The 144,179-nt window shown below is 39.2% G+C and overlaps 3 protein-coding genes and 1 pseudogene across 3 annotated transcripts in view; 2 read left to right on the plus strand and 2 right to left on the minus strand.

The window, feature by feature from the left end:
• Window positions 1-1,033, plus strand: part of LOC114273811 (Bifunctional inhibitor/lipid-transfer protein/seed storage 2S albumin superfamily protein) — a 1,252-nt gene extending 219 nt beyond the window's left edge. Inside the window, exon 1 of the mRNA XM_028215633.2 lies at window positions 1-1,033. This exon is cut by the window's left edge and continues 219 nt beyond it. Within this exon, the coding sequence (XP_028071434.2) occupies window positions 98-811 (714 nt within the window). The 5' untranslated portion in view covers window positions 1-97 and the 3' untranslated portion in view covers window positions 812-1,033.
• A 41,146-nt stretch (window positions 1,034-42,179) lies between these two features.
• Window positions 42,180-43,162, minus strand: LOC114273812 (14 kDa proline-rich protein DC2.15). Its single transcript, XM_028215634.2, has one exon. The coding sequence runs from the start codon at window positions 43,033-43,035 to the stop codon at window positions 42,454-42,456; it is 582 nt and encodes a 193-aa protein (XP_028071435.2). The 5' UTR covers window positions 43,036-43,162; the 3' UTR covers window positions 42,180-42,453.
• Window positions 43,163-47,998: 4,836 nt separating this feature from the next.
• On the plus strand, window positions 47,999-105,045 carry LOC114299528 (protein NRT1/ PTR FAMILY 6.3-like; annotated as a pseudogene).
• A 15,424-nt stretch (window positions 105,046-120,469) lies between these two features.
• Window positions 120,470-122,349, minus strand: LOC114299529 (uncharacterized). The gene is made up of 6 exons (XM_082895615.1): window positions 122,061-122,349; window positions 121,617-121,949; window positions 121,522-121,558; window positions 121,227-121,414; window positions 120,771-121,130; window positions 120,470-120,570 (listed from the first exon to the last, which is right to left on the minus strand). Exons 1-6 carry the CDS (start codon window positions 122,347-122,349, stop codon window positions 120,470-120,472), a joined length of 1,308 nt encoding a protein of 435 aa, XP_082751741.1.
• Window positions 122,350-144,179: the final 21,830 nt, after the last annotated feature.

Below are 144,179 nucleotides of genomic sequence, written 5' to 3' on the forward strand. Positions count from 1 at the left end.
GGGTTGCTCATAGAATTCAGCTATAAAATCTCTAGGATCAAAACCCTAAAAAACCCAAGAAGAAAGTGTAGCAGTGAACCTTTAGAAGCCTTAATTCATGGGTGGTTCAAAGGTCTCAGCAATGTTCTTCATATATTTGATTTTCATGTTAATGGCTTTGCCACCTATATATGCTTGTGGGTATTGTCCAACACCGCATCCGCCTTATCATCGCCCTAGTCCACGGCCCCACCCACCAACCACCAAGCCTCCACCGCATCACCGTGGTCCCCCCAAGGTGTCACCTCCTTCAATCAACCCACCTGGCATCGTGCCGCCAATTATTCCTCCACCGGTTATAACTCCTCCGATTATAAACCCACCCGGTATAATCCCCCCTATTATAAACCCTCCGGTAACCAATCCTCCGGTGACAATCCCACCACCTTCTTCACCATATCCACCCTACACCGGACCTCCTTCTGGCGGTGGCGGTGGCGGTGGCGGTGGCGGTGGCGGTGGTGGAGGTGGTGGGGCTCCGGGTCTTAACCCACCGCCTAAAGCTCCACCGACTTGTCCGATTAATGCTCTAAAATTAGGGTTATGTGTTGATGCACTTGGAGGTTTGGTGCATATTGGACTAGGCAATCCAATTGAGAATGTGTGTTGTCCAGTGCTTCAAGGGTTGCTAGAGCTTGAAGCAGCTATTTGTCTATGCACTACAATAAGGCTTAGGCTTCTAAACCTAAATATATTCATTCCTCTTGCACTTCAAGCTCTCATAACTTGTGGGATGACTCCTCCACCTGGTTTTGTATGTCCTCCTCTCTAAATCTACTTGTAATTTCGGTGAACTGAGTTTGAATGGTTTGGTTTCTGTGTGCTTGTAGTTCTTGTGTTTGATCAGTTTGGTTTGGTTTTTGAGTCGTTTGTTGCGTTTAAAATTTGGGTTTTAGGTGTGTAGATTAATGAGGGGATGTTGTTGAAATTAATGTGCTATTAATTTGTTGACTCTCCTAAATTCTCTCTTACTCAATCATGATTTTAAATAAGAGTATTGGTGTGTAGTAATATTTTATGACTAATGTTAGAGATCTCAAATATTCTATTAAAAGTTTTACCAAATGTCTCACATGGTGTCGGACTCACACAATGTGGGTCCTACGTGGGTCCTACACCCATGTAAGACATTTGGTAAAACTTTTGGTAGAATTTTTGGGGTCTCTAGCATTTTTGATATTTTATTGAAGATTACTATTCAGGTTTAAAAGTTAAATTCACTTTTTAAATTAATGATCTGTTAAAAAAATAATTAGTTGATAATTAATATTCTTTACTTATCAAAGAATAATATTATTGACACATCATTGAGTCTAAAAAATAATTCTAAAAAGTAGACTTTTATATCATTTTTATATTTATTTTATTTTTGCAAATTGGGTGTTCGGCATTTATGCGCACTTCAACTAACCTCGAGAAGCTAACTATCGAGTAAATCTCCAGTGATCCCAAAATTTGAAATATTTGATTTTCATAAGATTTGAACATGCAATGTCCTGGTAAACCATTTGGTTACCTTTTCTTTTTTCTTTTTTCTAAGCCAAACCGCTTTGGAGTATTTTCAGCGATCACATTAGAATCGTGTGATATGATCATGAATATTTTAAAAATTATTATCTTCAAACAAATGTCGAGATCTATTGATCGAATCATTAATGGGCTATGAATTGATATTTATTATAATTTTTATTTCATTACAAAAAATAAGGTTTTAGAAACAAAAATTTAGGAATAAAATTATTTTTTAAAGACTAAATATTTTTGTTGTCGAAATTATCGTTATTATATTTTTAACAGCGCAAATTGGACATTAGTGATAAATTATTATTCTTTTAAAGCCAAATTATTGTCCCTATAAATGTATTTATTAGTAATATTTTTTAAATTTTGTCGCTAAAAGTCTTATTTTTGACTTTTTGAGATTACCTTTTGGCGACTATCCTCACAACTATAGAAATTGGTCTTTAAATATTTTTTGCAACAAAATTTTCAATTTTAGGGCTCAAAAAATCTGATCTTTAAAATTCTTATATGTTGTATTTTCACCGACATACCAATTTAGATAATCCTTCTTTTTTTAATTTTTTATTTTGGAGATAGCGGGAATTAGTTATGGAAAAAAATATGAATTTTCTAGTTTCCCAAACTCTAGCAATTGCATAGATTCTTAGAGAAATGTCAAATCAATGGTATTTTCACAAAATATTTATAAATTCAAGGAAATATTTATAACTTCAATTATTTTATTGTTTTTGATCAATCAAAAGAAAGTGGATAAATTTTACCATTGATTTGAAGTTATTTTTTAAAAATATACACTGAATTGTAATTTTTTCTAGATTCTTTCACTGAATTGTTTTACGGGTCTAAAAGTGTTTCACTGCATAGAAACAAATTGTTTGGCCTTCTATTATTTCATGGACTATGGCTACAGATGAAACATATAGCCAAATAGTTTTTTTTTTTTTTTTTGAAACAGTAAAAAAGCAACTTTATTGATGATAAATCAAGTAACAAATACAATGATGTCAAACAATAAAGGCCGATGGAGCAGAAAGCAACAAAGCGAAGATACAACAATTCCAACTAGTTGACACACAAACTTATAACCAAATAGTTGACACATAAACTTTCATGAAAAGGGTTAGACAGAAGAAAAGGTGAAAATTAATATTTAGCTGTCTACTTAGAAGAAAAGTAAGATTATTGTCATTTCACACAGCTAATCAATAGTTCGTTTTACATCAAAGTATAAAATTTTATACATATTCTTTGGTCTGTTTTGGATAGCATATCACAAACAGTTTCATATATTTTAAACTTAGCTCTCATCATATGTTAGGAAGATTTTTGTCTCCAAAATTTTCTATCGTGTTATCTCAATCCATGGATTTTGAGTGTATTAAAATAGAATAATAGAGAAATTTAAGAGTAGACACTACAAGAAATTATAGAGAAATCATGTTTTTTGGATCTCTCTCTCTCTCTCCTTTTTTTTTTCTTTTTCATATCTAGTTTTCACGACAAATATTTCAAATTAGTTGCAGAATACAGCATTTCTGTGACTATATCACATTAGTCGTGGAAAATAAAAACTTTTGACTACTATTTTTTATTTGGTTGGCAAATATTTACTTTTTGTGACTAAATAATATTTAGGCCAAGTTTAGCATCTCTCCAAAAAACTAAAAAGTCAAAAAGTTACTCAAAAAGCTAAAAAGTTATCACTATTCACAAAAAAAAGTTAAAAAATTAATTTTTGCAAGCCAAGTACAACTCAGCAATCACAATAATCACTGCTCTGTGCTGCGTGTGGCTAAACAAATCTGAACAGATTGGGTGCAATTGAACACACTGCTGTTCGGCCCATGGGGACCCATCACGGGTCCCGTTTTGATAATCTTAACCGTTCAATGTGTAAAACTCATCGAGTACTATATGTTTGTACAAAATCACATTGATCGGAAATCGATAACTATATGATCAAATCAGTTTTGTATTAAAAAAAAAAGGATGGTGTTATAATTAACGATTGAAAAAAAAAATCTAATCAGATAGCTACCGATATCCGATGAACGTGATTTTATATAGGCATATAGTACTCGACGAGTTCTACACATTCAACGGTTCAGATTATCAAAATGGGACCCGTGATGGCCCCCACAGGCCGAACAAAACCGTCCAGTGCAATGCCCGAAAAGTAGCCAATAATTTCTTACACCAATTTGGCTCAACAAAGCGAAAAACTAATCTTCTCCTACACACTTCTTTATACAATTTTTTAATGCACATTTTTTCATAAAAAGTCAAAAAGTTAACCCAAACATTTATATTTTTTTCTCAACTTTTTAGTCCAAAAAGACAAAAAAATGCACTTATTTAGGACACCCCAAACAACCCCTTAGTCGGTAAAAGTAGATGACAAAAATATAATTTTTTGTAGTGAGATATTTCATTTTGTAATTTTCTTGTTAAAAAAAAGTTGCAATGAATTAATTTGCGTTTGACATTTGATCAGAATAAGAGCATCTCCAACGCTACACTTCTTTTTTCATCAAATCTGTCGAAAAAAATGACGATTTTTTCAATTTGATACGAGGCGCTCCAACGGTGAGCATCAAAGCAGATTTGGGGAGGTGGTCGACCGGGTGGTCGACCGGCCGGTTGACCAACCGGTCGACCGGTTTGGGCAATTTTTTTTTTTTTTTTTTTTTTTTTACCTGTTTGAACCTTTTTTGACTGGTTTGAACCTAGCTATTTCAAAGGGAACCGGTTGACCGGTTGGTCAACCGGCCGGGCAACCGGCCGGGCAACCGATGTATCTCTTTCAACGGTCAGTAACAGTGATTTGGTAAAATCCAGAACTTGTTCTCAGTTTGATACTTTTTTTGCTGATTTCTCATTTTGATATTCATTTGATGCAACGGTTGGAGCATGGAAAAGTACATTTTTCATCAAAATTTAAATCTGATATCAGTTTTGGTTCACCGTTGGAGATGGTCTAAGCAACTAATTTAAATAGTGATTTGGTATTCAGAGGTATGGTCCCTCCAAATTTCAAGTTCAAAATATTTTAAATGCAAATAATTTTTTTGAAGTCAATCCACGGAACAATATCTAGCTCGAGAGTTATCAAATATATATATATATATATTGAATATGACTTTGACTCGTGGATATATGTTATTATTACAAAAAAAAAATTGGATGTTCCAAAGATTGTTCACGAGAGTGTAATGGTGGTTAGGGTAATGGGGGACCATTTAATGTAACTAATTCAAGAGAACATGTTAAATAAAATCTTTATTAAAAAAAATATATATTAAAAATGTTCACAGAAAACAAAAATAAGTTAATTTTTAAGATTTTTTTTTCAATAAAATTGGACTTATTTTTATTTTTAGTAATTTTTTTAATTTTTTTTAAAAAACATCTAAACTAAGTAAATAAAAATAAAAAAAAAGACTCGAAATTAAAAAAAAAAAAAAATCATTATGTCAAAATAGAATTTTATGACTGCACGAAAGCATGAAAAGACATAACATCCGATTCATCATTATGTCAAAATCAAAGAGTTTTGTCTCTGAATCTTTGCCTTTTATACCGTGATGAACAGCCCTATAATTTTTGTTTTTTTTATCAATAAAAATAAAAATTTTATTGATGAAAAAATACATAATATGTAAAATTACATCAATAAAGTAGGAAACTGTAAAAAGTATCATAGTTAACCTTAATAAGCTCAACTAGGTTGACACCACAAAAAAAGTACAATTATATGCTAGCACTTGACTCAAAATTGGTGATAAATCAATCAAAAACACTCCAAAAGAACAGAACAACTATACAAGCATATAAGCAACAAAGTAATCAGCAACAGTAGTAGCAGGAGACCAGTGAGCAGTGAGACCTGTGCAGACATCAGCAGTGCATCACACAACAACAACAGTACAAAATGAAAACCAATCAGCAAGCCATCAAACCAATCAGCAAAACATCGGCAGTACCGCATAAAAACACACATGAAAAACAAACTAGTAAATCTGCTGCCATGAACTCCATTCAAACCAACAACCATTTCAAAACATCAAACAACCCTCCATTCAGTAACCCTGCTACCAAACAACAAACATCAACCATTCAAAAACAAAAAGCTAATTGGAAATATGTTAGCCTCGCTTTGGTAGATTTTTTTTTCCAAATATTGACACGAGTAAACCTATAAAGGTTATAGCCCATCACTTAGGGTTCAATATATAACTCAAATACTAAAACCTAACGTTGCTGGAGCTCAACGTGGCATTAAGAACCAATGACATCTAAACACGTGGCAAGAGAAGGACAAGCCACATAAGCAGACAAAGATCTTACAAAGTTATTGCACTGCACATCAGTCATTAATGGAGTTCCTTACAGCATTTATTGCGATAACCCCTCTCCGTCAAGACAGAACGGCTTCACCATGAACAAGGTAAGCTAGAGCATAGACTTTGGCCCAAGATGACAGGTCGGAAGGGACAACGAAATGATTAGCAGATGATATAAGCAGGCATTGAAAACAAAGAAAAGGTTAAGCTTTTCTATCACTAATCTATCTCGACATTCCATATCTCTTTCTAACTTGCTCGTCGGAGGGTTCGCTGGGGTACTCCTCGTTCCCCGTTTAACTCTTGTGCAGGTTTCTCTGTGGACTTGGTACCTTGAACACTGGTTTGGGAAGCGCGGATCAGTCCAACCCATTCCATCTGGAACACGTTGTATCATCAGTTGGCGCCGTTTGTGGGAAATCCTTTTGCTCCACGCGCTAGTTGTGCTCATTGTCGCCGGAGGCCCTTTCCCAATAACCCCTTTCTGCCACCCACCAAGGTGGATGGCCACAACTAGATCCATGGCTTCTCACCACAATATTGCCGACCACCAAGCCGACCCTCGCAATCCAAACAACCCGCCCCAGTACTTCACAGAACTTACCAACAGCATCAATCGTTTAGTAGAGCAAAACCAAGCCCTGATCAATGCTTTGCTTCAAAGAGACCTTCTCGTCCCTCCTCCTCCACCTCAAGAGATCCCACCCAACTAAGACTGAACCTCAAGCCATCCTATCCAACAACCCTACCTACCCAACTTGGAAGGCTTGCGACCCCCTCCCTCAGACATGAACCTGCCATCCCGGGCCCTACATCCATCGGTCCAGGCACCCACCCCCGAGGGAGAGGCCAGTAGTGTCCAGCCTCCGCTACCTTCCGGTGGTGACAACATTCCTCTCTGGGACGCAGAACTCCGAGCCATGAAGCTCCAGCTCCAAGGAGTCATACAGAACATATAGAATAAACCATCTACCATAGCCAACTCACCGTTCATTGCCTCCATCAGGGACAAACCCTTACCTCCTAAGTTCAAAATGCCCTCGATCGACTCTTTCGACGGTACAACGGACCCAGTCGATCACTTGGAGACCTACAGGACCCTCATGATCCTCCAGGCATTCCCCGATGAAATCATGTGACAGGCTTTCCCCGTAACACTTAAGGGGTCGGCCCGACTGTGGTTTAGTCAGCTACCGACGGACTCTGTCTCTACCTTTCATCACCTGAGTGACTCCTTCCTCAGCCACTTCATTGGTGCCCAGCGCCAACGGCATCCGTTAACTTAATTCCTCAACATCCGTCAATCGGAGGGAGAGTCGCTGCGCAGTTTCGTCACCCGCTTCAACACCGAGGCTTTGCAGGTGGCAGAAAATGATGAAAAGGTCATTCTTACGGCTTTCATGGCCGATCTACGATCACCTGATTTCCTTTTTTCCCACTCCAAAAACCCCCCGACCTCCATGGCAACCTTACTTTCCAAAGCCCAAAAATATATGAACGCCGAAGATTTCCTAACCGCCCGACAAGATCCAACAGCCAAAAACCCGACCCCCAGAGAGAAGAGAAAGGACTCAGAAACCAGAAACACCCAGTACACTCACCAAACACCTCAGTATACCGACCGACCACCTCGAGCCAACCGGTCGGCGTCAACCCGACCGCCTGGCCGGTTCGAACGATACAGACCCCTCAACTCCCCCATGGGACAAGTCTTAAACTAGATTCAACGAGATTATCCCCTAAAATGGCCCCAACCGTCACGGTCTCCTTCCAACCGGCGAGACCAGTCCAAATACTGCCGCTTTCATCAGGACCACGGCCATAATACGGATGAGTGTTTTAACCTCAAAGATCAGGTCGAGGGCTTGATATGTCAGGGACATTTCATTCGGTTCCCGGAAGTCCGCCCTCAGCAGAGGCAAAGGACTGAACCCATCAGAAACAACCACCGGCACACCCCTCCTCGACAACTCGCACAACCTAACCAAGGTCGTGATCGCCCTACACAGCAACCCCAGGCACAAGGTAACCCCCCCTGTTGGAGAGATCAGAGTTATTGTTGGCAGGCTTACTTGTGGAGGACCATCCCGCTTGGCTCAGCGGGCAGAACTCAGAAAAATAAGGCAGGGCTCAGACAAAGAAGTTGTCACATTGGACCGTCCTTCCAAACTGCCCAAAGTAGTAGATGGAGCCCATCACCTTTACGGAGGCCGACTGCACAGACATCCGTTACCCCCATGACGATCCTCTCGTCATCCCTGCCCTCCTCTCCAATTACAAAGTCGGACAGGTTCTCGTCGACAACGGTAGTTCTTCAGACATCATCTTCCTAAATGCCTTTCTCCAGCTCAAGGTCGGGAAAGAAAGTCCGTCCCCTCTCCAAACCCCATTGGTCGGTTTTACTGGATATCGGGTGACCTTCATCGACTCCATCAATCTTCCCATCACAATCGGAGAATACCCGCGGCAGATCACAAAGTTGTTCACCTTCCTCGTCATCGACTGTCCCTCTTCTTACAACATCATCCTCGGCCGCACCGCCCTAAATGCTTTCCAAGCTATCACATCCACTTTCCATCTTGCCGTCAAATTCCCCACCAACCTTGGGGTCGACACGGCGAGGGGAGAGCAGACCGTGGCCAGAGAATGTTACGTCGCTTCACTTATAGAGGTCAAGCTAAAAGAGGCTATAATCATTGAAAGGCTCAACGTCAGAGACGAGGATGAGCTGGTCAAATGGGAACTAGTGGAAGAGCTTGTCAAGGTCCTTATCGATTCCACCAACTCGACAAAAACTGCCAAGATCGGTAGCCAACTCTCATCCTAGGCCAAGGCTGACCTTACTACCCTCCTGATTGAACACAACGACGTATTTACTTGGACCCACTCCGACATGCCGGGTATTGACCCATCCTTCATCACCCATCATCTCAACATTGAACCCCATTTCTGACCCTTCTGCCAGAAGCAGTGCATCTTTCACCCGGAGCGCAATACTCTTATTGCTTCTGAAGTAGATAAGCTCCTTAAGGCACAGTTTATCAAAAACGTGGACTACCCCAGATGGCTGTCAAATGTGTTCCTGGTCCGTAAAAATAATGGTAAATGGTGACTCTGTGTCGACTACTCTTATCACGACCCAAACCCGCCCCTATGGGTTTAGCACCGTAACCGGCCAGTAATTCGAGATTACCGAAGGCCTGCTTAGCAGTAATACAGTAATACAGAGTACAGGGGCTGGCGGAAGCCAATATAGTAATTAAACAATGTCCAATGAGCTGTGACAGTCTGTATGCAAAAAGACTTTTCATACATATATACGTAAATAGTACAGAACAGTATGTACAATATTTACATTCATTCAGAATAGGGATTCAATCCCTTATAGAGTAGTACAGTACAGTGCTATCAGTCTACATAGTTCACAAAACAGATACAGAGACAGAAGGGGGAAATAAAAGACCCCTAAGCCATAACTTGACAGGCTCGGAACCTCGCAGTGAGGCACATAGGTTGGCTTGACAAAACAAGAGTCTAGTCCGACGTTTCTAGCCGCGTTCTGGTGCCTGTACACCTACATATATATATGAGCAATGAGCTAAAACCCAGTGAATAACATAATGCGTAAAGGGGTTAAGAATGAATGTCCTTACAGTAATGAAAACAGTTCATTAAATCAGTATTTCAGTCAGTACAGTCATATGTGGTACATCCATTAGTATAACAGTACAGTAAACAATAGGTCTTAAAGACTGAACAGTACATGATGGCACAGTACATGATGGCTATCAGTCAGTAAACAGTAGTGGTTCCAACAAGGGAACCGACAGAGATCTCTGTAACAGTAACAATAAACAGTAGGTGCTAAGGATGCCACAATACAGTTCAGAATATAGGACATACATTCATTCAATTAACAGTATCAGTTCAGAAACAGTACAGTTCAATTGTTCAGAAGATAATCATTTTGAACATATCTTTACACAGTTGTTACTCACAGAGTTCTGGGCTACAGTAAGCTAGAGCGCGTCCTCTCGGAAAGCCAACCCTACACAGTTAACAAATTGAACACACACTAAGCTACACAGTTGGGAAAGATAATAACTTAATCCCTAATGCCTCGGTGTGTTTCTACATCTATATCCTCCGTAAGATGTCTTAAACTAAGCCTAAGGATGCCTAGAATGAGATGAGGATGTAAAGATGTACTTTTAAAAGCATTTTTAGAATTTTCAGAAAACAGGGGTCACGCTCGAGCATCGGTTACTCCGCTCGAGCGGATATGAAAACAAAGGTTTCCGCTCGAGCGTAGACTTACCCGCTCGAGCGTTCTGCAAAACAGTCAAAAGTGCTGGAAAGGTGAAAATCACGCTCGATTGGGCGCTCGACACCCGCTCGAGCACGAGACACAATGTCCCGCTCGAGCATCAATTAATCCGCTCGAGTGGACTTCAAAACAGAACAAAAATGCTGGGAGCACGATTTCCACGCTCGAGCGCCAGTCACCCCGCTCGAGCGTGAGTCCAAATTCTGGAAATTCCAGATTTGAACCTTAAGCTCAAAACCAAGTTTTCAAACCATAAATTCGATTCTCTTGGGCCAATTTTCCAGAAAACACATCAAAACTCATACTTTAACATGATTCAAAGCTCAATTTGCAAAATCAAGGCCCAAGGGTGTTTCAAATAAACTCAATTTGAAACCAATTTTCATGAACAATATTTCAAACATGACATGCATGAGTTTAACTCAATTCAAAGCTTCAATTTCATGCTCTAGTGAGCCAAATCTTTCAAAAACATGATGAGTTCATGGTCTTTTGTAAAACTATGAGCATGCATGTACAATTTGATGAAAGACAACTTCAAAACTTCAAAATAAAGGCATGCATGCATGAACTAGGCTCCAATTCAACATACATGGGCCAATTTAAGGCTCAAATCACTAAAGGCTCAAGAACTAAGCATGAACAACTTCAAATACATTAATAGAAGGTTAAATTCTCATACCTAAGTCTAGAATTCTAGGCAAGGAAGCTCAATTATGCAAAAGTCCTTCCAATCTACTCAATTTCCAAGCAAACCAAGCCAAATGAGATGAAGCTAACTCTCTCGCTTATCTCTTTCTCTCAAGTCGGCAAGAACAAGGAGAATGAGTTGAGCAAAATGTTTGTTTCAAGTATACAAAGGCTCTAACATGTTATAATAGAAGGCCCACTAACAATGGCAATAAGGTAAATAAGGCAACTATTACGATTTAACTCATTTTAATCTAATTTAATCGTACCTAATCGATTTTCAGATAAATACGCTATAAAATCACATAAATTATGATGATCATGAAACATTAATCGATTTCTGGTTCGGCCGCCGATAAGGCCTTCAATTAATAGTTTAACCATAAAAACGCAAACAGATAATCAAACAATCAAACAGATAGTCATGCAATTGAACAGGTATACTCAGTCAATTCAGTTTCAATTTTAGTCAGTCAGTTCCGTAGTTTATTCAGTTCACTTATCAGTCACAATCAGTTCAGTTTAACGGTGATCAGTGGTTATTCGGTAAACAGTGACGAGGGTTGTTACAACTCCGACCTCAACCGAGCTTGCCCCAAAGACAGTTATCCCCTTCCTCGCATAGATCTGCTTGTTGACGCCACGGCCGGTTATCAAATGATCAGCTTCATGGATGCCTTCTCTAGGTACAACCAAATTCTGATGCACCCGTCTGACTAGGAACACACCTCCATCATCACCGACTGGGGAACCTACTATTATCGTGTCATGCCATTTGGATTGAAAAATGCCGGAGCCACTTACTAACGATTGGTCAACGCCGTCTTTCATCATCATATAGGCCGGAACATGAAAGTAGATGTCGATGACATCCTAGTCAAGAGCAAACTCTCCACTGATCATCTGGCCGACCTGCCAGAGACCTTCGACACCCTACGAAAGTATCAAATGAGGCTCAATCCGGAGAAATGCGCCTTCGGCATAGGATCTGAGAAGTTCTTGGGTTTCATGGTCAGTCAGCATGGCATCGAAGCTAACCCCGAAAAGATCAAGGCCTTGATAGAAATGCAGTCACCCAGAACGGTTAAAGAGGTTTAGAGGCTTACTGGCAGAGTCGCCGCCCTCAACCGTTTCATTTCCCGCGCAACGGACAAGTACCTTCCATTCTTCAAAGTTCTTCAGCAGACTTTCGAGTGGACGATTGAATCCAAAGAGGCTTTCCAACAATTAAAGCAGTGCATGGCCAACCCCGCTTTACTCTCTCAGGCGTTCACGGGCGAGCCCCTTTTTCTCTATTTAGCTGTGTCGAGCACCGCAGTCAATGCAGCCCTCATTAGGGAAGACGGTTCAGTACAACGCCCGATTTATTACATTAGCCGGGCTCTCAGAGGCGTAGAACAGAACTACCCATTACTAGAAAAAATGTCCTTGGTCTTGGTCACCGTCTTAAGACGACTCTGCCCTTACTTCTAAGCCCATTCCATGGTAGTCCTCACTGACCAACCCTTGAAGAGGATAATGCAACAACCAGAGCTGTTTGGCAGACTTATGCAATGGTCGGTCGAGCTCAGCCAATTTGACATCTCCTACCGATCTCGAACGATGACCAAAGGGCAGGCTGTTGCCGATTTTATCTTGGAATTCACTAATCCCACTCCAACCACGGCCATCCCGTCCCCGCAATCCCACACTGAGGCAGAGGACCCCCACTCTTGGACCCTCAACGTCGACAGATCATCCCGCAAAGAAGGCAGTGGGGCAGGTCTCATCCTCACCACCCCCGAGGGTGGTTATTTCAAGTGTGCTCTCTGTTTCTTATTCGACGCAAGCAATAATGAGGCAGAATATGAGGCATTGATAGCAGGTCTCCGCCTAGCCAAAGACATTGGTGTCAGCCACATCCAAGTGTTCAACGATTCCCAGCTCATTGTCGGACAAATCACAGGGGAATTCGATGCCAAGGAAGGCACAATGCGGGATTACAGGGATATTGCACTCCCCCTTGCTCGTCTCTTCAACAATTTCCATATCAAGCATATCCCTCGGGCAGAAAACTCCAAGGCAGATAAAATGGCTCAATTAGCTTCTGTAAACCAGTCAGATCTCAGCCATGGTGTCCATCTCGAATACCTGGCCAACCCTGCCATTTCCCCAAACCAGCAGCAGGTTCACTTCCTCCAAAACGAGCCTATTCCATAGGCGGCTAACATCTTTTTATTTTTTGACAAAAGGAGAACTACCAGACGACAAACACGAGGCCGCCAAAGTCAGGGCCCGGTCGTCCAAGTACATTCTTATCAGCGGCCTCTTGTACAAACGTGGTTTTTCACGCCCATACCTGAGATGCCTCAATCCTGCTAAGCGACCTACATGATGAGGGAAGTCCACGAGGGTGTATGTGGTAATCATTCGGGTGCCAGATCACTCGCCCACAAAATACTTCGCACCGGTTACTTCTGGCCTAGTCTCAATCAAGATGTCACTAAATTCGTGCTTAAATGTGATAAGTGTCAACGCTTTGCCAACATCCCTCATGTTCTTCCTACAGAACTGATCACACTTTGCAGTCCTTACCCATTCGCCAAAAGGGGAATCGACTTAGTTGGCCCATTGCCCATCAGCCGAGGCCAAACCAAATTCACAATCGTCGCCATTGATTACTTCACTAAATAGGTGGAGGCGGAACCCCTCGCCACAATTACCGAGCGGAACACAACCAGATTTATCTGGCAGTCAATCGTGTGCCGATTTGGCATCCCTCATGCCATCGTCTCTGACAACGACAAACAATTCGACAATGCCAAGTTTAGGAAATTCTGTGCAGAACTTCAAATCCAGCCATGTTTCTCTTTTCCAGGTCATCCCCAAGCCAATGGCCAAGTTGAGGTTACCAACCGTTCTCTCCTGAAGATCATCAAAACTAAATTGGAAGCTGCTAAAGAACTCCAGACTGAGGAATTACCTAACGTACTCTGGGCCTACCGCACTACCGCCCGAACCCCCACTAGGGAGACCCCCTTTCGCTTAACATACGGCGCTGAGGCGGTCATCCCAGTGGAGATCGGTCTGTCCACCCCGAGGGTTCTGCACCCGAATCCAGAGCTAACTGAAGAGCTGCGTCGGACAGACCTAGACTAGATTGAAGAGCTCCGAGAGACCACTGCTGTCAGGTGGGCATCTTATCAACAAAAAATGAGAACACACTACAACCGCAAAGTCTGACCGAGGGAGTTCGCCATGGGGGACCTTGTTTTACGCGAAGCAACCCTTGCCACCAAAAATCCGACTGAGGGCAAACTGACAGCCAAGTGGGAGGGACCTTACGTCGTTAAGGCCAGACCTCGTCCGGGTACTTACCGACTTCAAGACATGGAAGGTCGAGATCTCCCCCATCCATGGAACGTCGAGCACTTAAAGAGTTATTTTCAATAAAGCCCTATTTTTGTATTGATCGATTACTGTATGTTCTTTTGGACAATCTACACACTTTGATGTTTTTGTCCTTTTCTCACATGGTGTAAATTTGCGATCTATGGGCTACGCTTTAAATGACAACAATCTTATATCTCAGTTATCTGTGTGGTATTTCAATAACACCCTACTTACAGCCTCAGCCAGACTGCGTTACTTAAAGCCTTAGCCAAACTCAGCATGAAGGGCTCAGCCAGACTGAGTTACTCAAAGCCTCAGCCAGACTGAGCACGAAGGGCTCAGCCAGACTGAGTTACTTGAAGCCTTAGCCAGACTGAGCACGAAGGGCTTAGCCAGACTGAGTTACTTAATGCCTCAGTCAGACTGAGCACGAAGGGCACAGCCAGACTGAGTTACTTGAAGCCTCAGCCAGATTAAGCACGAAGGGCTCAGCCAGACTGAGTTACTTAAAACCTCAGCCAAACTGAGCAACGGCTGATTTTAATGATTTAATGTTATAGCATGGTGGCCATACTTAGTCAAAATCCAACTCATTTTTGCAGTATCTATATTTTTTAATGTCACATTTTTCACATTGTCTAAATTAGTCTTACATCTTTCATCTTTTTACATTTTCATGTGCGCCCATTTTTTAATGATTTTGGCATCATGGCTCTCTCACAAGTTAGGCTAATCTCCACAAAAGTCTAAATTTCATACCCATTTTTCGATTGAATTATTTCCAAATTTACAGCTCAGAAGAAATAAGGGCAACAATGATACAAAAGACAAGTTGTTTTATTCCCAAAATTCACGGTTACATAGAACTTTCTACAGAAATTACATGATCAAAAATAATAATAATAATAATAATAATAATAATAATAATAATAATAATAATAATAATAATAACGACAACAAAAAATTTATCATTCCTCCTCGCTCGAGGCCAGGTCTTCTTCGTCAACCCCTTCATCTAGGGGAATCTGGGCCACATCGTCTTCATCTATTCTCACATTGCTGAAGTCCAAGTCTGGGAACAGCTCTTCTGCTTTATGTTTAAACATCTTCCAGCCGTTGTCCCAAAACTCAGTCATCTCATGTTTGTAAAAGTTCGACTGCTGGAAGCTCTGGATCACTTCCTCTTCACTCCTACTTCTAGCGGTCGCTCCCGATGGGCCAGCCCCCTTGTCCCCCTCTCTTGCCAAGCTGCTGGCGATAGCGGCATCAATAGCCATCTGAAAGTCGGCGGACCTCTTGAATTGCTCTACTGCTGCAACACATAGGTCGGGGTACGCCACCCTCTCAGATGCTAGCTTGGTCCTCTCCTCTTCCAAGGCTCTCTCCAACCCTACATTTTCTGCCCATTCGTTCGCCAGCGCCCTCTCCAACTTGGCGATCTTCTGATCTGTTTCTTCCTTTTCCTTGATCGACTGAGCGCGTAGATCTTCATTGCAGACCATGGCCTCGTCTCACCTTTCGTTGGCGACGGTGCAGACTTTTTGGGCCTCTTCGAACTTCTTCTGCTTGCCACCCAACTGGAACTCGAGCGACACCACCTTGCAGCGTTCCGCCTCCAACTCTAACTTGGTCGCTAGCAGCTCAGTGTTACCACGGTCTGTTGAATAGCCATGCACCATTGCCAACACCTTCATCTTCTTGGCATTCTAGGTATACTCCAGCCCTCTAAGATACGCACTCCGCAAGGCTCTCCTTCACCCCCCAGTCTCCCTCCTTAAATTTTCAAGCTGGGCCTTCACCTCCTCCAACTTTGCCTCCAGTGGCTTAATTTTGCCCTTTGCGTGCGCCGCTTTGTTCAGTAAGGCTCTTGCTAAGGCCGTCGCCTCCATCTGGACCGAGCATAGCCCCTTTAGCAGTTCGGCCTCTGTGAAACTTGCCATCGAACGCACGGCCGCATCCTCCACTACCCTCAAGAGCCGATCGGCAGCAGTCCTAGCTTCGCCTCCTTCTCCCTCCAGTCGCCCAGACACTGCTGGAGTGTGGTAAATGGCAGTCATCAACCTGGCCATCTCTCCTTCTCCTTGGGGTACAGGACCCCCATGGGTTGTTGCTCTACCCCCTACTCAGGGCCAGTCGCCCCACCTTCCACTTGTGTTTCGGAGCCCACCCCACCCCTTGTCTCCTCCAGCTCCACCTCTGGGGCGACCTCCGCCACCCCCTCCTTCATCTTCTTCAACGCTGGGCCCTCCTCACCATTGTCCACCTTTTTCTTATTTGTCTTCAGCACAGCCTCCACCTCCTTGTTGCCCCCTTTCCTTCAACGGATCAACTGGGGGCGGTCATGGCTCAAAACCGCCCAAGTCCTTTTCCCTCAGCGGCTTGGGGCGCAATCAAATTATTTCCCTCACAATCGGTTTCGGTGGACGGCCTAACTGTGACTCTTTGAATTTATTAGCCTTGGCAAAAATCGTCCTATCCTCCACCTCCTGTGCCCTCCTCCTCGCCTTTAGTTCTGCCGGGGCAAGATCTTCACAGGTTGGCTGAGGGCCCAGCCTTGAGGCAAACAAGGCTGAGGGCTGAACGAGGTCGTCCCACTTGGCGCCCTTCTTCTCCCTCCATGCCTTCACCTTCTTCACCCTCTTCTCAGCCGCTGCCCCCAACCTTGGCTCCACCAACTTGGTCGGCTAGCATGCAAAAAACTCGTCCACCGTCATTGCAGCCCCCTTTTTTGCCCGCGGCCACGCGCTTGCACAGGCCAGTAAGATCTTCCACGCATTGGGCATCAGTTGGCTCGGAGCCACCTCCAGCCGAACCAATACGTCCACTACTATCTGGGGGGGTGGCAACCTCAAACCCCCCCTTTAACGCCTCTTCGAAGAGGGCAAACTCCCCCGGTCGAGCATCGGATGGCCTCTCATTTGATGTCGGCAGTTTTAACTCTATTTCCGCGAGAATCTGATACTTCTCACGCATGACCTCCAACTCCTCCGCGGTAAAGGTCGATTTGTCGGCCTTCGTGTACCAGTGATCTGGCTCTACCTAACTGATCGGCTTTGCAACCGCTATCAGCGTAGACGAGCGAGGTCGCCCCGCCGACTCCCCCTCACTCCCTGCTCGCTTCTCCATCCTGTATTGCTTCGCCAGGTCCACCGCGTCGTCGTCCCCCAACGCATCTACTCTCACGGTGGGCACTTCTTCTCGAGCCATCTCTCTGGTATGCCTGCGTATAGCTTCAGACGTTAGTTCAAGGTAGTTCACAAAATGTTGCAAAAGTGTATTGCTGGAAACAAAAGAGTTTACTTCTGGAATGTTTTGGTTTTTGGAAAAAAGGTAAGTAAAGCAGATAACACCAAAGGCTCGAGGCTTGCCTGTATTCCAAGGGTCACAATTAAATTTCGCCAATTTAAAATTTTTCAAAAATCCGCCAAAACCGCCTTTTCAACACCCTATGTTAACCTACCCCTTCGTTTCTTGCCCAACGCCTAACCTCTCCTATTACGAGCTTCCGCCACGTGTACGACCACGATCCACTGCCCCTTTCCCTTCCCTGTCTATTTCACTTCACTTCACCACGTGTCCCGCCGTTCCTCGAGCCACGCGCACCGCCATTCACCTTTCGAGGTCGGCCCTCCTCATGGTCGGTCCCTTCCCTTAGTCACCCTTCGCGGTCGGCCCTCTTCATGGTCTTCGCCTACCTTCCGGTCGGTCTTCGCCACGTCGATCTCTCACAACTACTGTTTTCTTCTTTATTCCCTTCGTTACAGGTTAGTTGAGTTTAGAAACCAAAACTAGTTGCCCAGATTTTGACTTGTCCGCTCGAGCGGGGGTTTTGGCGCTCGAGCGGGAATTGCACCCATCCAGTATTTCCTGTGCAGGGTTGGACGCTCGAGCGTGGAGTTGGCCGCTCGAGCGGGGTTGTGTGAGTGCCGCTCGAGCAGGGAGTTGAAAGCTCGAGCGTAGACCTGGTTCTGTAAAAGTTCTGAGAGTGTGTATCCGCCGCTCGAGCGGGATTATTGACGCTCGAGCGGGAGTCTGTGACTGACGCTCGAGCGAGGTGTTTGACTCTCGAGCGGGGCGACTGAGTTTAAGTTCCGTGTTTTGACTTTTCAAATCACTTTTTCACTTTCTCTTCTCTCTCCTACTTTTCCAAAAACACCATTGTTGAGCCTCTCACTCTAGAACTCTACCTTCTCTCTAGGTTTTGATCTAGTATGAGTGATTTGCTCATCTTTGGCCTTTACAAAAAAGTTGTTGATCGTCGAGGGCTACTTTTTAATCTGAAAATTTTGGGATTTGGAGCACGTTGGGTTTTGTCATCTTCTCCCTTGGAGCTCCGAATTTGAGGTAGGGATATCCTACTCCTCTCTATGGATTTTGTCTTTAAATTTTGGCATTTTGAGATGTTGGGGTTGGTTTGATAATTTTGTGAAAGTTTGGGCTTTTGTGTAATTTTACAAAAGTTTGGGTTTTATTTATAATAAACCTAGATGCATGTTTGGCATAGAGAAATGGAATAAATGTTGAATCATTGATGAAAATGGGACCTTAAGGGTTGTAATGTTAATTTTGGAAAATGCCCTAATTACATTGTGTGATTAATTGGGTTAATTAATCGTGAGAAATGAGGTTATAAAATAGAAATGTTGAGATTGGGAGTGTATGGGGTTAAAGGGTGTAGTTGATTTATTTATCATTCACCAAAATGAAATGTTGATTGAATATCCATTGTGCATTTATTTTCTGTTTAGAGATAACTGCTTTGGGCTATCAGTGGAGGATAGTCGTAATTGTTGTAGACAATGCATGATGATTAGGCAAACGAAAACTAATCAATAGAATGTGTCATGGAATTTGACGATTGATAGAATACATTAACTGTATGTATTGGGTGACTGTATATAGAACTAATGTGTTTGTATACGTTATGTGTAGAGGAGGAGATGGGGGATGTACTCCGCGGTTTAGGGGAAGATGGGGGATGTACCTCTAAACCGGATAGCGTTGGGAGGAGATAGGGGATGAACTCCGTAGATACAGCTCATATGCTTGTCTAGAGAAGTGAAGATAGAGCTCATATGCTTATCTTTGTGAAGTGTAGATACAGCTTATATGCTTATCTGTGAATGTGGGATATAATTGTTATACATATCTGTTTTGAATGTAGATATAGCTTATATGCTTATCTGTGAATGTGGGATATAGTTTTTATACATATCTGTTGAGGTGAGGATAGAGCTAATATGCTTATCTGTTGAAAAAGGGAAAATGAAAAGTAACTTGGACTCATAAGTCGTATGACATAAAATGTGATTTATGTGGATGTATCAGTGTTGACCATCTATCAATTGCTAATCTTTTAGTCATTGTTCATGGTTGGTTTAGTGTATTTCTACTGGGCTGTGGCTCACCCTATAGGGAAACATCATTTTCAGGTACAGGTAGCATGCCACCTCCAAGGACATAGCTTGGGAGGCTAGAGGCGGACATACTTTTGTCGTTTTATTTTTGATGTATTACATGTAAATTCAAGCCAAGGGCTTAATGTGTAAATGAGTTAGTACTCTTTTGTTGTAACCAAGTGTTAACTTGGAAAGCTGTAAGCCCGTAGGGCATTTTGCTTTTGTTGTTAACATGTAATTCATTTGTAATGAAACTCTGATGAATAGAAGGTTATGGTTATTTCATATGTCAATGGATGTTTTATTTGATGGGTTTAATGTTATTATTTTGAGGGCGTTACAGGGCTAAAGCTGCACTTGGGAATGGGGGACTACTGACATGGGTAAGCCCATAAAGGTTATAGCCCACCACTTAGGGCTCAATACATAACTCAAATACTAAAGCCCAACGTTGCTGGAGCTCAACGTGGCATTAAGAACCAATGACATCTAAACACGTGGCAAGAGAAAGACAAGCCACATAAGCAGACAAAGATCCTGCAAAGTTATTGCACTGCACATCAGCCATTAATGGAGCTCCTTACAGCATTTATTGCGATAACCCCTCTCCGTCGGGACAGAATGGCTTCACCATGAACAAGGTAAGCTAGAGCATAGACTTTGGGCCAAGATGACAGGTCGAAAGAGACAACGAAAAAATTAGCAGAGGATATAAGCAGGCATCGAAGATAAGGAAAAGGTTAAGCTTTTCTATCACCAATCTATCTCGACATTCCATCTCTCTTTCTAACTTGCTCCTCGGAGGGTTCGTTGGGGGACTCCCTGTTAGCTATATATTTTGTAAAAGCCAGTTACAATCCGACACGTGGCAGAATAAGGGTATTATTGGAAAATAATTTAAGTCTCCAATCCTGATCGTACACGTGGTGATGATAATTGGTTCTCACATGGTCTGAGCAACATTGGATCAGTAAAGAAACGCAAGGTGACGTGGCTTCAACGGTTACTCATATTCAAATTCAAATACAGGAGGGAAGCCTAACTGCAAATGGTGGCATAATGGAGCTACTTCTAAGGCAACATGATCAGCGATCATGGAGGAGCAGTTCGACGGTTCGAAGAGCAGTTCGAAGGTCATCTTTGACAAGTATAAATAGCAGAGAGACCCCCAGGAAAAAGGACGGAACTCATATCATACATACCAGTCTTTATTTCATATTTTACTTTCCAGTTTTACATTCCTGTACTTTCAATACCTGCACTTTACATATCTGCACTGCACTTCAATTCATAGGAGTAGTCTCAAGTAGATTCAAGTGGACTGTTGCTGTAAACCTCTTCGAGGCTGAGTTTGGACTATTGTAAGTTTTTCATTTTTATGAAATACTTCCATTGTTCTTCATATTAATTGTTATTTCTCTTAATTTCTCCTAAGTCAAGCCACCAGTAAAAGTCCTCTTCATTGAGGCTGAAAGAACTAAAACACAATCGTCTGGTAATTGGTTGGCAATCACAATTTCTGTAAGGACTGATTGATCCTTGCTGGCACGCTCACATTTACAAAAATACCCTTCGAAAAGCCAAAAAGCCAACATATATTTTTGGCACGCCCGGTGGGACTATTAAAATATGGCTAGACGAAGACGACAAGGAGAAAATAAACGCTTGGAGGAAGGCGTAGAAGGAGAGGTAGAAATACCTAATCCAGAGGATAATGTGGTAACACATCCTGTGGAAACTCCCATGTTATCAGAACCTTTGGTCGAACAGACCAGTACTTCTGGACAAGAACCATATGCTCGTAGTATTGGACGAAACCAAGGAATTGGACCATCCACCATTCCATCTACTCAGCCAACAAATCCATGGGATGGCTTAGTAGATGCTATGGGACAACAACTAATGAACACAATGGAAAAATGGGCAACATCCTTCTTGGATCGAATGAATAATCACCAACCAACAAACAGAAGACACACGGAGGAGGTTTTAAATGTCCCTCAGCAAAGATTGGCTAGAGATAAACAGCCTATGCAAGTTAATGGACATTCTAATGGTCAAACTAGTACCCAAAACTTTGAAAGACCATCACCTCAGTCTTGGTATGAACCTGTTTCGAGGCCTGCAGCGGGCCAAAATGCCTCAGTACTCAACAATGAAGCCACACAAATTGGTGGACCTGGCCAAATACAAGAAACTGGCATAAGAACGGTTACAAATCCCATGTTCGAAGCCATACCTGGTACTAGGGGGTATAATAATCCTTTATTCGAATTCATACCCGGGGGGTTGGAAGGTTTTCCCACAAATGGAAGGGATACAACATCTGTTCTAACACCTTTTGCAGGTCCTTTCACAGGACAGGCTCAATGGGGTTACCCACACCCCCAACAGCAACCTGCACCACAGGGGCACCCAGTCCCAAATATGCAACCTTATGGACCAAGAGGACCACAGGCAAAAGTTTGCCCACCAAACCCTGTGTTTGTCCCTCCAGTAGTGGTTCAGTAAGCACAAAATTTGGTTCCTAGAGACCAGATTGCTGATATTGTTAGGGAGATATGTGGACCAATGGCTCGGGGGGTCCAGACTCCTATATACAGAAAACCATACCCAGAATGGGTAGATAGGGTACATGAATACCCAAGAGGATTCAGAATACCAGATTTTACTCTATTTTATGGAACTGGAAATCAGTCAACTGTAGAGCATATTGCTAGATTTGCTGCTCAATGCGGTGAATTCACTAATCATGATTATATGAAACTGAGATTATTTCCAAATTCTCTGACTGGAGGAGCATTCGTATGGTACATCAACCTTACACCTGGGTCCATTCAAAATTGGCAACAGATGGAAGAGGCATTCCATGCCCAATTCTTCCAATCAGAGCCAGAAGTTTCCATGGCAGACTTGGCTAGATTGAGTCAAAGGCCTGAGGAAAAGGCTACTCAGTTTATTGCCAGATTTAAAAGGGCTCGGAATAAATGTAGAGCCATTCTCCCAGAGCCAGAGTTTGTAAGATTGGCTCAAAACGGTTTAGAGTTCAGGCTTCGAAAGAAGTTTGATTCAACTGAGTTCAGGGATTTGGTCGAATTAACCTATAAGGTGTCTAGATATGAAGCATTATTAGAAGAAGAACAAGATCGAAATAATGCCTCGTATAAGACATATTATAGAGATCCCAATTATGAAATCGATGCAGCAGAGATTGTGGACAAAGAACCTGTAATTTGTGAAGCATTGATTCATAAAGACACCACCATCGACCAGCAGTTTAAAAAGAAAGATTTCCACAGAAAGTATTCTTTCGATCTGGCAAAAGCAGATGACATTTTTGACCATCTGCTTGCAGCCAATTTCCTTAAGTTACCAAAGGGAGTAAAACTGTCATCTCCAGATGAACTTAAAGGAAAAATATATTGTAAATGGCATAACTCTTAGTCTCACTCGACTAAAAATTGCATTGTTTTTCGAGACAGGATCCAGGAGCAGATTCGGAAAGGAAGTCTGAAATTCCCAACCAAAACAGAAAAGATCATGGGGATTGATAGTAACCCGTTTCCAGAAGTTGGAGAAGGCACAGCTAATGTGGTTATACCAAACTTCCAGAATCTATCTCTGCAGGAGTTGGAAGAGGTCAACGTGCAAATGCATACTGCCAACCAGACAACTGCTAAGAAAGAGACTAGAAACCCACCAGCTATTGGACAAGGTTTCTCACATCAGAAGGAGCAATCTGACGAAGAAGCACTAGATGACAATTCCTTGGAAGCAGTTGTAATGCAGATGATGTGTCCCAGGTGCAGACTGAGTCATAAATGGTTGAGGGGGCTTCCAATTGATGGAAAGCAATACTACAGAGATGTTCAAAGACATTCTAAGCCAACCAATGCTTACAACAAAAGGCCGTATCCGGGTAGTGATAGGCAGCGACCATCAATGGTTGAACCTGCAGTGGACAGAATGCATGCTAAAGGCAAGAGGTCCTTGTATGAGTCTAGACCACCTAACTACTACAGAGTAGAAAGCAACCATTCTGAAAGAAGATTGGGGAAGAGTTCAGGTTACGGGATTAAAGCCAGGGATTGGCCTCCTAGACTAACCTCACGCAGAACTGAAAGTGGCCACTTTCATCAAAGGCCAGAAACAGACTCGAGACATGAAGTCAGGAACAAGCATCTACCTTCACAGCCAGTTTCGAAGGCGGTTTCGAAGGTGGAAAGAAACAGTTCCACATCTGGATCAGTAGGTTCGTGGGTGCCTGGAGTCCCGGACTGGTTTGTAATGCAAAACAAACCTAGGGAAGTGCTTGCTTATGGAGATGTTGTAAACCAAGGCAGGATGATCAAGCCTCCTATGGTGGCTCCGAATAACTGGGTGCTGCTTAAACACCCAAAGACGAGGGAACCAGACATGGTCCCAGTCATCTCAAGATCACAAAGGAGAAAAATTCAGCGCAGGTACACCCAGTACCAGAAAGATCTGAAGGAAAGTGGAGAAAATTCTTCACCAGTCAAAACGGAAGGAATGAAGAACCCAAAGTTAGACCATGCTCCAAAGCCGGTTCCACAGAGCAAAGTGGTCTGCAGCCGAGAACAATTGGCTAAGGTTCATGCCGAACTAACAGCCAGAGAGAAGGCTAGTTTAGCTGGATTGGAGAAGGCTCTGATGGAGAGTGATAGTGAGACAGAAGAAGAGATTGGCACAAGCCAAAAGAAAGAAATGATGGAAGAAGAGATGTTCGAAGCCTTCATGGCTAAACAAACGTTTCTGACTGAAAAGCCAGTTGAGAAAGATCCTTCGAAGGGATCAGTTAGCAATGAAATACCAGAATGCATCATGCAGGATGTTTCTGAGGAAGTCGACCAAAGTGACCAAGAGGGGAAACAGGTACAGCCAGCCATCCAGTTTGGCTCGTTTCCCCCAGTATCAGTGAACATGGTACACATACTACCACAGGAATTCCAAGCTGGAGATGAGAATCAAGAGGGGCAGGAAACTGATCCAGTTCAGATCTCTAGTGAAGACTCACAAGCAAGTATGGTGCAAGATAATTTCGAAATGGTTACCCCGATGGAAGATGAATATGAGAGCGAGGAAGTGGTAAGCATCAACCTATCGTATCCATTCGAGTATCCCTCGAATTCCATGACACAACATGTTAAGCCTTCGTACATCAAGGCTTTCTTCGATGGGATACAACTGAATCGAGTCCTAATAGACAATGGGGCAGCAGTAAACTTGTTGCCAAAATCTTCTTTGAAGAAACTAGGGAAAAGGAATCCCAGGTTGATCCCAACCAGCACAACCATCGCTGGTTTTGCTGGAGATAAGCAAATGGCTTAGGGGATTCTACCCATTAATTTAAGTGTGGGAACCAGGGATTGCATGACAGCATTCTTCGTAATCGACAGTAATGCTAAATATAATGCTTTACTTGGAAGGGATTGGATCCACACTAACAAATGTGTGCCTTCTTCTTTGCATCAGAAAATCATGATGGCTTTAGGCAATGGAGAGACAGAGGAAATCGATGCAGATCCTCAACCCTTCATAGCCTGTGCAGACTTTGCGGAGGCTAAATTGTATATTGAGGGAGTGACACCGCTCAGTATACTGATGAAAGATGACGGTTCAGCCGAAGTGACGGCTGATGAGGAAGTGACACACTTGAAGCACTTAGTCCAAGAAAGTGCTGATGAAGAGGTCGTTCTAAAGGATGACAATGATGCCTGGTTATAGGCAAAGAAGTGAAAAGCAAGAAGCCACATCCTTGACTCTGATTAAATTCTCAACATTGGATGTAGAAGCTATAGTCCAGAGAGTACAGGAGCAAGAAAGGGAGGCCATGATACTCGGCTGCAAGCAGAAACAGCAACAGGTCAGAATTTTGACCCTTGGGAAATATTGTGCATTGGACATTGAGACAAAAGTCCAGGAGATACAGGAGGAGGATGCCTTATGGACAGATTTTGTCTATGAGGAGGAGGGCAAGGATGTTGAACTAAAGAACCTAGGAGCAGAACAAAGCAAGAAGGCTACTTCGAAGGTTGAAGAAATCAAGGAAGAAGCTTTGGTAAGTCCTCAGGCACAAGACCCTTTAGAAGAAGTAAATCTAGGGGAAGGTTTTGTACAACAGCCCACTTATATAAGTGCTTGTTTGAATGCTCTGGACAGAAACCAGCTATTGGTTGTTCTGAAGAAATACAAAGATTGCTTTGCATGGTCTTATAATGAACTACCAGGATTGGATAGGTCATTAGTGGAACATAGGCTCCCCATGAAGCCTAATTTCAAGCCTTACAAGCAGAAACCAAGGAGGATGAGTCCAGAAGTAATTCAGAAGGTCAATGAAGAGATCCTTAGACTCCTCAAGGCAGGTTTTATTAGAACAGCCAGGTATGTCGAGTGGCTATCTAATATTGTGCATGTAGTCAAGAAGAATGGCAAAATGAGGGTATGTATCGATTTCAGAAACTTAAATCTGGCAACTCCCAAAGATGAGTACCCTATGCCTATAGTGGACTTGCTGGTAGACAGTTCAGCAGGTCACCAAGTCTTGTCAATGATGGATGGGCATTCCGGCTATAACCAAATCTGCATTGCAGAGGAAGATATCCACAAGACAGCATTCAGATGTCCTGGGAATATTGGCACCTTTGAATGGGTTAAAATGCCATTTGGTCTAAAGAATGCTGGAGCTACATATCAAAGAGCCATGAACACTATCTTTCATGACCTCATTGGAGGGTATTTAGAATGTTATATTGATGACATTGTGGTTAAATCCCAATCCATGGAAGAGCACCTGTTTCACTTAGAAGCAGCCTTTGAAAGAATGAGAAGGTTCAAATTAAAGCTCAACCCTCTTAAATGTGCCTTTGGCGTATCATCTGGAAACTTCTTGGGTTATGTGGTACACAAGAAAGGAATACAGATTGACCAGAACAAAGCCAAAGCCATCATTGCAGCCAGGCCTCCATCAAGTAAGAAAGAATTGCAGAAGTTCCTTGGACAGGTTAACTTTCTTCGAAGGTTTATTTCTAACACTGCAGGAAAAACTAAAGTATTTTCTTCCTTGTTAAGGCTGAAATCTGAAGAAGAATTCGTGTGTTCAGCAGAGCATCAAATTGCTTTCGAAGGTATCAAAGCCTACTTGGCTAACCCTCCAGTGCTGATGCCACCAAAGGGGAACAAGCCCTTGAAGTTGTACATAGCTGCAGCAGAGGATTCATTGGGAGCTTTCTTAGCCCAAGACAACGAAGAAGGCAAGGAGCAAGCTATTTATTACCTTAGTAGGTTTTTAAATTCTTGTGAATGTAAATATTCAGCTGTTGAAAAGCTGTGTCTTGCTTTGTATTTTGCTGCAATAAAATTAAGATATTAACTTTTGCCTACAACTGTCTTGGTAATTGCAACCACAGATTTGGTTAAATATATGTTATCTAGACCAATGTTGAGGGGAAGAATTGGCAAGTGGATACTTGCCTTATCAGAATTTCATCTAGAATATGTCCCTCAAAGGGCAGTAAAAGGGCAGGTTTTAGCCAATTTCTTGGCAGATCATCCATCTCAAACAGAGAGCCAGGAGATAATGGAGCTTGGTATGGCTAATGTTGAGCCATGGCAGATGTGGTTTGATGGGTCGAAAGCCAATGGTTTAATTGGAATTGGTATTGTAATAAGATCTCCACAAGGGGTAGAAACCACACATGGTTTCAGAGTAGATGAAGCCACTTGTTCTAATAATCAGGCTGAGTATGAAGCTTTAATAGTAGGATTAGAAATCCTTATTGGGCTACAAGTACATGCAGTTGACATATTTGGAGACTCTCAATTGGTGGTTAATCAAGTGAAAGGGATTTTCAAGTGTCAAAGCATAAGTATTTTGCCATATTATGTTGCTGCATTACATTTGCTTTCTCAGTTTCAAATAGCAAATGTAACCCATGTTCCAAGATTCTTGAACATTAGAGCTAATGATGTGGCTCAAAAGGCTTCGAACTTCAAGAGAAAGGATAATTCTCAAAGGGACATAAGTCAGACAACATACCAGAAATTAATACAACCTTTGAATAAAAGGAATATGGTCTTGGAAGCCAACCATAATGACTTACAAGAACAAGATTGGAGGCATCCAATAATGCAATATTTAGCTGGTCCATCTTCGAAGGCCAGCAGGAAGGTCAAATTGCAGTCCATGCAATATATGATATATGGTAATGCTCTTTACAAAAGAGGAGGAGATGGCTTATTGCTGGAGTGTTTGGGCCCAAAAGAAGCATTAACAGCCATGGCTGAGGTTCATGAAGGCATCTGTGGCGCTCATCAGCCTGGTGTAAAGATGAGATGGTTGCTTCGAAGGCATTCCTATTATTGGCCAACCATTCTTAAGGACTGCATCGAATATGCAAAAGGTTGCCAGGCATGCCAAAAACATGGCGCAATAAGGCATGTGCCCATAACTGACTTACATACAGTAGTGAAGCCTTGGCCATTCAGAGGATGGGCCATGGATATGATTGGCAAAATACACCCACCTTCTTCGAAACATCATTGTTTCATTCTGGTGGCCACTGATTACTTCACTAAGTGGGTTGAAGCCAAGCCATATAAGGCTGTAGATCAAACAGAGGTCATTGGGTTCATTAAAGACTTGATCCATAGATTTGGCATCCCACAAACCATAACTATAGACAATGGGATTGTGTTTGATGGGAAGATGGTGAGATCTTTTGTGGCAGAATTTGGAATTAGTCTTGTTAATTCCACACCTTATTATGCACAAGCCAATGGTCAAGCTGAATCATCCAATAAATCCTTGAAAAAAGGTATACAAAAGGTTGTGGAAGATAATCCTAGGGATTGGCACAACCTTCTGTTGGATGTTTTGTGGGCTTACAGAACTTCCCCAAGATCAAGCACAGGAATTACTCCTTATGCCTTAGTATATGGGCATGATGCAGTGTTACCTGTGGAAATTAATATTAAATCTTTGAGGGTAAAATGCCAAGATCAGTTAGATCCCGAGCAATACCATCAAAGCATGTGCCTGGAGTTAGAAGGCATAGATGAAGCCAGAATCCTGGCTTTGAATAGCATTCTTTTACAGAAGAAGAAAGCAGCCAAGAATTACAACAAGAAAGTTAAACGCATTGGCTTTGATGAAGGTGATTTGGTATGGAAAATAACACTCCCAATAGGAATTAAAAGCCATAAGTTTGGCAAATGGTCACCTAACTGGGAAGGGCCATATCAAATTCATAGAGTTTTGCCTTTTGGAGCATATCATTTAAGAAATTTAAATGGTTATGTACATCCCAAAAAGATTAATGGCAGGTATCTGAAACCTTATTTTCCAACCATTTGGGAAACACAAGGAATAGGATAATACAAAAACACAAGGCTATTCGAATGATGCACAAGATTTGTTCTTTTATAAAGAATTAAATACGTTATGCCACAGATTGGCCCAGAAATCATTACAATGTCTTAATTGTTTTTGTACAGTAGACTTTCTATTGCTAAGTAATGGAAATAATTGGATAGCTGCAGCCATGTCTCCTTTTCGATCAGTCAACTCTTGATTGGTGATGTGCAATTTGGTATCGGTTCGAACCAAGGCCTGGTTTACTGCAGCTAGCTCCTCTTCAAGTTGGGCTTTCTTCTCCAGCAGCTGAATTCGAAATTGAGAAGCAGAAGAGTGCTGTTCCTTGAGATCTGATACTTCAGTATGCACTTGAGAAACAAAACTCTGATCCTTAGCCAGTTTCTCGTCTGCAGCCTTAGCAGCATGACAAATGTTGAGGTAGAAGTCAACAGTAGCTGCTGCCTGAGATAGATAACTTGAAACTTTCATGCCGGACTGCTCAGCGATTTTGCAACATTGAAGGAACCTATCTCTGATTATTGGCCTTTGCAGAGCCTCGAAGGGAATTCTTGAGAAAGAAATTAGCAGTTCTAGGCATGTGCCCATATCTATCAAAGGTGCAGAAGGCTTGCTGCTAGAGGAAGAACTCTCAAAAATTTCCAGCAAGGAGTCAGCCAAGACTAATGGCTCAGCTTCGGCATTAAATGATGGAGAGGTAGAGGGTGTGTCGGAGAAACTACCCAGTTTGGCTTCGAAAATGTCTACCTCATCCATAGACATGAGGGGTGCAGAAAGTGTTGTGGTGAAAAGCACAGAGGACTGCATGGGAACAGGAGAAATAGGTGGAGCATTTCTGGCAGCCTCTATGGTCTTAACCACCAATGAATCAAGTGAAGAGGGGCTGGAAGTGGGTAAAGATGATGAACCAAGAGTTGGGGAACTATCAGCACCCTCTGAAGGAGAATCAACTACCATGTGAGATGAAGTAGCAGTAGGAGGAAGAGCGAGGATCGAAGAAGCAAACTGAGGCAGATCAAGAGTCAAGAAAGGGAGGTATGGTTCTAAGCCAAGGAAAAGAGATGCAGGGATACTTGGACTCGGAAAAGATATATTGAATATAGGCTTAGGAAGTGGGAGCATGATTTGAATGGTTTTCACGCGTTGCATCTGGTCAACTTCAACTGAAATTGGGGAAGGTCTCGCTGGAAAGATGAATGCAGTGGTCGTTGCTGCAAAAAGAAGAAAATGTGAGGTAATGTCAAGTCTCAGTCTTGAAGATTCGACAAGAAAAGAATAAAGGCATGAAGAAAATTACTTGTTCCAGTGTATAGTTCAATAGTCTGTTGTTCTGTTGCCATTTCCTTTGGTAATGCATCAACAGCAACGACCTTCTCTCTTAGGAATTGTTGCTGCTGCCTCCCCTCAGCCCTTTCAAGGACAACTATGGCTTTGGAATATTCTTGTTCTACAGCCTTATGGATGGGGTCTTCAAACGAGCCAGTAGTTAAAGCAGTAACCTTCCTCCTCTTTTCTATTACTTGGGCAATTGTCTCGGAATCAGAATCTTCAGTAAAATCGGAAGGAGAAACAGTAATTTTTCTTCTCCTTTTCCTTTGAATTGGTATCATTCGCTCCTCCATTGTCTTCTCGACCTCTTTAGGTTGGGGTCCAGACTCTTCAAAAATGAGCTCCTCCTCTACCTTCTTAGCGGTCGTCTCCTCTTGAGCCAATTGAGGTACTCTTTTGCTTCTTTTCAAGGGAGACTCCTGTTCTTGATCTTCTTCTTCTTCTTCTGTCTCTGGAAGCTCGGTTTTTTCCTTTTCTAGCTCAAGAAGTCTCTTCTTCTTTTGTTGTTGACCACCTTCATAGAAGAAGGATTAGAGATAAGATAGCAAGCATTATGTGGGGAGGTTAGAGAAAAGGAAAAAGGGGTACATACTTCGGGTGACTCTGGGAGGAATTGAAGCAGCAGAAGTAAACTGAGTTGTAGCAGGTATTGTAATTGAAACAGTGGAAGAAATGACAGTCTCAGCTCCCTTGGGCTTGGGCACATCCAGCACCTCCAATAGGTTCTGAGGGGGGATAGCCAAATAAACCTCCATGTTGCTCACCCACCAATTTTGATATCTCTTCATTTCAGTACCTTGAGGAGAGAAAGGGGTGAACTCAAAACTGGCCAAATCATCCATAAACTTGAAGGTTGCCTCTTCTAACCTTGATTTTCGAACCTTCAAATCCCTCTTAGTAAGGCTCAGATTGGTGTTGCTACAGAAAGGGATTGGGACCCCTTGTGTGAGACCAAATTGTCTAGCAAATTGGGCAGGACAATAGGGCTCAGCTATACATTTATAAGCTCTAGGATTGGTGGTCCCGATGAATATCTCTCGAGGAATTAGAAGAGAAGCCCATATCTCCTTATGAACAGGTAAGGTGCAGAGCTTGTCACTTAGGAAATTATTCAACCAAGTTGGGCCAATATTGGATTCGAAGGGACGGAAGTAATGAAGAGGAGGGGTGGCTGGTAGCTGATGAAAGAAAGAAAAATAAAAGGAAAAAGTAGAGGGATAGAGTGAAGCATTGGCCAATCTTATGCCATGGGTAAGAGAAAACGGCCCAGAAAATTTGAGGCATTTGGATTGCAAGTCGGTGAAGTAGGCGAAAAGCCAAAGCTGAAGGATCCAGAATGGCCCCCCTTGGTTAGCATCTAAGGGTTTTTCACAAAAGAGAGAGCAAGCTCTATATGTATGGCCTAAGATATATGGGGCCAAGGCTACTCGTTTCCGCAAGACGAAGGCTTTGGCAAGAGGAGCAAATTCTGACATTATTCTTTGGGAAGAAGTACAGAAGAGAAATTTGCAAAGCCAGTATAACAAGAAGGAAAAGAATTCCCTATCAGTTACCGGGCCCTCTTTTTTATTCTCAGCTCTAACAAAATCACTATAAGAGGAAGTAAAAGAAGGGAGAAGGAAAGGGACCGTTAAATCAGGGAAATCTGGGGTAATGGGAGTACCAATAGGGGATACTCCTAAAAGATGGCAAATGTCAAGGACAGTTGGAGCCATCATCCCACACCTAAATTGAAAGAAATTGAAAATAGGGTTCCAAAAACATAAAGCAGCAGGAATTAGAAAAGGGTCTTCTGAGATAGTTACCCTAGATAGTCGAAGAGCATCGAGAAGGCAGAGTTCTTGAAGGTCCAGTGTCCTAGCAGGGACAACTCGGTCGTACCATTCTTGCCACTCTGGTCTCATCGTGGGCCAGCATCGGTGAGGACGATTGACTTTCCAACCTTTCCAGTCGAGACCACCCTCATACAGAAGACATTGATTCTCCAAACGAGGATATAGGGCGGGAAGCTCAGAAGGGATCTCCTTGAAAATGGGCCCAAGCACGTACTCTCGCGGCACATGGCGACGAGGGATAAAGATACGCCCATCGATGACACTTTTCTCATCACCCTTGTATTTCTCACATTCAGCATCAATAAGCCGTTTCAAAGCCACAGATGAGCTTACGCGCTCTATGGTCGGAACTTTTGATGAGGAAGAAGCCATTGATAGTGAGTTTTTTCGGAAAATATAGAAGGGAGTAGAGAGAAATGGAAATCTAAAGGGGGTTTGAATGCGTAAGCAATTCCGGAGCACAGAGTAAAAAGGTTTTAAATAACTTTTGTGTTCGGGAATATATCTCGTAAGTCGTTAAGTACTAAAACGTGCGAATACAAGGAATCTCTTTCAACATCGATAATTTCTGGAGGGAAAAGCACATTGATGCCAGCTTCGAAGCCAAATTTTGGCGCTAAAATTTCAAACAACAACGGCTTCGAAATGCAGAAGCCGACTTCGAAGCATACTACATGCTTAAAAATGCTTGAATGCTCAAAGTATTGGTCTACTTCAAAAAGTCCAAAGACCTGTTTGAAGGTTATCAGTCAAAGTGACAACATTCGAAGCAAACCCTAGGACTCTTTAAAGAAGAGGGGCACTGTTCGAAACATCTAAAACCAATCATTGGTTTCTATATGTGCAAGAAGGAATTGCCATAGGCTGCCCTTCGAAGCCAAAGAGATCAGTTTAAAATTGATTGGCTATATCAACCATGACCATATATTGGTTACAGTTAGTGTTGAAGAGTAAAGTTGTTGAAATCGAAGCACTAAGATAATATCTGCCAGAATTGTCAATTTTACTCCATGAATTGGAAAAAGACATGATTGGTTCCTTCTAGTGTTTCATTATTATCATTAAAAGAAAATGATTGAATATATAATTCGAAGGATGAGGTTGTCCAATTCGAAGCTCTAAATTAGTTTTAAAATATAAAAGGAAGCAGAGTCGAGCAATGGCGAGTGCAAAAGAACTTTGTTTGTATTAAAGATAAAGAGATTACATTGAATAACCCCATTTGGGTACAAACTCAAGTTCATAAAAATAAGGAATAGAATAGATAACAAGATCATGAAATTTAGTCCAACAATGGTCAATGAATTTCTGTTCTTTCTTTATTATATCTCCTATTTCTTCAAGAGTTGGCTGCATGAGCTGATGTGCTCTCACTTCATAATAGATCTCTTCAGCCTTTATTTCAAAAGCCTCCTCCCTCAATCTTTGTTCCAATTCATCTACGATCCAATCATCCCAATATGCAGAATCTTTATTCTTGAAGTCGTCGAATTCTTCGGTGAAGTTTTCTGCTTCATACTGGACCTGAATTCGCAGAGACGAAAGTTGGTCTAAAGATTGCATGGTGACCATGGAATTCCGATGCCAATAAAGGAGCACTGGAAGTTGGTCCAAAAACAAATGAAGCTCTGCTTGGGCAAGAGGGTTGAGGACATAACCCCTGGTCAGGACATCACAAGTCCATCGAAAGTTCTTAAGAGGAATGTCATCCTCAAGAACATTGAAGGGCAGGTGGGAGAAAGCCGCGAGCAAAAGTTGAGCTTGCTTTCGCTCGGCTGGAGAAAGGGGTGACGGAGGTTGGTAAGGTGGGAAAACTTTGTCCATTGGAAGGGCAAGCCTTAGTTTCTCCGTCCAGGACAAAGTAGGAGGAGGAGACGGAGTGGATGGTTCTGCTTCAAACAGTGAAGAAGAAGATGCAGATGCTTCAGCTTCAAAGGATGGAGAAGAATGTGTGGATGCTTCCATTATAGGAGATGCCGCGGGAGCGGAAGGAACAAAGGCATTAATATAAGCAAGCCAGTCAGAAGAGCAGATCTTCGCCTTCTTGGCTAAGAATGATGGGTTGTATCCTTGTGCTTCTTCTGAGCGCCGGATAGCAGGCATTATCTTCGTAGGTATAGAAGATGTATACCAAGCCACAAGCAAGTTCTCCTCCAAGCTACGTCGTTGGTCAATGGGCACATAAGGATAGACCACTGAACTTCGAGCGTAGGAAGGAAATTCCAAAGGGTCAGTGAATTCAATGAAATGGTGATTGATTCGCTCCCTCAAATTACAAGTCTCAGGTGTTAACCAGTTGGTCCAGCCAGAGGCCCTAGGAGATGAAGAAGTTGTAGCCTTATCCCATGCAGAATTTTTTCCTAAATCCATGGCTGCAAATTGCTGAATCGAGGGATCAAAAGCAGTTTGTTCGAAATACAAGGAAGAATCAGAGGAAGAACTTCTTGTATCTATGGCTGTAGTTTGTCGAATCGAAGTCTTAAGGGCAATATATTCGTGGTCCAAAGGATGATAATTTGCAAAGGCATCCATAACCTGAATATAGGAAGGTGGATAAAGGTGGCTAATGAATGCGTGGAGGTTCTTTCGAGGGGGATCAGCATTACCCAATGACTCTTCGTATGCTTGATCAGTAGAAAGGGGAGTTGGTTTAGCCATGGTCTGTTCGAATACTAAGGTGTTGGGATATCCAACAGAATCAAAAGGGAATTAATGCAAATAATCATCAAATAGGTGACGGTTATGTTTCCTGGAGATGAATTCCATACACGATCCAAAAGCGCAGGAAAAGCTTCTTGGTCCACTAATATCACCAAGTATTGGGTATATTAGTGCGGGGGGTAATGTTAGCTATATATTTTGTAAAAGCCAGTTACAATCCGACACGTGGCAGAATAAGGGTATTATTGGAAAATAATTTAAGTCTCCAATCCTGATCGTACACGTGGTGATGATAATTGGTTCTCACATGGTCTGAGCAACATTGGATCAGTAAAGAAACGCAAGGTGACGTGGCTTCAACGGTTACTCATATTCAAATTCAAATACAGGAGGGAAGCCTAACTGCAAATGGTGGCATAATGGAGCTACTTCTAAGGCAACATGATCAGCGATCATGGAGGAGCAGTTCAACGGTTCGAAGAGCAGTTCGAAGGTCATATTTGACAAGTATAAATAGCAGAGAGACCCCCAGGAAAAAGGACGGAACTCAGATCATACATACCAGTCTTTATTTCATATTTTACATTCCTGTACTTTCAATACCTGCACTTTACATATCTGCACTGCACTTCAATTCATAGGAGTAGTCTCAAGTAGATTCAAGTGGACTGTTGCTGTAAACCTCTTCGAGGCTGAGTTTGGACTATTGTAAGTTTTTCATTTTTATGAAATACTTCCATTGTTCTTCATATTAATTGTTATTTCTCTTAATTTCTCCTAAGTCAAGCCACCAGCAAAAGTCCTCTTCATTGAGGCTGAAAGAACTAAAACACAATCGTCTGGTAATTGGTTGGCAATCACAATTTCTGTAAGGACTGATTGATCCTTGCTGGCACGCTCACATTTACAAAAATACCCTTCGAAAAGTCAAAAAGCCAACACTCCTGTTCCCCGTTGAACTCTTGTGCAGGTTTCTCTGTGGGCTTGGTATCTCGGACACTGGTTTGAGAAGTATGGATCAGTCCGACCCATTCGATCTGGTAGATTTTTTTTCCAAATATAAATCGGGTATTCGGTTCAATTTCAAACACATCAACTAATTTGATATCATGAAATCAACGCTGTTGTTATTATATTTATAAAAATTATATTAAAATATTTGAAAAGAATATAAAATTATTAAAACGTATAAAATAAATATTGAAATTATTTTTCTAATTACAAATATAATTTTGAGATTTGTTTAAAATATAAATTTTTTTTTATGATTTAGAAAATTACAAATATCTCATTGTCAGAATTTTTTATTTAATAAAATTAACTATAAAATAAAATTTCTAATTGCTCTCTTATACAATAATAAAATTACATAAATTATTAATTAAAATAAATTTCTAACATCATTTAAAATTATTAATTAACTTCGTAATTTTTTAAAAAAAGATAATTTGTTATGAAATTAGAAATTTCAAGAGGCGGAATGTTATTTCTAAAATTATAGAATCAATTCATATTTTAAACAAATCTCAATAAGTATATATGTAATTTATTTCTTTTTTTAAAGGACGAATTATATTAACATTCCCTATATTTTAGGACTTGTGTCATTTTGATTATTGACTTTTTAATTGTAATACATTTGATCATGAACTTTAAATCTCGTTTCAAATAAGGCCAATTAAAGACATCATTGCTCCATTTTAAGGACAAAATTATCAATTTGATAAAATATAAACTATTTGTTAAAATTAAATGCCAAAAAATTATTTTTGAATTTTAAAAAATTATTTCTACCCACTAAAGATAAAATTATATAAAAATGATAAATCTTTTACATTTTAATTTTTTTACCAAATTAAATTTCAGTATGTGTTTGGATAATAATCATGTAATGGGTAATTATTTTTATTGATATTTTGGGGCGATTATCTTGTAATAAATGGTTGTATTTGTTCTTAACAGATATTTTCGAATGATTATTATGTTATAGATGGTTATTAGACTTTTAATGTGTAATCGATTATGTCTAATATATAAAATATTTCTAGTTTTGAATTTTTTGATTTAATGGATTGGTTTAATAATAATATCAAAGTTATCACCATATTTAACTTTTAAAATAATAAAACTAATTTAACAAAAATAAAAAAATTATTTTAAAAATTATTTATACCCTCTCAAAAGATAAAATTATATAAAAATGATGTGTTTTTAAATTTTTTTCACCAATTTAATTTTTATTTTTTAGAAATTTTTTTTGAAAACCAAACCGAATAAAACTTTATAATCACGAAAGTTCTAACATTATCCATTAAAAAAATTATCATTACATTTCAAACAACATATAATTACTCAGCACAAAATAAGTTGTATGACGATTTTGCTCTTGAAATGAATTGTTTGCAAAAAAAATATCTTTGATTGTCCTTATTAAAAATTGTAAGATTAAATGTGTTACCCCATATAAGCAACCTAAGAAGGGGGATGAATTGTGTTTGTAAATAAATTGTCAAATTAAAAATTAACTCAAATAATAAATAAATAAATATGCTCAACAATATAAAATAAAGTAATGAAATAGAATAAGCAAAGGGAAGAAAAATCAAACATAGAGATTTATAATGGTTTGGCACGCTGGGCTTACGTCCACTCCCCAAGTATCCTTCTCGAGAATTTCTCCAATATTCTTCAAATAGTAATTACACCACTAGCTTCACGGGGTGCTAGTGAATCTTTACAAAAAGTGACCAATCTCAATCACTTCGTCTAGTTTAGAATCTGGTGCCTAGTCACACCTAACCAAGTAATTTTATCTTAAAAATCACTCACAAAAATATCTCAGTTAGTTTAGAATCTGGTGCTTAGTCACACCTAACCCAAGTAATTTTATCTAAAAAATCACTCACAAAAACTCTCTTTACAAGAATAATAAGAGTAAGGGATGTAAAATCCTTTTACAATTTTGCTTAACTCTCAACAAATTTTTTTCACAAAAAATAGAACTCAATGAAACGCATTACAATATTTAAGAATATTTTAATATAACAGATCTTTCTCTTCTTCACTTCGTATTTTTCTCACACCAAAATACTTCCCGATATAATAGAAGATGTATCCATTGGAGAGGAAGCTTCTCTAACTTTGTGATGCTTCATATCCGTTGGAAGACAATTGCTAAATTTCTTCTCTTCAAAAATTACAGGCGAAAGGTGGAAAAATATAGTCAAAAGTCGCTTTCGATAAATACAGGCGAAAGGTGGAAAAATATAGTCAAAAGTCGCTTTTGATAAATAGTAGAAACAAATTTTCAAACTCACTAGACAAAAACAAATAATGTACAGTAACTTACTTACGTACTAATTTTTCTATTAAAATATTTATATGTATACTAAAATTTCTTTAAATAATATTTATATCAAATATAAAAATATATATTCTTTTTAAAATCTTTGTAATTATTGTAAAGATTTTAGATATACTCTAATAAAAATAATCAACCATCCTATGTGAGTATATTAAATTTTGTCAAAAGAAAACAGCTCATTAATATCGCATTTGTCAAAAGAAAAATAGTGACTAACTGTATTTTTCAAAACGTGAATAGTAAATGTTATAAAATATTTTTGTAAATTAATTTCTATTTAAATAATATTTATAACAGATACATCATACAACATATATTTTAACAGATAAATTTTTTTGTCAAAGAATATAAAATATGTGTATTAAAAAATCATAATTTATTCCATAATATTTCAGATATAATCAAAATTAAATCACATGATTAATAAAATATATTACAATTGAAAAATTAATAATCAAAATGATTCAAATATGAAACTACAAAAACTATTAAAGTAACTCGTCCTTTTTAAAATATATATTATTTGTTCTTAGGTAATGTCCATTGAAAAAACATGATTTTTTTATTATATAATTTCCCTTTTTAAGGCGTGTGAAGTGATGAAGATGAATTATTTTCACCAAATTCGAAAGTCACGGACTGAATATGGTACACGGTGTTAAAAAGACTTTTTATTCCAAAAGAAATGATTGCCCCATGAGCATGAATGGCCTAATAATGTAGCAGTTGTGATATGATTGTCACTAGTCTACATATATGTATAAGCTTGCATGATTCAAAATTCCAAAACCAATTTGATGGGCTATCATCTCTAAACCTAATCATGCTAAAAAGATAGTGAATAGAAGAATCTAATGTTGTAATCAAGTCGTTTCGTCCAAGAAGCTAGTAAATATGTCTAGAGAATTTCTTCATTCGTTGTCGAGTTTAAATAGCAATACATTTTTTTAATACGAAAAAATATAAGACAAATTATATTATTAGTCTTTGTATTTTGATCATTATATCATTTTAGCTTTGTAAGTTTAATTAGGTTAGAACTTTTGATTTTTTCTCAAATTGATCCAATTGCTTCTATTGTCAACATTTTTTTTGACGGCAAATACGCACATGAGTGGCACGTGTCGTATTTTTAGACGTAAAATTAAAAATTTGACCAATTTACTGATTTAATCTCAATTAGTTTAATGAAAATTTTATGTTAAAAACTCTAACGACATTATCTATTGTATCAAATTGAACCAAACTTAAAATTAAGAGTTAAAATTGAGCCAATTGAAATTATAGACATTAAAATAACAGAAATAGCAAAATGTAGAGACTATCGGTATAATTTGTCCAAAAATATATTACTAAAAGCATGTGGTTCAATAATTTGATAGTGAGTTGAATTTCTACACTACGTAAGTTTTACTTCTCTTGAATTTATTGGTGGTTTTTTGAGATTATTTTTTGTATTAATTATGTATTGTTTTTAATTTTTATTATTATGACTATAATTCATTAAATTGTATGGTAATATTATTTGTAAATAATAAAATAAAAAAAATCTAAAAATCATCCATAAGGACTTTATCTACAAAATGTGTGCTTGATTTTTAGTTGGGAACGATGGAGAGAAATTCTACTGACAATGATTTTTTTTCAACATGCCCAAATCAGGTGGCGTTTAGAATACAAACCCATATCAGAGATTTAGGGGTTGTTTATGGTGTGGTGTCTTAAATAAGTGTATTTTTTGATTTTTTAGATTAAAAAGTTGAGAAAAAAATATGGTTGTTTGGGTTAAATTTTTTACTTTTTATGGAAAAATGTATATTAAAAAATTGTATAAGTTAGTGTATAGGAGAAAATTAGGAGTGTGAGTTGTACGGCCGTATTATTTGCATAGCTGAATTGATGCTAAGAAATGATTGACTACTTTTCGGGCATTGCACTGGATAGTGTTGTTCGGCCCGTGGGGGCCATCACGGGTCCCATTTTGATAATTTGAACTATTCAATGTGTAGAACTCGTCGAGTATTATATACCTGTAAAAAAATCATGTTGATCGGATATCAATAGCTATCTGATCAGATTAGTTTCTTTTAACCGTTAACTATAACACCATCCAGTTTTTATACAAAACTGATTTGATCATGTAGTTAGCGATATCCGATCAATGTGATTTTTAACAATCATATAATACTCGACGGGTTCTATACATTGACGGTTCAGATTATCAAAACGAGACTCATGATGGGCCCCCACGGGCCGAACAGCAGTGTGTTAAAATTGTACCCCAACTGTACAATTTTTCTTAAAAAATGCAGCCACAGATCTAATTTTGAAAAGATTGACTTGTAATTTTGTGTGTAAAATTAATTTTTAATATTTTTTTTAGTAAATAGTGATAACTTTTTAACTTTTTGAATAACTTTTTGACTTTTTAACTTTTTTTTACCTATGCCAAACCAATCCTTAGTATTACCATCTATTAGATACATCTAACAAATCTACTGGGTAGAATAGGAAAAACACAAAACTTAAACAGCATGAATCTTTAATTTTCTAAAGTGATGTAAATCTCACTTTTTTTTATTGATCGGCGAAAATCAATTATTAGATTAGTACCTATGAGACTTAGTCTCTCTACCCTTGTAAAGTAATAATTACTTGCATCATAATTCAATACATTCTTAAAGAGAGTTAAATCCATGATCTATCCCATAAAACTAAGTCTTTAGAAGAGTCATAGCCTACTAGGCTAAACCTAGTTGATTGATAAAAATCTCACTTACCTCGCTAGTAAGCAACAAACTTGTTTTTAAATTCAGTTCAAAGAACATGCTCAAGAATAATAATAATAACCAATTTAAACTATAAGACTCATTACTTTTAGTAGATGAAATGAAATATTATTTCAAAAGCACTGAACAATTTTATACCACTTTGTGAAAAATGTTATTTTATTTTATTGATATACATGTATGTATTATCATAGTGCTTAGATTAAAAAGTACATAATTTTGCGTTCTTTGGATATGGTGTGAGGTGACTGATATGTACTTGTGCTAGAGAAGCTTTTTTACGCACAAGAATAAAAGGTTAATTACAATTAGCATTATTGTATTTTTATAAAAAATTTGGCTATTCTGCTTACAATTATTTCGTATATTTTAGGTCAAAGTGCGGTATTTTCCTCCTATCCATATCATATTGATGAGACTAATGAAAATAGGATGTAATATTATAACAAATAAGAGTTTTAGAGATTAAATGTTTTAATCTCTAAAAGTAAAAATTTTGTTACAAAAGACATTTAGGGATCAATTTCTATCGTCATGAGAATAGTCGCTAAAAGATCGTTCCGAAAAGTCCAAAACAAGGCTTTTAGTGACAAAATTTTAAAAATGTCAGTAATAAATAAACTTTTAGGGACAAAATAATTTGATCTCAAAATGGTTTATTTTTTGAGACAAAAAATTTGATCTTAAAAGGATAATAATTCATCACTAATATCTAATTTTTGTTGCTAAAAATATAATAACGGCACTTTTCGCAACAAAAATATTTAGTCCCCAAAAAATAATTTTATCTCTAAATTTTGGTGTATAAAATCTTAATTTTTTGTAGTGTAAGTTGTACATAACATTTTCTTAGCTCATTAACACCATTACATTATCAGCAAAATTTCATTTTGATCTTCTGCATTTTAACCAAATTCTCATTTTTTTGCCACTAAACATGTCGTGTGTCACACTTACTAATTTCGATCGGTCTTATTAATGCCGGCCAACGAAATGGTAACCGTACAAATTCACTTCAAATATAAGGGATTAACTGCAATAATTGAAGACAGAGAGGCCAAAAGTACAATTTTAATAAAATGTAGGAGTAGTGAGAGTAACTAATCGAGAACAAAATAAACAGAAGTAAATGATTTTCAATAACATTTTAATAAAAAGTCACACATAAACAAGCCTTATAAAAATGACCATTTTGAGTCTGGACTCTTGAGCTATTACATAATTAAGGAAACTTAATACATATCAACCACATCAACTAGCAAACTATGACAAAGCAAACAAGACAGAAGTTACCATGCAATGCACTTACACTACAACACACTCTTATTATAGAAAACATAGCTTGCTGAATGAGGAAAAGCCATAGAGAAGGCTAACAAAGTGAAGTAGTTTACGGACATTGGAAGCCACGAGGAGTATTTCTCGAACAAACATTAAGAAGCAAGCTCAATGCAATAGGTAGGTTGAGGTTGATGCCCAATATCCTTCCCCTAATCACAGTACAAAGGCACACAGCAGCCTCAAGGTCAACAAGTCCTTGAAGGAGACTGCAGCATGGTGTTACTGGAGGTGCACCTATTGTAACATTAAGCAAATTGCCGAGCACATCAGCACATACACCTAGTTTTAGGGCATCTCTGGGGCAGGTCGGATTATTGGGGTTATTGGGATTATTGGGGTTATTGGGGTTATTGGGATTATTGGGGTTATTGGGGTTATTGGGATTATTGGGATTATTGGGGTTATTGGGGTTATTGGGATTATTGGGATTATTGGGGTTATTGGGATTATTGGGATTATTGGGGTTATTGGGATTATTGGGATTATTGGGGTTATTGGGATTATTGGGATTTGGATTTGGTTTTCTCCCTGGAGGGCAAGTGTTACAAGAACTTACAAAGGCAAAGAAGAGAAGGTTGAGTAAGAGAAACAATGCAAGAGTTGCATTGCTCTTGGAACCCATCTCTCTCATGTTTCTGAACTGTTGGTGGTAAGCAATTCTAGAGATGTGAGAAGGGTACTTGTGATGATGGAGTAATATATGAATTGAGAGATGGGTTTTTATAGGGTGCAAGGAGGGGTGGTTGGCTCCTTGAATTGAAGTGGATAAGAAAACAAATTGCCATGTTACTTGCAAGTTGCAATCAATGGATCTATGTATCATGCATGCATGTCTTATGGCATGTACATTTATAAATTTATAATTCAAATAGTAAAAATCATGTTTATGCTTACTTTCCTTGTACATTGTGCTTTCATGTAGGGGGAAAATAGATATATGTATTAATAAATAACTAGATGTCCAGATCAATTTGTATGCATCTCGATTAATTTTAGAATCTTGAAGTTAACGATTGGGTAGACTTTCAGTGGCTCTTTAGGTGACTTGAACTCAAGAATTTGGATATTATTCTCAAACTTTTACTGCATAGCCAACCTTTTAGGGTTGTGAAAAATTATACTAGTAGTCCTTATTTAGAAATTAGACTAAAATTGAAAGGAAAAAAAAATTCTGTTCACTTTCCTAAAAGACATTGAGGAGGCTAATTTGAAATAATTCATTTCCTTTTAAATGGACTGTTTTATCAGTGATTTTTGCCTATTTTTTTAACAAATATTATTAATTGAATTAAATTAAAACAATGTGTAAAATTTAATAGCAAAATTGATACAGTTGAAATTATAAGAACCAAATTAAAGCAAGAGAAAAAATTACATAACCACCAGTGTTATTTTTCTTATAGTAAATGAAAATTTTAATTTTCAAAATGGGTAAACTACATTAACCTTCTTGAGGGTAGAATATGTATTGAGTTCCATAAATTTGACATAATTGTATTAAGTTTCCTTAATGTTTTAATTTCTATAACACTTAATTCACTTTTTATTAATAATTCAGTTGTCGTACTAATAAAAAAAATAATCTTAAGCTCTTTCACACTAATATATATAGATATGTATATATATATTTTTATTTATCAAAAAAAAAAAGAAAAGAAAGAAAGAGAAAAGAATAGCTAATATGTATAGCTTACTACAATTAGGTAAAAGCTAAAGTAGCTTGTGTAGCAAATTATCTTCCAGCTTAGACTTTGGACGTTAGTGTCACGAGATATTATACCAAATTTGTGGTGTGAGTACTCTAGTCATCTTTAATTTCCTTCAGTTCACACTAATTAATGTAGCCATTTTGCCTTAAAAAAGTTTTGCAAAGTTTGGGTTTTCGAGATGAAATATAGAAAAGCAATAATGGGAGGAAAATGACGGGATTCTCTCAATTCATTCATCTATTTTGTACCTCATTCCCAAAATGTTATATTTCTCTCTTCCAAAAAAAATCACTCTAACTCTTATCCTATGTTGAAAAATGATATATAAGTCCATATTTTAAATTTATTTTTTAAACTCAATAATATGTAAATGATATAATTGATTAATAATTACAGAAAATATAAAAAAAGAATCTTGCCTAAAGCAGGACTTGAATTCTTAACTAAAAGAAAAGAAAAAAATTAAGTGAGATTAGATATCAATAATGATATTCTTTTTCCTTGATTTTGAGACAAGAAAAGGAAAATGAATAGACAATTCTCCAAACATCCCTTTCTTTGTTTGGTTAAAGAATTGCAAAAGTAAATAGGTACAAATTATTACATTTATCTTTCTTTTTCTTCCCCTTATCAAAATGGAGAGCTAAACAGAGTATAAGTAGATTAACCATAAAAAAGAGAAATTTGCCTCTATTTTTTTCCCGCTCCCTCTCTCCTCTCCCACGGTCTACATGGGGCATTTCCTTACACTTTGACTAGGGATGTATACAGATCGGTTCTTTCGGTATTGATGATATATAATCGAATCGATCCTTTCAGTTTTCATAGTTGAGAAGCCAATTCTATAGTTTAGTTTTTATTGATTTTTTCAATTTGATATAAAAGAGAAATTTACATGAGATTTTAAAGGGTTTTATAGAAGATTATAGAATTTTGCATTGAATATAAATAAAGAAAATGTATACGAGTTGCTAGTTAAATGTTTCTCTCCCTAATTTTTATCATAAAAGTGTATTATATTTATTACTTATCATATAATGTCCAATAAATTATAATATAAAATATTTAAATATAATATTTGTTCGTTTGATTTCTATCGGTACAAAAAATTTAAAATTAAACCAAACCGTATGCTATAAAAATAAAGACCAAAAACTAAAATTTTCACCGAATCTATTCCGTCGATTTTCCAAATATCTCTACGTTTGACCCAATTTGTTGATGATCAACCATTATCCCAGTGGGCTTTTATTCATAACCGTTTTGACATAATTGGATTTGGTTTAAAAAATCTTAACAACTTTTTTGTTGGCATTTCCCCTCCCTCGTCTCAGGATTTGTAATGTAGCAGTGATCGTGACCAGAATGGTTGACAAACTTGATTTTTATACATAAGAAGAAGAGCCTTATGGGGGTAGTGAACAACCTATGCACAAGACTTTGATGCTGGACTTTGATTTTTTTATACAAGAGGAACGGGAAGGTTTGATAAATAAATAAAACCTTTTAGCCCATCTGCTTGCTGGGAAATGACATTTCTAAGTGAAAATTTTATTTATTTATTTATTATTATCTTTAATAAACATTTTTTTTTAATTATCGAACTTTTTTTTTTTTATGAAAAATGATATACAAGTCCACTTTCTAGACTCATTTTTTAGATCTCATGATGTGTAAGTGATATGATTGATTGATAATTAGAGAAGATATGAAAAAGAGCATTATCTTTAATATTCTAATTGATCGCCACATCACTGGACTTAAAAATTGAGTTTAATTTTTTTATTTGGAATAGTAATGCTCTTTTATATATATATATATATATATATACACATTGGCGGAAGGAAAGAGAGAAGGACAATATGGAACATAATTAAGTACGGAAAGTTATGATGGTCATTTTTATTTTTCTGTTAACTATGTTAATTAACAAACTCTACCTGGAGATAATTTTTTATTTTCAAAACTACATGAAAAAAATCAATATTTTAGGGTGTGGTCAGTAATTTGATCAGAGTGCCAAGTACCCTTATTAATACGATGTTAGGATATTAATAAGATTTTACTACTATTGGTGGACTATCAGTTTGTTAGGCTAACTAAATTGTTCCCTCTTAGGCCCATTTAAGTAGTTTTCGGGTTGACCAAAGGCCATTAGAGAACATTATTAATCCAAGTTCCATAAAGAGGGATAATATATGGGCCGAAAATATGTCTCTAGAAGAAGCCTTGAGATTCGATTCGCTTCCCAATAATTCTCATATTACCGGTTGCCCATGAAAAAATATTAATTAATGAAAAATATTGAAAAAATTACATGTCAGATTCTTTTTTTTTTTAATTACAAATTCATGGTAAAATTTATGATTTTACTTTTCAATATTTGTAAAGTTATTTTTCAATAATTATTTACTATTTTAGGCTGAAAATTTTAAATTCTTCATTTTTTAGAATAAAAAAGTCTCAATTTTCATGTTTCACAAAATAGTAAATATTTTTGCTAAATAAAATATCATATTTTTAAGACACAATATAAAAACATAACATTATTTTTAAGAATGTTGACTGATCAAATTAGAATGAATAGCCTCTCTTTCGAACCATTAAAATTGTTCGTTATGTGATAATTGGTTGGAAGTATTCAATTTTGACGAGAGGAATGAATGCTGCCCAACCCCACTCTCAAGTGTGAATTTCATGCTAGTCCTTTCCCGGATTTCACACGTGTCCCATTTATCACAAATTCATCCGTATTGTCGAGCAGTTATTACGGTAGCATTTAGTAACGTTTATATTTTTTGTTTATATTTTTAAAAAAATTATAATTATATTTTTTTTTAATTTTTAAAAAAACATAAATTATAAATACTTTTAGTTTGAACAAAATATTTTTAAAATTTTAAAAATATAAACTAAAATTATGTTTGTTCAGACCTAAAATATTTATATTTATTTTTTATTATTTATGACAATAGGATCATACACATTATAATTGAAAAAAGTACTTAAACAAATTAATTGGAAAAAAATTATTTGAAAAAAAATTGTTAGTCAAATTTTTAAATTTCTGTTTAAAAATCAACATAAACTCATGTTTTGAATTTACGTTTTTTATTCAAATTTATAAACTGAGTCAACTATTTGTAAACTAAAAAAATTATCAAACAAGTTTTTATGACAGTTTTTTAAATCTGTGTAAATATAAACTGAAAACTGAAAACAAAATGATTACCAAACAGGCCCGACATGATGTGGGTCCACAGTTTTGATTATGTAATGAATTTTATGTTATTATTATTTTTTTTATTACCAATATTAATCTGTCTATTTTGAAAAGTAAGTTAAAATTAATTTTTTAATTTTTTATGAAAAAATATACAAAAAATAAAAAATAAAAAAAAGACATGACTCAAAAAAATTAAAAAGTCAATAAATTATCTTTTAACCTTGTTCCCAATAGTATTGTTCGCATTTACGGGTCCATCACAGTTTTTAAACTTCATATGAATAAATTATTTATTAAAAATTAATTTAATTTAAAGATGACATTATTATAATTTTATTAAATTTATTTTAAAAAAATAAATAATAAAAGTCATTTAGAAATTGAACGGTCTTTTCTTAACAGACAAACTTAAAAATTATGTGTCTATATTTATCAAACTAATTTAATTTTCTTTGTGTGATATACATAGAGAAATTTACAAAATAAAAAAGAAGAGTAATATTATATATATAATTTCATTTTTTTATCTTATTTTCTCATTTATGTGAAGTTAGTTAGAATATGCCGTTTAATGATAGAATTTTAAAATTTACTCTTTATTATCTCGGTATTGTCGATTTAAAGTCAGCTACAGTTTTTGACGATGATTAGGAGTAGAGATGTGTGAGAGGCTAACCATACTTCGAATTGCCGTCAAGTTAGCCTCCATTTGGGAAGTGGGTTGGCATTTTAACTTTTTTATTTTTTTGACTATTTTAGTCTGGGCTAAAAAGCTTGATTTGGGAAGGGCTTTTTGGCTTTTTTGACTTTTTTTGTAAGAGAAGAGTACAATGATTATGGGTTATATGTGATGTTTTATTTTTTATGATTGAAATAATCTATTTTATCTTTTGTGACTAAAATAATCAAAAAAAAAACCTAAAATAACTCTTCCCAAACGGACTTACTTGACTAACACCATGCATTGGGGCAACGCTGCCTCGGCCAACACTGTTACCAACTTCCTTGGCACCTCTTTTTTCCTTGTCTTCTTATTTATTAGGTTATTTGGGCCATTTTTTAGTCTAATTTTAGTGATCCGAATCGTTTACATTTTAAAATTTGTCGAGTATATCATACTTGAAAAAAATTAAATCAGTCAGATATCGAACTACGTGTTCGGATCATCAAACTAAAAACTATTTTTTTAAAAAATTTAATAAATAGTTTGCCGAACACATGTTTTTTTTGATATCTAATCAGCTTGATTTTTTAAAAATATAATATAATCAATAAATCTTAAAATATGAACAGTTTAAATTACCGAAATTATACCTAAAAGTGTGGTCAATAACCCAACAAATAAAAAGTCAAGGTGAAACTCTTTCATGCTCTGTCTGCTTGGCGGCTTCGTCGCCGACACTTTTCTTGGCAGGTTGCAACTGTGAACGTGTTTTTTTTTTTTTTTTCTTTGGTAACAATCTTGGGTTTGTTGAAATGAATTAATTTTTGCAGGTATCTAACTATTGCCATCTTTGTGGTCGTTCAAGCAACTGTGAGTCTGTAACTACTTTCATGGCTTTTGTTCTGTTGGTGTAAAAATAGAGCCCATTGAGAAGGGACAACAGTTTTTACTTTTAACAGAAAATAAAGAAGGGATCATTATTTTCATTTCACTTTGCTTTAAATATAATCTTTTTCGACACTGCTGAAAATTAGATTTTTAGTGACGTTTAAAAAACGTCGTTAATTGTTAGAAAAAATGACGTTTACGTAAACGCCGTTAAATAAACGCCTTTAAATCTCTAATTTTCTGTAGTGTGATCTTTATTATTATATTAATATCTCTGAAATTTTAATTTTTTCTGAAATGATATTAATGTATTATGTATAATAAAAGACAAAATATATATATATTTAAAGTAAAGTGAAATGAAAATTGTAAATATTGCAAATGCGTTATACTTTACCTTTTTGATATTTTTTTAAGATACATGACTACAATTTATATGAGCACTTCTTATCTCAATATATACAGAAGAGCGATGGTAGAAATCTGTAATAAATTATCAAATATTTTATACAATATTTACATAAGTGTGAGACTCACATATTACATTGGATTCAAATGGGTTCTACAATCATGTTAGTATTTAAGGATGTATATGGTTTTGAATTTTCAAAGGGATTTTGAAAAGAAAAGTGAAAAGATAGGTGAAATATGAATAAATTATATTTCACATATGTTTTACACTCTCTCTCTCTCTCACTCTTTTCCTTCAAATTTTTCTCCAAATTCATTAACCAAACACAGTTATAATAGAATATTTGATAATTTATTTAAAATCTTAAATATTTTTGTATAAAGAAATAAAACAGACTTTGTTATATATGTGTGTATATTTATATAGATATATATATATATATATATATTGGGTACAAAGTTGGTTGGAGATGTCTAAGAGACGTAAGGAATTTATGAAGGGAAAATTAGTCTAAGGTCTCTCCCTTATTTTTAGTAATGAAAGATATGCTCCAGCAGAGGGAAAGATGGTTAGCTTCATTGGCCGGTTGTATTTTTTATCTGTTGGCCTTGGTCTGTTCTGATTTTGGTTGTTTTGTGGGTTGGGTTTGGTGATTGTGGTTGGTTACTCACCAACTCACCAGCTTTCCCCTACCCCTTCCCCCTCCCCTTCTCCCTTTTTGATGTATTCCCTTACTCGGTTTTCATCAATAAAGATCCTTTTCTTCGCTGATCAAAAAAAAAAAATTATTTTATGATGTCTAAGGTCCCTCAACCCCACACCTATGTATCACAAAGAAATTTGATTTATCTCACGGCTTCCTCTCTTCTCTTTGTCAGACTCACGTCTCCTCTCTTCTCTCTCTCTTTCTCTCTCTCTCTCTCTCTTTCTCTCTCTCTCTCTCGTCGATCTCAACGACGAGATCGCCTTCGCCTTCCCGTCGATCTCTACCAGATTTATCTCCATTTACCAGCTCAAAACCCTAGATCTTTCTCTCTATCCTTCCCTAGATCTATCTCTCTTCTCATCTTCTCTTATCTTCAGCTTTTTATCGCCGTCGCTTTCTCCATCATCGCCTCAGATCACTACCACCATCATCACCTCAAATCCCGATCGCCTTCGCCGCCTCCATCTTCGTCTCTTCCTCTTCTCTCTTCTCCAGCCACCACTAGCGTCCCTCACTGCTACCGCCGGCATCTCCATCATCACCTCAGATATGATATCGACTATACCTCATCTTTCTCTTTCTCTCTCTCTCTCTCTCTCTCTCTCTCCATGATCGTCACAATCTGGACGACTTTGACCATTTTCATCGCATCTCTCTCTCTCTCTCTCTCTCCGTGATCGTCACAATCTGAATGACTTTGACCATTTTCATCGCATGTCAAATATGAAGAAGAGAGAGAGAGAAAGAGAGAGAGGGAACACACCTTCAGTTTCTGAGCATTCAACAATCATGGTAATTGAGCTGTGTGTTTGTGTGTGTGTGTGTGTGTGTGTGTGTGTGTGTGTTCGTGTAAGATTCTTGCTTTCCATCTATGCTACATTTGTCATTCTTTTTTTATTATCTTCTATTTTAATTTTGAAAATTATAACTTTTCTTCAATGTAGCTATTTATGGAGTCTCTTTTCTACATTTTAATCTCTTGAAATGTAGACTGAACTGTGGACATCAAGAATTTCTTTGGGTTCAAACCAAAGAAAATTCAAATTTCTCTAAGTTCAAACCAAAGAAAATTACGTAGAGAAAATTGAATGCTTTGAATTTTCTCTAGTTTGAACTTAAAGAAATTCTTTGGGAAGTCCAGAATCTCTCTAGAGAGAATGTGTGTGTGTGTTCGTGTAAGATTCTTGCTTTCTATCTATGCTACCTTCGCCATTCTCTCTTTATTATCTTTTATTTTAATTTTGAAAATTGAAACTTTCTTCAATGTAGCTATCTATGGAGTCCCTTTTCTACATTTTATTCTCTTGAAATGTAGATTGAATTGTAGAAATCAAGAATTTCTCTGTGTTCAAATCAGAGAAAATTCAAATTTCTCTAAGTTCAAACCAGAGAAAATTGAACAACACATAGAAATCTCAGAGAAAATTAAAATTTCTCCTAGTTCAAACCAGAGAAATTCAGAGAAAATTGAATGCTTTGAATTTTCTCTGGTTTGAACCCAGAAAAATTCTTTGGGAAGTCTAGAATTTTTTTAGGAAGAATTTCTCCGGATCAATGTTGAGGGAACTTAGACATCATGAAAATATTGAATGTCCTTTATGCTATAAAATCTTAATATCAGAGACCTTTAAAAAAAAAAAAAAACCCCATTTACGAATTGAGATATTCTCCCTATTAATGACTTTTTAATTAAAAATAATGATTACTTTACATATTTTATACTCATTTGATAGGTAATAAAAATGTTTCATTACAAGTTGTAATGCCAAGGAACTGAATCTGGGAAATTTTTCTATTAAATAGAACACTTATGAGGTTTGAAAATTTTCTTAATACAATTACAAAAAATAAAGGAAAATTATGTGCTGTCCGAAAAGTTATCAGAATTCTAACCAAAATTTTAAATCGACGAAGAAGGATTAAAGTATCTATTGTAGGATCATATTATAAGTGAATATTGACCCTTCATATTAAATTTTGAGATTGTATCGTCGATGAAAAATAAAAGATAAAAACAAAAACTTTAACAAATTCTATTATGGCTTCCTTTGGAAAGAGTTAATTTTTAGATTGATTTTTTAATTTTTTGGCTAATTTAAACTAGCTAAATTAGGTCCGTTTAAAAGAATTTTTGACTTTTTTTTGACATGGATGTGATAGTTGTAAAAGAAAAAAAATTAAATAATTATAATTTAAATATAATATTTTATTTTATTAACTTATTTATTTATTTATTTATTATGATTTTTTAGTCTCACGCCAAGTTGTCAAATGGCAACTATATGCATAAAATCAATACCACAATTAAATACAAATTTTTTCAGTAAGTGTTAGGAAAAATAAATAAAAAAATTGACATCCACCTCAAGGTGAAAAATTATGAATAAAAATTGAGAGTTCTAATTTTGGAATTTTAAAAAGAGTTCCAGTGATGTGGCAAGGTATAAAACTTACATGTGATGTGATATGTGTGCCTATAATTTTGTTTTTATTTTTATTTTTTTCTCTTACCACATCATTAGAACTCTTTTTAAAATTTCAAAATTAGAACTTTCTATCATTAATGAAAAATTATATATGTTTTTGTAATTCTCAGTGTAACTACGACAGAATATTTACCTCTTATCTGCTCCCCAAAATGATCAGCAGAGACAGATATACACTGTCAAATTTTTATTATAGCAATGATAACTAAATGAAGTTAAAAAACATTTTTAAAAAATTAAATTTACATCATATAATAATTTATTTTTAAAATATTTTTATAAACGACTTCTTATAATTTAAGAATTATATTTCCTCTATGGAAATTTTTTACATCATATAATAATTTATTTTTATAATATTTTTATAAATTACTTCTCATAATTCAAGAAATTATATTTCGTCTATTGAATATTTTAATTTTATAATAAATAATTATTTTATTAATAAATTATTAAATTAATTAATATTTTTTTAATAATGTTAAAAAATTATTTCAATTAATAATTTAAATAATTTTATTATTATATATTAAAGTAATTAGAAATTTTATTTTTTAATTAATTTTATTAAATAAAATTTTTGACAAAAATATATTTATAATTTTTTAAATTACAAACAAAAAAAACCTATATTTTAAGCAAACCACATGCAATATATTTATAAGTTACCCTCGTTATTGCCAATTGACATTTACTATTTTCTATTTGATTATTTGTTGATTAGGGAGTTATAATCCTAACCATCTCCACTGCAATCCCCATCTTCCGACAGCCCAAATGCACCACCGCCGACAGCCCAACCTGCATTCCGGCCACCGCCAGCTAACAGTCCTCTACATAGCACTCTGCCTCACCGCCATCGGCACTGGCGGCCTCAAATCGAGCGTATCGGGGTTTGGCTCCGACCAATTCGATGACACCGACGAGCAAGAAAAGAACCAAATGACCAAATTCTTCAGCTGGTTCTTCTTCTTCATAAGCATTGGGTCACTCGTGGCCGTGACGGTTCTTGTTTACATACAAGACAATTTGGGAAGGCAATGGGGTTACGGAATTTGTGCGTGTGCGATTGTAATCGGTCATGTTTTGTTACTCTACGGCATCGTGAGGTATCGGTATAAGAAGCTTGTGGGGAGTCCGTTGACACAAATCGCTGCCGTGTTTGTTGCTGCTGGGAGGAAGAGGGGTTTGGAGCTGCCGGAGGATTCGTGCTTGCTCCTCGACGTCGATGATATCGGAGGTGGAGAGGAGGAGGAGGAGGAGATGAAGAAGAAGATATTGCCTCATACCAAGCAATTCAAATGTTCTCTTCTATTATTCCATTACCAAAGGAAAATAATAATAATAAGAAGAAGAGGAGGGTATTGAGCTCAAAATGAATTATTAAATATTTTATTAAAGATAAATTATGAATATATTTTTTAAAATTTAGTTAAAATATAGATTATTTTTATGATTTGAAAAATTATAATTGTCCTTTTATTAGAGTTTTTTATTTAATAAAATTAATTAAAAAAATAAAATTTCTAACTATTCTCTTATATACAAAATTTATTAAATTATTAATTGAAATAAATTTCTGACGTTATTAAAACTATTATTTAACTTAATTATTTATTAATAAAAATGGTAATTTATTATGAAGTTAGAAACTTTAAAGAGCGGGATGTAATTTTTTCAGAACTACATAGGGTAAATCGTATTTTAAACAAATTTCATAAATGTATTTATAATTTATTAAATTTTTTTTTATAAGTTTTAAAATACTTTTCACTTAATTCAAATTTTTTTACAATTTTCAATACATTTTTTATACAAATTTCGATATTAGAAAATGCCAAAAGACCATTTGTTAGTATTTACCAAATTAATAGTTAATTGAATAATGTTAGATACTTTTAAAATATTATTTTTAAATTTATTCATATTAATATAAATAATGAATTAAATATAAATTTATTAATTTTTAAATAAATTAATAATTAATGTTCAATCAATTTAAAAGTGATTTTTAGTGGATCTTAATTAAAGCACTTTTCTAAGATTTAAGGCCCCGTTTGTTTTCAGAAATAGAATGGAGGGGATTGATAGTGAGGGGATTATTAGTGAAGGGATTATTAGTGAAGGGATTAATAGTGAGGGAATTAGAATTTTTTTATTTTTTATATATTGAGAATTTTTTTTAAAATATTAATATTTAATTTTTATATTTTTTAGAAAAATAGTGAGGGGATTAGAAATTTTTTTATTTTTTTTATTTTTTATATATTGGGAATTTTTTTAAAATATTAATGTTTAATTTTTATATTTTTTTATTTGTTTTATTATTTTATATAAAAATAATTTAACAATTTCTCACTATTAATCCCCTCACTAACAATCTCCTCACTATCAATCCCCTCCATTCTATTTCTAAAAACAAACGGGCCTAACAGTTCAATATTGCTCTGACGAGGTTAGTGCTGAAACCAATATCAGCAAGCCTACACAAATGGAAGGTAATTATTGTAATTTTGAAGTATGGACAGGTGATATTTTATAATATTATGATTGGTGGAGAAGGTGAGTATGTGAAGTATAATATTGAATGATTAAAAAATATGAGAGATATATTAAATGATAATTGATTAAGAAATATTAATACATAATATTCTAAAAATATTTAATAATTTCTCCAAATTATAGACATATAGATGATATAACGTTTATCGAAGCAATTGTGATCAAATGGAACCAAAAGATCATGAAACCCAACCGAACCACCCCTCTCTCTCTCTCTCTCCAAACAAATTGATGTGAAAATTATTTTAAAAAAATCTTAGGTTGCGTTTGATAGAACTTTCTAATTATGATTTAAGAGTATGAGTTGTATTTTGAGTTTGTGAGTTTTGAAATTATGATTTAGAAAAATGCGTGGTAACTCGAAAGCTGAGCGGCTCGAATGCCTTGAGTGTCAAAACGATGTCATTTTGACACTCTATTTTTTTTTTCTTCTTCTTTTTCCTTCTTTATTGAACTGGTTTGAGAGAAAGAGATAGGTGAGAGAGAAACAGAGAGGTGAGAGAAAGAGAGGAGGAAGAGAGGAAAAGAGAGGCGAAAGAGAAACAGATAGGTGAGAGAAAGAGAGGAGGAAGAGAGGAGAAGCCGAAGCTTGATCTTCGAGAGGCTGAAGCTTGATCCGCCATGGACGAAGAGGCCAAAGCTTGATCCGCCATGCACGGAGAGGGCAAAGCTTGATCTTCGGCTATGGGTTTTCGGGGCTAGGGTCTTTGGGCTAGGGTCTTCGGCTTAACTAATTTGTTTGATAAGCGAGAGGAAGAGAGAAATAGATAAGCTTGATCTTCGGTTGTTTTGATTTTTTTTGATTTTTTTTTTTTGGTGATTTTTTGCGTTATTTTGATCTCTTCTTCTTCTTCCTTAGGTTGAACCATTATTTTTTTGATCTCTTTTTTTTCTTCCTTGGGTTTGAGGAGAGAGAGAGAGAGAGAGAGAGAGAGAGAGGACTGTGTGGGTTCAAGATGTACAGGTTTACATTTTTGGATTCAAGATGGGAAGGAAGAAGAGAAAGAAGGAAAGAGAGAGAGAGACTGCTGTGAGTCAACAAACCCAAAGGGAAGGAAGAAGAGACAGAATAAAGGAGAAGGAAAAAGAATAAAAAAAATTCGAGCCATTCAGGCTCTCCGCTTTCGAGCTACGTAGCGGGGTTGTATGATTTAAGTGTGAAAAATTTGTTTGGTGAAAGAGTTTTGAATTAAGTGGAGAATTTTTGATGTGACATATGATATTTGATACAAAAACTTATAACTTATAACCAAACATATAACTCAAAATTCTATTAAAACACGTAAAATTTTTTAAAAATTCGGAAAATATTTTTTCGAATATATAAAAATTAACATATGTCAATTGCCAAAAAAAAAAAAAAAAAAAAATTGCACTGTTCCAGTCAACCGGCCAGTCAACTGGTGGGACGTCCGGTAGGACATCCGATGAGACGACCGATTAGTCCATATTTTCCCACCTTTGACAGAGTTTTCAAAACTGAGTGTGGAATTACATTTTGAAAACTCTAAACAAACGCCATGCGCAAAACATAGGGTGGAAATATGTTTAGAGAGGCTAACCAAACACAACCTTAAGATTTAGTGAGGTGTTTGGGTTGTGTGTTAAAATAATTTACTAAAAGATAAAATAAGTTAAAATATTTAATAAGATAAAAATACCATATCTAACTCATAATCAATTTATTTTTTCTCTCACAACCATTAAATTAATTACAAAAAAATATATATATAATTAATTTTCTAAACACAACTTTTTTTAATTAGACTAAAATAATTAAAGAACCAAATAGTTAGCTAAAATAGCCAAACTTTCAAAGAAGACTTTAATCTTAAGTAACAAAATAAATACTAATTTTTATTTTTATTTTCAATTTAAACTCTTAATTTTTTTTAATTTCTTTTCAATCTAAACTATTTTTCTATTTTCTTTAAGTAAAAATAAAAAAAAATATTATTTTAATTATTAAATTTAACCAAAAAAAAAAATGTTTTAGATACTCCCTCCGTCCCCAAATAATGGTCTCTTTTGGGAAATCCAACTTTTTTTGGTAGTACAATTATTGTACTTTTAAAAAGTTGATTTTCCAAAATTACCCTTTGATAGTACACCTTTTTGGGAATATCAATGTCATAATTGTACTTTTTATATTATTTATGAATTTAAAAGAAGGGCAAAATGAAAAATTTATATTATTTTTGTACTTGATTTTTTAAGAGGAACTAATATTTTGAGATAATAAAAAATGAAATAAGAGACTAATATTATGAGACGGAGGGAGTATTTTATATCCCCTACATTACATTGAGTTGATATGCCCTTCCCTTTGTCTCCTGCACTCACTAGCTAGCTCTCACAGCACAATTCAATAATTCATGCTTTTGCTTACCATCATCAGCATCATCACTTTCTATTTGTTTTGTTCCTTCATTTATGTACTTAGAGTCTATGACTACTCGTCTCAAAATATTAGTTCCTTATTTTATTTTTTATTATCTTAAAATATTAGTTTTTCTTCAAAAATTAAGTACAAGAATAATATAAATTTTCTATTTTGTCCTTCTTTTAAATTAATAAACAATATAAAAAGTACAATTATGACATTGCTATTCCTAAAAAATATATTATCAAAAGGGTAATTTTAGAAAATCAACTTTTTTAAAGTATAATAATTGTACTATAAAAAAAAATTAGATTCTCCAAAATGGACCATTATTTTGGAACAAAGGAAGTATTAAAAAAACTGGCTTTAAAACTTTCCAATGTTTAAGGCCTCGTTTTGGAAGCGACCGGTTTAGCTAAAAAGTCAAAAATTTATTAAAAAAGCCAACAATCCATACCAAAAAGTCAAAGATTCTCTTTTTTCTCTACTTTTTGCACATCTTTTTATAAAAAGTCAAAAAGACATCCCAAATATATTAATTTTTTTTAGCTCATATTTTAACTAAATAACCAAAAACTTACTAAATTAATCTGTTTCCAAACGAGACCTAAATAATAAAGCACTGAATATCTATGCATCTCATGTGGGCCAGCTTCCTTGGTGCGCCATGCATGATTTACAGTATATGCAACAATGGATAAGTCTCAGGAAAATTACCATTCAATGGTAATTTCATAAACTTAATACAAATTTACGAAAAAATTTATGATTTTTATTTGTTAATATTTTTAAATTTTACCACTTATTTGTGATAATTTTTCAAAACATGCACTCTAATTAAATTTTCCTATAAATTTAGTTTATTCAAGTGTGATGAACTTTATTTGAACTATATTTGAATTATAAATTTAGATATAAATTTAAAAAAATATATATAAATGAAATGTAATTTTTTACATTTATTTTTCTTTTCAAATTCATAATTCGAATACACTGCTGGAGTAGTGTATATTTTAAATACCGGATTGTTTGGTCTGGGTTCATGGTTGACAATGGGTCTTATATTAATGATATGATTTTGTTGTTATTTAAAACTTTGCGTTTAGACTATCTATATCTATATTTATATCTATCTATACTTTTATACTATATATTAAATAAATGAAAAATTTTAATCCCAAGACCTGTGAGAGTTTCAATATCGCAATCTGAATTTTCTAAATTTCTTATTTAAAAAAAAAAACTTCGCATTTATTAATTTGGTCAAAATCCCCTGATCAACATATATTAACTTTTTTCAATCCACGCGTCTTTCTACATGTCTGCATTTATTGATTTGGTCAAAATCCACTAATCAACATTTAAAATCTTCTCATACAAATAATTATAGATACAATCCGTGTATAGTTATTGCAGAACCATTTTCAACTTCTCCCCTACACTATGGTTAGTGATAAGATTGTTAAATTATTTTTATAAAAAATCTTAAAAAACATAATTTATATATTAAAAAAAATCTAAAATAAATATAAATATCTATAATTATCCTGTGCATAGCACGGGTGATAAGCTAGTATCTATATCTATACTATATATTAAGCAAAATGGGGTTTTTCATCCCAAGCCTTGTGGGAGTTTCAATCTCCCAATCTAAATTTTCTGATTTTTTGATTTTAAAAAAAAAATCTTAGCATTTATTAATTTCTCTCAACTCCCAAGTCTTACTCTCATAATAACACTTTAATGCATTAAGAACAAGCATAAAAAAAATTCTTTAAAATCCAACACATATGAATTTCTTGAAAAGTCCCAACACATATGATTATTATCCCTCATAATAACACTTTAATTCATTAAGAACAAGCATAAAAAAAAAATTCTTGAAAAGTCCAACACATATGATTATTATCAAAATATTAAATTTTAATATAATATAATAAAAAAAATACATTTAATTCCTTGAAAAGTCCAACACATATGATTATTATCAAAATATTAAACTTTAATATAATATTAAAAAAAAAAGAAAAAAAGAAGACATTTAAAAAAAACATTTAAAAATCACAATTCACGTATATAGATAATTGTAAACACAATCCGTGCATAGCACGGGTGATATGCTAGTCTATACTATATATTAAGCAAAATGGGGGTTTTTAACCCCAAGGCCTGTGGGAGCTTCAATATGTCAATCCTAATTTTTTAATTTTTTGATTTTTTTTAAAAAAAAATTAACCTCAGCATTTATTAAGTTCTCTCAATCCAAAAGACTTTTTGACTTCTCTCATAATTACTTCAGTACATTTTTCAAAACAAATCATTTGTATATTAAAAAAAAATTAAAACAAATATAAATATCTATTAACCATTCTCTCATTACGTTCGAACTCTGGAGGGGAATACTTGGCGAAGCAGAAATGGAGGAACAATTCTTTGCTCTCTGTAAAGAAAGATGTCCCACCGATTATGTCCCAAAATACCTCCAATTAAAAATATTTTCGAGGAATCATTACAAAAGAGAGAGGCCCCCATATACTAACCCCTTTAATTCATTTCCTTTCTTAAATGAAGAAGTAAAAAAATAGACAGAAAATAATATTTTGTTTGTAAGTCAAAATTTCATTCAGTACGAGTTATGTCAAAATTGATGTCTCTCCGTTTGGAGGGAAGACGACTTCCTTAGATTAGGGATACACAAAAACAATATCAAGATGCATGACCATGGTAACTCCGCTTATATCCACTAACCGTCGGTGTCCTTAACATCCAGTACGCAAAAGGGGTCCGATACTGGTTGCTTCCTATTCCTTCCATTTTTTATAAAACACTCCAAATCTTTTATCCTACAAATTCTGCTGATTCTCTTACCTCTGCTAACCCTTCTGTTCAGACACTTTAGCTTTGATATATTTGCCCTCTGCTCACAGGTGCCATGGATGGTGAAGTATCGACTTGAAAATTTGAATATTAAAAGGGGGGTTACGTATTGTAAAATGAAGGGGTATCTGAAGTATTCTACGAGTGACATGCCAGAAGATTCGCAAATAAAGGCCCTCTCTATTGTTGTGTTGTCTAAAAAATATACTAATGATAATGTTGATGTTTGACATTGCCCTCTAACGAAGGCCATTCCGATTCTGACACAGACTAAGTCTGTTGGTTTACCGGAGAGGCGAAGAGATTTGTTGTTAGGAGGTTTTGGGGAAAGTGGTTCAGTTATTCATGAACGCAGAGGTCGTCTGAGTTTGTCAGAGATTGAAGTACGCAGAGGTGGTGATGATACTAGTGATGTTGATCCTGGTCCGTCGATTTCAGAGGTTGGTGTTAGCAAAGAGGAAGTTGATCGTAGAGGATCAGTTGTTATGGATGCAGCAGAATTTTCTAATGTTTTACGAAATGTAATCATCAGTGTAAAAAATAGTGATGTGACTCAAGATGTAATAGTCGATGATAGGGGAAATGTAGTAAGTAAATAAAATTTTGAGTGGTTTCATAAATAAAATTAATAAAATTTTTCATTAATCATGACAGTGGTTACATTAACATCAAACCATTTTCTTATTTTTTGGGACATTGCATCTAACCAACTACTGTCCCCATTTATTAATAAAATACAAGGAATTCCTCCTCTAATAGTGAGATCTGGTTAGAACTTAACAAATACATGGAAATCTCTCTGGCAGCCTACTAAATTCTTCATTAATTCGGTAGGGACTGTCGTGTATTTGATGTCGTCTATGACGTTGTAGACGGCGTCTTGGTCGTAGTCCTTAAAGCTTATTCTGTCGGAGAAGTAATTGTGTCGTTCGAGGCTTCTGGCCCAGGCGGTTTTGCCTGTTCTTGAGGGTCCTTCGAGGTAGAGGGAGATTGGGCGGATGGGCCTCTGCTCTGGTTCCTGTTATCAGAGGAGGAGAAGAGTTCTTCGTTAGTATATAAATTATTGATATTGTTTTTGTGTATCCCTAATCTAAGGAAGTCGTCTTCCCTCCAAACGGAGAGACAGCAATTTTGACATAACTCGTACTGAACGAAATTTCGACTTACAAACAAAATATTATTTTTTGTCCATTTTTTTACTTCTTCATTTAAGAAAGGAAATGAATTAAAGGGGCTAGTATATGGAGGCCTCTCTCTTTTGTAATGATCCCTCGAAAATGTTTTTAATTGGGGGTATTTTGTGACGTAATTGGTGGGACATCTTTCTTTACAGAAAGCAAAGAATTGTTCCGCCGTTTCTGCTTCGCCAAGTATTCCCCTCCAGAGTTCGTCTCTGTTTTTCGAAGGACTTTTCCCCTTAGCTGAAAATTCTCCCCATTCGACAAACTCGCATTCTTTCTGTATATACTGTCTACTTGCTGTTGGGGAGTGGAGTTTTTCTATATTTGGATAGTAGATCCTCCCGTTGGTTCCAGTGAGATCAAAAAATCTCGGGTTTGAGGTTTAGATCTTCTTCGTGCATTGACCATGGCATGAAGGTGAGGGTTTCCATCTTCATGTAGCTCCCTTGCGACAAGTATGTAGTATGGCTGACAGGCTAGTTGGAGGAGAAATTGTACGAGTTCTAGGAGTTGTTCTTTTGGGCATGGGCATTGTGGGAAAGTGAGGAAAACATTCTTGGCATAAAAAACGGAAAGAGGCTTGGCGAGGCATTTTGTAGTGGTAAACAGTGAACTCACACCAACCGTACAAGGCCTCCCTATTAGTTAAAAAACCTGGTGTGAATGGTGTGAGTGGTGTGACTGGGGGGGCGCTGTATTAATATTACCAGCGCCCCCCTCCCCTCCCGCTGATCTTAGCCATCCATTGCTGTACTTATGGACACGTGTATGGATGTAGTAAAAATGAAGTCACACCCAGGCCCAGGTGTGAGTGGTGTGAGTACTTTTGATTCCTTTACCAGATAGTGCTATACACGTGTCGTTCTTCTAGTGGTTTGCGTGGCTGTGAACTCACACGAACTAAACAGTGAACTCACACCTTCATGGTATTGAGTTGGGTAATAAGAGATGTGACCGTCAATCAGACAAGATCGTGGTTAAGGGTATAAAATTAATTGGGAATGTTCAATTGGGACAAGATGCTAAAGATGAAGCTATGGTCCACCACATATTATTTTTCATCATAAGTGATAATAGTCCGTCAGATTCCGTCCCCACACCTGACAAGATATTTATTGGAGTTGGGGAGGGTAATCCTGAGACCTAGATTGTTGATCCTGACCAGTCCGACCGGTTTCGAATGCTAAAGAAAATGAGATTCAAGCTCGTTGGTAGCAAGGACAAAGAGTATGTTCGTCACGGAATAGAAGTTGTAGACCGGCTCTTCCCAGTTGATGTTTGGACAGACTACAAAGATACGCTGTTGGGAAATGTTGGAAGTATTCAAAAGGGTGCCATATATTTAGTGGCTGCTACTGTTAGTGGAAAGGAATGCAAAATTACTTTAAGGAGTCAAATGTACTTTAAAACTGTTTAGAATTGTAATTTTATGTATTTTATTTCTAATGTTCAGGTTAATGTACTTTAAAATTGTTTAGAATTGTAATAAGCCTGTTAGCCATACTACATACTTGTCGTAAGGGAGTTCCATGAAGATGGAAACCCTCACCTTCATGCCATGGTTTAATGCACGAAGAAGATCCAAACCTCAAACCCGAGATTTTTCGATCTCACTGGAACCAACGGGAGGATCTACCATCCAAATATAGAAAAACTCCACTCCCCAACAACAAGTAGACAGTATATACAGAAAAAGGGCAAGTTCGTCGAATGGGGAGAATTTTTAGCTAAGGGGAAAAGTCCTTCGAAAAACAGAGACGAACACTGGAGGGAAATACTTGGTGAAGCAGAAACGGAGGAACAATTCTTTGCTCTCTGTAAAGAAAGATGTCCCACCGATTACGTCACAAAATACCCCCAATTAAAAACATTTTCGAGGGATCATTACAAAAGAGAGAGGCCCCCATATACTAGCCCCTTCAATTCATTTCCTTTCTTAAATGAAGAAGTAAAAAAATGGGCAGAAAATAATATTTTGTTTGTAAGTCAAAATTTCGTTCAGTACGAGTTATGTCAAAATTGCTGTCTCTCCGTTTGGAGGGAAGACGACTTCCTTAGATTAGGGATACACAAAAATAATATCAATAATTTATATACTGACGAAGAACTCTCCTCCTCCTCTGATAACAGGAACCAGTGCAGAGGCCCATCCGCCCAATCTCTCTCTACCTCGAAGGACCCTCAAGAACAGGCAAAACCGCTTGGGCCAGAAGCCTCGGACGACACAATTACTTCTCCGGCAGAATAAGCTTCAAGGACTACGACCAAGACGTCGTGTACAACTTCATAGACGACATCAAATACTCGACAGTCCCTACCGAATTAATGAAGAATTTAGTAGGCTGCTAGAGAGATTTCCATGTATTTGTTAAGTTCCAACCAGATCTCACTATTAGAGGAGGAATTCCTTGTATTTTATTAACAAATGGGGACAGTAGTTGGTTAGATGCAATGTCCCCAAAAATGAGAGAATGGTTTGATGTTAATGTAACCACTGTCATGATTAATGAAAAATTTTATTAATTTTATTTATGAAACCACTCAAAATTTTATTTACTTATTACATTTCCCTTATCATCAATTATTACTTCTTGAGTCATATCACTATTTTTTACAGTGATGATTACATTTCGTAAAACATTAGAAAATTCTGCTGCATCCATAACAACTGATCCTCTACGATCAACTTCCTCTTTGCTAATACCAACCTCTGAAATCGACGGACCAGGATCAACATCACTAGTATCATCACCACCTCTGCGTACATCAATCTCTGACAAACTCAGACGGCCTCTGCGTTCATGAATAACTGAACCACTTTCCCCAAAACCTCCTAACAACAAATCTCTTCGCCTCTCCGGTAAACCAACAGACTTAGTCCATGTCAGAATCGGAATGGCCTTCGTTGGAGGGAAATGCCAAACATCAACATTATCATTAGTATATTTTTTAGATAACACAACAATAGAGGGGGCCCTAATTTGCGAATCTTCTGGCATGTCACTCGTAGAATACTTTAGATACCCCTTCATTTTACAATACGTAACCCCCCTTTTAATATTCAAATTTTCAAGTCGATACTTTACCATCCATGGCACTTGTTTGTCGTTAATTGAACAATAACCATTCCCATAATAGACTAACTCGCATTGACAATCCACTGAGAAAATAAACCACGCCTGTCACTACCGTATAACCTCCGATCATAAATATTTACTTTGACCAACCTACTAGCATTAGGTGCGCAAAGGGGGGAATATTTTATCAATATTTTATCAACCTTAATACTTTTTTGTTTGTATCTTAACTTCAATTGAGAAAATAAATTAGGCAATGCAAGTTCAATACAACTGAAATCACTTGTTGAAACACCTTCAACAACCCCAGTTTTTATATCGTCCACCTCCATTAACCTGAACATTAGAAATAAAATACATAAAATTACAATTCTATACAGTTTTAAAGTACATTTGACTCCTTAAAGTAATTTTGCATTCCTTTCCACTAACAGTAGCAGCCACTAAATATATGGCACCCTTTTGAATACTTCCAACATTTCCCAACAGCGTATCTTTGTAGTCCGTCCAAACATCAACTGGGAAGAACCGGTCTGCAACTTCTATCCCGTGACGAACGTACTCTTTGTCCTTGCCACCAACGAGCTTGAATCTCATTTTCTTTAGCATCCGAAACCGGTCGGACTGGTCAGGATCAACAATCCAGGTCTTAGGATTACCCTCCCCAACTCCAATAAATATCTTGTCAGGTGTGGGAACGGAATCTGACGGACTATTATCACTTATGATGAAAAACAATATGTGGTGGACCACAGCTTTGGTATACAACAGGAACCAGAGCAGAGGCCCTCTGCTCCTCGTACACCGGAACAAACTTCACCGGAGCTGACCGCCGGCTCTCTTCCCACAGCCCTATTTGCCACGTTAAAAAGCGATCTACACACATTTGAGTGAACTGCCCGTAATTCTCGGGATACTTTTCTAAGGAGTACAACATTGTATACCAAATAAATCAACAAAAAAGACAAAAACAAAAGGAGGGACGAAATAACGTACCAGAAAGCAACTTCACCACAATAGCTATCCCACTGCAAAAGCATATTTCTCTATGCCATAAAATATTTTCTGGTACCAAATATATAGCAAAACTGGCCCGCGTGTAAGGATGAAGATTCCCCATTCAAAATAATTCAAACGCATTTATTTTCCCGCCTTTGCTTTATGTCTATCATTCTGCAAAAATATTTTCTTTACAGCCACGCAAACCACTAGAAGAGCGACATGTTTATAGCACTATCTGGCAAAGGAATCAAAAGTACTCACACCACTCACACCTGGGCCAGGGTGTGACTTCCTTTTTACTACATCCATACACATGTCCATAAGTACAGCAATGGACGGCTCAGATCAGCGGGAGGGGGGGCGCTGGTAATATTAATACAGCGCCCCCTAGTCACGCCACTCACACCATTCACACCAGGTTTTTTAACTAATAGGAAGGCCTTGTACGGCTGGTGTGAGTTCACTGTTTACCACTCCAAAATGTCTCGCCAAGCCTCTTTCCGTTTTTATGCCAAGAATGTTTTCCTCACTTATCTACAATGCCCATGCCCAAAAGAACAACTCCTAGAACTCCTACAATCTCTCCTCCAACTAGCTTGTCAGCCATGCTACATACTTGTCGTAAGGGAGCTCTATGAAGATGGAAACCCTCACCTTCATGCCATGGTTCAATGCACGAAGAAGATCCAAACCTCAAACCCGAGATTTTTCGATCTCACTGGAACCAGTGGGAGGATCTACCATCCAAATATAGAAAAACTCCACTCCCCAACAGCAAGTAGACAGTATATACAGAAAGAGGACGAGTTCGTCGAATGGGGAGAATTTTCAGCTAAGGGAAAAAGTCCTTCGAAAAACAGAGACGAACTCTGGAGGGGAATACTTGGTGAAGCAGAAATGGAGGAATAATTCTTTGCTCTCTATAAAGAAAGATGTCCCACCGATTACGTCACAAAATACCCCCAATTAAAAACATTTTCGAGGGATCATTACAAAAGAGAGAGGCCCCCATATACTAGCCCCTTTAATTCATTTCCTTTCTTAAATGAAGAAGTAAAAAAATGGAAAGAAAATAATATTTTGTTTGTAAGTCGAAATTTCGTTCAGTACGAGTTATGTCAAAATTGTTGTCTCTCCGTTTGAAGGGAAGACGACTTCCTTAGATTAGGGATACACAAAAACAATATCAATAATTTATATACTGACGAAGAACTCTCCTCCTCCTCTGATAACAGGAACCAGTGCAGAGGCCCATCTGCCTAATCTCTCTCTACCTCGAAGGACCCTCAAGAACAGGAAAAACCGCTTGGGCCAGAAGCCTCGGACGACACAATTACTTCTCCGGCAGAATAAGCTTCAAGGACTGCGACCAAGACGCCGTCTACAACGTCATAGACGACATCAAATACTTGACAGTCCCTACCGAATTAATGAAGAATTTAGTAGGTTGCCAGAGAGATTTCCATGTATTTGTTAAGTTCCAACCAGATCTCACTATTAGAGGAGGAATTCCTTGTATTTTATTAACAAATGGGGACAGTAGTTGGTTAGATGCAATGTCTCCAAAAATGAGAGAATGGTTTGATGTTAATGTAACCACTGTCATGATTAATGAAAAATTTTATTAATTTTATTTATGAAACCACACAAAATTTTATTTACTTACTACATTTCCCTTATCATCAACTATTACATCTTGAGTCACATCACTATTTTTTACACTGATGATTACATTTCATAAAACATTAGAAAATTCTGCTGCATCCATAACAACTGATCCTCTACGATCAACTTCCTCTTTGCTAATACCAACCTCTGAAATCGACGGACCAGGATCAACATCACTAGTATCATCACTACCCTGCGTACATCAATCTCTGACAAACTCAGACGACCTCTGCGTTCATGAATAACTGAACCACTTTCCCCAAAACCTCCTAACAACAAATCTCTTCGCCTCTCTGGTAAACCAACAGACTTAGTCTGTGTCAGAATTGGAATGGCCTTCGTTGGAGGGCAATGCCAAACATCAACATTATCATTAGTATATTTTTTAGATAACACAACAATAGAGGGGGTCCTCATTTGCGAATTTTCTAGCATATCACCCGTGCTATGCATTAATTAGCATTTAAAATTCCCACATGCCTGCATAGCACGGATTGTATCTATAATTATTTGTATGAGGGGATTTTGACCAAATCAATAAATGCAGTCATGTGGAAAGACATGTGGATTGAAAAAAGTTAATAAATGCTGATGAGGGGATTTTGACCAAATTAATAAATGCTGAGTTTTTTTTTTTAAATAATAAGTAAAAAATTTAGAAAATTCAGATAGGGATATTGAACCTCCCACAGGCCTTGGGGGTTAAAAACCCCATTTTGTTTAATATATAGTATAGATAGATTATTTAGAGCAATTTACATTTTTGTTTTTGTGAGTTAACTTCAATCATATTAAAAAAATTAAATTATAAACAAAAGGAGATAACTTCAATCATACAAATCACAATTTTTTTAATGCTATCTAACTACAATGACATTTTTCTCATAATAAAAAAAATAATTGAAAAAATAACCATTAAAATAGAAAATAAAAAAAATTATTTAGAACCATTGTACAAACTATAATCACATTTTTTTTTTGTGAGTGTTTATGTTTATCTAACTTGAATCATATTAAAAACTAAAATTATAAACAAAATGAGATAATTTCAATCATACAAATCACAAATTTTTTAATGCTATCTAATCATCATCAATAATTAAAAAAATCAATCACAAATTAAGTTAATTGATAATTAAAAAACACAATAATTTATTTTTCAAAAAACATAGTGAGTTAAAAAGATCAATTACAAATTTTTTTTGGGGTCAAAATACAATCTAATCATCATCAATAATTGGTACATTATGTGATCCTAATGAGTACAATCCATTTTGTTTTTCAAAAAACACAGTGAGTTAAAAATCAAATAACAAATTAAGTGAATTGATAGTTAAAAAAACACAATAATTTTTTTTTTCAAAAAACACAGTGAGTTAAAAAAATCAATTACATTTTTTTTTTCAAAATACAATCTAATCTTTATCAATAATTGGTACTTTAAAAATCAAATAAAAAAAAAATCAAATCAAATCACAAATATTTTTATGCTATCTAACTACAATCATATTTTTTTTCATAAATAATTGTAAAGAAAAACCATTAAAATAATAAATAAAAGATTAAATCACATAAAAAAAAAGAACCATTGAACAAACTACAATCACATCACATTTTTCCCATAACAAAATAAATCTATACTATATATTAAGCAAAATGGGGTTTCTAACCCTCAAGGCCTGTGGGAGCTCCAATATACCAATCCAAATTTTCTAATTTTTTGTTGTTTTAAAAAAAAAATTAATCTCAGCATTTATTAACTTTTCTCAACCCACAAGACTTTTTGACTTCTCTCATAATTACTCATAACAAAATAAATAAATAAATAAATGAAAAAAAGAACCATTGACTAACTACAATCACATTAAAAAAGAAGAATCATTGAACTAATTACAGTCACATTTTTTCCTTTGTGAGTGTTTATGTTTATCTAATTTCAATCATATTAAAAATAAAATTAAAATAGTAAATAAAAACATTAAATAACATTAAAAAAAAGTATTGAACTAACTATAACAATTATATTAAAAAAAAGAGTCATTGAACAAACTACAATCACATCACATTACAATCATATTTTTTTCTTTGTGAGTGTTTATGTTTAGGGTTTAGGGTTTAGTGTGTATTGGAGAAGTTAAAAGACTTGGAAGAATTTAATAAGTGCTAAGTTTTTTTTTTTATAAAAAAAATCAAAAAAATTAAGAAATTAAGGTTCAGATATTGGAACTCCCACAAAACTTGTGGGTTAGAGACATATATAAATAAATAGATAGATATAGATATAGATATTTATATTTGTTTTAAATTTTTTTTAATATACAAATTATTTGTTTTGGAAAAGGTACTGCAGTAATTATGAGAGAAGTCAAAAAGTCTTGTGGGTTGAGAGAAGTTAATAAATGCTGAGGTTAATTTTTTAAAAAAAAAAAAAAACAGAAAATTAAAAAATTAGGATTGGCATAATGAAACTCCCACAGGCTTTGGGGGTTAGAAACCCCCTTTTGCTTAATATATAGTATAGATTGTAAACACAATCCGTGCATAGCATGGGTGATATGCTAGTATTATATAAGGAAAAGTGGGTTTTTAACTCGCAAGCCTTGTGGGAGCGCCAATATCTCAATCTTAATTTCCTAATTTTTTGATTTAAAAAAGAAATAAAAACTTAGTATTTATTGACTTCTCCCAAACTTTTTTGACTTTTCATACACACCCTTTCAACTTCTCCCATACCTATTTAATTATTTTGGAAATAATAATTATTTCCCCTTTTCAACTTCTCTTATACCTATTTAATTATTTTGGAAATAGTAATTATCCCTTAATTTATGGATTTCAAATGAAAAGATAACAAAAATATTTCATAATCACCCCATTCTAATTTCTCTCGTCGATTTCCAAAAGAAAATATTAAAACTAGCCTTCCTTTTCTCTCCCTAAAAAAATCAAATAATATTTTTCATGAGAATTGTAAATATCTATCTATATCTTATATATTATATTATAACGCAATAAAAAAAATTAAAAATCAAATATACAAACAGATATTTATTCAATTAAAATCTTTCTTTTGCCTCTCAATATCCAATTTTAAAATTTAAAAATCCTTAAAGACTAGCTAAACAAATATAATATATCTCACGTCATCATACATTAAATCAATAAAACTCACATGTTTATCACATATCTAACTCTCATCATAACTTACCTAAATAATAATAATTAAAAACAAATAGAAACCATAGATAAATTAAATTAAAAAAATATAAACCCACAACTCCATCTTAAATAAATTAAAAAAAAAATAGAAACCACACAAAAATAAAGAAGATAAGAATTTAGATATAGATCTAAAAAAGATATAACAATATCTAAATTTGAATTATGATTTAATAATATAATTATCTATTTTTTTTATGTATATCTATCAAAATTTTAAATCACTTAATGAGACAAATTAATCAATTTTTAAGTCTTATTTAAAGAATAATCTGATTAGTCATCCCAACTCCTAGACTTTGCAGGTACTACCGGAGGAGTAGATGGATTAGGTGAGGTGAGGTCTAAGTTGTTGAGGGGGTAATATCCTATTACTCTATAAATTTATTTGTTTTTTAATTTTATTTTTTTTCTCTGTGTGATTCTCTTTCTCTATTGTTGGTTTGGTTTTAGTTTCGGTTTTAGTGAAATTTATGTGTTTGTTTATAGGTTTACAAGGTGAAGAAGAATTATTGGTGATGATGGTTGCAATCGAAATATCTATGCCCATTATGTGCCAAAGATTTTGATCGGATTTTGATTTTTTCAATGAAAACCGTAAAATTGAAGTAAAAAAATGGGTATCGATTTTTATTTTTATTTTTTATTGTCATTTTATTTTATAGAAAATGTGAAAATTTATTGAGAATTCAAAATTGTACTACAACATTAGATTTTTGTATAACTAGGTAAATTTAGTACTTTTGAATATCATTTTTTTTTATCTTCTTAATATCCTGTTATACCATTACTGCTATTTGTAAATTTGTTAATCATAATTCAATTAATTGAAAATGAAAGCTTAGTATAGCTTCTCATATATATTAATTAATTTATTACCGCTATATTTGTACATAATAACATAATATATAAGGATAATTTCTAAATATAATTTTTATTTTTTTATGTGATTAAAATAGTCCATCTTAAAATAGTATATAGAGGAGTTAAATGGCTTCTTTTATCCCCAAAAAACCCAATCTATTTTTTTTATATACTTTTTAATTTTTTGAATTGAAACATCAGTTGTTTATATTTACAAAACAAAATTGATAAACACATATCTAAAAGCTACATATTTTTTTCCTTTTTCTTTATTTTTTTTTCTTTTCTTAATAGATATGATATTTACAAATGAAAAATATTTGGCACCTCAAAAAACTTTCCATAATCCGGCTTATAATGATGTGGTCATAAGTGTCAATTTTTATACAAATATGAGAAGAGAATTAATCAAATTATACATTTCAACTAACCATGTACTCAAACTTTCACTATTTCAAGATGTTATTTCACTATAATTCCAATTAATAGAATCTTTAACACTTAATATTTTTTTTTATTGAATTATAATTTGATAAAAATTTAAAAAAATGAAGCATTGAAAATTATTGTTTTTTCCCATCAAAATTGATGAAAAGAAAAAAAAAAAGGATAAGAATGAAAGTTCTTTTAAAAATTGATAAAAATTTAATGAAAGAGTTAAAATAATTCATATCAAAATAAATCAATTTTTTTATTCAAATTTAAAATCAAATTAGAAAAAAAAATTAAAAGAAAATGATGAAAGGTTAAAAATATTCTAAAACCTTCATATTCTTGAATACTAGAAATCCGTGTGCGTATTATATTTATATTGTATTTTTAGTTATGAAATTAAAACCAAAAGAAATATAACTTAAATTATTGGATTAATAATAAAAACATCATATCAATTATAGTTAAATATCACTTCACTTCACATTTAATAATAAAATTATATATTTGTCTTAATTATAACTTTTAAATTTGTACATTTTCATAGCAAGAAGAGATATATTATAACTAATGTAACCTCATTTAATTAGGTTTAACTTCTTCTTCTTTATTTATTTATTTATTTTTATTTATTTATTTATATTACAAATTATGCACTAAATAAAATTATATATATATATATATATTTAATTTTTTAAACTAATAATTTGAAAAGTTATAAACATAGAAATTAGTTTATAAATTTCATGTATACCACAAGATAAAATATTAAATTACTTTAACATATTTATAATAATTTTTTTTTTTAAATTTATAAAGTCTCGTGCATAGCACGGGTTACCACTAGTTTATTAAAAGTTTAGATTAGTTTGATGAATGATTTCATCGTACTTCTTTGGATAAATTACACACCTCTCTTGATAATTGCACAAAATTACACCTAACCCCATTAGTTTGACAAATATTTGGGTTCATGAGACTCACCATGTGTCTCATTTTAATGATTCAAACCGTTCATTTTGTCGGATACTTCGTATATTTTATCTACAAAAAAAAAAAGTCGATCCGATAACTATAACTTGATGAATTTATTATTTTTGTCAACAAAAAACTGTATGATTCATTTTTTAAAAACATAATTATCGTCCATTTTTTTTTAGTGAAAACGCGTTATATTGAACAGGTTATAGTTGTTGGATCAATCTAATTTTTTGTTTTAATTTTTTAAATTTTTGTGAATGAAGTACACAAAGGCCCTGTTTGTTTACCGTATATAAGGGGCGAATATGAGGGTAAGACCTGATATAATATGAGTTGGGTCTCACATGTTTTTTGTCTCGCTATATCCCGTGTTTGGTTACTTTGGATATAGGGAGTCCGGATAATATATGATAAAAAATGGGGGATATGTAATACCAACCCCTCCATGGTATTGTTTATCTCCCACCATCAGATATAGGGAATCTTTCATCCAAAGGTCACAAATAATTACTCTCCTCTTATCACATCCTATATCTTATCTTAACCAAACATAATGTAACCCCACAATATATATAATTTATCTCATATCTGTAGACACCCCATTTTTGACCGACCTTAAGACTCAGACGTCACCAGTTGAGCGCTCGGTGATATTGCATATAGTGCTCGTTCAGAAATTTCAGAGTCTCGGCTACGAGCCTTGCCTCCGGACTTCCGGACTCTTTCGTGCCTTGCCTCGGTTTGCGAACCAAGCCCTGTTTTCTCTGTTTTCTCTTCCCAGAGGGAGAGAGAGGTCTCGTAGACCATCTCTCAGTGGCCGTAGGCTACGTTTCGCGGTTGTAGGCCATTTTTCTCATTTGGAGCCCGGTTTTTGATTTTTCGGAGCCGACGGCTGTGTGCCTCGGTTCGGGACCACCTAACCACCTCCGTTTGCTCCAATTTTTGGTATACACCTTGTTTTCTCCCTTTTGAGGGACACTGGGGTCCGAGAGACCAACTTCGTGGTCAAACGCCACCTCCGGTGCTTAACGGCCCATTTTCGGGGCCCCGGGCCGCGCGTTTCGGTCCCCGAACCTCCGTTTTGCATCCATTTTGGCTCATTTTTGGTAGAGACCTTATTTTCATAGTTAGGAAGCTTGTAGGAGGGTGGGAGGCCAGCCATTGTTCTGAAAAGCCAGCTTTACTTCTTCATCGCTCTCCGACGCCCGTTTTCCTCACTTGAAAGCCAATGTTGACCACCCCGGGGCCACTTTCTTGAACCCTAGACCCCATATTTGTGATGTATACACCTGGGAGGCCACCAATATTGGTGGCCGACCAGTAATTGTTCCTGACCCTTTTGACCCCCTCTAAAAAATGGTCTTTTCTCTCTCCTGGTTCACTTTTTTTGGGTTTTAATCACATAGTTGTGTTGTGCACACATGGGAGACCACCAATATGAGGTGGCTGACCAGTAATTTTGCTTGACCCTTTTGACCCTTGGTCGGCCGGCCATGGGAGGTGGTCGGCCGACCACCTGAACCCCCAAAACCTGGCCGGCCATGACCCCCACTTCCTGTTCCTTCCAGCTGTGACCTTTTTTTCCCCCCAGATCCTGTATCCGGGGGGTGCCCTTTTGGGGGGAAATTTGAATTCATTTCCCCCCCTTTTTCCTCCCCTCCTTTGCCGATATAACCAGCCCCTCAGCTACATTTTGAGGGGTTACAAAATTGGTTTAAGGCCATTGCATACAACTCTCCCTCTCCCTCTCTTCCAAGCCTCAAAACACCCTTAGCCTTACACCATTTACCCTACACCTCATAGCACAAGGTCTCCATCCTCCATTCCAGCAACTTGAGGCTTCTTTCCAGAGGTGAAGAACTCCCAAACTTGGCTCAAAAGTTGTTGGAGCATTGGCCTACAAGGGTGAGTCACTTTCTTCCCTTTTCTAGTCTTTTTTTGCTTTGTATATAAGCCTTAGTTTCTTACATTTTTGGGCTCCGACCCTAACTGTAAATAGTCATATTTTGAGCCCCTTTTCATGTTTGATTAAGGGTCTTTCTCTGTTTGAGGCCTCCTGTTATCACTTGCTTCTTTAACTCTCTTTTAGGCCTTATTTTTGCATAGTATTTTTGGCCTGTTTGTGAGTTGTTTCGGACTTTTTCATAAACTGTAAAATATCTTTTTTTGAGCCCCTCTTAAATATTATTGAAGGGCTCTCCTCTGTTTGAGGCCTCCTGCTATCACTTCCTTCTTTAACTCTCTTTTAGGCCTTATTTTTGCATAGTATTTTTGGACTGTTTGTGAGTTGTTTCGGACTTTGCCATAAACTGTAAAATAGCTTGTTTTGAGCCCCTCTTAAACATTGTTAAAGGGCCCTCCTCTGTTTGAGAACAGCAGCTGCCACTTGTCTCTTTATCCCTATTTTAGGCCTTTTCTTGCATGATGGTTTGGACTTACTTGTGATTATTTTCGTGGCTTGATGTAAACTGTAAAGTTTCTTGTTTTGAGCCCCTATTCAACTTTGTTGAAGGGATATTTTCCATTTGGGTCCAGCTTCTGTCCCTTTGTGTTTAATCTCTATTTTAGGGCCTTTTTTTGCATGATAGATTAGCCCTATTTGCATTCATTTTTGGGACTTGTTATAACTGGAAATATGCATGTTTTGGGACTTTATTGCATCTGTCTTCATGCTTCATGATCAAATAATGCATGTTTTGTATAGCTATAGGCCAATGCGTATGCCTAGTTTTGTGTTTCGGGGCCATTGCATGCATCGGGTGCCATGTTTCCATGTTTTGGGATCATTTTGCATCACATTTCAGTGCTGAAATTTGCATGTTTGTATGCCATATTTCGTGCCTTGCCATGCCTTGTTAGAGTGGCATTTGTGCCTTAGGATCGGTCCTCGGTTTGCGTGCTTGTGTGCGCGCATTTCGAGTGTCTCATTTTTCATCTCATGGTTACTGATGTGAGTGTGGCTGAGGTCCACTCATGTTGGTGTAAGTCCATCGTGCATTGTGTATGCCATTTCGATTCATAGCATTGCGTATGCTAGGTTGTATGTTAGAGCATTGTGTATGCCTTGTTACATCGTGCATTCTGTATGTCATTTCATAGCATTGTGCATGCTAGGTTGCATATTAGTTGCATTTATGCATGTCATGCATATTGCATTGTGCTTAGGATAGGTGTTAGCCCGAGCACGGGAAACGAGGGACGTTTTGTACTTCGAGTGACGGAACGTGTCTCAATTCCCAGTCACCGACACTTCGGATTATCCATGATGGAGTTTAGGTCTTGTTGTGTTTATATGTGCATTCATTTCATATTGAGTCGTGCAATTTGACTCCTCGGCCATCATGCATCGATATGCGTGATTGGTGGCATGAGGATCGAGGACTACACTCCCTGAAGAGTAGTCGTGCATACATATGTGAAAATACTTTGCCATGCCCCTTTGTTGCTCTCTGTTGCAGTAAATCAGAAATCGGCAGCCTTCCGGAGCTTGGCACGCATTCCAAGAACAATTGCAAACAGAGGCAAACCGGGGCATCGCGAGGGATTCTCCGCACAAGGCAATCCGAGCATGCATCATTCATCATCCGGAGCAGATTTGAGGCAGTCCCTGGCTTGCATGCCAATTTATTGCTTTCCTGTTTTAATTTGTTAATTAATTAGGGTTTTGTAATTATTTGGACTGTAATTATTTATTCGGGACTGTATTATTTATTCGGACCCTCCGAGTGAGGGCACAACTGTAATAAGTGTGCGTGTGTGTAATGTATGTCTTCCAACCCCACGTCTTTCTCACTTTTATTTACCCGCTTATGATGGTTAGATTAGGGCATGTTTCAATTAGCATACAGTATGATAGCATGTTTGCATTCATTCATCTGTCTTGCATGCACCGGGCTCGGCGCATCACACTAACTGCATTGTATTTTCAATTCCAAGTTGAATACATGTTAGCTGTAGCATTTCATATGCCATGTTTAGAATAGCCGAGCCTGCTATAGTTGCATTTTTGCATGTGTTGCATTAGGCATTTCTGTATAATTAGGATCATGCATGGATTTCTAATTAGCTTCTGTTTTGGCTTGGAGTACTCGGTAAGTTTTATGCTTTAGCATCCTTGCAAGCGTGTGAGTGACTGCCATGATAGCATGCTTACCATGAGGCTAATTGCTTATGTGATATAACTGCCTGAATGCCTATGGGTGAAGGTTGGGTTATTTGGATTGGAACAATTCATCAAATGTGTGTTTTAAGCCCACTAGATAGTGGCAAAATCATGTTTTTCTAAGCCCACCCGAGGGTGGCAAATCCACGTCTTAGCCTACTTGCGGGTAGCACCATCAAACCATTTTCAAACAAACAAACATGAAATGTTTTGTTCCAATTCAGACGATCCAGTCTATACTTGTATGCTGTGCGCATCACATAGTAAATCTAGGCTAATAACCAGAATAAGAATACATAAAGTTTTCAAAACTAGATATCATGGTTAGTAGAGGTCGATCTTTGATCGGGCGAGCGGGGGTGCTCACGAAGTGACATTCCCTAATCGTACCCAAGTTCCCGAGCCGAGGCAACTTTGGTGATGACGGACACGTGGCCTTAGGCAAACGAGTCAGGGTTTCCTAAATTTTCCAAAAATAAAACATTTAGGTGGCGACTCTGTATTTGGCAAAGCAGTCCATGTTTGGCACTTCTTTCAAAATCTGTTTTCTCAAAATGATTTGCCGAATTTGGACTTTTTGGTTCAGATTTAGAACCGTGACAATTTGAGAGTCCGAACTGTAGTGAGCCCAAATAAACAGAACGGGACTCATCCTCCCGGGGCGTTCGGGGACGTCTACAGTTTCTGGCGACTCCGCTGGGGATGTTAGAGAACTTGACTCGAACTCATGATTTCTGTTTTTGACTACACTTATGTGTTTCTTTGCATTGCATTTGCATTGGTGCGCCTAGGACACCGTGTTTGCCATCTGCTATTCCTGAACGGTTTGCCGGAGGCTTGTCTTGTCAAGGCATGACCACAAGGCTGACCGATTATGGGCTCTGCCAGTATGGGAACACAAACCCCGGTTTTACCGGGGCACCCTTTTTGATCAATCGACCTAGTGCATATTCGGATCCATAGTGACCATTCCAAACTAGGACAGGTTGCTTACCCGTTTATAGGTTGTTTGAAGCCGCTGCGTGCGTAGTGAAACCCTAGCTCCTGACAAAATAGGACAGGGAAAACCCTACCCCAACATAGGGGTGTTTTGGCTCTCACTTATCTGTTATGTGTTACAAGGAGTGTGTCTCTACAGGGGTTGCATGTATCAGTTTGCGAGTTTGGGGCATCAGACCTGCAGGCATCAGTCAGTGTTTGAGAATCGGTTATCTGCGGGTATTAGATTCAATCTTTGGGGACACTGATTCAGGGATAATGATCAATGATTGAGGACAGTGTGTGTTCAGCTTATCGACCATGTGTTGTTATGCCCAGCTGTGTGTTGTGTATTTACTTTAAGCTGTTATGCTGTCCGTTTATCTGTTTATTTATTTCCTTATTGCTTTATTTACCTTTTTATTAGGGCAGTTTTAGCACAATTGCTTCTGACCCAGTAGATATTCCCCAAGCACTTTGGACAAGAGGTCGTCGGCTCAATCGATCCGAGGATCTGGTTCACGGACAGCCAGTGTTTCATTCTCTACCCCCAGTTGTCAGAAGAAGGCCAAGAAGACGCAGTGTGTCTGAGCAGAGGTTACCAGAACAGTGGTCTACCCTAGCAGTGAACAGTCGAGCTGAGGTTTTAGTTTCTGCCATAGAAATACACATACCAGTCAGTCAGCAGGATCAGCAGAGTGTAGCCGGAATAGAGGAAATGATGCGTCAGCTCCAAGAGAGCATGAAGCAAATGCAGGAGGACGCTGTCCGCCAAGCGGAATTCTCTAAGCAGCAGGCCGCAATCATGGCCCAACAGGCAGAGATAATTACCCGGCTCCAGCAGCAAGCCAGAGCGTCAGCCTCACATCCAGTTCCTCCCTCACCAGGGATCCCGTTACCAAAGCAGACACCAACTGTCCAGAATGTCCTGCCAAATGCCCGGAACACCTTGCCAAATGTCCAAAATGTCCAAGAGGACACAGACCTTCCAACGGGGCCGGCTCCGCCCCCACATCTGCCTCAACTGTCCAAGGCGCCTACGCCTATCAACCAACCGGACTCTCCCTTCGAGTTCGAAATAGACCCAACAACGCTGAAACTGAGCAAGCTCGAGAAGCTTTTTAAAAAATCACAAGGGGTAAAGGCTATTCCGGATATCGAAGACGGATATACCGATGTGGCCGTGACGCTACCGGATAGATTTAAAATGCCGCAGATCGACCGCTTCGACGGGTCTGGGGATCCCATGGTCCACCTCCGGCTATTCTCAGATATACTGCGGCCAATGGGCCTAACTAGACCCCAGAAGCTTTCACTATTTGGCCGGACCTTGTCGGGCGTGGCCGCTATCTGGTATGCAAAGTTGGAGGACGATGTCAAGCGAAGTTGGGATGAAATGGCTGAAGCCTTTGTTGCGTAATACTCTTACAACACCCAAATTGAGATTACAACTCGTGATCTCGAAACAACAAGGCAGGAGCCCAATGAGAGTTTCTCGGATTTCGTAACCCGGTGGAGGGCGAAGGCCTCGATGATGACTTTAAGGCCCACCGATAAAGACCAGATCAGGATGATTGTGCACAATCTCCAGCCAAAATTAATGCAAAAGATGATTGTACTCCCTTTCCCCACTTTTTCAGATCTGCACGAGATGGGGGTACAGATTGAAGATGCAATGAAACAGGGTCTGATCGACTAAGATAGGGAGCAACCGAGGAGGACTTTTAACCGTGACAACAATGCAGGCCCAAGTGGCGCTGCAACTGCAAGAGCTTCAGAGGTGAGCATGGTCACCACCATTCCCCCTCCCCTTCCAAGACCCATGGCAGCCACGCCCTTCTCCGGTGCATCCGGAAGTAACACCCAGGCCACCAAATATCAACCCAGAGGCCAAAGAACCTTCACACCCTTATAAATGCCCCTGTCCAAAGCTCTAGGGGTATTGATCAGGAAAAACCATTTGAAACCCCTGGAGCCGAGGCCACTACAGAATCCACTCCCTCCCTCCCTCTCATGACCCAGCAAAATACTACGCGTATCACCAACAACACGGTCACGACACCGACCGTTGTTTCAGATTGCGTCACGAGATCCAAGATCTTATTGACAAGCAGGTGATTGCGCCTCCTGACAAACCCAATGTCACAACCAATCCTCTCCCACCGCATAACCAAGCGCCCCCTCCCAATAGAATCAATTTTATCCAAACTGGGGTCGCATCTTACGATCCTAGTATCTATATCACCCCATCCCACCTACCTAAGCCGGAGGTGCTCCTTCCTGACCGCACCGACTCTTTGTGCATGTTGGACATCTCCACAACCCAACCAGAACCGACGGTGGTGACCATTGAAGATGGGGCAGGGCAGACTTCAGAAAAGAATGGAATTGTTGAGTCTGGGATTGAACAGTCTGAGAGTTTTGCTGGGGAAGCCTACGATCCAAGTGAGTACATCTTGTCAACAGGCCAGATTGGGCTGGGTATAGAATTGCCAGAGAAGGAAGAGCTGTGTGTGATCCAGGAGGACGGATTTGAGCAAGGGGCAAATGATTTGACGGCTGTGGAGGAGGACTTTGCCAACCTACAGTTTTTCGATGACCAAGAATCACGGGGCGCGGCAGTCAACTGGTTTGATTATGAGGAATCGGCAGAGGCCACTGGATGGTTGGATGATCAACCAGATGTGATGGAAGAATCCCAACCACAACAGGGCCTGGCAGGGGCGAGAGTATCAACTGTGGCCGGAAGGGCCGAAAGTCAGGTTACATTGCCGAAGAGCGCCGGTGCGAAGAATCTCGCTCGGGACTTGAGCATTGTGGATGCACAGAAAGTTGAACAACAAACTACGCCGACACAGGTAGAACAAGAGAAGATTTGGGATTCCGAGAGAATCAGGAAGGCAAAAGCCCATGAAGGGGCCGAGGATGCTGTGTGCACAAAAACAGAAGATACTGCGGGCATGCAGGCAGAAGGTACTGCGAGTACGATCATACCGGAGCCGGACAGGTGTCTGTCGGCCGCTGACAGAATGTGGTGGGAAGACGATGATTTATGTCTTGCCCACACAGATGAAGATTGGGGAAACCATCAGCCAGACGACACCTGGTATGTCGGAGAAGTCGACCATATGACGAGAAGCGGGCGGTATTTCAAGCCCCCGCACCTGGACCAGCCAGAGACATCTGGGAAGGATAAAGAAGCTGAGAAACAGAAGGAGAAACAGCTTGAAGAGGAGGCTGTATTGAAGCAGTTAAAGAAGATACAAGCAGACATCTCCATCTGGGGACTGCTTATGGCATCACGAGTACACAGGCAGGCTGTCCTTTCAGCCATGGACAAGGCCAAGCTTTCTATAGACACCACACCAGAGCAGTTAGTTGGATTGGTTTTTCTGGGAGGAGGTTCCCCGATGTTGACCTTTTCTGACAAAGAACTACCGCCTGAGGGCGCAAATCATAACAAACCCCTTTACATCTCCGTGGAATGTAGAGACAAGTGGGTGCCAGTGGTTCCTATCGACACGGGATCCGCCATTAACGTGTGCCCGTCAAGGACGGCATATGCGATCGGGTTGAAGCCCGCGGACTTCGTACTGATTACTAAAGTGATCAGAGCCTACGATAACACAAGTAGGGAGGTGATGGGGACTGTCAAAATTCAGACTCAGGTTGGTCCAGGACAACATAACATTGAATTCCACGTCTTGGACGTTCCGCAACCTTTAACCTACTTTTGGGGCGACCGTGGTTGCACCAGGTCAAGGCAGTCTCTTCCACCTTGCATCAAATGTTGAAGTACCCTCACGGGAAAGGGGTAGCTATTGTTTTCGGGAATTCATCAATCCATCCACCGCCGGAAGTGTCTACGCCAGTCTTGGAAATTGAACATGGCACGGAGGATTTGTTCCTATCAGGGTTTACTTTGGCTGAGGCCCGGGTTGTACAGGATATCATGGCCATTAATGAGGGAGTATATGTCAGTGCTCAATCTGTATACCTCATGAACAAGCTTCAACACATCCCCGGGATGGGATTAGGAAGGAGCGGCCGGAAGGACGTCGCAGCATTGGCCGAAGTGCCACACAACCCTCATACCTTTGGCTTGGGATATCTGCCCACCAAAGAGGACTGGGTGAGGAAGGGAAAGGAAATGGCTGGAAGAGCCAAAGCAAAGAAGGCAGGGAAGCATTTTGAGTTAATGCATCGACCCATTCAAGGTAACCTGAACGGACGCTTCGTCCGGGAGGGGGAGGACTTCCCATTTTGTGGCTTCCCAGAGCCGTGGCTGAACGCGGAGAGGAAGCGCGTGCCAGGGTTTGAGATTTTCTTTGACCTGCAGTTATCCGGGGATGACGTTGCCGAAGAGCAGACAGACCCATCAGCTTAGGTTGAGCAGTATAAGAAAGTGTAGTCTGAGGACGCCGAACTTGAAATGGGGGTAGCACTGGCATGTCTACTTTCAGATCCTCCGATCGACCAGGAGTGCTTGGGGGATAACTTCTCGGTATGCGTGATCGGGAATGGAACGGCTGCGGGCCCGCCAGCAACTATTTTGGATGCATCTATCGCACCCTCTCTCATTTGGCAGTATGAAGAGGGATTTTTGTCCAGCAGTACTGAGTCAGGTAGTGAGCCAGAATCTGATTCCACCGAGTTTTGTGAGTCGGAATCAGGTTCCAGCTCGATTGAGTCTGAGTCTGGTGATCCTGGGGATGATAACCCGGATGCCACAGTCCTGTCCAGGTCGTCTTTTTCTTTCTCTTTTGAGTCTGTTGTAACCGAGGAATCAGACGATTTGGATGTGCTTAATGAGAATCAAGTAGCTGTGGTTTCTGAGTACTTTTCTGTGCCTTTGATTTATTGCATTAACTCAGACTTTCAAAATTTTGATGAAAACGACGAGGACGAAGTTCCTCCGATTTTGCAACGCTTAATTGAACAAGAGCAGGAAAGATTTGTTAAACCCTTGGTTGATGAAATCACCATAGTAAATATTGGTACTGAGGAGGACCCGCGACTGGTCCAGATCGGGTCCACGTTGTCTTTAGAGGAACGCGAGCGCTTAGTCGCTTTATTAAAAAATTTCAAAGATGTTTTCGCGTGGTCCTACGAAGACATGCCTGGAATCGATCCTGAGATTGTACAGCACCGGATCCCTCTTGACCCCGAGGCCCGACCCGTCAAGCAAAAACTCAGGAGGATCCGCCCCGACTGGGCTCTCAAGATTAAGGAAGAGGTCACCAACCAAATTGACGCAGGCTTCCTGCTGGTATCCGAATACCCGACTTGGTTGGCCAACATCGTCCCAGTGCCGAAGAAGGATGGCAGGATCCGAGTGTGCATGGATTTCAGGGATTTGAATAGAGCTAGTCCGAAGGACGACTTTCCCTTGCCGCATATTGATGAGTTAGTGGATTTCACAGCAAGGCATGCTTTGCTTTCATTCATGGATGGTTTCTCAGGTTACAATCAGATAGTGATGGCACCAGAAGACAGGGAAAAGACTGCTTTCACCACCCCGTGGGGGACTTACTGCTACAGAGTGATGCCATTTGGGTTAAAGAATGCTGGAGCTACGTATCAACGGGCCGTGACTACAATATTGCATGATATGATCCACAAAGAGGTCGAGGTGTATATGGACGACATGATTGTCAAGTCCAAAGAAAGAGAGGGTCACTACACCGCCTTGCAAAAATTCTTTCGAAGGATCAGAGAATTTCGGCTACGGCTAAATCCTTAGAATTGTACGTTCGGTGTTACAGCGGGAAAAATGCTGGGATTTCTGATTACACAAAGGGGCATCGAGGTTGACCCTTCAAAGATCAAGGCCATCTTAGAAATGCCACCACTAAGGACTGAAAAGGAGGTGCGAGGCTTTCTGGGTAAAGTGCAATTCATAAGACGGTTTATCTCAAAATTAACCTTGACTTGTGAACCACTTTTTGGTCTCCTGAAGAAAGGCAAGAAATTCCAATGGGACGGCCGATGCCAAGCTGTTTTTGAACAGATCAAGGAATATTTACAGAACCCGCCCGTGTTGTCACCGCCAGAGCCGGGGAAACCGTTGATATTATACCTTTTAGTGACCGAAACCACAATGGGCTGTATGCTCGTGCAAGAGTTAGAGGACAAGGTGGAGAGAGCCATCTACTATCTGAGCAAGAAGATGCTAGAGTATGAGACTCGCTATACGCCATTGGAGAAGGCTTGCTTAGCTTTGGTATGGGCTACCAGGAAGCTGCGGCACTACCTATTGGCTCACTCCGTAATGTTGGTTTCACGACTCGATCCCATCAAATATCTTTTCGAGAAACCGACACTTACGGGTAGGCTAGCTCGTTGGTTGTTGTTGCTCTCTGAATTCGACTTGAAATACGTGACACGCAAGTCAGTCAAGGGAAGAGCAGTGGCAGAGTTCTTAGCCGATCATCCAGTGGAAGGAGGTGAAGCAGTTGAATACTTATTCCCAGATGAAGCCATTTTGCACATCGACGACGAGTATTGGACGATGTACTTTGACGGAGCATCAAATCAGTACGGGTATGGGATAGGAGTGTTGCTGATAGCACCTGACAATTCCCGTATCCCTCTAGCCTTCAAACTCTGGTTCAAAGTCTCGAACAACGAAGCAGAATATGAGGCATGCATTGCCGGTCTAGAAGCAGCCCTGGAATTAGGAGCAAAACGGTTGGACGTCATCGGGGATTCAAACCTTGTTGTGTCTCAAGCAAAAGGAAACTGGAAGGTCAAAGAAGAAAAAATGATGATGTACCACCAGGCCTTGGACTTGTTAATTCCTCGATTTGAAAAGCTAAACTTTGCTCATCTTCCAAGAGAGAATAACAGGTTCGCAGATTCTTTAGCAACTCTATCTTCCATGATAGACATCCCGTTTGGAATCCGGATGCGTCCAGTCATCATTGACCAGAAATTTGCACCAACCTATGAGTCGATCGCTGCTATAAACGAGGTTCAGGATGAAAACCCCTGGTATTATGACATTTGGAATTTCTTGGAAAAGGAAGCATACCCGCCAGGGGTAAATGCCAAGGATAAAAGGGCAATCAGAAGAATGGCCGTTCAGTTCATCATCTATGGGGGTAAGCTGTATAAGAGAGGTCATCTGGGAATGCATAAGCTGTGTGTTGAAGCCGAGGAATCGAAGCTCCTAATGGAGGCCATCCATGGAGGAGAATGCGGTGCGCATATGAACGGAGTAATGCTAGCACGGAAGATCCTCAGACAGGGTTACTACTGGTCCACCATGGAGGAGGATTGTATCGGTTTTGTCCGGCGATGCCACAAATGTCAGATTCATGCAAATCGCATGAATATCCCGCCGTCGAAGCTATACAACATGACTTCGCCATGGCCATTTTCAGTTTGGGGAATCGATGTGATCGGGGCTGTCACTCCGAAGGGGTCGAATGGGCATGAGTTCATCCTGGTCGCGATAGATTACTTTACAAAGTGGGTCGAGGCCCAATCATATACGGTGTTGAAGGCATCGCACGTTACAAAATTTATCAGAAATAACATCATCTGCCGCTACGGGGTCCCAAACGAGGTTATTTCAGATAACGGTTCCCACTTCAAGAAGGAAGTGATTGACTTGTTGGAAAAATACAACATGGCTTTCCATAAGTCATCCACATACCGGCCGCAAACCAACGGAGCGGTCGAGGCCGCCAACAAGAATATCAAACACATACTGCAGAAGATGGTGGAAACCTACCGGGATTGGCCAGATAAGCTGCCATTTGCTCTATGGGGCTACAGGACTTCAATTAGAACTTCTACCGGAGCGACTCCGTATTCATTGGTTTATGGGATGGAGGCTGTTCTACCTATCGAGATTGAGGTTCCGTCATTGCGAGTATTGGCTGAGTGTCAAATAGCCGAAGCAGATTGGCAGCAGAGCAGGTTTGAGGAACTTATGCTCTTTGATGAAAGAAGACTGAAAGCACTGTACCACGTTCAAGGCTATCAACGCAGAATTGCCCGGGCTTTCAACAAGAAAGTTAAGTTCAGGAATTTAAAGGAAGGAGATTTGGTGCTCAAGGACAACCGAACTCCCATCCATGACCCAAGGGGCAAGTTAAAACCCAATTGGACTGGTCCCTACATCATCAAAGTTATCTGGTCAGGTGGAGCTGTGGTTCTGATGGACCTAGATGGCCTAGAATTTTCACAACCGATCAACATGGACAAGTTGAAGAAATATTACCCCTGAGAGGCTCGCTAGGCCGAAAACCCGGAAGAGTGACCTAGGCAAAAGTTAGAGTATTGAAAAATTGGAAAACATAAAAACCGAGCTCGCAAGGTTGAAAACCCGCAAAGGGCGGCCTTGGCAAAAGTTAGAGCATAAAAGGAGAGTGAAAATACTCGAGTGAACCTCAGCCTGAACTACGAAAGGCTTGATTCCCATCTTCGGGATACGTAGGCAACTTCATCCTAAAGTTCAGCCATAAACTTTTCCCCGATCAACTTTGTCCATTTGATCATCTTAGTCATCTTTGTCTATCAGCATCCGTTTGAATCTCCGGTGCAGTGCTATTCAGACTAGGGGCAACTTTCCGTTGCCATGCAGTGCCGCAGTACTCTTCAGACTAGGGGCAACTTTCCAGTTACAGGGATCCGGGGTTGTGCATCTCAGTGACAGATCTCAGGCGTGTCCAGTTCTAATCCATATCGAAAATGGTTTTGAAAAGTTTTAATAAAAGTTGACTTTGTTCAAATTAATCTTTCTACAACTAAGACCATTTTGGACCAAAGCGAAAAATTTTCAGTACCACAACCTTCAATTTCATTGATTTCAAAACAGAGTTCTCCTGCTCTTGCATACAATCGAAGTTGCTTTTTATTACATTCATAAAGAAAACTTGAAAGTACTAATAAAGCAATAAGCCCGGGGCATAGTCAAGTCAAGTGTCCCTGCGCCCCCTCCCAGAGCTGGTCGAAGTCTCTGATGCCAAGCTGGGTCCAATCTGTGCCTCTTCATTTAGCCAATCCAAGCACTCGTCAGACAAAGCATAACTGAAAGTGGGAGCGGGGGCCAGGAGTTCTCTCGTCCTCCATGCTGTGGCATACCGGGCAAGCTGTGCACCTCGAACTAGGAAGGCAGCCGGATACTCTATCCCCTCTGGCGGGCAAGTCTGATCATGACCAAACTGGCGTTGGAACCGGAACGGAAAGTAGAATACACAGTGAGTTAGACCAACCAATTGGATCCCGGTCTGCCGGAACATACTATAGCTCATTGCCGGGAGATTGAGCCAAGGGCAGCGCCAGGCGATACGATCTGCAGACAAATTGCACATCCAGTCGAACCACCATCCCTCATCAAAGGCATCGACTAGGCGTTGTCGAAAGAAGTAGCCGCGAGCTGAGTAGGCTGGGCAAGAGTCCACAACTTGCAATTTATCCATCAACCATACCTGGGGAGGGATGAAAAATGAGAGAATAAAGAATAAAGAGATGTACGATGAGAAAAAAGTAAGACAAGGGTTTTGTGAGAAAAATCGAGCCTGAGGGCCGAGTGATGTGAGCATTACATATGTGAGATTGGGTAGGAAACATTACCTGCAGCAGTAGTGGACTCCCCGCAAATCTGGTCGTCTCCCGGCGATGGAAAGCATCCAAGCCCATCAGCGTCTCAGCCAGTGCCATCGCAATACAACTCTTTCCATCCTTCAAACCTTGAGCAACTTCAATCAGGCGAATGCTAGATCCACCAAAGCCCGACATAAGTAGAAAGTGAGATAGCATACACAAGCAAAGGGCATGTTGTCGGAAACCTTGCCAATGATGGTCGCTATGGTCACCAGCATCAGAAAAGCGGTAAATCAACCCGAGGATGTCCAGTTCCTCATTACAGATCAGAGACCGAGCGTCGTGCATGGTGAGCCCACATATCCGCCCTAAAGCTTGGGCGTGACCAAAGCGAAACTGAGGCAAGATCTCTTCACAACTTTCGGATTCCATCAAAGCTTGAAAATCTTCGAAAGTTGGACATACCTCTTGCCCGTCGAAGCTAAAGACATGATTTACCGGGTTCCAAAACCTTGCCGCGGCATGAAGGAAGGGAAGGTGTAGCGGAGTACGGCTCAGCGTGAATAGTGCATTCAAGCCAAAACCCCGGAAGTTCAACTTTTCCGAGCCGTCTAGAGAAGCAATCCAAGCTGTGAGACTTTCGACGAGAAACGCTTCCATTTTGGTGCAAAACTGAGATGAAATGAATGAGCCATGGAGCTGGGGCTTTTAAAGGGAATAAAGCACTGTTCGGAGGGACACGTGTCGAAAAACTGGTGGTGCTTGAGCAAAATGGCTGGCCAGCCACCTTTTCTGGTAGGCCGGCCACCTCTCCTCCTCTCAAATGCAAAAGCTGGTCGGCCAGTTCCCAAAAGTGGCCGGCCATGCTGCAATCTAAGTATTTGGTCCTGTTCTACCCTTTTGAAAGAAAGTCCTTAGCGTTTCCATGTACTGGGAGTATTGAAAGTCCGAGTTTTCCTCAGTTTTGGATGCATCCTGTCGCCCAGATCGTCCGAAATACACTTTATAAAGTTGTTGTTTTGCTTATCGAGTTGTTGTTTTGTTGGTCGAGCTGTTTTGTTTACCGAGTCTTGTTTAATTGAGTCACCGAGTTTTGTGCTTTTGAGTTATTACTCTTTGTTTATCAATTTTGTTGTGTTTTGCTTATCGAGTTGTAAACTTGTTGAGGTTTTTGTTGTTGTTCCTCAGTAAGATTAGGTTATTTAGTTTGTCATGTCGGTTCGTTACCTGACTTGGCACATACACAATGCACATTTACCGTTCAATCTCTTTACTTACAAAATGATGCGATGTGATGCTGAGAACATAAAATACAAAAGTTGTTTCATTCCATCATGATTCCTTTGTTACAACATTTTACAGCAAAGGTACAAGTTTTACAGAAAATAAAACTGCCTAATAATGTACAATGTGCTACAACTACTAGTAAAAAAAAAAAAAAAAAAGAGATAAATAAAGCAGGAAACAATTGCACCAATGCTCTCAAGAGCAGGAATAAGAGGCCCTCATCGTCCTCTTCTGCGGAACAGGCTCTGCACCACCGGCACCATCTGAGTCGGAGCTGTCATCCTCAGGACCCTCCTCAGCCTCCTTTCCACTGCCGGAACCAGGGTCGGAACCCTCCTCTCTGTCAACAGAGGTCTCTGACTGGCGATCTGTAGCCTCATCCTCGTCCTCGTTCTCATCAGGCTCCTCCTCTACGATGTGTGCCCTGCGTCTGCGGGACGACTCCCCTCTCCCAGCCCCGCGAGAAGGCCGAGATGGCCTGGCTCCCCGAGAAGGTCGAGATGGCCCGGCCTGTGGCAGATATACTGGAGGCATCTGAAAATAAAAAGTGCAATTTGAATACATCAGCTCAAAATGTGTGTATCAGATACAGATGCAAGCAAACTACATGAAGTGAGGGTGCATGCAGATACAGTATATGGATGTGATGTGCCAGATATGCTCTACACATACAATCAATCAAAGCAGTAAAATGTTCAAGGTCAACATGTCGTCAGAAGTACAATAAATATGGGAAAACTAAAGAGTACTGGGAAACCCATGACAGACAGCTGCGCCTCTCTCCGCAAGACCATGCCCTCAAGTGAGGCCACCAATCCGATCACCCCCTCTATGTACTCTCTGGGTGGCTGCAGATACAAGCTCATAATCATCAGTGAATAAATGAATGTCTAAGTGTTTGAATGATAGATGAAAAACAGTGGGGCATACCGGCGGTGAGTCGGGATCAATGACATATCGATGGTCAGGCATGGGAGGCTCTATCGGAATCGTGTAGGAGGTCCCGTACCGCCATCCTGTCAACTCGGTCGGCATGTCTGGCCATCCGGCATGATGATAAGTTGGAGGAATCGGGGGGACCAGTCCAGCCCCACCTTTCGATCTACCGGCCCTGCTAGTAGAAGGGGCACCTGCAGCCCGGGCTCGACTCAAAGACGGCGTATCGGTGGACCTCCTCGAGGGAGTGCGGACACCTGTCAACGGAGGCATCAAGTAGGTGTGACGGTAAGTTGCGTACTCCCCGTCCTCTAGATATAGCAGTGCATCGGTGCCCAGTCTAGCGTCAATGACACCCTGGGGAGTAAGCCTATCAGCAAGCCGCATACCATCTGGAGGTGCTGAAGGAACATTCGGCTCAGGAAAGCCCATAGTCTGACGAAGGAAGCGTTCCCCCAGGAACCAGGCCCTATCAACTGGCCCCTCGAACAAGATACTATATCGGGAAGAGCCCCATCCTCCGGCAAACTGAAATCGAAGGTCCCCACCGAAAGGCAACCAGGGCTGCCAGGTAATCTGCGGGTAACCAAGGCATAGGCTGATCAAAAACCATAGATGTACAGAATAAACCAGAGATGAAAACATTGGGAATTGGGAGTTTTGGATTACCTCTGACGGTCGCACCGTGTCAAAGTACTGCCGTAGGAAGAGAAGAGTCTCCCGGGGCCGCGGCCGATACTGGCCCTCGAAAACAAAAGAGTAGGGGGTCACAAGGGGCGCCTCCACCTCCAGCTCTGGCGCTAGTACGGGAAAGTACGCAAAGACCCATAACTGTGGAAAACAGGGCAAAAGCCATCAAAATACAGAATGCTGAGTGCAGAATCTGAATACAGAATGCTGAGGGCAGAATGTCAGGACAGAGTATAAAGTGTGCCGTGTGTACAATATACATACATTTAAAAGCAGAAATGAAAATCAAAGAGGGCAGAAGGTACCTCCCAGGCTCTCCAGTAGCAGCCAACTGTGTTCCCCCGTCCGCGATATAGCAATAAAGGGTAGCTAAGCTGGCGCCACCCCAATCATACTGACTAACCTGTGTGAGGTCTGCCAAGGCACCCAGTAGATATAGCCCAACGGTGTTCCCCCTGTCGGAGAACAGAGTGGTCCCGAAGAGGAACATCAGAAACCCGCGGGCATACTGTGTAATCTCCTCCAAAGTCTCGGGCTCAGTATGCCTAAAATGGGAAGAAAACCAAGTGTACTGGACTCGGCCCGAGGATCGGTCGATCGGTGGACGAGCTCCCAGTAAGAAGATCCAAGCAGCCTCCCACTGGCCCATGTCCTCGTCATATGGGATCGCCCAACCTCCTACGTCAAGGCCAGTCAATACGGCAAAGTCAAACGGGGTCATGGTCATATCCCCGGCGGATGAGAAATGAAAAGAGTTGGTGGTGTCCCACCACCTCTCCACCAGGGCACCCATCAACGTCCTGCTAGCTGGATGACGAGATATCCCGGCACAAAAGGGGCCGAATCCTGCTAGGTCAACCCAATCGCGGACGGCCTCTGGGAGCTTCGCATACCACTCTCTCGCAATAATGGAACCGTATCCCCGTGTAACACGGGAGGACACCTGCATTCACGGTGAATACATATATTTAGTTTCAAAATGAAATAAACAAGCTGCGTGCAAATGAGATATACAAGCTGCGTGCAAATGAAATGCATAAGCTATATGCAAAATCAAATCAGAATTCAAGTGTTCGGGCTGCGTGTTCGACTCTCAATCAATGTGGACTGTGTGTCCACCTCAGCAATGAGCCGCGTATTTAGAATTCAAAATGATTGGGCTGTGTGTTCAGATTTCAAATCAGTGGGCTGTGTGTTCACCTCAAAGTTCGAGCCGAGTGTTCAACATCAAAATATTTTGGCTACGTGTTTAGATTTCAACAAATCGGTGTGCTGTGTGTTCACCTTAACTTGGGCTGCGTGTTCAGAAATTCAGAGTTTGGACTGTGTGTTTTACTCTCAACAAGTGTGTGCTGTGTGTTTAACTTCAACTTGGGCTGCATGTTCAGAAATTCAGAGTTTGGGCTGTGTGTTCTACTCTCAACAAGTGTGTGCTGTGTGTTCACCTTAACTTGGGCTGCGTGTTCAGAAATTCAGAGTCTGGGCTGTGTGTTCTACTCTCAACAAGTGTGTGCTGTGTGTTCACCTCAACTTGGGCTGCGTGTTCAGAAATTCAGAGTTTGGGCTGTGTGTTCTACTCTCAACAAGTGTGTGCTGTGGGTTCAACTTCAACTTAGGCTGCGTGTTCAGAAATTCAGAGTTTGGGCTGTGTGTTCTACTCTCAACAAGTGTGTGCTGTGTGTTCACCTTAACTTGGGCTGCGTGTTCAGAAATTCAGAGTTTGGACTGTGTGTTCTACTCTCAACAAGTGTGTGCTGTGTGTTCAACTTCAACTTGGGCTGCGTGTTCAGAAATTCAGAGTTTGGGCTGTGTGTTCTACTCTTAACAAGTGTGTGCTGTGTGTTCACCTCAACTTGGGCTGCGTGTTCAGAAATTCAAAGTTTGGGCTGTGTGTTCTACTCTCAACAAGTGTGTGCTGTGGGTTCAACTTCAACTTGGGCTGCGTGTTCAGAAATTCAGAGTTTGGGCTGTGTGTTCTACTCTCAACAAGTGTGTGCTGTGTGTTCACCTTAACTTGGGCTGCGTGTTCAGAAATTCAGAGTTTGGACTGTGTGTTCTACTCTCAACAAGTGTGTGCTGTGTGTTCACCTTAACTTGGGCTGCGTGTTCAAAAATTCAGAGTTTGGACTGTGTGTTCTACTCTCAACAAGTGTGTGCTGTGTGTTCAACTTCAACTTGGGCTGCATGTTCAGAAATTCAGAGTTTGGGCTGTGTGTTCTACTCTCAACAAGTGTGTGCTGTGTGTTCACCTTAACTTGGGCTGCGTGTTCAGAAATTCAGAGTCTGGGCTGTGTGTTCTACTCTCAACAAGTGTGTGCTGTGTGTTCACCTCAACTTGGGCTGCGTGTTCAGAAATTCAGAGTTTGGGCTGTGTGTTCTACTCTCAACAAGTGTGTGCTGTGGGTTCAACTTCAACTTAGGCTGCGTGTTCAGAAATTCAGAGTTTGGGCTGTGTGTTCTACTCTCAACAAGTGTGTGCTGTGTGTTCACCTTAACTTGGGCTGCGTGTTCAGAAATTCAGAGTTTGGACTGTGTGTTCTACTCTCAACAAGTGTGTGCTGTGTGTTCAACTTCAACTTGGGCTGCGTGTTCAGAAATTCAGAGTTTGGGCTGTGTATTCTACTCTCAACAAGTGTGTGCTGTGTGTTCACCTTCAACTTGGGCTGCGTGTTCAGAAATTCAGAGTTTGGGCTGTTTGTTCTACTCTCAACAAGTGTGTGCTGTGTGTTCAACTATCAACATATATGTGTGCTGTGTGTTCACCATCAGGTTATGGGCTACGTGATCAGAAATTCAAGCGTTCAAAACGCAAACAGAATACTGTATCATGGGCTAAGCATCAGAACAAACTACGTGCTAAAAAGAATAGATATGCATAGCAAGAGGCATAAAACGTACAAAAATGCGGAATACGTTGCGAAAATGTAAAAAAGGGCGAAATAAATACCTCTCGTGCCTCATGAGAGAGGTGAAACTCTGGCTCTCGCAGAAGCAGATCCCCGGGCACTCGATCATCAAAATCAGTAAAGTGATAAAAAATAGCCCGAGGGAGGACATGAGTCGAAGGATCGTACCTCTCGGGGATAAAGGGGCGAACCCTCGGATGCAAAGACATGATGTCAGGCTTGCCTCCGGCGCCTGGAGGACCTTTGCCGTGGGGAAAGTGACCCGCCATTTCAAGAAATCTGCAAAAAGGAGCAAAAATGAGCAAAATGAGCCAAAATTGGAAAAAGTCAACAAAAGTCAACTCTCGGGAAATGAAAAAGTCAACAAAAGTCAACCCCCGAGGAAATCTTCCAAATGTTGAGACAAACTTACCTCAAGTGGTGAAAATGGGGAAAGAAGCACCGAAATCAAAATTTAATCGGTCCAAAGTGATGAAAACTGAAAGATTTCGCGAAAACAACTTGCGTGAAGCGTTGGAAAACGCGTATAGAGCGCAGATCCAAGAGGGAGAATGCTCTAGGAAGGGAGAGGGATTGATTTCGGAGTTGGAGTAGTGAGGAAAAGGTGTTTGGCCGAGTGTATTTAAAGAAATAGGAGCAAAAGGACTAAACTGCCCCGGATTTGGGCTAAGTGGTCGGCCGACCACCTTTTGTGGCAGGCCGACCACCCCTTTTGCAAAAAGCTGGTCGGTGGCCTCTCCCTAGGACAAGACCTGGTCGGTGGTGTTCCCCAAGTGCCCACCAAGCTCTCTGCAAATTTTGGGAAGGATTAGAGTCCCCGGGACCTGAAAAAGTACAAGAGAAGTGCACTTTCTGTTGCGAAACCGCCCTACCGGAACTTCAACTCCAACTTTCAGTGCGTCTGTCATCATCGCTCGTCAAAACTGAGATGTATCCTTTTTTGAACACGTTGCGACCCCTCCGGGAGGTAAACCAGAGGTCACAATTGAGTTGCCCTCATCAAAAACTTGCATTTCTTCACTCGTCGTTCCATGACAAACATGCATTCTAGTTTGCACTTGCTCTGCATTGTTACACACGTCACTTGCATTTTCATGCACACCACTCATACTATTGTGCACGTTTCACAGGTGTTGCTAATTATGTTGTGCTTGTCAAGTTTCTTTCTTTTGCAGGCACGATATTATATGTACGGTTCATTTGAGGCTGGGGCGACCAGACGAACCGCGTAGGTATTGTATCTTCTCCGTGTGAGACGTGGCGAGAATTGAATAATTCTCCGCATTCTTAAACTGCATGAAATGTAGTTGTTGCTTTGCATTCTTGCTTAAAACTGTTGCATCTATAGTGAATATGTGCTTCATTACAGCTTGCTGCATTCGCATGACCCTTGAGCTACCTTCGGTTTCTTGCATTGTCGGTTGCATTTTGCCCCTGCCTGCGGGCACATCTCTGTTTGTCTTGCCTATTTGTCTAAGTCTTCGGCCTTGTCAAAAATGGGTCGTCTCTGGGCTTTGACATTCACTCCCGTCACTTATGACTTCCGAGTTCTGTCAAAGAGGGGCAACTGTAGACACCCCATTTTTGACCGACCTTAAGATTCAGACTTCACCAGTTGAGCGCTCGGTGATATTGCATATAGTGCTCGTTCAGAAGTTTCAGAGTCTCGGCTGCGAGCCTTGCCTCCGGACTTCCGGACTCTTTCGTGCCTTGCCTCGGTTTACAAACCAAGCCCTGTTTTCTCTGTTTTCTCTTCCCAGAGGGAGAGAGAGGTCTCATAGACCATCTCTCAGTGGCCGTAGGCTACGTTTCGCGGTCGTAGGCTATTTTTCTCATTTGGAGCCTGGTTTCCGGTTTTTTAGAGCCGACGGCCGTGTGCCACGGTTCGGGACCACCTAACCACCTCTGTTTGCTCCAATTTTTGGTATACACCTTGTTTTCTCCCTTTTGAGGGACACTGGGGTCCGAGAGACCAACTTTGTGGTCAAACGCCACCTCCGGTGCTTAACGGCCCATTTTCGGGGCCCCAGGCCGCGCGTTTCGGTCCCCGAACCTCCGTTTTGCATCAATTTTGGTTCATTTTTGGTGGAGACCTTATTTTCATAGTTAGGAAGCTTGTAGAAGGGTGGGAGGCCAGCCATTGTTCTGAAAAGCCAGCTTTACTTCTTCATCGCTCTCCAACGCCCGTTTTCCTCACTTGAAAGCCAATGTTGACCACCCCGGGGCCACTTTCTTGAACCCTAGACCCCATATTTGTGATGTACACACCTGGGAGGCCACCAATATTTGGTGGCCGACCAGTAATTGTTCCTGACCCTTTTGACCCCCTCTAAAAAATGGTCTTTTCTCTCTCCTGGTTCACTTTTTTTGGGTTTTAATCACATAGTTGTGTTGTGCACACATGGGAGACCACCAATATGAGGTGCCGACCAGTAATTTTGCTTGACCCCTTTGACTCTTGGTCGGCCGGCCATGGGAGGTGGTCGGCCGACCACCTGAACCCCCAAAACCTGGCCGGCCATGACCCCCACTCCCTGTTCCTTCCAGCTATGACCTCTTTTTCCCCCCAGATCTTGTATCCGGGGGGGTCCCCTTTTGGGGGGAAATTTGAATTCATTTTCCCCCCTTTTCCTCCCCTCCTTTGCCTATATAACCAGCCCCTCAGCTGCATTTTGAGGGGTTACAAAATTGGTTTAAGGCCATTGCATACAACTTTCCCTCTCCCCCTCTTCCAAGCCTCAAAACACCCTTAGCCCTACACCTTTTACCCTACACCTCATAGCACAAGGCCTCCATCCTCCATTCCAGCAACTTGAGGCTGCTTTCCAGAGGTGAAGAACTCCCAAACTTGGCTCAAAAGTTGTTGGAGCATTGGTCTACAAGGGTGAGTCACTTTCTTCCTTTTTCTAGTCTTTTTTTGCTTTGTATATAAGCCTTAGTTGCTTGCATTTTTTGGCTCAGACCCTAACTGTAAATAGTCATATTTTGATCCCCTTTTCATGTTTGATTAAGGGTCTTTCTCTGTTTGAGGCCTCCTGCTATCACTTGCTTCTTTAACTCTCTTTTAGGCCTTATTTTTGCATAGTATTTTTGGCCTGTTTGTGAGTTGTTTCAGACTTTTCCATAAACTGTAAAATAGCTTTTTTTGAGCCCCTATTCAATATTGTTGAAGGGCTCTCCTATGTTTGAGGCCTCCTGCTATCACTTCCTTCTTTAACTCTCTTTTAGGCCTTATTTTTGCATCGTATTTTTGGCCTGTTTGTGAGTTGTTTCGGACTTTTCCATAAACTATAAAATAGCTTTTTTGAGCCCCTCTTCAACATTGTTGAAGGGCTCTCCTCTGTTTGAGAACAGCAGCTGCCACTTGTCTCTTTATCCCTATTTTAGGCCTTTTCTTGCATGATGGTTTGGCCTTACTTGTGATTATTTTCGTGGCTTGATGTTAACTGTAAAGTGCATTTTTTTGAGCCCCTCTTCAACTTTGTTGAAGGGATATTTTCCATTTGGGGTCAGATGCTGTCCCTTTGTGTTTAATCTCTATTTTAGGGCCTTTTTTTGCATGATAGATTAGCCCTATTTGCATTCATTTTTGGGACTTGTTATAAACTGGAAATATGCATGTTTTGGGACTTTCTTGAATCTGTCTTCATGCTTCATGATCAAATAATGCATGTTTTGTATAGCTATAGGCCAATGCGTGTGCCTAGTTTTGTGTTTCGGGGCCATTCCATGCATCGGGTGCCATGTTTCCATGTTTTGGGATCATTTTGCATCACATTTCAGTGCTGAAACTTGCATGTTTTTATGCCATATTTCGTGCCTTGCCATGCCTTGTTAGAGTGGCATTTGTGCCTTAGGATCGGTCCTCGGTTTGCGTGCATGTGTGCGCGCATTTCGAGTGTCTCATTTTTCATCTCATGGCTACTGATGTGAGTGTGAATGAGGTCCCCTCATGTTGGTGTAAGTCCATCGTGCATTGTGTATGCCATTTCGATTCATAGCATTGCGTATGCTAGGTTGTATGTTAGAGCATTGTGTATGCCTTGTTACATCGTGCATTGTGTATGTCATTTCATAACATTGTGCATGCTAGGTTGCATATTAGTTGCATTCATGCATGTCATGCATATTGCATTGTGCTTAGGATAGGAGTTAGCCCGAGCACGGGAAACGATGGACGTTTCGTACTTCGAGTGACGGAACGTGTCTCAATTCCCAGTCACCGACACTCTGGATTATCCATGATGGAGTTTAGGTCTTGTTGTATTTATATGTGCATTCATTTCATATTGAGTCGTGCAATTCGACTCCTCGGCCATCATGCATCGATATGCGTGATTGGTGGCACGAGGATCGAGGACTACACTCCCTGAAGAGTAGTCATGCATACATATGTGAAAAATACTTTGCCATGCCCCTTTGTTGCTCTCCGTTGCAGCAAATCAGAAATTGACAGCCTTCCGGAGCTTGGCACGCATTCCAAGAACAATTGCAAACAGAGGCAAACCGGGGCATCGCGAGGGATTCTCCGCACAAGGCAACCTGAGCATGCATCATTCATCATCCGGAGCAGATTTGAGGCAGTCCCTGGCTTGCATGCCAATTTATTGCTTTCCTATTTTAATTTGTTAATTAATTAGGATTTTGTAATTATTTGGACTGTAATTATTTATTCGGGACTGTATTATTTATTCGGACCCTCCGAGTGAGGGCACAACTGTAATAAGTGTGCGTGTGTGTAATGTATGTCTTCCAACCCCACGTCTTTCTCACTTTTATTTACCCGCTTATGATGGTTAGATTAGGGCATGTTTCAATTAGCATACAGTATGATAGCATGTTTGCATTCATTCATCTGTCTTGCATGCACCGGGCTCGGCGCATCACACTAACTGCATTGTATTTTCAATTCCAAGTTGAATACATGTTAGCTGTAGCATTTCATATGCCATGTTTAGAATAGCCGAGCCTGCTATAGTTGCATTTTTGCATGTGTTGCATTAGGTATTTCTGTATAATTAGGATCATGCATGGATTTCTAATTAGCTTCTGTTTTGGCTTGGAGTACTCGGTAAGTTTTATGCTTTAGCATCCTTGCATGCGTGTGAGTGACTGCCATGATAGCATGCTTACCATAAGGCTAATTGCTTATGTGATATAACTGCCTGAATGCCTGTGGGTGAAGGTTGGGTTATTTGGATTGGAACAATTCATCAAATGTGTGTTTTAAGCCCACTAGATAGTGGCAAAATCATGTTTTTCTAAGCCCACCCGAGGGTGGCAAATCCACGTCTTAGCCTACTTGCGGGTAGCACCATCAAACCATTTTCAAACAAATAAACATGAAATGTTTTGTTCCAATTCAGACGATCCAATCTATACTTGTATGCTGTGCGCATCACATAGTAAATCTAGGCTAATAACCGAAATAAGAACACATAAAGTTTTCAAAACTAGATATCATGGTTAGTAGAGGCCGATCTTTGATCGGGCGAGCGGGGGTGCTTACGAAGTGACCTTCTCCAATCGTACCCAAGTTCCCGAGCCGAGGCAACTTTGGTGATGACGGACACGTGGCCTTAGGCAAACGAGTCAGGGTTTCCTAAATTACCCCAAAATAAAACATTTAGGTGGCGACTCTGTATCTGGCAAAGTAGTCCATGTTTGGCAGTTCTTTCAAAATCTATTTTCTCAAAACTATTTGCCGGATTTGGACTCTTTGGTTCAGATTTAGAACCATGACAATTTGAGAGTCCGAACTGTAGTGACCCCAAATGAACAGAACGGGACTCACCCTCCCGGGGCGTTCGGGGACGTCTATAATATCCTGTAACATTTTATATCCCATCTTTATCTTTACGTATTACATATCCTTCTCAAACACTTATATCCAATCCAGACAATCAAACGGGGCCGAAGTGTCCAATAAAATGAACAGTTCAGAATCGAAATAGGACCCGTGATAAGCTCTACGGACCCAAACAATCCCTTCTAGTCTAGATTTTAGACTGGAGGGAATCATTTTCCAACAAAATAATACAAATGTCCCTAAACTTTGAGTCGCATTGCACTCTATCCCATGCCGTTAGAGATTCGTTACGCACATGATGATGTAAGCAATTTTAATATTAAATTTCCTAAGTTAACCCTTCATATTGTATTCGACTCGTCAAAATGATTCAACCCTAAAACCCTATGGCCTAGATCTCTATTTATTTATGACCACTGTTGCCAGAGCCGCTACCGCTTCCACCAATGCACCACTGCACCATCAAGCCCATTCAAATAGAGAAAAAGGTTAATTTAAAAAATTAGGCAACATATCAAACAATGATCTAGTAAATTTTGGTTCGTATCAAACAATTTTGATTAATGTACCTGTAAATAATGAATGTCATAGATGTATCGGCCGACACATTAGATTACCTTCCATATTTGTATATATATGCATATGTCGGATGTTATATATATGGTTGCTAACTAAGTAAATGTTAGAAATGATTTTGGAAAAACATTTTTTTTCCCTCAACTTTGGTCTAATTTTTAGATGGGACCCATATGCCAAAGTTGGCGGGTCTAAGTGGTAATGCATTCTATGCTGTGTTATGATTCACGTAGTATATTTGATTGCTCAAAATCATTATCGGGTGAATGGGAAATTAAAGCCAAAGTGAGTTCCATGAAAATGGTGTTTTTGGTGAAATTTTCATTAAGGTTTGAGTTAAGGTTTGTCCCACATTGGTTTGGTGGACAAACTTTGTGTGGGTTTATAAGGTTTGGGTTTGGAACTTGGGGTACGCCCCAAGAGGCACTCAAGTTTTGTAGAAGGGGAGGTTATGGGAAAAGTGGGCTATACCCATTGGACCCAAAATAAACACACGCATGCGCCATCGCCGGCGTCTGTTCGGTCGGGCTGGGCTGGGATGTGGGTGCGTGGTGTGAGGTTGGGCTGGGCTTGTCCGGCCCAATACTTATCTTTTGAGGCCAAAAACATTTGAATTTATTTTATTTTTTAGAAAAAAAAAAATCTGTCCAATTTTGTTTTCGAATTTCGGTTGGAGGAAAATTCAAATTTGGCTTGCACCTTTTCAAACTTTTTGTACATGTTCATATCTGTCCACACAGATTTAAATCTGTTCAAATTCAAAACCTAAACAGTGCCATATCTGTTCATTCAAACCGAACAGGTCTTGTACCTATTCGAACAGATTTGCTACATGTTCATTCAAATATGAACAGCCACCTTTACACCTATAAATAGACAAGTCCCTCATTTGGTTTTTCATTGAATTTTCGTTCTCAATACCACTATTGCTCTCTGCATTTTGCTGCATTAATTTTTCTTGTGAGAAAGAGTGTAAACATAAAATGTGTTCGTTGTGTGAATAGTTTGTAGTGTTGCTGCTATTCACTATTGATCATTTTATCCTGGGAGATAGACGTCCACAATCTGCAAGTACCATGGAGAGGACAAATTTGTCTTAAGGACACAATGTTAAACACTGAACTTGATCAAAAATTTGTTCGAAAAATTAATTAGGCAAGTAATTAATTTACTTTCTGTTTTTTTTTTATATCAAATTATGATTTTGTTTTTGTAACAAAATAAGAATATGTTATTTTATTTTATTTTTTATATACTGTTTTGATTTTTGTAATCAAACAATTTCTCTAATTTCTTTAATTCTTCAAATACAATGAAGATTGTCCAACAGTAAACAATTAGGCTATTTATTACAGATTTCCACCACAAACACAATATTTTGGATGTTATACTGATGTCTTTGATTTTAGCTATAGATCAGTTGAACATAAGAAGTGATGAGTTATGGCTTATGGTGAAGATGGTCTTTTTTAATGACAACTTTTGAAATATTAATTATATCGATAGATTTACAAATATATATATATATATATATATATTAAAATGAAAAAAAACATATTTAAAATACTTATTGAAGGTTGAAGCTTTAGCTTTTTAACATTATTTTGTCATGATTTTTTTTTTTTTGTGTGTGTGTGTGTAGGGGGGGTGGAGGGGGCAGTTTATTCGATAAAGCAGCCATTAGGAACCCTAAAATGTTTGGTGATACCACAGTGGTAAATAAATGGTACTTATCAACTTTAACAAATGTGGAGGAAGTAAAATTGGTGATTAGAATGTTACCCATTTGGGCCACCACAATTTTGTTCTAGACAATTTATGCCCAAATGACCACATTTTCAGTGTCACAAGCCATAACCATGGACCGTCACTGTGACAACCCTATTCCGTATTAAGCTTTTAATTCATTAATTATATATGTGTTTATATGCCTAATATGAATCTGAATGCTAATTATGTGTCAAATGTAATTCTTGGATGCCTATCTGTTGACTGTAGACATATCTGTTACAATTTCTGCTATAATCCGAAATTGAGGGTTGTAGAGGAGCCAGAAACCAAAATTGATTAATTTATTGTGATCAACGTAATTTTTAGAGCCTACGGTGAAATTTAATTAAAAACTGATTCGGATCAAAATAATTAGATTAATTTGATTTAATTAAGCCTATTTGATTAAGCTTAAGCTTTGATTAGCCAATATAAGATTAATGAGGCCTATATATATGATAAGTAATGTTATTTGAGCTCACACTTAGACATAAAATCTGCTGGAGCTCTAGAAAGAGAGAATCATCCTTGTAGAGAGAGAGAAGAACAAAAACTTGGGAGAATTGCTCAAGGATTGAAGGATTGAAGAATTGAAGAAGATAACTCATAATCTTGCAAGAATTATTGTTCTTGAGGCCTTTAGGTAGGTTTTTGAACCTTAATTTATGAGCTCATGGCTTCAATAATTATGTGTATTGAAGAAGATAATGAACCAAAATCCAAGAATTGAGCTTGGAATGAGGAAATTGGTGCTAAATTATACACGCATGCATGAATTTGTTATGATCTCTCATGTTTCTTGCATGAACTTTGTAATCCATGTTGAATTGGGAGTTGTCACTTACACGCATTCATGAATCATAAAGTTATGATGCTCAATTCCATGTTTTAAAAGTCTTGGAAGGAAATTGATGCATGTATAGAAGTTTTGATCTTAATTTTGGCAAACCATAACACTTTTGAGCTCATGGCTTCAAGTTGAGCTCATTCATATGTATTTCCATGTGATTTCAAGAGTTTGGTTCAAACATGCAAGCTTATACACTTTGGAGTTGAGTTTTGAGAAAAGAGTTTGAAAATCATGCATACATGAGAGTTTTAAGCTTAATTTTGCCAAATTGATGAGATTTTAAAGAAAATGGTTTTTATGGGGTCATGTATATATTTTTTCTAAAGTAATTTTGTATTTTTGAATGATCCAAACATGACCTAAGGCTTTGAATTTGTGTTTAGAAGCCAAACTTTCTGTTTTGAAACCTAGAAATTTCACAGCTGGCTTGAGCGACCAAGTGGTGGCTTGAGCCAACATTGCGAGGTCAGTTTTTGCTTTCAGCTGGCTCTAGCAACCAACAGTTGGCTCTAGCTAACAGCTTATTTTCAACATGTTTTCAAAAGATGTTGTAAGTGCATATCTTCGTTTCCATCTCTTTCTGGGTATTCTTAAGCATGAATTATGACTTATTGAGGACCAATAAGCTAAGAAACAACATAAGTAAATGATTAGGAAAGAGAGAAAAGATTCATTTGGTTTGAACGTTGAATTTCATCTTTTGAGCATGAACCTCGTAATCGATGTTTTTGAAAGAATTTTTAAGTATTATTTGAAGTTGTGGATAAGCCACCCAAGTTCATGATTTGAACACTATTAGACATATATTGTGCATTCTAAATAGATTAAAAGGTTAGAAACAAGCCTAAGAGAGTTAAACAAGTTAAGGAGCGGATTAAATAGCATTGTGATCCGATTTGTGTATGTTTATGAATTGTGTAGGAGCATCCACGACGACGAATCAACTCTTCGAACATTGTGAGTAATATCTTAGTAAATATATTTTCAAATATGTTACTTTCCAACTGTTACTTCTGTATAAGCTTAATGGATTTGTTGATTTGAATTATGAATGAGTATTCTATATGCCTAATTTTTGTATAAGACTCTGCGGAGAACATGAATCGGGCCTGAGGCTGTTTGATACGTTTGATATGTATGAATTGGGCCTAAGGCTGTTTGATTCGTTTGATATGTATGAATTGGGCCTGAGGCCGTTTGATACATTTGATATGTATGAATTGGGTGTGAGGCTGTTTGATACATTTGAATATTATGATGGGCCAAAGGCCTTTTGAATATGTTGATGGGCCAGAGGCCATTTGAACATGAATGTAATGGGCCAGAGGCCGTTTGAATGAAAAGGTGATCATAATCATGAATATGAAATGTGCATAAATATGAATATGGAAATAATGGACCCGAGGCTGTTTGATACCTTTGAAATGTTTGAATTGGGCCCGAGGCCGTTTGATGAATCTGACAAGTTATAAAATGGGCCTAAAGCCATTTGATATGTTTGCTAAGGATTTAAAATGGGCCCGAGGCCATTTGACATGAAAAACAAAAACACAGAATGGGCCTAAGGTCATTTGTATATGAAATTTACGAGTTAGATGTGCTTAATATGAATCTCATTCATATAACCTCTTTACTTTGGTATTATTCATTGGGCGTTAGCTCACTCTTATTTATATGTATATAGGTGAGAAAAGGGATGTTCAACCCTAGCCTTAGTGGAGTTTGAGAAAGGAACTCGAGTTTTGTGAAGTTAGCCTAGGTGCCTTATGCAAGAGGCTTCGTTTATAATCTTTTGTATTTTCTTTTGCCATTTCCATTGGTCATGATAGACCATTTATGTGTATAAGCTTTTGGTATAACTGACTATGCATTTGAATGATCTTGGGTGTTTAAGATGTTAACTACTTATATGTGGTGTGAGTTATTATTAAGTATATGGGAAATATTTTGATATGCCTGTAAGCACAACTCATTGGACAAATTTTTAAGTTTGCTTTCGTATCTGGCCCCATATTATTAATTTTTAATTGATTTCTGTTTGAGGCCGTAGGTAATCTCATGATTACTGGCCGGTTATGACCTTAATCTATAGAGGAGGGTTCGGGTCATGATAGTCACATCGGCAAAACATTTCAATCCCGGTCGCCTCATTGACCGTTTTCTTTGTCGGCGACATCCTACTCACCATCTTGATTTACAACAGAATTATCGTTCTAGTAGTCGAAAAAGTGCTAAAAAATCCACAAGGCCTCGCCCCATGACAACACATCGGTGTCGGCCTAGTCCCATCAATATTGGCCATGGTGGCAGCAGCCCTCACCAAGATCAAGCGCCTCCATGTGGCCTGGTCGGACGGTCTTACAAATTATCCTATGGCCGTGGTTCCCCTAAGGGTGTTTTGGTCGGTCCCACAATTCTTTCTCGTGAGGTCCGGCGAGGCTTTTACCTACATTGGGCAGCTAGATTTTTTTCTAAGGGAGTGTCCCAAAGGTATGAAGACAATGAGCACAGGGCTGTTCTTGAGCACACTTTCACTGGGGTTTTTCTTTAGCACTCTGTTGGTTTCAATAGAGCACAATGTTACTGGGGAAAAAAAAGGCCATGGCTAGCTGATAATCTCAACTAAAGAAGACTTTACGATTTCTATTGGTTGTTGGCAATTTTGAGTGTTTTGAACTTGTTTTTGTGTCTAATTAGTGCCAAGTGGTATTTGTACAAAGAGAAGAGGCTTGTTGATGAGGGTCTTAAGTTGGAGAAAATAGAGCCTAGTTGCCATGCATAAGAGAACCAACATTTCTAGAGGCACCGCTACATTACTCCGTAAACTACTTTACAACTCCTTAAACTACTTTACCAAGTTATAGTAGGGAGTAATATCACTACAATAAAATTGGGTTTTTACGGCTTCACATCAATGGCAGGCATTAAATGCAAGCCATGGTTTCTCACTTTTACGACTTGTTTTTTTTGCATGTCGTAAATAATTTCTCAACGACGACCTGTCTATTGTGTAGGTCGTAAATGCTAATAACAATGACTTTTTTACGGCTTGCAATGTTAGCCGTAAATAATAAAACTTTCTATGACATGTATATGGCATGCCGTTAATACATTAACTATACATGACACGTGTACACTAGCTATTAAAAATATTAAACATTTCACGACGCACAAAAAGCCAGCCGTTAAAATTTTCATTTTCCACGATGCACAAAAAGCTAGTCGTTTAAAATATTACACTTTCTATGACACGCAATTATTGTCATGAAAGGTACCACCGAAAAAAAAGTAGCGCTAAAATGAAAATGTCAAGTGCCAAACCCCCATTACTACAAAAATGCTTAAAGATCACACTTACGTTGTGTTTGGTTGGGGGATTTGGGGACGAATTTCGAAAGGAAAAGGGAAAAAGTGGGTGAATCTAGCTGAAATATAGGTATGTTTTATTCACATTTCACCTACCTTTTCCATTTCTTTTTCCAAATATAGCATTAATGAAATTAAAATATGACACTTTTAATGAAAGTGTGATTAAAAAAATCAAATTAATATTTTAATCACACCTAATTTAATTGAGTGTGATAATATTTATTTTTTATGTCACCTTTTAATTAAATGTGATTATATCTTTTTTTTAATCACACATTTTAATTAACGTGTGATTATATATATTTTTTAAATCTTATTTTTATATCTAATACTCCCACATCCTTAATTTGAAGAAATATGAAGCATCCTTATTTTGAATCTGAGAGAAATCTCTCTCTCTCTCTCTCTCACTAACTCTCTCTCTCTCTCTCCCTCATTACAACAAATTTGAGTTTTAAAGATAAATTTTTAGAAATAAAAATAATTTATCTATAAAAATCATGTTTTTAAAGACAAAATGAAGGAATTAAAAAGAAAAACATATTTAATCATGTTATAATATTTTCAAGACAAGTCTATTTTTTTTTTTTTATATTCAAGACAAGTCTATTTAGTTGCAAAAAGGTTAGTCACTTTTACCTGTAATTTAAGTTGGTCCCATTAAGCTCAAATCATACATTATTTTATTTTATATATTCAAATTTTTGAACTCAAGAGTCGAGACACAGTCTCTGCTTCTCTCTTTCTCTCTCTCTCTCTCTCTCTCTCTCTCTCTCTCTCTCTCCTTCTCTCTCTCTCAAATCCCTAATTCTTTCTCTCTTGTGAATGCAATGTTTTCCTCTCTACGGATATTGCTGGTCTCTCCATAGAATTAGTGCTTTGTTGTTTGATTCTGAGATTTGATCCCTAATCTAATATCGACAACAATTTCATCCCCGAGGAGTCTCATAGAATCTCTCTTGACAGCGATTTCAGTATCCAGATTCGATCAATTAATCGATTCCAGTCTCATAGATTTGGTTTTTGATCTGTTGTTCACATTTGTTCCTCGAAAATGCTTATTTATCGATGTAATGTTTGTGTTGATTCATTTTTAATTCGTATTTGTGAGCGTTAGATTCAGTAGTTGTGAATACGATAGTTGATTACTCATTTGAGCTAAAATGTGTATGAATTTAGTAGGGAGGTTGGTGTATCAACCAGTGCACTAAGAAAATAGAAAATTGAAGCCTAATGTTGTTGTGTATAAGAAAACAAAAAATTTAGAAAATTAATAATAATGTTGTGTGTTAATATATTAATGTATATAGAATACAACTCATGTTCATATATTAATGTATATAGAATACAGCTAAGATAGGATTTAGCTTTCGGTCTGTTTTCGGTCCCTTTTCATAATTATGTTTTGTCACATGATGATGTTTGTAACACAGAAGCTCCTATATAATGGAGACCCTCTATATGGTTTCAGATATATTGAGATACAAAGATTACTCCCTCAATATCCCTCTCTCAACTTATTTTACATGGTATCAGAGCCTCAAATATATAGCTTATTAACCAGAAAAATTCACATTTTATGGTAGTTATTTATGTTTCATCACTGATTAGATCTTTTTTGTTCTCAAAATTTTTTGCACTGCCTACCAACGTGCTCGGAATCTTCTCACGATTCCAACGCCACCAATGGTGTCCTCAGATCTGCTCTAACGCGCCCTCACACGCCACATTTGTCCCCGGCACGTCACCTACTTCCGCCTTCGACATCTCACGCGCCACACGCACTCCTCAACCGCTCAAGCTGTCTCGTCATCGTCGTCTCACGTGCTACACGCCCCCATAGCCGCTTGAGCTATCTCTCCAAGCGCGCGTCACTCGTTCGCCCCGCTCTAGCCACTTGCGCAAGCCGCTTACTACAGCTGCCTTGCCTTTGGCTCGCGCTGCTCTAGTTCCTCGCACAACGCCTTCGCCTTCAGCTCTAGTCGGTTCAGCTCAAACTGGCTCAGCAACTTCCCCAGGCCGGTGCAGCCCTATTTTTGGACTTTTTTGGCCGGTTCAGATCGGTTCCCCACTAATTTTGACCTTCTGAATTCACTAGTACCCTCGATTTTTTCAGCTTCTACCTCGATCATGTTATTTTTACTTCATGGATCTCCCGGACTCCTCTAACCACCCTATTTCCATTGTTCTTGACGGGACTAATTATGTCTTATGGGCACAAGCCACGTCTGGCTTCCTCAAAGGCAAGAAACTTTGGCGCATTATCACTGGAGATGTGTGCAAACCCATCCAAGAGACCGCGAAATCCCTTGCCTAATATGTCGACCGACTGGAGGACTGGGATAATAAAAACTATCAGATCATCACTTGGCTTCGCAATACTTCTACTACATCTATCAGCCTTCAGTTTGGTCGGTTTTAACTTGACTCTGTTTCCAACAAAAGCCATTTGGGATTTTTTAAAAGAATGCTATCAAACTACTGGCTTTGCTCACCAATATCAGCTTCTAAGTCATTTTCACCATATGAGCCAAGATACAACTCAGACTATTAATGATTTCCTCTCCTAAATGTATTCTGTTTGGGATTAGCTCGCTCTTTCTGAATCTCCATGGCCCCATACTGAGGATGCTGCCTTGTTTACTACTTACCGTGACCAACAACGCTTGGTTCAGTTTCTAGTGGCTCTCACTCCCCATTTTGAGCCAGTACGCGCATCTCTCTTTCATCGCACTCTTTTACCCACTCTTGAGCAAGCAATTTCTGAACTACTTTCAGAGGAAACTAGGTTTGGTACTCTCCATCCGCATCTTGTGGACTCTTTTCTTGCTACTCTCCATATTCGGAGTTCTCCTTCACCACCTTTACTACAGAGGTCAACTGCTTGCAACTACTGTCAAAACCGCGGTCTTTCGTCGACTCATCTTCTGGTTAATTGTCCAGTTCGCCTTTGTCGATTTTGCAACAAGACTGGCCCTGGTCATCTCTAGCAAGATTGTTTTCGCAATCTAGCGCGAGCCTTTTCTGGTTCCTCTTCTCGCCATAGTCCTTCCATCGGGAATTTTTCACGCGGCAACTCTCACCGTTCTGGGACTTAGTTTAAACTGATGCCTGTTCATCACACTGTTGCTGCTGCCTCAGAGGATTTACCTTCCTCTATCCCTATAGACTCTTCCACTCTAGTCTTCTCTCAAACAGATGTCGAAGCCATGTTCCAACAATTTCTCTCCACTTCCGGTACTCCTCCATCTACTGCTTTATCTATCACCTCAGGTAACATTTCCTGGTACTTTGACTCCGCTTGTTGTAATCACATGACCTTTGACCCTACTATTTTTACTACTCTCTCTTCTAATCCTCATGTTCCTTCTATCCATACTGCTGATGGGTCTCTTCTGTCTGTAAGTAATGTTGGTTCTGTTTCCACCTTTCACTTATCATTGTCCCATGTATATCTTACGCCTGCTCTTACTTTAAATCTTATCTGCATTAGTCAATTATGTGAGCATGGTTTAACTGTTACCTTTTCCTATACTAGTTGTTTGGTCCAGGACCCTCAGACGGGGCGGACTCTTGGGATAGGCCGTAAGCATGGACGTCTCCATGAACTCATCCATCTTTATGTTCCAGATTCTTCTTAGATCGCAGCTCCTACCACTGCTCCTCTTTTATCTCCTTTTCAGCTTTGGCGCTATCGTTTAGGCCATCTTTCTGTTGGTCGGTTAAAGTCTTTAATTTCTAGTGGTCATTTAGGTCCTGTCAGTTCTGATACTTTAGATTGTTTGTCATGTCAACTTGCCAAACAACCTGCTTTTATCGTTTAATAAAAGTGACTCTGTTTCTCTTGCACTATTTGATCTTATTCATTCTGATATTTGGGGCCCCTCTCCTACTCATACTATGGGAGGCGTGCTATTTTGTTGTTTTTATAGATGATTTTTCTCGTTTTACATAGTTGTTTCTTATGAAAAATCGCTCTAAGCTCAAACAACTTTATTACAATTTTGCTGCAATGGTTAAAACCCAAATTTCTAAAACTATTAAGCTTTTTCGCTCCGACAATGCCATGGAATATAAAGATTTTGACTTTCTTTCCTTCCTTTACAGTTATGGTACTCAACCTCATCGTTCCTGTCCAGGTATGTCTCAACAAAATGGACGTGCTGAACGGAAACATCAGCATATTCTCGACACTACTCGAGCTCTCCTTCTCTCTTCCTCTTGTCTGAAATTTTTTTTGAGAGAAGCAACTCTCACTACTGCTTACACTATCAATTGTACCCCTACACATGTCATTCATAATCACACTCCCTATGAGCGTTTACATGGCACCCGTACCCCTTACACCAACCTTAGGGTCTTTGGATCTGCCTGTTTTGTTCTTCTCTAACCTTATGACCGTACCAAACTTGAACCTCGTTCCCACCTTTATTGCTTCTTGGGGCATGGTATTGAACATAAGGGGTATTGTTGTTAGGATCCTCTCTCCCAGGGCCTCCGTAGCTCTCGTCATGTGGTCTTTTGGGAACACAAAATGTTTTCCTCTCTTTCTCTCTTCCGCTTATCCACTCCCTCACCCTCTCTATTTTTTACTAACCCTTCCACAGATCTGTTTTTTGATGAGCTTACTCCACCGCCTTTGCTAGCCTCTCTCGAGACCACCTTGCCTACTGGTCTTTCCCACGAGACTGCTCGCTCTGATGGACCTGCTCTTGTTCCCTCGGGATTCTCACCTCCTGTTGAGTCTCTTCCTCTGGCTCCTCCCTACTCTGCTCGACCACACCGGGTAACCCAACCTTCTACTCGTCTTTGTGACTTTATTGTTGGTTCTCCTACTTTTTCTACTTATGAACCTACCTCCTATCGTGAGGCTCGCTCTAATCCTCTTTGGCAGCATTCTATGAATGATGAATTGCAGACTTTGGACAAAACTCATACTTGGGACATTGTTGATCTTCCCCTTGGCAAGACTGCCATTGGCTGCAAATGGGTATACAAAATCAAGACTTATTCTGATGGATCTATTGAGTGCTACAAAGCTCGCCTTGTTGCCAAAGACTTCAACCAGGAATATGGTATTGACTATGAGGAGACTTTGCTCCTATTGCCCGTCTCACCTTTCTTCGCAGCTTGATTGCTATTGTTACCACCTGACAATGGGATCTTTATCAACTAGACGTGAAAAATGATTTCCTTAATGGTGTTCTTCTCGAGGAGGTCTACATACAACTTCCCCCTGGGTCTTCTTATCCACCTCATAAAGTCTGCAAACTTCAGCGTGCTTTATATGGTCTTAAACATGCCCCGCACGTTTGGTTTGCCAAGTTCAGCTCTACTATTCATGAATGTGGTTTCACCTCCAGTTCTTATGATACTGCTCTTTTTATCCAAAAAACAGCTCAAAAGACCACCTTGCTTCTGCTTTATGTGGATGACATGATTATCACCGGTGATGATATCGGTGGTATTCTTCGCCTTAAACAGTTTCTTAGCCATCATTTCGAGATGAAAGACCTTGGTCCTCTCAGCTATTTATTGGGTCTTAAAATCTTTCATGATTCCACGGGTTCTTTTCTCTCTCAGGCTAAGTATACCTCTGATCTTCTCACCCGCGCTGGTCTTACGGATTATAAGACTGCCTCCACTCCCCTGGAGCCTCAGAGTCGTCTTATACCTCTTGATGACACTCTTCTCTCTGATGCTACCCTATATCGTCAGCTGGTTAGCAGTCTTATCTATCTCACTGTTACTCGTCCTGATATTGCCTATGCTGTTCATATTGTCAGCCAGTTTATGTCGGCTCCTCGTACCCCTCATTATGCTGCATTAGTTCGTATCCTTCGCTATCTCAAAGGCACCTTGTTTCATGGTCTTCATTATTCCGCCCGCTCCTCTCTACAGCTTCGTGCTTTCTCCGATGCTGATTGGGCTGGGGATCCTATTAACCGCTGCTCTACTACCGGGTTCTGTTTTTTCTTGGGTGATTCTTTTATTTCTTGGCGCAGCAAGAAACAATCTCTTACTGCTCGTTCCAGTATCGAGGCCGAATACCGTGCTCTTGCTAATACTACTCAGGAGCTTCTCTGGCTTCGTTGGCTTCTTGCTGACATGGGTGTTACCCTCTCTAGCGTTACTACCCTCTTTTACAACAATCAAAGTGCTCTTCAAATTGCTCACAATGATGTTTTTCATGATCGCACCAAGAACATTGAGATTGACTGCCATTTTATTCGTCAACACGTTACTCGTGGTACTGTCCATCTCCATCCGATCTCTTCTGCTGATCAACCTGCTGATATCTTCACCAAAGCTCATTCTCCTGGCCGTTTGGTTGAACTTGTTTCCAAACTCCAGTTGGTTGATGTTTGTCCTCCTTGAGTTTGAGGGGGGCTATTAATATATTAATGTATATAGAATACAACTCATGTTAATATATTAATGTATATAGAATACAACTAAGATAGGATTTAGCTTTTGGTCTGCTTTCGGTCCCTTTTCATAATTATGTTTTGTCACATGATGATGTTTGTAACACAGAAGCTCCTATATAATGGAGACCCTCTATATGGTTTCAGACATATTGAAATGCAGAGATTACTCTCTCAATATCCCTCTCTCAACTTGTTTTACATTGTGTATGCTCTGTTACTATTATATGTTTGATTTGTGTGTATTTGGCCACTTTATTCTTGGAATTTAAGAGGCTCTTTTACTGTTATATGTTTCTGCAGTAGTTTTGTTGTCTTTCATGACATGTTTTTGATTTTTGATTTTCAGACCTAATCTCGGTACCTATCTGTTTATAGTGTTTGATATGATTCAAATATTTATTTATTTATTTATTTTTTTGAGGGTGTGAAGTGTTATCATCTTTGTGTAGAGACATTAGTAATCTTACTTTTCTGTGTATTCATTTGTTTCTGCTTATTATTAGTCACTTGATTATGTTATATTTATCTACTCTATATTCCCTCAGAAAGAGTTCTAAAAATAATTTTTTTTATTGTGTTTTGGTCCTTTTTTTTTGTTGGGGGGGATATGAATACATGCCAGTTGAACATGTGATGGATGTTATTTACTCATGAAATGTATGGAAGCTAGTTACAAGGGTTTTGATTTTTCTTTTTCAATTAGTGGCAGAGAATCTGCAATCTAATGATGAATTATTGTGTTTTCATATATCTATCTATACATGTACATGATGACTGGGATGAATGGGAGCTAGTTACAAGGGTTTTGACTTTCCTTTTTTCTTTTGTTTTTTATTATATATATATATATATATATATAATTAGGTGGATAATCTATAAATCTAATGATGAATTGTGTGTTTACAAAGTACAAGCCCTGAATTCGTCAGAGTTGGAGACTTTCTGTTAGTTTCCTTTCTTGTGAGCCTCTCTCTCTCTCTCTCTCTCTCTACTCTTCTGTTCTTTGCAGTTTTTGAGCTACATAAATTGTGATGTGTGCTTAATATCTTCTGTTAATGGAACCAAAATGAATGCTCCCTGCAATTTTCTTTTTTATGTCTTCCAGCTTAGTGTAGCACTAAAGTTTACTCTTAGATTGCCCTTAAATTTGAAATTGAAGTTTTATGGCTTTCAGTACATACCCAGGTATATAATTGTTGGAAAACTATATAAATTTGACAGAGCCCCTTCTATCTGAATGTTTTGTTTCCTAATGATGGCATTGGAATTAAACATGTAGGATTCGCATTGGAATTACCCAAGTATTTAATTGTTTCCTAATGTTTTGTTTCCTATGCAACAATCAGAAAATTGGTAATGAGATCACTTCTGATGCCTATCTACTTCCAGCAACTAATGTCAATTACATAGATGGTCTTGCTATCTTTGCCTATATGAATTCAACAACGTATGTCGCTCTCTCTCTCTCTCTCTCTCTCTCTCTCTCTCGTCTTTGTTCCTGTGCATATATTTCAACTTACTCCTTTTGTTTTCGTATTGGTTCCATTACATAATAGTGATCCACGAGGTCATATAACGGCTACAATTACAGAATTGAACAAAAAAACCTGCTCCAATCATGGCCCTTTTCTCCTCAAGGAGTCCAAACAAAATCACACCAGAGATCCTTAAGGTTTGACCAAGATTTTGATTTTCCTTGATGGAGTTCCACTATATTAGTCATTTCGTAAATTTCATATCTGTATCACAATTGAAATAATTTGATTTCTTAAATATTGTATTTTCTTTCTTCTATATAAATTGAATTTGAGTAATTCTTTGTATGATCTTTTTTGCTAGATTTTCATTACTATATATGCCTGTCACATATCCTCTATGTGGTGTACCAGGTTTTGATGATTTAGTGGTATGATAGATTCTTGCTATATTAATTGTATGCATATAATTTATTTAGTTTTATTTTGGTTTAAAATCAAGAAAATGCACTACAAAATTATTGATGTAAAATTTGGCTTGATGTTGGGCCAGTCTGGGCTTGGGCATAGTATTTCTTTGTTTTTCTAGCTTAGGTCCAGCCCCAAAACCTGATCTGGCAGCCCTACCATATTGCTTGTGTTGCAATACTAAATATTTCTCAATGCAGGTTACTGAAGGTGGATTGGGCTCACCAGTGGATATAGCCAAATGATATATGAAGGTCGTCCTCCTTGGACATCTCCATCTAAAGATTATGTTGAATTCAGAACTCCATCACCAATAAGAAGAGAGATTTTGAAGGAAGAAACACTATCAATTGCTGGAAATTGTCTCTCCTCATCAAAGGTGCTGTTATTTTATTCAATATCTTACTTTTACTGGTTTTTGATTTTTCTATTTCTATTGTATGTGGATGATGTTCCAACCTTAATTTAAATGTTTGATTTGCTTAACATGATATCTAGTGAAATGTGCTTTAGAGAAAGACAACCCAAGCCAGATTAGTGAAAACTTTGTCAAGCCTCGCCCAAAAACTAAGCCCCCACCTTATGGGTTATTTTTATGTGAGTTCGTTTAGGAGTGTAGTTTTTTGTTTTTGTTTTTGTTTTTGTTTTTGTTTTGTTTTGTTTTGTTTTGTTTTTGTTTTTGTTTTTTTTTTTCAGTATTCCTTTTGTAAGTTCAGGTTTCCGAAAGCTAATTTGTTTAGGTTTTATTAGAGAACCAATTTTTCCAGGGTGATGAAATAGAAACTAAATCATGAAATCGATTGTTTAATAACTGGACTTGATGATCTCACACTTCTGTCCATAGTGATTTACATGGTGTTTTGACTTGTCTACCTTCAAAGGCCTTCTATGCAATTTTACTAAAAATGCCTTTCACGAGTATCTTCTTCTAACCAAGGTTGTGAATTAATTTTTCTTAGTCTCTTGTGTTATTTTTCATCAAGCTTTTTTCATTCAGTTGACTTCATGTTTTCCTTAAAGCATTTGAGGATGCACCTTTTGCATAAGGTGGTTGCCCCCTTTATTTTGTTTTTTTGTTTTTTGTATCCTTCCTCTGTGTATAATATATATCTTCACGTTGTTTATGTGAAAATGATGACACAAACCTGCCTTGAGCAGCACTACTTTGAACACTAGGAAGCTCGATAAAGAGACAGAGAATCTTTCTCGTGAGTATATTTTAAATTCAAGTGTGCACGTGTATATATATATGACTCATTTACTTCCTTTAAATTCCTTGTACATTTTCTAAATGAATTTTACAATTCATTTGAACTTCTTTCCACATGGAGATGATATATGTGTTAATACACCTATTAACTCTCTTTGGTGATGCGAGTCATCTGGCCTTGTTTATCTAGAATTTTTTTTAGCACTACGTATACATTTTGTATAGAATAATTTACACAACTTTAAACTTGCTTAGGTGTCATAGCACTAGAAATTTCAGCATAATCTTGTTTTAGGTGATGACTGGATAATAAATTTTGTTGTTTTTTAATATTTAAGAAGTAGGGCAATGTAAAATAACTAGATGAGAGCATAAAAAACGTAGCATGACTTGGTGTTTTTGAACTTTCTACTAGATTGACCAACTCTGTGAAATGAAAAATTGCAAGGAACCATGGGGTTATTTATGTTCCTCTCTCAGGACAAGTGAGCTTACCTTATTACTAGTTGTGTACAGAAGCCGTGAGAAGTGCTTTTTTTTTCTCCCACTTACTATATTTATACAATAGTTGGATTTTATTTTGGTTTTATGACTTTAAAATATCTGGAAGATCTTCATTTTAGATTTGTTGATTCTATGTATATATATGTCATATCTATATGGTAATCCAAACATTTTATACTAGTGATAGTCAAACTGGTTCTTTCTTTTATGTTGATGTAGGAGATGAAGAGTTAGTGTGATAAGAAAATGTTCGAATTTATCTTTTCTAAGACTAGAACAATCTCTACAAATAGTAAGTTTATTCATATGTTTCTAGCGGTCTCTGAATTAATTTGTGTTTTCATTTTTTAGGTCATAAATTACTTGGAGAGATGCACAATATGGTTAAAGAATTCAAGAATTTTGTGTTTTAAGTTTTTTCATTTTTTAATATATGTAATCACAGTTAATTTTTTTTTTTTGTTGATAAATTAGTATGTGGACCTAGAAAGCACGGATACAGATACGAGGTACGAATACGATACGATACGGATACGACGATACCTAAAGAAGTAGGATACGTTTGTAAAAAATAAAAAAAATAAAAAATTATTAGCAGTGAGTTACACATAAACTCAAGAATGTTGACAAATCACAGTAACTTTATAATGCAAAATACTAATATTTAGGAATTAGATATTAATTTAAGTCAGTAGCTAGTTTAGTTTTTAAATTTTTAATAGGTTTTACAAATATTTCATTTCAATATCAAGTTTAATATGTTATTATAACATCAAAACAATCTACAACGTGACCCTATGTTTTTTTCCTTTTGCATTAGTCAAAAATATTCTATGCAAGTTCATTTACTTATTCATTTATTGATATTTAATTTTACTATTGTTATATTATCTTATTAATCCTTATTTCTATGTAGTTAAAGGGGACATGCATGATACAATAAAGATATGTCAATTTGATGAATTTTATTACTTTAGCTTATTATGTTATTTTTATAAATAAAAAAAAAAACTAAGCAAAGTATTGTAAAAATATTCTATTTATCCTTACAATTATATTATATTATATTACGATGTTATACAAGAAATGATACAATTCTAATTTTGTAAAAGGAGTAATACGTGACTTGGAGTATCCGATACTTCAAAACTAAATATCCGATACTTCAAAATTAATGAAAAATTAATTAAGAAATATCCGATACTTTTAATAAGTATCTGATACGTATCCGTAAGTATCCAAAGAGTATCGGTATCCAACACGGATACGATACGAATACGTCTCCCTATTTGAAATATCCGTGCTTCATAGATGCGGACTTTATTGAGAAAGCATCAAGATGATGCAAAGAATACAAGAACCCCAAAGAGGACCAAACACTTCCTCTAACCTATAACCTCGTCCAAAAACTCTAAAAAACCAAACATATCCGGATCAGTTTTCATCTCTAACCAACTATATAAAATAGCTAGAAGAAGACTCTCAAGCTAACTAACTGTGCGATGAATCTCTTGAAACGTGCATCTATTACGTTCTAACCAAACTAACCACATCAAACAAAAAGGAACCAAATACCACACAAGTCGTCGTCGACGACCAACTCGAGCCCTGTGCCAACACCACAACATGTCCGCCACCCTCCACGGTTGAACCTAAACAATCCCAAAAAGAGAGAACACCAAGCCCCACACACGGAATGTAACCGGGCAATGTAAGAACAAATGATCCACAGACTCTGCATTTGCACAACACATATAACACCGATTTACTAGAATGTGACAACGTCGCATCAAATTATCAATTGTGAGATTGCGACTCAAAGCCGCCGTCCACATAAAGAAAACCACCTTAGATAGAACTCCTGGCACCCAAACACTCCTCCAAGAGAAATCCTATCTCACCTCCCCTACCATGCTCCAATTGAATGACGAGATCGAAAAACACCCCTTAGCCCCGACATTCCATCCCAAAACATCCTCCCCCCACCCCAGTCACACCCAACCCATACAAGTAGTCCCATAACTTCACCATCTGATCAACCTCCCAGTCTTGAACCTGACGCCGTAACATAATGTCCTAGACCACCACCTTCGCACCCCTGAAATAAGACGCCACCATAGCCTCCTGATCTCTCATAATGATGAAGATCAAAGGAAAGTGATCCTCCAGCAAATCCACACCACACCACACCACCTATCATTCCAGAAATGCACTCTCACCCCACCACCTAGCCGAAAACCCACCCTATCCCAAAACTCCCTTCTCCCCAACCAAATTCCTTTCCATAACCCACAACCATGAGAACCCATCACCATCCCTGACCCTCACTCCCCTTGAGTGACCCCATACTTAACAGCCACCACCTTTCGCCACAGTTGCTTTGGCTCCCAAGCAAAGCGCTACAACCATTTTCCCAACAGTGCTCTATTAAAAGTCACCAAACTCTTCACCCCTAACCCCCTTGCCACTTTCTGTTGACAAATCTGCCCCCAATCCACCAAGTGATAACTAAAATCATCACCCCCACTGCCCCATAGGAAATCCCTTTGTAACTTCTCAATCTGTCGCGCCACAGACACTGGAATAACATGCACAGACATAAAGTATGTCGGGATATTGCTCAACATACTCTTGATCAGAGTTAACCCTCCCCTTTTTGAAAGATATTGCCTCTTCCAACCTGTTAACCGTCGTTGAATTCGCTCCACAACCCCGTCCCATACCCCATGAGCCTTAAACGACACCCCAAACGGCAAACCCAAATAAGTCACTAGCAAAATGGACACCTTATAGCCCAGCATCGCTGCTAGCACATGTAATCCCTCCACCTTACCCACTGGAATCATCTCAAACTTCCTCAAATTCACCCGAAGGCCTGAGATAGCCTCGAAACACAACAAAACAAGTAACCCAACTATTTTTCCACCGCCCCACAAAAGATTAGCGCATCATCTGCGTACAACAAATGGGAAACACTCATAGATGCTCCTGAGGGAGACCCCACCATAAAACCTTCCAGCAAACCTTCACGACTTGCGTTTCCCAACAATTTACTTGAGGCCTCCATCACTAGAATAAACAATAGTGGTGACAAATGGTCTCCCTGACGAAGACCTCGATATGTCTGAAAGAACCCTGCTGGAGTACCATTAACCAGAATAGACAATCGCACAATAGAAATACAAAACTGAATCCAGCGACACCAAGTCTCCCCAAAACCTATACGATCCAAAACATACAAATGAAACTCCCACCGCACATTGTCGTCGACCTTCTCAATGTCCAACTTGCAAATCACACTAGGTCGCTCCTGTCTGATTTGGGAATCCACACACTCATTAGCCACCAAGACTACATCTAAAATCTGCCGACCCCCGAAAAAGCATTTTGAGATTCAGACACTACTGTCTGCAACACCCCTCGAAGTCTATTTGCCAACACCTTAGCCAACAGTTTATATATACTCCCAAGCAAACTGATTGGCCTAAAGTCTATGATGTCCTCAACCGTCTTTTTCTTTAGAATCAAAACCAAAAAAGTCGTATTAAGGCTTTCCTCAAACTGCCCAGTCAGGAAAAAAACCTCTAATGTCGCCATCACGTCCGCCTTAACCACACTTCAACAATGCTGAAAGAAAGCCATAGTGAAGCCATCCGGACCTGGAGCCTTATCTCCACTCATGGCCCGCAAAGCCCAAAATACATCCTCATCCGTAAAGACTTGCTCTAAGGCCACACTCTCCTCAATCGAGATCATATCAAAATGAGCCCCTACCATCCCTGGCCGTCACTCCCCTTCTTGCGGTCGAAACAAATTCTGATAAAAACTCACAATCCCCCCCTTGATCTCCTCTTCATGAACCAGGTCATGCCCATCCACCCGCATTTGACTAATATGATTCATCCGACGGTGAGCATTAGTCATCTGATGAAAGAACTTTGTGTTACGATCCCCATCCTTTAACCACATACACCTAGACTTTTATCTGAAACTCACCTCCTCTAAGTGTGAAATGCGGACATAATCCTGTCTAGCCGCCTCCTTTCTGGCAACATCATCCAGCGATAAGCCTCCGTCTGCCTCTAACTCATCCAAGAAAGATAATAAGGACACTATCGCCTGTCGCTGACCCTCTAGACGGCCGAAAACCTCTCTATTCCAGCTTTTCAGGTTCCCTTTAAGCAATTTCAACTTTTGTGCCAACATGCAACTAGGCGACCTTGTAACGACCATAGTTGTCAAATCGAGATTCGAATCGTGAATCAAAATGGCCATGTACCGAATCGCGAATCAAATCGAATCGTGAATCGTAAAGATTCAGTTACTTTTTCTAAATTACATAAAAAAACATATTTATATACTTAAATATTATAAATATGAAATATTTAGATTTAAAGTAATGAAAATGTTATTTTACATGATGATCGCGGGGTCTAAATAGGTAAGACGCTTCTATGGCAAGAGATGTGGGTCCGAGCCCCACCGTGATCTATCGTCCTATATTATATTTATGTATTTATGATACAATTTATGTAAATTCATATCACAACATATATGTATGGCAATCCACATTCATTATAATATGATTTTATGAATGAATGATCATGAATAAAGTTCACAACTTAACAAGTTCTACACTTTTCAGAACTCTAATCTATACTTGTAAAGTAACTTGTGTCAAAAAGAGACCATACAAAACAAAAGTTAGATTAGACAAAGTTAAAAATTTCAAAAATCCTTCATTTCTTCATTTCAATCTTCATCATCTCCTAGGTCAATATTAGAGTCATCATCTTCATCATCATCTACCATAGTCACTTCATCAAACTCTTTTTCCTCTTTCTCTTCTCTACCTTCATCAATTCAACTTCATCATCATCTTCAAATACTTTTCTTTTTCCTCTATCAGTGGCATTTAAATTTCTTGGTCCTACATTAATAAAATTAAATAAGGTTATGAATGAGCAAGTAAATGTGAAAATATAGAAACTAAATCTTTGAAATTAACTTATTTAAAATATAGAATTATACCTGTTTTTGCTAGTTGTTGCACCTTTATCATCTTCGAAGCACTCTTGGATGTCCATCCATGAATGATTTTCGGGTAGACATGGATCCTCTTTCTCGGTAATCCATTCATCATTAGATTCCATATCCGATAAATAAATAGGATCATAAGTCTCACCCCTTTCTTGTCTCTTAATTTGCCTCAACTCAAGTTGAATGTTATACTTCACAAAAACTAAAGCATTCAACCGTTGATGCTTCAATCGGTTTCTTTTCTTCGAGTGCACATGATCAAAAGTGCTCCAATTTCTCTCACACCTGGTGGCATTACAAGTAAGACTTAGCACTCTAATAGCTAGCTTTTGAAGCTCTTTGCACTCTTCTCTATAACTTTCCCACCATAGAGCTGTAATTAAATGATAAAGAGATGTTAGAGAATAATGCATGCCAACATAATTGTTGTGAAATTGTGAATATACAATTTCATAATCAAAAAATTTACCGTGTCGTTTCTTTTTCCTTGTCAAGATAGCCATGCTCATACCAAACATATCCTCGACTTTCTTGAACGTTTCTAATTGCTCATCAACCTTCACTCTACCCTCAATATTCGGATATATCCTCTCAATGGTTTTAAATAAACCAATTTTCACCTCTGTATCTGCAGTGAAGTTTTCTTGATAATGAAACCTAGAAAGAAAGATGACTTCATAAATAAATAAATTCCATTACACATTTTGTATATAAGTCACACAATACAACACAAATAATTAGAGAAAAAGAGTAAAAAAACTTACATCGGATTAAGGTAATATGCCGCAGCATGAAAAGGCCCTGTGGAGTTGTAAATCCCATCTAGTATCAATAATTTCCTAAATGCGCTTATATCTACCCCTCACATGGTTCAAGTTTGAAGCAATTTCTTCCTTCGCTCTATCCATAGCTTCATAAACAAATCTCATTACCGACTTTGCATCACCATCCACAAGCCTCAAATTTTTCACCAAACGGAGCACGTACTTTAAGCAATACTTGATTGCTTTCCAAAATCTAACATCTCCCAAGATTGTTCCTTGTGCCTTTTTTGCATTAACAGATGTAGAATAGCTGCTTCTAGCCCACTCTTTTGATGCAAACATAGCTCTAAGTTGAAGCTTTCTATCTTGGAAACTTTTTAAAGTAAGGAAGGTGGTAGCAAATCTAGTAACCGCGGGTCTTGTCGACTCTGTATTCTTTGTACATTTTCTAAACAAATCAAGCACCTAAGCATGCCTATAAATGCACACAGCGATTTCCTTAGCTTTAATTATTGTATCTTTGAAAACCGTTAACTCACCTATGTCACTTAACATTAAGTCAAGGCAATATGCTGCACATGGGGACCAAAACAATTTAGTCCTCTTCTTTTCCAATAATCTACCGGCACCTATATAGGGTGATGCACTATCGGTTACCACTTGAACCACATTTTCTTCCCCAATTTCATTCACAATGTCATCAAGCATCTCAAATAATTTCATAGAATTTTTAATTGCACCGGAGGTGTCTATTGATTTAATAAACACCGTTCCACTTGGATTATTAACAAGGAAATTAGTAAGAGAGCGAGACTTTCCATCGGACATTATAGTGCAACCCGTCTTCTTCCATTCCTTTCTATACACTTCTAAACTTGTGTTCACATGATCAACCTCTTTTTTCAAAAATAGATACTCTCACTTCATGATAACTAGGTAGTTTCAATCTCGCACCATACTCACCAACCGACTTCAACATCTTGTTAAATAAGGGGCTTTTCACTAAATTAAAAGCCAATGCATGCCCATAAATGACTCTACAAATATCTCTAATCACGGGCTGTCTTTACTTCACCATTTGATTCAAACTTTGTTGCTTTGCCCTCCCCTTTGTGACATATGCATCCATAGTTCCCCCTTTACTTTTCCCCTCAACATTTTTTTCTTCAAAACAATCAACATCTATAATATTGTCTTGTTTTTTTTCCACTTAACAATTGTGAAGACATATTCATAATATCTTCAGAAACTTGACTACAAACACCAACATTATCATGAGTTCCGGCTAAATGATTTTTCATTCAAATCACCCCACCCCAGTAATCTTTTCCACAATAATTACATCTCAAATGCATTCTATTATCATCTTTGACACAGGTACAATGGTCCCATGTCGGATCTTGTTTCCCACTTTTTTTTTTCTTCCTTTTCATATTTTTTTTATCCATTAAAGAAAGCAAAATATTTTTTTAATGTCCCACCTAGCACAGCAGCAGCTTCAATGCTTCTACAATCCACAGTAGACAATAAAGTAATGGAAAAAGAAAAGTATAAAGTTAATATAGCATTTTATATTACCTATATGAAGTTTGTCTGGTAGTAACTCAAACAAAATTGAAGACCCAAGAAGAGACAAACTTTAATAAAGCTTTGAAGACAAGACGAAGGGCCACAAAGCAGATTCCAGCTGCAAGGGGCCACCAAACAGTGAGAAAGACCACGAAGCACTGCGTCGAACAGAGAGGTGAATCTTTCTAGGGTTTTGTCTATTGGGAGTAAAAAGAGACCATGAGTTACCTTGGTTGGACTGTCGTTTGCTCTTAGAAGACGAGGCGACCCATTTTCTGCCAAGAAAAAGCAAAAAAAATGGGCCAAAAATCGAATTTTCTTCCTTTGGGTCCGAGAAAACTGGGTCAACCCGCGATTGTAAGGAATTATGCGATTCATTGATTTGTATCGTGAATCGATCGATTCAGCTGCAATTCTGTGCCATTTGCGATTCCATCTACTTGTTTGAATTGATTTCTACGTGTATCGAAACGAATTGTATGATTCGAATCGCGAATCGTACGATTTTAACAACAAAAGTAATGACATAAGAATTCCACCACCCTCGGGCCGTCTCCAAGAAACCCTTTGATTGCAACCACATGTTCTCAAAACAGAAAGGCGTTGGGCCACTAGGGAGTCCCCCACTATCGAGTAAAAGTGGCCAATGATCAGACACTAGACGAGACAAGCAAATTTGAACAACATCTGAAAAATGTTCCTTCCAATCGCTAGAAATCAGAAAATGATCAATTCGAGACAAACTCTGCCCATTCGACCAAGTGAACCTCCTTCCTTGGAGCGACAAGTGATTCAGCTGCATTTCATCAATGGAAGAGTAGAAACTTTGCATGGAGCCTAAGTCCCGAGAACTCCCCATTATGTTGAAGTCACCCCCCACACACCAAGGCTCTGATCAACGAAAATGCCACAGCCTCTAACTCTGAAAAGAACTCCCTTCGATCCTCGTTCCGCACCGGGCCATACACTCTCGTGAACACCCATTAGAACTAATCCGCCACACACCTAAATAGAGAAAACACTAAAAAATTGCCCATCTCCTCATCTTCCTTCACAACCACCCTCGAATCCCAAGATCAGCACACCACCCGCCGTGCCCACTATCTGTAAATGTAACCATTCTACAAATCTGCCTCCCCATATTTCATGCACCACCTCCATCTTTGTCTCCTGCAAGCACACCACATCAGCTTTTGTACTTCGCATGACTGCCTTCACTGCTACCCGTTTATCCCTATCATTCAATCCCCACACATTCCAAGACATAATTTTTAACTTCATTTCAACAACAAAAGATCCCCTTGACGTCTCTGTGAATCACGATCCGGCCTTGCTCCATCCTGTTCATAATTTATGGAACACACTAAATTTCGTAACTCTCGTTTCCCTTTACGACTAGTATCTGCCACGGGAACCACTTCTTTACTAGAAGACCCGTTTCGCCACGATGCCTCAACTACTGAAAATAAACGTAAGGCTTCCTCCTCATGTCCTTCGAACGACAGATCCAATAACCGATTGACCTCAGTTATGCATTCCAGCACCCAATCTGATACGTCCTCAGCTGTAGGTACCTCATTCCTTCGCAAGACATTGCTGTCATCAAACTGCACCTGTGTTGGACCCATCGGTCCGTCCTAGTCGCCACCATCTACAGCCAACGGCTGTAATACCAGTGCCAATTTATTTTGATCCTCTGTTTTGGCTTTAGCCATGGCTCCTCAAGACAGACCGTCACCTGGTTCAAGCCTTGCTCGCCTCTCCCAGTCTCCAAAATTGGCAAACTCATGTCGACAACTTCGACTGTCATCCCTCCTGTAACGCCCTCAAAAAAGAACCCATCATAACATACATTCACGATAAATAAAAGAGATTTCATATTATAATCATCAGAGTATTCTTACAAAATGTATTACATGTTGACAACAAAAGTAAATGCCCTATAGGCTTACAACTTTCCAAGCCAACACTTGGTTACAAAAAGGAGAGTACTAACTCTACACAAATTAAGCCCTTGGCCTGATATACATGTAATACAACAAAAATAACAAAAAAAAAAAAAGAATCAGATAGCCTCAAGCCTCCCAAGCTACGTCCTTGGAGGTGGCATAACACCTGTACTTGAAAATGATGTCCCATATAGGGTGAGCCAATGCCCAGTAGAGATATGCTAAACATAATATGAGCAATAACTAAAACATTAATACTTGATAAATGTCTAACTAATATAACCAATCATGCAGTACATTCCAGTTCCATAATCCTTCACTTAACAAAACTCAACTTATAAACATGGCTCAGAACCTGGCCAGACAACTTAAGCGAGACTACATCTTAAGCCAACAATACTTCAAACTACCATTTCATGGAAATCGTGTCCGCGGGATTCGGCACCCATGTGTAATTATTTTCCTATGGCCATTTTATGGAAATTTCGTCCGCGGGACTCAGCACCCATATGTAGATGTTTTCGGAATGCCATTTTACGAAAATTTCATCCGCGGGATCTGGCACCCATGTATAGATGTTTTCGGATTGCCATTTTACGGAAATTGCATCTGCGGGACTTGACACCCATGTGTGATTATTTTCGAATGGCCATTTTACGGAAATTTCATCCGCGGGATTCGGCACCCATGTATTCAAATACTCAACTTGATTAGTTTTAATTCACCTAATCATCATGCAGTGTCTACAACAATCAAGACTATTCTCCACCGATAGCCCAAAGCAGTTATTTCTAAACAGATAATAAATGCACCAACAGGTAAATTATCGACAATTCTCAAAGGTGAGTGATTATTAAATCCAACTCCACCATTCTACTACATAATGAGCCAATTTCTTTATTTCCAACTCAATTTCATAAATTAACTCATAGTAAAATTTAGGGCTTTCTCCCCCTTTTTCTCTACAATGACCCAAAGGTCCCAAATATCCTCAACAACAACAACAACAACAACATCATTTTAAGACCCAAGATACACATTATGAACCAAAACAACAAAACCCCTCCTTATACAATTTGAAACCCTAACACCCAAAATCACTCAACATCAACATTATATCAAAATGACTAAAAATTTATGTCAAAGACCATAAGAATGAGTAGTTATCCCTACCTCAAATTCGGAGCTCAAAGGTAGAAGGTGAAGAAAACTCGAAGTGCTCCAAATCAAGAAATTTTCGAATCAAAGTGAAGCCCACGCCAAGCACAATACTTTTTACAAAGCGACAAAGGTGAGAGATCACTCTAACTAGATCAATACCTAGAGAGAAGTTGGGTTTTAGAGAGAGGTGCTCTCCAATGGAGGTTTTGAAAAAGTAAGAGAGAGAAAGGAAATCAAAAAGTTATCTAAAAAGGTGAAACTCAGACTGATATACAAGTCGCTCCGCTCGAGCGTGGAAACCCCCGCTCGAGTGTCAGACACAGACTCACGCTCGAGCATCAAAACGCCCGCTTGAGCGTCGGATGCACACTCACAGAAGTTTTGCAGGTGATGGTCCCCGCTCGAGCGTCAAACTCCCCGCTTGAGCGGAGGAACAAAATCAAAGGGTCATGCTCGAGCGTCAAAACTCCCGTTCGAGTGTACGAAGACTTGCGGAGAAAAATACTAGGAGATGGAAATTTACGCTTGAGCGTCAAAACGCCCGCTCGAGCGGAGAAACAACAACAAAGGGCCCGCTCAAGCGTCAAAAGCCCCGCTCGAGCGTGAAGGCCAAAATTTGGGCATCAACTTTTGGTTTCAAAGCACAACCAACCTGTTTCAAACCTGCCCAACACAGCCCAAGACTCAAATACGAAGAGTAAATGATGGAAATGAGAATGAGACAACAACACATCCACGGAACCGGGTCTGGAATACAATACATAAAGAGAAGAAAAACCAGGATCGCTATACCTCCCCACACCTTGTCGTCTAGATGACTCCCTATCCCTACCTCGACATTCGACGTCGTCGCCATCTAATTTGGACCTATTTCCATACTGACGCTGCCGAGGCCTTCGGTAGAAAGCATTAACTTATTGAAAGACCCATTTCCAAGGCTCGTCGGCAATCCATTCTCCTTCGTCAGCGATGACCCCTACCCCATTCTCGCCGACGTCTCTGCTATCGTGCCCGTCTTCAGCCAGTACTCCCCCACACTGGCGCATAAGGATTTAAGAATCTGTCGCACTGGGGGATCCATTTCCTGACCCGCAAAAGGCAAACTGGGCCCAGATAGTAGGAGCCCCAAACCAACCCTAGGATCATGCCCTAATTCATTATTGGCCTTAAACCCTATAGAAGTTGAGCCCAGCATATCAACTTCCTCAACGAGCCTCTTAACTTCCCCACCATAGGCCCTAACTTTATTACCTTGGCCCACTGGGCCCAGTTCCAACGGCTGCTTGCCTTGGGCCCTCCAGCCCTGAAATATCCTCTGACTCTTAAAAGGCAAGATTCGTTGATCATGCCTTTGATTGTCCTTAAATCTCTGAAAATCTAATCTGGTCCCAAATCTCCTCTAGTTCCGTCGATTACGCATCCAATCACGACCTTCCTTCTCCTGTCGCAGCCCTCCCATCGTCCCTCCCCACGCCATATCAGTTTCCACCGTCGGCCCTTCCTTCGGCCAGATAGGGATCGAAAAGGCTGACATTGCCCAGCGTACCAAAACCTTAGATGGAATGCAACCACAAATTTTGACCCGCAATCGAACCACCCCAAGGTCCGCCAACAGTTCGTTTGCCTCCACAAAACCGCCACAGTGGTCGCTAATAGCACGTTACGTCCTCTCGTTGCAGAGATGTATGGGTAAGCCCACCACCGTCACCCAAGCATGGGGTCCTTTTCCTAACACTTCCATCTTCTGACACAAAACAGTCGGTGACCATCCAACCAGATTCAAATCACACCCTGCAATCACCCATCGCCGTGGTATCAGAGTCTTGGCCTGTTGACTCGTCGGCAACACAAACAAGTAATCTTCGCCCCCTATTGGTCGAATTTCCACGTCCCCGAACGCCTTCCACCACTGCTTGACCCATTCTGTCATGGCTGAGAAACTAACCCCCTTATCCCCCTTAAAACCCACCTTATCTACTAACGCCCTGTTCAGTAAACAGAACCACCCTTCCTCCGCCACACCTTACACCACCTCAACTCTGCCATTTGGGCCAATCGTCCCCCAAATTATTGGAACAACCCTTTTCGCAGTCATTAGCCCCTTATTCCCATTATCCTCACCACCCTTGGGCACCCTTTCAATCCTTATAGCGAATTCTTCAATAACCAGTGCTACCCCCTCCCACCCATCTCCAAACTCCGACATAGGAAGGTAAACTTGAGTCCTTTTGCCATCCGTCGTCACCACTATTTGCACCGACGATCTGCTATTCTCCTTATCGTGAATCCAGGTTGCTACACTCCATCTATTCCCGTCTAACCGACCTAAGAAAGATTGACGGTCTACCATACGGGACACTACCCTCATTTTCGTACTTATCCATTGTACTTCAAACCCTGTCAGCACCACCTCATGCCGCAATCCTTGCCCATGCTCCACAATGGACAATTGAAGATGGCCTCTTGGATCCCCTGCCGCTTCTTCAAATTCAAAGGAACGTCCTCCAAGGAAAAGGATTCAACGACGTGGTCCATTAGCCGCCTGCACCGGAAACATCCTAGGTAACTGACATAACCTGCCGGAAACTTTCTTCATAAGGAAAGTCTTAGAGAGAGAATTTCCCCTACAATTAAATTTTTTTTATTAATTCCTTTGTATATACTTTTGAACACTCAACTTTCATTTATGAAATATATGATGTTATTCCACTCAATATGTGGTTGTAATTCAAAAGACAATATATTGCGTGTATTACATTCTTCAAATGTATGTACAAAAATAATATTGATTATTCTTCAAATATGTTGAACTTTTTTTTTATCACACGCATTAACTATGATGAGAAATGCATATAACGCATGATCTTATCTCACTATTAATCATAGGTTTTATTAGATATTAATCACACTTAAAATTTGTGATCTAAATGTTTATTATCATAGGTTTTATTAGTTATTAATCACACTTAAAAGATGTCATCTAAATGCTATTAATCACACTTAAAAAAGTAATCTAAATATTTATTATCACATGCAACACATGTGATGGAATTATCTTTTAATGGCACTTAAAATGTATAATTAAAAATGACCATTTTTAATCACACTTCCAAAGATCACACTTTGAAAAAAATTTAAAACGTGTGATTAAATAACATACATCACACATAAAAAGTGTGATATATTTAGAGGTTGTTTAGGATGATCTAAATAAGTACACTGTAGACGTCCCTGAACGCCCCGGGAGGGATGAGTCCCGTTCTGTTCATTTGGGGTTCACTACAGTTCGGACTCTCAAATTGTCACGGTTCTAAATCTGAACCAAAGAGTCCAAATCCGGCAAATCGTTTTGAGAAAACAGATTTTGAAAGAAGTGCCAAACATGGACTGCTTTACCAGATACAGAGTCGCCACCTAAATGTTTTATTTTGGGGAAATTTAGGAAACCCTGACTCGTTTGCCTAAGGCTACGTGTCCGTCATCACCAAAGTTGCCTCGGCTCGGGAACTTGGGTACGATTGGGGAAGGTCACTTCGTGAGCACCCTCGCTCGCCCGATCAAAGATCGGCTTCTACTAACCATGATATCTATTTTTGAAAACATTATGCGTTCTTATTCCGGTTATTAGCCTAGATTTACTATGTGATGCGCACAACATACAAATATAGACTGGATCGCCTGAATTGGAACAAAACGTTTTATGTTTGTTTATTTTGAAAATGGTTTGATGGTGCTACCCGCAAGTAGGCTAAGACGTGGATTTGCCACCCTCGGGTGGGCTTAGAAAAACATGATTTTGCCACTATCTAGTGGGCTTAAAAAAAACTCACAGTCAATGAATTGTTCCAATCCAAATAACCCAACCTTCACCCACAAGCATTCAGGCAGATATATCACATAAGCATATAGCCTTATGGTAAGCATGCTATTCATGGCAGTCACTCACACGCATGCAAGGATGCTAAAGCATAAAACTTACCGAGTACTCCAAGCCAAAACATAAGCTAATTAGAAATCTATGCATGATCCTAATTATACAGAAATGTCTAATGCAACACATGCAAAAGTGCAACTATAGCAGGCTCAGCTATTCTAGACATGGCATATGAAATGCTATAGCTAACATGTATTCAACTTGGACTTGAAAATACAATGCAGTTAGTATGATGCGCCGAGCCCGGTGCATGCAAGACAGATGAAATGAATGCAAACATGCTATCATACTGTATGCTAATTGAAACATGCCCTAATCTAACCATCATAAGCGGGTAAATAAAAGGGAGAAAGACGTGAGGTTGGAAGACATACATCACACACACGCACACTTATTACAGTTGTGCCCTCGTGCAGAGGGTCCGAATAAATAATATACAGTCCCAAATGAATAATTACAGTCAAAATATGTACAAAATCCTAATTAATTAACAAATTAAATTAGGAAAGCAATAAATTGGCATGCAAGCCAGGGACTGCCTCAAATCTGCTCCGGATGATGAATGATGCATGCTCGGGTTGCCTTGTGCGGAGAATCCCTCGCGATGCCCCGGTTTGCCTTTGTTTGTAATTGTTCTTGGAATGCGTGCCAAGCTCCGGAAGGCTACCGATTTCTGATTTACTGCAACAGAGAGCAACAAAGGGGCATGGCAAAGTATTTTCACATATGTATGCATGACTACTCTTCGGGGAGTGTAGTCCTCGATCCTCGTGCCACCAATCACGCATATCGATGCATGATGGCTGAGGAGTCGAATTGCACGACTCAATATGAAATGAATGCACGTATAAACACAACAAGACCTAAACTCCATCATGGATAATCCGGAGTGTCGGTGACTGGGAATTGAGACACGTTCCGTCACTCGAAGTACGAAACGTCCCTCGTTTCCCGTGCTTGGGCTAACTCCTATCCCAAACACAATGCACTATGCATGACATGCATGAATGCAACTAATATACAACCTAGCATGCACAATGCTATGAGATGGCATACACAATGCACGATGTAACAAGGCATACGTAATGCTCTAACATACAACCTAGCATACGCAATGCTATAAAATGAAATGGCATACTCAATGCACAATGGACTTACACCAACATGAGTGGACCTTAGCCACACTCATATTAGTAGCCATGAGATGAAAAAAGAGACAACTCGAAATGCGTGCCCACGTGCACGCGAACCGAGGATCGACCCTAGGGCACTAAATGTCACTTCTAACAAGACATGGCCAGGCATGGAATATGACATACTAGCATGCAAATTTTAGTAGCAAAATATGATGCAAAACAGTCCCAGAACATGGAAACATGGCACCCGATACATGGAATGAGACCCGAAACATGAAATTAGGTACATGGAATGACCTATGGCTATGCAAAGCATGCATTATTTGAACACGAAGTGTGAAGACAGAATCAAGACAGTCCCAAAACAAGCATATTTACAGTTTTAAGCAAGGCCAAAAAGTGAACACAAATAGGGCTAAGTTAACTTGCAAAAATGGCTCCAAAAGAGAGATAATGAAGCATGTAGCAGCTGCTGGCCCAAAACAGAGGAGAGACCTTCAACAAAGTTTAAGAGGGGTCCAAAACATGGTGTTTTACAATTAGTGACCAAACCCAAAACAGTGCACATGCAAGCTTAAAATACTATGCAAAATAAGGCCTAAAAAGAGGTTTAAACACAAAGAGCAAAAAGGGAGCTTCAAAAAGCATAAGTCCCTTGATAAAACAAGAAGAAGGGGTCAAAATAAGGCTATTTACAGTTCGGACCAGAGCCCAAAAGTACAAGCACAAGGGGCTAACAAAACATGCAAAAATAAGGCCAAAAGAGGGATAAAGAGGCAAGTGACAAAAGGAAGCCTCAAACAGTGAATACACCTTCAACGATGTTGAAGAAGGGCTCAAAATAAGCCACTTTACAGTTTATAACCAAGCTCAAAACAGTTTAAAAATAGGCCTAAAATACTATGCAAGAAAGAGACATACAAGAGAGGTAAAGAAGCAAGTGGTAGCTAGAGACCTTAAACATGGAAGGACTCTTATTAAATCATGAAAGAGACATGAAAAAATGACTATTTTCAGTTAGGGTCGGAGCCCAAAAATGCAAGCAAGTATGGCTTAGATATAGAACAAAATAAAGCACAAAAGAGGGAGAATGAAGACTCACCTTTGTAGACCAAGCTTCAGCAGCCCTTGGCTTGAGAAAAGGTGCTCCTAAGCTCTGGAAAACCAGCTCCAAGTGTTGGAAAGGATGGTGGTGGTGTGGTGCTATGTGGTGGTGTAGAAAGGGGTGTGGGATTTGGGGTTTTGCAGCTTGGAATAGAGAGAGAGAGAGAGAGAGAGAGAGAGAGAGAGAGAGAGAGAGAGAGAGAGATAATGCAAGAGCCTTAAAGCAAATTTTGTAACCCTTCAAAACACAGCTGGGGGTGCTGGTTATATAGGCAAGAGTGTGGGAAAAAAAGGGGGAAATGGATTTCAAATTTTCCCCCAAAAGTGCAACCCCCCGGATACACAATCTGGGGGGAAACAAAATACAGATTTGTAATGTACTAGAGGAGGAGAGCAAGGCCGGCCTCGTATTTAAGTTGCAGGTGGCCGGCCGGCCAAGGGTCGAAAGGCTCAAGAGGTATTAGTGGCCGGCCACCCCAGATTGGTGGCCTCCCATGTGTGCACAACACAACCATGTGGTCAAAAACTGGAGAAAGTAAACCAGGAGAGAGAAAAGCCCACTTTTTGGAAGGGTTCAAAAGGGTCAAACACAATTACTGGCCGGCCATGTGATATTGGTGGCCTCCCAGGTGTGTACAACACAAATATGTGGTTTAGGGCTGGAAAAAGTGGCCTTAGGGTGGTCAACATTGGCTTTCAAGTGAGAAAAACGGGCGACGGAGGGCGATAAAGGAATAAAACTGGTTGTCAGAACAATTACTGTCCTCCCACCCTTCTACGACCTTCTTAGCAGTGAAAATAAGGTCTCCACCAAAAATGAGCCCAAACCGAGGCAAAATGAAGGTTCGGGGACCGAAACGCGCAGCTCGAGGCCCCGAAAACTGACTGTTAGGCACCGGAAGTGGTGTTCGACCACGAAGTTGGTCTCTCGAGCCACAGTGTCCCTCAAAAGGGAGCAAATAAGATGCATGCCAAAAACCGGAGCAAACGGAGGTGGTTAAGCGGTCCCGAACCGAGGCACACGGCCGTCGGCTCCGAAAAACCGGAAACTGGGCTCCAAACGGGAAAAATGGCCTACGACCATGAAACGTAGCCTACGGCCACTGAGAGATGGTCTTCGAGACCTCTCCCTCTCCTCGGGAAGAGAAAACAGAGAAAAAAGAACCTGGTTCGCAAACTGAGGCAAAGCACAAAAGAGCCCTGAAGTCTGGAGGCAAGGCTCGCAGCCGAGACTCCGCAACCTCAGAACGAGCACAATATGCAACATCACCAAGCGCTCAGTCGGTGACGTCTGAGTCTTAAGGTCGGTCAAAAATGGGGTGTCTACAGTTGCCCCTTTTTGATAGAACTCGAAAGTCATAAGTGACGGGAGTGAATGTCAAAGCCCAGAGACGACCCATTTTTGACAAGGCCGAAGACTTAGACAAACAGGTGAGATAAACAGAGATGTGCCTGCAGGCAGGGGGCACAATGTAAAACGGTATACACAAGGCCAGATGCGACTTATGATTATGCAAAGCAGCAAGCATTTACAAATCTAACTACATTTCATGCAGTAAGGATAATGTAAATAAAGCTGTAACGAAGCAAATATTCATAATAAATGCGACAGTTTTAAGCGGAAAGGCAAATCAAACTACATTTCATGCAGTTATGATGCAATCTTAGCGAGCATGTGTGATAGATACACAAAAGTGAAGAGAGTGTGCTGAATACACTATATGAATAAAGTGTGATTGATACACTAAGTGAAGCAAAGTATGATGGATATACGCAAAGTGTGATAGATGCACTAAGTGAACAGAGTGTGATTGATATACTGAAGGTGAACACAAAGTGTGATAGATGCACTATGTGAACAAAGTGTGATTGATACACTAAAAGTGAACACAAAGTGTGATAGATGCACTATGTGAATAGAGTATGATAGATACACTAAAAGCGAACACAAAGTGTGATAGATGCACAATGTGAGCAGAGTGTGGTTGATACACTAAAAAGCGAACACAAAGTGTGATAGATGCACTTAGTGAACAAGTGTGATGGATACACAAAAGGTGAACACAAAGTGTGATAGATGCACTTAGTGAACAAAGTGTGATGGATACATAAAAGGTGAACACGAAGTGTGATAGATGCACTTAGTGAACAAGTGTGATGGATACACAAAAGGTTAACACAAAGTGTGATAGATGCACTATGCGAACGAGTGTGATGGATACACAAAAGGTTAACACAAAGTGTGATAGATGCACTATGCGAACGAGTGTGATGGATACACTACAGGTGAACACAAAGTGTGATAGATGCACTATGCGAACAAGTGTGATGGATACACTAAAAAGCGAACACAAAGTGTGATAGATGCACTATGCGAACAAGTGTGATGGATACACTAAAAAGCGAACACAAAGTGTGATAGATGCACTTAGTGAACAAAGTGTGATGGATACACAAAAGGTGAACACGAAGTGTGATAGATGCACTTAGTGAACAAGTGTGATGGATACACAAAAGGTTAACACAAAGTGTGATAGATGCACTATGCGAACGAGTGTGATGGATACACTAAAGGTGAACACAAGGTGTGATAGATGCACTATGCGAACGAGTGTGATGGATACACTAAAGGTGAACGCAAAGTGTGATAGATGCACTATGTGAACAGAGTATGATGGATACACTAAAGGTGAACACAAAGTGTGATAGATGCACTATGCGAACACAAAGTGTGATAGATGCACTATGCGAACGAGTGTGATGGATACACTAAAGGTGAACACAAAGTGTGATAGATGCACTATGTGAACAGAGTATGATTGATATACTAAATGAATGAAGTGTAGTGTGATTGATACACAAAACGAGAATGTATGTGATAGATACAGAAAATGAGAATGTGTGTGATAGATACACAAAATGAGAATGTATGTGATAGATATAGAAAATGAGAATGTGTGTGATAGATACACAAAATGAGGATGTGTGTGATAGATACAGAAAATGAGAATGTGATTGATACACTAAATAAATGATCTTAAACAGAACTTCTTTGAATGAACCATACATACAATATCGTGCTTGAATGAGAAAAAAACTTGATAGGTACAATGCAATACAATGCATGATGTTTAAGGAATGCAATAAACAAGTGTAGCAGCGCTTTAGAAAGCACCTCATGAGGTGAGTGGCGGTGAACCACTCTTCTCCGACGGGGATCTCCCCTTGGGCTCTTCGAACACTTACCTTCAACTCACAGTACAAAGGCTCTGAAATACTGACAAGGGTTCTTCATGTAGAACACTTTGGACGTTGCCTTTCTTCCTGATCATATTCACAATTTTCCCTATTCTCCAACGGGGTGACAGACTAGGTTGGTTCGGTATCCAGAATTGAGGTGCATACACGCTATCTCAACCTATGGGGCTTCCATACAGATTTCAAGCCGAGGACACGCCTCTGGGTATTTAAACCAGACTTTAGTCTTGGAAATCCCGAACCTTTGCATTCTAGGCAACAGCCATTCGAACTCTAGTTTCCACCGTCGCAGTTGGTCTCCTAGGAACTCATTGCAAACATGGCCACGATGCCTCTGGCAGGGAATGGTACTCGAGAAGAGCACTTCTGATTGCCATTTTGGCTTGAAGCAGACTTGATCTTGAGCTTGAGGTAGAGGCACACTCATACTTCGGAGCTTTGGCAAGACTTGAAGAGGTACACACGGAATGTAGTCTCGGAACTTACTGAAGTTGAAACAAACTCAGATACCCGACATTTCCTCTTTTCTTTTGCTTTGCAATCTGGAACCCATATAGCTTCAGATAGGTCCTGGTTTTATTGTTCCCACATGACCTGGGTTGAACCCTGCAGTTTTTATGAAAGAACAAATCTTGTTTTGCACAGATGTGGAGAACGGCACGGCACTCTGAGCACAAAATGATTCACTTTTGAATTTGAGAATGAGTTCTCGACCGGGCATTGAACCTGCAACTGACCATAGCCAAAACGACTCAAAAAAAAGGAAAACAAATGTAAAATGACCTAAACACAACGAGACACGCTCGGAACGACTCAAAACAAGATTTGAGACAAACAAAACAAAAGACACGACATACAAACGTACATAGGGAGCCTGTTTCTCTAGGTATTGTTTCCCGCCCTTTCTCATTTGTGATTCTCATATCACTCGGCCTTCAAGCTCGGTTTTTCTCACAAAACCCTTTTCTCACTTTTCTCTCATCGTACATCTCTCTATTCTTTATTCTCTCATTTTTATCCCTCCCCAGGGTGGTTGATGGATAAACAAAAAGTTATGGGCTCTTGCCCCTAGCACTCAGCTAGATTCTTCTTTTTTTTGCGCGCAGCTAGTGAGTTCCTCCCATAGAGGGGTTGCGCTGCAGCTAGGCGTGTAGCGAATCTACAGCTAACATTGGCTGTCGATGCTTTGCCGGGGAGTTTGGACGTGGTTAGATCTGTCCAGGTGAGGGAGTGGGATATCTTGATCCATTCCAATTTGTACTTCGCACTTGGCTTGATACCTCGTTGCTTGGAGGATGTGAGAGCTTTCTGCCCTTTTGTGGTCAGTTTCAGTGGTGCCCTTTCTGGCAGGGAGAGTGCCCTTCTTGGCAAGTATGGTGCCCTTTCTGAAAAAGGCATTGGCAACGGGAAAAAGACAGGAAGCCTGACTCAACTGTGCCCCTAGTTTATCATTTTGACCAATTTTTGTTTCGGTTTTTGACTAAAACAATTTTGACCGACATGAGAGTTAGATTAACATGCTTGTTCGATTTTCTGATTTGAAATCATGCAAGTTAGGTTATGAGCACTGAAAATTTTCCTTTTTTGGGTCCAAGAAAAATGTTCAGTTTTGGAAAAATGGAACAGTTTTCGAGAGAAACTCAGTCAACCTTAGTAAAGATTCTCAAGAACAGTTTTTGCAAACGGCCACTGCTTAACGAGCATAGAACCCATTCTCGAGATGCACAACCTCAGATTCGAAGGAAAATTGCCCCTTGCTTGAGGGGAGCTGCATGGCAACGGACAGTCGCCCTTTGTTTGAACGGCACTGCAGCGCATTGAATGGCAACGGAAAGTTGCCCCTTGTTTGAACGGCACCACAGCGCATTGAATGGCAACGGAAAGTTGTCCCTTGTCTGAATGGCCCCGCAGCACCATGTAGTCAGTCCTCAGAGTGACGAACACAACCAAATTCTCGGATACAGAGAAAGCAAAGATGATCAAAACCATTACATGGGCACAATCGATTTGGAGTGTTTTACGGCTGGACTTCAGAATGAAGTTGCCTACGTATCCCAAAGATGGGAATCAAGCCTTACGTAGTTCGGGGTTAAGGTACACTCGGGTATTTAACCTCTCCTTTTTATGCTCTAACTTTTTCCAAGGCCGCCCTTTGCGGGTTTTCAACCTTGCGAGCTATATTCTTTAATTCTTTTTCATTCTTTTCTTCTTTTTTTTTCCATCTTTTTCTTCTTTTCTTTTTTTTTGTTTTCATTTTTTGCATTTTCTTCATTATTATTATTTTTTTTTGTATTTTTCTCTTTTGTTATTTTCTTCTCTTTTTTCTCGCTCTAACTTTTGCCTGGGTCGCCCTTTCGGGTTTTCGGCCCAGCGAGCCTCTCAAGGGTAAAAGTGTAGCTTGGTCCATGTCAAATGGTTCTGAGATCTCGAATCTGTCTGAATCCAAGAGAGTGGCTGCTGTTCGCTGACGATGTAGGAGTCCATCCCGTGGAGGCTGAATTTGCCCCTAGTGTTGTAGATCGGAACTTAGTTTTTCTTTAGCAATACTTTCTTCTCTCTTCCCCTCTGGGATTTGGCATTCTTGCCGATCTTTGTTAGCTTGAGAAACATCCCAATTTTTTGATTCTTCGAGCACATCTGACAGTTTTGTCCCTAGTTTGAGGGCTTTTGATCTAGCTTCGCAAGCGTCCTTTGAAAATACTTGATCTTCTTGATTTCACTTTTCTTGCCCTTAGTTCGAGGGTTGCTTCGAATCTGGCCACGCAGGCCTCACATTATGGTTGGCCTTTGAACTTTCTGAGTCCGAGTTCGAGGTTTGAAAGCAAGGGGTCGAGTCTCGAGGCTGAGAGGATCCTAGGCTGCACAATCTCAAGAGCGATTCCACACAGGTCTTCGCAGGACTGCGCAAAACATTTTTTGAAATCTTTTAAGAAAGCGACTAGTCGCTTGCGCTGAAGACAATGTAGAACCAATCTGGATCAAGCCAGGATCCTTCCCAGTACTCACACTAACAAGCATGATTTCATTCATTAAGGGCTTAGCATGCCTCTCTTTCTCTCAATTGATCAAATTTTTGCAAAACCCGAGGAATTCCTTCCTCTTCGTTTTCACCGCAGTGTTCAAAAAAAAAGTTTTGAAAAACTTAGGTCAATGCAATAATTTCAAGGCACAAGAGAGCAGGTGGAATGCACTGCCGTTTCATTCAAATCCCGGCACAACTAGCATACGGTAGAAGCAAACACAAGAGTGCGAAAATCACTGCTATTTCAATCAGAATCTGTTGGCACAACTGGCTCCAAGGCAGAAACAGACTCAAAAGAAAACGAAAAGACAAACACAAAACAAGCAAGTGATGTCCGAGGTAACACCCCCGAAATCACTTGACTCCAACAAAACAGGACTGACTCGATACACCAATACAGACCAAAAACAAAAAGACTGACTCTATACAAAACAACAAGACTGACTCAATACCCAAGTTAGAAAGCGTAAAAACTGGTGTTTGCATATTGCTCAGAACAGTGTGTGCCATTCCCACGTCTGGAGTTAATCGAGCGCCACCCGCAGCTGGTTCATCCCCTGATCACATCACATTATCCCCCAAGTTCACCGATCCAGTGCCGATAGACCTTGCTGAGCTCGGCGGGAGGATGACCCCGTTGTCAAACAAATCCTATACTTCATGGCGAAGACGAAAGTAGTTGTCGGTAGTATAGCCGGTTTGCTGATGGTACGCGCAGTACTGGGTAGCATCATGTGTAACCGGAAGAGGGTTCGGGAGAGGCCGAGGCTCAAGGGGTTTGAGCTGGCCTTGTCTAATAAGGATTTGGAGAGCTTTGGACAAAGGCATATAGAGGGCATGTAAGACCCTCCAACCTCGGGGTTGGTACTTCAAGGTTTGTGGATTTTTGCTGGGCGCACCAGCAGAGGGATTAGCAGGTGCTGGCCTGGTTTGCTGATCTCTTCCGAGTGCAGGATTATAACTGAAAGGAACGTTTCTGATACAACGACCCTTCTCCCGGCTTACCCCTTGATTCAAACTGCCCCCAACTTGAGTGCCGAAAATGTCGTCCACAGTTTTTGCAACAACTGCGAGCACTTGCTTTTTGTTCAGTCCCTCGGCTTTCAAAGCCTCAACAGCCAACAGAAGATGTTTATGGGGATCCATGTCCGCCCCTATCTTGTTCTTTCCACTCGCCTTCACTTTGCCAAGGGATTGGCATTCCTCAAATACAGCCCGTTCCAAGATTGGGGAGCCTTTTGACATGAACTCCCTGGTATGTGATGTGGTTGATGACGGAGCCGATGTCCCGGAGGCCAAATCTGTCACAGTTCTCTGAAGATCTTCAATCATTCTCTTCAGCTCAAAAGTAGTGGGCTCACGGGTTTGAGATGATTGGGGTCCAGGTGCATCCATCATGCATAAGTCCATGCTTTCTGGAATGAACACCTCAGGCTTGGGTAGATGGGCTGGGGTGATGTATATGCTGGGGTCGAAGGTGGATGGTAGTGTATGAATGAGGTTGAGATGGTAAGGTGACGAATCAGTACTAACCTGAGGTCCTTTTGGTGGAGCTAGGGTCTCATTGTCATGATGGAGGCGGATGCAACGGTTCATATCATGACCGTGTTGTTGATGATAGGCACAGTATTTAGCTGGGTCATATCTTGGTGGAAGAGGATTTGGAAGGGGTTGGGGTTCTAGGAGTTTTAGGTGCCCTTCTTCTTGTAGCTTTTTCAAAGCTTGGGAGAGACTCATGTAAAGAGGATGGAATTTTCGAGCTTGGGGCTGAGTTGAAGTGGTTGGTTTTCGGTCATTGAGGGAAGTGGTGATAGTGTCTACTTCTGAGCATTTCGCAGCTGTGCTACCATCAGTAGTAGCATTGGAACTATGAGCAACATTCCTCTTTGAAGGCTCATTATCTTCTGCAAAGATCCCTTGTCTGATGGCATCCTCGATTTGAACCCCCATTTCATGAAGGGCTGGAAAGGTAAACAGAGGTAGAACAACCATCTTTTGCAGCAACTTGCCATGCAGATTCCGAACAATCATCCTGATCTGATCTTTGTCGGAAGGCCTTGTAGTCATCATTGAGGCCTTTGCCCTCCATCTTGTCACGAACTCTGAGAAACCCTCCTTTGGCTCTTGGCGGGTGACTTCGAGATCACGAGTCGTGACCTCGATCTGTGTGTTGTAGGAGTATTGAGCAATAAAGGCCTCAGCCAGCCTTTCTCAATTCTGTTTCACAGAGTTCTCCAATTTTGCATACCAGATTGCGGCTATCCCAGACAGGGTTCGGCCGAATAGTGACAATTTTTGGGTTATGGTCAAACCCATTGGCCTCAAGATATCAGAAAACAGTTAGAGGTGCACCATTGGGTCTTCAGAGCCATCAAATCGATCGATATGCGGCATTTTAAACCGCTCCGGCAAGGTCACCACTGAGTCGGTATAACCATCCTCTATATCAGGAATAGAGCGGGCCCCCTGAGACTTTTTGAACAATTTCTCAAGCTTGCTCACTTTCAATGCTGTGGGGTCCGTCTCGAACTCAAAGGGGGAGTCTGGCAGGTTGGTGGGTGTTTTAGACAGCTGGGGTAGCACCGGGGGCGGAGCTGGCCCGCCTGGAATGTCCGCATCATCCTGGACGTGGGTTGCCTCCCTGAGTATAGGAACTCTTGGTGGGGGAGGAGCCTGGTGTGAAGTAGATACTCGAGTTTGCTGCTCTAACCTGGCAATTGTCTCTGCCTGTTGGGCTATGACCACGGCCTGTTGCTTGGTGAATTCCGCTTGACGGACAGCATCTTGCTGCATGGCTTTCATACTATCCTGGAGTTGGCGCACCATCTCTTCCAGACCCGACATATTGTCCTGATCTAACTGAGCAACTGGTATACCTGTGTCTGCAGTAGGCTCAGAAATCTTAACCTGGCTGTTCAAAGAACATTGAGCTGGTAGCTGCTGTACTGGTGGTCTGTGCCGGACCAACCTTTTTACCCTGCCTCTAGTAAAGGAACACTGATTGCCTTTGAATTGAATCTCTGACCCGACAAAGTCTATTAACACAAGTTCGGTGTACCCGGGGGATATTGGAGCCCTCTGAAGCTATGGTTCCCAGACTACCTAGTAAAAGAGAAAACATGCAGCATCTCAGCCCGATTTCACGATAACCCATATGAGTAGAGCTGAATGACTGTGCCTCCTACAGAATTCTGCCCAAAATTCTGCCTGTAAACTGATACCCTCAGGTGAACTGAATCCCAAAGTACTGAACTGGTGCCCGCAGGCCTGATTCCCAAACTACTAAACTGGTACCCGCAGGCCTGATGTCCAAACTTGTAGACTGATACATGCATTCCTATAGAAACGCACTCTGAAAGCACATAGCAGACAAGTGAGAGCCAAAACACCCCTATGTTGGGGTAGGGTTTCCCTGTCCTATTCTGTCAGGAGCTAGGGTTTCACTACGCACGCAGCGGTTTCAAACAACCTATAAACGGGTAAGCAACTTGTCCTAGTTTGGAATGGTCACTATGGATCCGAATATGCACTAGGTCGAATGGTCAAAAAGGGTGCCCCGGTAAAATCGGGGTTTGTGTTCCCATACTGGCAGAGCCCATAACCGGTCAGCCTTATGGTCATGCCTTGAGAAGACAAGCCTCCAGCAAACCGTTCAGGAATAGCAGATGGCAAACACGGTGTCCTAGGCGCACCAATGCACATGCAATGCAAAGAAACACACAAGTGTAGTCAAAACAAGATATCATGAGTTCGAGTCAAGTTCTCTAATTCCCCAGCAGAGTCGCCAGAAACCGTAGACGTCCCCGAACGCCCCGGGAGGGATGAGTCCCGTTCTGTTCATTTGGGGTTCACTACAGTTCGGACTCTCAAATTGTCACGGTTCTAAATCTGAACCAAAGAGTCTAAATCCGGCAAATCGTTTTGAGAAAACAGATTTTGAAAGAAGTGCCAAACATGGACTGCTTTGCCAGATACAGAGTCGCCACCTAAATGTTTTATTTTGGGAAAATTTAGAAAACCCTGACTCGTTTGCCTAAGGCCACGTGTCCGTCATCACCAAAGTTGCCTCGGCTCGGGAACTTGGGTACGATTGGGGAAGGTCATTTCGTGAGCACCCTCGCTCGCCCGATCAAAGATCGGCCTCTACTAACCATGATATCTATTTTTGAAAACATTATGCGTTCTTATTCCAGTTATTAGCCTAGATTTACTATGTGATGCGCACAACATACAAGTATAGACTGGATCGCCTGAATTGGAACAAAACGTTTCATGTTTGTTTATTTTGAAAATGGTTTGATGGTGCTACCCGCAAGTAGGCTAAGACGTGGATTTGCCACCCTCGTGTGGGCTTAGAAAAACATGATTTTGCCACTATCTAGTGGGCTTAAAAAAAACTCACAGTCAATGAATTGTTCCAATCCAAATAACCCAACCTTCACCCACAAGCATTCAGGCAGATATATCACATAAGCATATAGCCTCATGGTAAGCATGCTATTCATGGCAGTCACTCACACGCATGCAAGGATGCTAAAGCATGAAACTTACTGAGTACTCCAAGCCAAAATAGAAGCTAATTAGAAATCCATGCATAATCCTAATTATACAGAAATGTCTAATGCAACACATGCAAAAGTGCAACTATAGCAGGGTCGGCTATTCTAGACATGGCATATGAAATGCTACAGCTAACATGTATTCAACTTGTAATTGAAAATACAATGCAGTTAGTATGATGCGCCGAGCCCGGTGCATGCAAGACAGATGAAATGAATGCAAACATGCTATCATACTGTATGCTAATTGAAACATGCCCTAATCTAACCATCATAAGCGGGTAAATAAAAGGGAGAAAGACGTGGGGTTGGAAGGCATACATCACACACACGCACACTTATTACAGTTGTGCCCTCGCGCAGAGGGTCCGAATAAATAATATACAGTCCCAAATGAATAATTACAGTCCAAATATGTACAAAACCCTAATTAATTAACAAATTAAATTAGGAAAGAAATAAATTGGCATGCAAGCCAGGGACTGCCTCAAATCTGCTCCGGATGATGAATGATGCATGCTCGGGTTGTCTTGTGCGGAGAATCCCTAGCGATGCCTCGGTTTGCCTCTGTTTGCAATTGTTCTTGGAATGCTTGCCAAGCTCCGGAAGGTTGTTGATTTCTGATTTACTGCAACAGAGAGTAACAAAGGGGCATGGCAAAGTATTTTCACATATGTATGCATGACTACTTTTCGGGGAGTGTAGTCCTCGATCCTCGTGCCACCAATCACGCATATCGATGCATGATGGCCGAGGAGTCGAATTGCACGACTCAATATGAAATGAATGCACATATAAATACAACAAGACCTAAACTCCATCATGCATAATCCGGAGTGTCGGTGACTGGGAATTGAGACACGTTCCGTCACTCGAAGTACGAAACGTTCCTCGTTTCTCGTGCTCGGGCTAACTCCTATCCCAAACACAATGCACTATGCATGACATGTATGAATGCAACTAATA

This window comes from Camellia sinensis, chromosome 11 (assembly GCF_055761805.1).
Source record: "Camellia sinensis isolate YWXY chromosome 11, ASM5576180v1, whole genome shotgun sequence".
Taxonomy (NCBI): domain Eukaryota; kingdom Viridiplantae; phylum Streptophyta; class Magnoliopsida; order Ericales; family Theaceae; genus Camellia; species Camellia sinensis.

What these genes read in the sequence shown, in the direction of transcription:
- LOC114273812 (XM_028215634.2), bottom strand. Translation starts at nt 43,035, where the DNA reads ATGAGAGAGATGGGTTCCAAGAGCAATGCAACTCTTGCATTGTTTCTC.
- LOC114299529 (XM_082895615.1), bottom strand. Translation starts at nt 122,349, where the DNA reads ATGTCCGATGGAAAGTCTCGCTCTCTTACTAATTTCCTTGTTAATAAT. An exon ending in CTTAATGTTAAGTGACATAG is followed by an intron (nt 121,950 to 122,060) that starts GTGAGTTAACGG and finishes CAAAGAATACAG; the next exon opens with AGTCGACAAGACCCGCGGTT. An exon ending in AAGGAAAAAGAAACGACACG is followed by an intron (nt 121,131 to 121,226) that starts GTAAATTTTTTG and finishes ATTTAATTACAG; the next exon opens with CTCTATGGTGGGAAAGTTAT.